The 131773-nt window shown below is 44.5% G+C and overlaps 1 protein-coding gene across 1 annotated transcript; it reads left to right on the plus strand.

The window, feature by feature from the left end:
- Positions 1 to 2113: 2113 nt before the first annotated feature.
- On the plus strand, positions 2114 to 70342 carry LOC147678517 (extracellular calcium-sensing receptor-like). The gene is made up of 6 exons (XM_086945663.1): positions 2114 to 2250; positions 13997 to 14288; positions 19683 to 20513; positions 36519 to 36746; positions 50840 to 50963; positions 69414 to 70342. The coding sequence occupies exons 1-6, from the start codon at positions 2162 to 2164 to the stop codon at positions 70340 to 70342; spliced, it is 2493 nt and encodes an 830-aa protein (XP_086801789.1). The 5' UTR covers positions 2114 to 2161.
- The last annotated feature ends 61431 nt before the right edge of the window (positions 70343 to 131773 follow it).

The following is a 131773-nucleotide window of genomic DNA, read 5'->3' on the forward strand; positions in this document are numbered from 1 at the left end:
CTCTTCCGACACGAAGATGTTGGCTCTTGTGACTTTGTCCCCATGGCGGACTGCCGCTTTGAACTTCCCACGGATCCGGAGCGGAATGTCTTGACCATAGGCATACACCGTGATGGGGGTGGGGCTGAGTCTCGGAGGTGTAGACATGTTGCTGTAGAGAGACGCACACATAAGGTTTATAGATGCGCCGGTGTCTACTACCGCCATGATGTCCTGATCCGCCACCTGGATGGAGCATTGGGGCAGTGTCCTGGTGCATCTGGTGGCGGTGCCGATCATGTGCACCTTGTGTACGGACCGCTCCTCCTTGTCATCGTCATCCATGTCGCTGTTGCTGGGCTCACCTTCTGCGACCGTGTGCACCGTCTGGCGTGGCTTGCGGAACCTCTTGGACCGGCATACTTTTTCAAAGTGGTTCATTTTGCCACATCCTGAGCATCTCTTGCCCCGTGCTGGACACTCTGGTACCGGGTGTCTCGGGCCTCCACAGTAACCACACGACTGTCCTGATGCCCCACCTTGAGGGGGTGTCGCTCTTTTGGGCCATTTGGACGGCGTCTGGACCTGTATCTTATTGATCGGTTCCACCTTCACATTGGCTTGTAATGCAGCCTCCATGTGGGCCGCCCTGGCCTTGGACAGTTCCTTTGTGCGGCCAAGGGTGAGGATGTCAGGTAAGGGCTTCCCCGATTCTTCCAGGATTCTCTCTCGCAACTTTGCAGAAGCACACCCTTGAATTATCTGTCCCCTTATCTCTTCCGTTACATCCTGGAAGCCACAAGTTAGTGCCAGTTTCTTAAGTCTGGTGTGGTATGCATCCAGCGACTCTTCCGGCAGTTGCCGTGCTTGTCGGAAGATGAACCGTTCATAGTCCTGGTTCGCCATTGGCTCAAAGTGTGCATTGAGAGCGTTAATCAGGGTATGATGAGTCTTGGGGGTCGCCTCTGTGAGGGTCCGAGCAATGGAATGAATGTCTTTGCCACCAAGGTGGAGAACCATGGCACGCTTCTGTTCTTTGTGGATCTTGGTGGCCTCGAAGAATATTAGGAGCCTGTCCACCCACTCCTACCATTTCGGAGCGAGAGTGGAGGTCGCACCCTCCACCACAAACGGTTCAATGGGCGGAATGGTAGCCATCGCCCAGGACGCGCTTGATCAGGCCCTTGGCCGGCCGAAGTGAGGTCCGAAGAGGCACTTCGATGAGGCCGTCGACGACTGGGGTTTTGCACGGACGTGTCAACGCCCACCGGCAGTGCGGACGATGACCGCTGTGAGTCCCTCAGCGACCGCAGCGGAGCGCGTGCGACCGGCGCTCCGGATTCGGACGGCAATGCAGCGCCTAGGGACGGGCAGACACCACGTCCCCTCAAGCAACTAGGCAGGACCGGACGCCGTCCAGATCGCCTCGCCAGGCATGCCGAGGTGCGATTCACGCACGTGCCACCGAGCACGGTGCGGCACCGGACGGGGAGATCCTGCGGGGGAATGGCCTCGCGCGACCAATGGTGCTTCAATGCGCAGCAGGGTAGCGTCGGGCAGCGCCGCTCACCTCCAAAGAGCCAGGGGTAGAAGTCGTCGTCCCTCCAGGCGCGCTGTGTGGGGGTGTGTGTGGCAGCAAGGCACGAGCACCACGAGCGAATGGGAGCGCTCGCAGCAGCCTCACCCGAGAATGGGCACACACACGCCCGTAGCGAGGGGTCGGCAACCACCCTCGTCGCCAATTGTTGTGTCCTGTGGATGGGGAGTGATCGCCCTAGGGGTATCAATCTGGGGCCTACACTCCGGGGCATCTAATCCTAACTAGGCCTAACACGTGGCCCTAGAATAAACTCAGTCGACACTGGGAATAACTTTGTTGCTTGGTCTGCGCGCCTCTGAACGCCTGCGTGCGTGCAAGACCTCTTTTTATTATCAGGAGTCACATGACTAGCGCGCCCCACGCCCGGGGCGCCAGGGGCGGACCTCCAGGAACATAACAGGCGAGTAGTTACATGACTTCGTGATGGAGGCCGTGGCGCGAGGACCTGCCGGGTGTAGGCAGACTCTACACCTGAAAGCCGCCCTCTCTCTGGCCCTGCTCCTCCTCCTGCCAGCTGCGGCTGCCTCGGGGTGCCAGCTCCGCACACCCAGGCTCGTGGGGCTCTCGCGAGATGGGGAAGTCATGATGGGGGGCATCTTCACGGTCCACCACGATCGAGAGTACCGCGAAACCGACTTCACAGAGAGGCCGGAGCCGATCACCTGCCAAAGGTACTGTTCTCTTCAGGTGCACGCGCGCTTTTTCATGCCAGGTTGCAATGCGGGACAGGGGGCAGTGCTACTGTTTGTCACCCCTGGGCAATACTTTGTAGCCACCATTAAGCATTCCGACAATTGTTTTTTAAATTAACATGGCGCTTTGCTAGTTTTGGAGCAATTTCATTGTTGCTGACTACTGTTTGTTGACATGGTGTAAAATGGAGTTTATCGATCGATTAAGAGCATAGCTTAGCCCATAATTGGGTCAGAGTGAATGAGGAATGTCTCAAACCATCCGATCTATAGCTGTCATAAATGAAATATTGTCAGTATACATCCTAAAAAGCTTGTGGCAATATCAATGTTTGAAACAGCTTGAGAAAACCATTTTTGAAACGCAACTTGCAATTGGAAAAGGCAAATATTGAATTTCGTCTGCAACATGCATTTCACTTTGATATATAGATTTGCCTTGCCCTTGACGGAGGTACAACTAGTGTCCAGAGAAAACATACAGGGTAGCAAAAACATATAAAGCTACCATTTATCTCCATGCCATGAGACTGAATTTAAGGCAGTTATGCTTTACTAGCCAACAGCGCCAAGCATTCTGGAATTCCGAGGCCCATTATTGTAACAGGAAAAGTGAAATCGCAGGTCCTTGCATGGTTACAACCCCAATAAATGTAAACTGGAAAAGGCTGGGTAATCCCCATTAGGGTGTTACTCTGCGCTGACATCACCTGCACCTCAAAGAGCTCCACTGGCTCCCAATCCAGAAGCAAACACTCTTCAAACTCCTCAGGCACATGTACCGAGCCTTAAACAACGCTGGCCCCATGTATCTTTCATAAACCTACCAGACGCCTCGCTCATTTGGCCTCCTAGTCACACACACACACCCCCGTTATACACAGAACCAGTTCCGGCAGTCGTGCCTCCTCCTACCTCGCTCCTGAAGCCTGAGATGACCTGCCCTGTACATGAGAGCCTCCTCCTCAGTTCCTATATTCTACAAGAAACTGAAGACCTTGCTCTTCAACTAGCCCTGGTCGTGTCTCAGCCCATAAAGACCCCGCTCCAGTGCCAGGACACCCTCCAGGGTGAGAATTGCGCTGTACAAATAAACATACCGTGACATAACATAACAACTCCTCCAATAAATATTGGATCTTCAAGGTACCTTAAAATTGGACAATATCTCTGGGATTTGGAATACTGCGCATGATTCCAGCAATAATCACAAATGTTTCTGAAGAATCCCATCTGGACATTTCAGCTGCTCTCAGTGCCTGACTAATGGAGGTGAAAAACATCCGCCCTGTTGGTTTATTGTACTATCTCCCAATCTAGATGTGGCGGCTGGATTGAAAATAACACAGGGCTTGTAATAAGGGACTTAGTGTCAATCGCTGAAAAGGTACGACCGGCTTGAAGTCACCCTCAGGAGATAGGGCCCATTGACATCTAAGAAGACACCAAGACACATTTTTGGAACACAGTTGGTTAACGTGCAGCGTTTTAGCTTTCAACCTTAGGGCGGTTTAAGTGAGTGGCTGCCTGTGGTCATTCATTGAACAGGTAGTGAAGATAAGGAGGTACACTTAGTATACATGCAGAACATCTCCTGTGGTTATGGAAGGGACATTAACTTATAACACTGAATTATCCAGTTGAGTTGCATTTTTATCTCTGATAAGTAGCAAGCTCTGAAAGAACACAGGCTCTAGAACAGAAATGGATGGGTCTAGGAATAATCAATTTTCGTACATTTTCAGCTGAGACATAGGAACTCAGGTGTTTAACTACTAGATCACACCTTTCATGGACCTATGCATTTCACGTTATTAGTAAAATGGAGGTATAAAGCAGGCAGACTACGAAGGCCACATCAAATTCCGGATGCAAAAGAGGCTGAAAGTCTGTTTGTGGACCCATGTCAAATGCTACCCATAAAAAACAGGAAAACACTTCAAGATGCCCCAAAAACTGCATTTTCTTGAAAGCAGAGGAATATCTGTAGTTAGATGGCCAAACCTCATAGTTGGGTAGCAATTGAAGTCAGTACTCATAAGTGGGACATCAGCCGGGTGGAAAATCTGGACAAGAACCGGGTGGGAGATCATGTCGAATGCTGCAGGAAGGCTGAGTGGGGCAAGGGCAGTCCTGGCATCTTGATCCATGAATCAACAGATATCTTTAGTTGTGGCAGTAAGGGCAGTGATAATGTCTAAAGCCTGACTGAATGGGCACAGGAGACCATTGTTGTTCAGATGGTTAGATAGTGTCTTGTTGATATTTGCTGGTTAGAGAAGCAATGAGATTGGTCTGTAGTTGACTGGAGAAGATGTGTCAGCAGTGGGGGTGTTTTCAGAACTGCGGTCAATTTTATGTGTCTAGGTAATTAAAACCATCCCCATTTCAGCATGATAAAAACATAGTACAGCAAGTTTAATAATTAAAAGAGACTTGATTAACATATCATCATACGTTAATTTCTTGTGTGCAAATAGTGATAGCAGTATACATTATTTGAGAGCGCAGAACTCATGAGGCTAGCCAGAGCTAAAAATCACAAACTTCATTCTTTAGATGGAACATAGTAAAAAAAAATCCCTGAAATTAATTAGATATACAAAATTAGACTGTTGATTCACTGCTACTCGCCGAAAAAGCGCTTTGACGCCTCGTCAGGGGCAGTAAGCGCTATATAAATGCAATTACAATACAATACAATGCAGTGTGCGAAATGAGCACTGTAAACACTGGCCTAGTTTACGGGGACCATAAAGTGCATTTACTAACTAGAACTGTCACACAAAGTTAATTCTTACATAGCAGCATAATAGGTGCCTCGCCTAAGAGTTGATTGAGTGTGCAAAAAAAAGCAAGCTGAGCACAAACTCTGTTGTTAGTTTTAAACATTCTTAAATTGCATGCTTTTGCTAGCACGTAAAGTGCATTGTGTTGACTAAGACTGCCTTAATGGCAACATTCTCCTATTGGAATGTTTTTGAAACGTAATATAAAGCGTATACATATATAATTTAATTTGATTAATTTAGACAATTAGGTTCATTAAAATAGCTAAGACAAAGCGAAAATATTGCAGACATTCTTAAATCAAACCTACAATCTATACAAATATGCATCTCATTTTTTTATTCAATCAGGTGCTATATAGAAAATTGCCAGAACGGCATGTACAAATATAGGTGGATTGGATAGGCTTGTGCAAATGAGCAGTTGAACAGGCAGACTGGTGTTTCATCTGCTTATGTGATGTGATCTTAACTGGACCGAACTGCGCCTATGTAAATTGGTTCGTTTAAATGAGTAAAGCTATGCTGCAATAAATGCAAGTGGAAGCGCCATAAAATATTTAAGAAATTGTAGCTTGTCCCTATCGGGCGGCCCTTATTGTTTGTCCAATCTCTCGCAGGCGTCTTCAGTAGTGGTAAGATGGTGCATGTTCCAGGGGTCCGATAATGTATCTATCCTTAGGTTGTCAATGAGGATCGGTGTGAGTGTGGTGCAGTCAGTCAAAGGTTATGTTTATTAAGATCATAATCTTTAAACAAATGTAAAGAACAGTGCTATGAGTTTAAAATATCCACATAAATATTGATAAAATCATTAAACAAATGCTCCAGTATTGATTAAAGACTCTTACCCACCCTCATACATTTCATAACATCCATATAAATTTAAAAAGATAAAACAAATTATCTCCTTTAAAATAGTCTCATTTCCTTACATCAAGTATATATTTCATTATTTGAGAAACATAACATCCTACAGATTACTCCTGTCCTCTTACTAGGCTCTGTACCTCCTTTATGTATTTACCTATGGCAATTGCAACATCGATTGTGGGCATTTCAGTTAAGAGGATAGCCGCCTGCTCCCTTGTTCTTATATTGTGCTTTAAAAATATTGGGCGCAGCCATAGTTTCCGCTGTTCTAATAAAATTAGGCAGTCAAGAAGAATATGTACAAGGTTGCCTTTGGAGCCCAGGTTACACCTGCAACATCCTTTATGGTCTAACATTGTTGATTTTAAGTTTTTGTTTATTAACCAGGGATTGGTCCCAATCCGCAACCTTAATATCTCCTGCCTATAGCAGCGGTTTGGTAAGATGTCAAGGTAGGGAAACCCATTCTCATTTGACCAAGCGTTCAGCATGAATTCTACTGATTTTTTCTTTACCAGGTAGGCCATGTCAGTCTTCCTCGAGACTTCCTCACCATTCAGTTTCAGCTCACTCTTTGAACAGACTAGTTGATACGTGTCCTGGTTTACCTCCACCTTTAACCTTTTGCAGATCTGTGTCATTTTTTCTCTACAAATTTTTGCCCATTTTAGGTCGCTGTTTTGGATTTCCTTCCTGCACCATTGTGCTATTTTTTTACCTTCTGTCTCTTCCAGACGTTTCCAGAGTCTAATTAACGCAGATTGTATTTGTACCTCCCAAGAGATTGTGCCTATCTCTATTCTTATGGCTTGGACCATGGATGATTGTGGTAAAGATAAGAGATTTTTGAGGCATTTCCCTTCTGTCAGGTCCCAGGCTCCCTTACCGCTCAAATAAAGGATTTCTGCTCCGTATAAGACCTGTGCGGGTAACATTGCGTTATAGACTTTCAAAAGTGGGCGGTGCGACATATCACCGTAGTCCCGGTTAAACATTTTTAGACCACAAATTGATGTATGAGCTTTTGCTCTTTGTGCTTCCAAATGAGTTCGCCAATTTAATAATTTATCGAACCATATACCTAGGTAACGATATTCTTTTACCGTCTCCAGTTTAAGATCCCCTAGGTACCAGGTGAACTTACTTGTCTTTTTCCCAAAGCATAAGGTTTTTGTTTTATCTAAGTTTACTGTCAAGAATTTTCTCACACAGTATGCCTTAAATGCGTTCAGCTTTCTTTGGAGGCCTATCTCGGTCTGGTCTACTATTACCAGGTCATCTGCATAAAGTAGGCAGGGCACCTTTTTTCCGTCCATTCTTGGGCTTGCACTACCTTCTACCTCTAGGTGGGCCGGTAGATCTGACAGAAATATGGAGAACAACTGTGGTGCCAGAACGCAACCCTGTCTTAGGCCATTATCAATTGGTATTTTTTGTGTCAATGTTCCCACGGTATCCCTAATTACTTGAGCCCAGTTTCCTTGATGTAATTCCTTTATTATAGTTAGGAGATCTTTGGGAATTTTTACCTTCGTTAGTGTTTCCCATAGGCAGTCCCGATCTACTGAGTCGAAGGCGGCTCGGAAGTCAACGAAACAACAGCATAATTTGCCGTTTTGTTCCGTTGACTTCTTTGCCATTGCCCACAGTGCGACTCCATGGTCTATTGTCGAGTGCCCCTCCCTGAATCCACCTTGTTCTATTGGTATGATTTGGAACTCCTTGGCCCATGCGTTAAGTTTATTTAGCACAATTTTTGAGAAAACCTTCTCTCCTATATCTAGGAGGTTAATCAGTCTGTAGTTTTGTGGTGCCTCCATGCTCCCTTTCTTGTGGATTGGTCGAATTACTGCGCCTTTCCAGTTGGGTGGCATTTTACCCTCTGTTAATATTATATGGAACATCTGGGCAAAGAATTTTGCCCACCACTTTACTTCTGACTTTATTATTATTGCGGGCAGGTTGTCTGGACCTGCCGCTCGAGTTAACTTAAGCTCTCTTATTACCTGTTCTACTTGCTTCTCGTTAAACTCGGATTTGAGGTCTTCAGATATTTCATGCCATTTTTGGGGCTCTACATGGTTTTGGGGAGTTCGTACCCCATACAATTCCTTTAAGTACTCCTCCCAGGCTGCCTCACTGACCACCGATTTCATTTCTCCGTCTATCGGACCAGAGGCTGCCTTTACAATTTTCCAGAATTTCCTTAAGTTTTTTTCCTCAGTTGCTTCTAGCAAGTTTAGCCAGCATTTTTCTTTATATGACCTCTTTGCATCACTTACTATTTTTCTAAAAACTGCTTTCAGCTTGTTTATACGTTTCTGTCTCTCCAAGGTGAAGTTCTTTTTTTGTCTTCTTTGTGCTGCTCGTATCTCCCTTTTTTTAGATTGACACTCAGCCGAGAACCATTTCACTCGGCTGACCGGGGGTTTTGGGTTGTTCTTTTTGTCCTTTTTTAATTCTATTTTTAGACACTGGACTACTTGATCTACCTTCTCTATATACCATTCCAGGTTTTTACCTTCCAAATGTCCTAGTTTCACCTTTGCTTGCATTGCCTTCAGTTTTTCTTGGTATTCCTCGGTAAGTCGTGTCGTTACCCGTTTAGGGTACTCGACCTCCTGTGGGATCACTTTGCTTCTAGACATCTTATTTCCCCTAGATATCCTTAGGAGCAAGGCATAATGGCCACTCAGTTCTTTTTGTTCTATTTTAAAATCCCGTACTAGATGGAAATTCCAGGCTGGCATAAACATATAATCAATTGGGCAGTTCTGTAGGCCTATTTTAAAGGTCTTCCCTGCTGGACAGTCTGTCTTCATTCTGCCATTCAGACATTGGAGACCCCTACCGCCTAGGAAATGTATTAGTTCTGATTCCTTTTTCGTGGGTTCACCTGCTGGGAAACTGGCGTGGTTTATTCCATACTCTTCTAACAGTTCTCTATTCCAAAGATCAACCTTCTTTGGATTTAGCTTATGATTAAAGTCTCCCATAATTATCAAAGTATCTGAAGCATATATTTCTAAAAATAGATCCATGTCCTCCTTAAACTATCCCATCTCCCTCTCATACTCTACTGTGTTATCCCACTGCATATATACATTCATCACAGTCAACATTTTGTAATTCATTTCCAAGGTCAACAGTTCTAGTCTACAAGCTAGGATCCATTTACATTTCGTTTTAAGTGAAGTTACTTCTCTCAATACATTTGTTGAGACTAGTATCATTAGACCCCCAGACGGACGACCAAATCTTTTTCTCGTGGCTGGGCAGTTTAATTGTAGATAACCCTCGATGATTGGGGTTTCGTCGCATGTCCAAGTCTCTTGTAGGCAGGCAATTTCCACTTTATTTACTACTTCTTTGATGTATTCGCGCTTTAGTTCATTGCCTAAGCCATTTATATTCCATGTTAGGAGACTTAGACATTGCAGCCCCCCCCCATCCTATTCTACCTCACTTAGGCCTCCATCTTCTACCCCTTCCTCCGTATAATACTCGTTTAGATCTCCCACATTACTACTACTTAAAGACCAGTTGTCCCATGTGGTATCATTTCCTGCATTGTTTATCACTATATTCATACGGCTCCGGTTTTCTGGATTTTCTCTACATAACTTTACTTGTCTCCTCCCCAGACCTGCGTGGTATTTTAGAAAGGTACTGCCCGGAGGGCCTTTCACTTCCCTCTCTGGTATTACCCTTATACCCATTTGGTTTATCTTACTGGTGGCTTTTAAGATTGCCGTTTTTACCAGGTATGAGTGCAGTGACACTTTAGTTATTTCTTTGCCGTTTCTATTTTCTTCGAAGCCAACTTGGCTTAGATCCCTTGTACTAATCTCCCTCAGGCTGCTGCATTTGGCGAAAGCGGTCAGAATCTGTGCCCTATTTAAGGGATTCGTATTTCTAACCGCATTTCCCTTTTTCACAGCTTGTAGTTCTTCCAAGTATACCCACTTGTTCTTGTCCTCCTCTAATATTTTCCTGGGCGTTTCATAATTTAACTGTCTACACTTTATTCTCCCTGGTGGTGGCCCATGACTTTCCACTTCTAATAATTCTCGTGAGTGTGGGCTAACTACTCTTTGGCCACTTTTGGGTTGTCCTGGAGCTATCTTTACTTTCTGTTTTTTAGTATAAGTTGTTGGAGGTTTATCCTTCAGTCCCTTACTTCTCCCATTTTTCCTATATACTAGCGGGGTCGTTGTTATTTTAGATACTGATTGCGGGGGTTCAATCGGTACATAAATTGGTGCTAATGCATTTAAGCCTGGCTGTGATTCCCCCTCTGGACTCTTCCCATGTCTTTTTGTCGAATGGGGAAGGGCCCGCTTCCTACCATCCCTCTTTCTAGTGGGAGCTACTGCATACATTCCTCGCCTTTTTATCAGCATTGGGTGTCTAGAAATGTATACATTATTTGATGCCTCTGCCACTTCATTTTCTATACTTTGTTCTATTGGTTGGGGTATGACTACTGAATTTGCCACAACTGCGTCTGCGGGGTCACTCTCTATATTTTCTTCTATAGGCTGTGGAGTGACTGTCATATTTGGCAGTCGGCTCTTAATCCCCACCAATTCTTCGCCAATCTTTTTTAGGAACAGTTTCTGTGCTTTCAACACTCCATTATTTGATAATGATACTTCTAGAATTCCTTGGAGTGTCTTCTGTAGCATCAGTATTAGTTCCAACAGGGAAGATGTGGGGGTTCCAGAAAGGAACGAGTCCTGTGGATTGTTTATTTCTGGATTTGCTTGATTTTCCGTTCTTCCAATGTCCTGCTCGGAGTGGTTATTTTGGGGATTCACTTCCTGCCGTTGTTGATCTCTTGCGTCTCTCCAGACCAAACTCGGACTCTGAGTTTCATTTCCCTTTTGAATTTCTATTTCAGTAGGTTGCAGCGAGAACATTCTTGGAGATGAAGAGAGCCGAGGCGCTGCTATTTGAAGGTTTTGGCTCAGAAGGGTAAGGTTTATTAATATTGCGTCCTCCCCTCCTTCCTCTATATCTATAGATTGTTCATCGGGAAGTTCTCCCACTTCTTTCCTTCTTTGGTTCACATCTTCTGCCCCCGTCTCTTCTCTGTCCTTCACGCCATTTAGTTCCTCGTCTTCTGCTTGTTCCAAGTTTATTGGCTCTATAGATTTGTAGTGTTTCCCAACAAAGTCTTTTATGGAGCTGGAGGCTACCAGATTATCTTTCTGTTTAGTGATTATTATTTTAGTGCAGTCCCTCTTGGCTCCCGGTACATTTTTGGTTGCCCTTTTTACTTTCCTTTTCTTACGTCGCCCCTTGCTGTTGTCCATAGCAGAGGTCTGACTTTCCTGGGTCTCTTCCAGTGAAATTGAGTCCTCCATTACTTTACTTTTCCCTAAGCTATCATCTTTGCGCACTTTTTGCCCTTTTTTCGGTGCCATCTTATGGGGCTGTAATGTCTTTTACTGTGATGCTGCTAGAAATGATTTCGCAGTTCTGTTCAAGTATGACTCTTAGGTATACACAATTCTTACACTTACCTCTGTTGTGCCTTATGTCTGCCAGCCTGCCTTGCCGCTCTTGTTTTCCTCTCCGGGGTATTTCTCCTGCTGTTGCACCTTTTCTCCTAGGCTCCTTGCACCTCAGGTGCCCTGGGTACTAACTGGGTGCAGTCCTGCTATCAGAGGTTCAATTTATACCATCCGGGGTCTGAGCAGGGCCCCCCCCCTCCGCCGCTGCTGAACCACTGACCGGCGTGCCTCTGGTATGTCTTTTAATAGTCCTGCCAGTGACTTTATAGCGCTCGCGCTGCTTTTTTCACGTGGCTGATGGTTGCAGCGTGGGGGAAGGCTGAAAAATGGTTCCGGGGGTATTTTGGACGCACAGCGTCCACGTCTCTGATATTATTTCCCCCTTTGACCGGCACGCTTCCTTGCAGTATTTGAGCTCCCGGCGGCCGGTAACTTGCCAAACGGCTTGCAGTGACTCTACTCCGTGCCGCTCTGTGTGTTCGTACTTTTGCATTAATCCGCGGCTCCTACGATCCTACTCGATTCTACAGGCTGCGTCTCCTGCGTCTCCTGTCTGCTCCTCCGGGAAGGCAAGGCTGGGCGTGGCTAGGCGCAACAGAGTTTCTAACACATGTTCCTATGGGAGAATAAACCCATAGGAACAGAGAGAGAGCAGAGAGGCAAGGTTCTGATGGGGCTCCTGAGTGGATGGATTGCAATGCATGACAGTGGCGATTTCCGTGGCCGTGATGGTGGGCTAAAAGTTCAGAGTGGTTCCAGGAAGGCTGCCATCATCCCTGAGGAGGACTGCCAGTGTGGTGTGTTTTGTTTGGGGTGCTAGTTGTCAGAAATAGTGCTTATCGCAAGCTGGGAGGTGAGCGCCTGAGAAAGGATGATGGTGGTGGATCTGGCAGTAGAAGTGGTGAATTCCCCAGTGCTGTTGGTGCTGTTCTCTATCCGACCTGTTAGTGCCAAGCAACGGGTGACTCACAGTTGCCTGATGGATTGTCAGAGGGCAGATTTGCAGGTTGTTGCTTTATTTGATGAGTCCCACTGATGCTCAAGGTGCTTGCAATGGCGTTTGCTGCATCAAAGGTTGTCTTTGTACAAGTTAACATGTGGTCTGATGCTAGTGGTGTTTGTGGTTTGGAGCACTGCCAGAGCACCTGCCAGGCAGTTAGCCAGAGATTGGCTCGAAGGATGCCTAGCCAAATAACCACATGCCAAGCAAGGCATCCTTCTAAATGCAGCATGACTCTACAATAAGAGCACCGTCTTCGGCTGAAGGTTTATCCCCTCTAGTAAGCTCTCACCATGAATGTAGCAATAAGTTACATCAGTATTTTTTAAGGACTTTGCCCAGTAGCGTATGCACCCGGATGGGGGTGGTGGGGTGAGGGGGAATTTGGGGGAAGGAATATAATGAAAAAATGGACTTACCCTTAACCCCTTCCATGCTGATGACGGCCCCCGGCCGTCATGCATAACGGTGGCCGTGTGCTGATGATGGCTGCGGGCCGTCATGAACCCGTCCACTCTCTAAATCACCCGCACAGGCGCAGAATCGCGGCTGCACCCAAGGGTTTGACGGCTGGCCGCCGCCTCTCCTCCTTCCTCCGTCCTTGTCCTCTTCATCTTCCTGTCCAGGCTGGCAGCAGGAAGCACCCGGACAGACAGGCGCCCTTGAGCCAATCACAAAGCTGCAATGCAGCGTTGTGATTAGTTTGAGCACTGTATATCGGTTCTGAGACTGGAACAGGGAACCTGTGCAAGTTCCTGACTAGGCTGCGTAATGCAGCCTGGTAAGAACATGCATAGAGCGCACGCACTGTTTAGCGGAGGAGTCGTCACTGGATGTGCCGAACAAGTGTGTCTGACGTAACACAATATTGTCATTCCATAAAGCTCCCAAATTCATTATTCTGGTCCAAATAACTGAATTCAATACCTCTTTCCACTAATTGCGAGTTTCAATGTGCTTTTAATCCCATTACTACAGTCAACAGGTTTCCTAGTTAGAAAGGTGTATGGTAAAAGCATCAGGAAACCTGACAGTGCACTGTGCAGACTCAGCCTGGCATGCAGATCTTATATTGTGATGCACTGGTCCTGGAAACATTAGTCTGGCTTGAAAAAGAGTTTAGAATAATCTTTATAGCAGATAAGAACACCGAAAGAAATATAATACACAATGAAACCAGAAAGGTAATAAAAACTCAACAGTTATAGATTTATCTTGCCAATTGCGAAGCAGCACCCCTGAAAAATAAGCAGAAGAGAGATCTAGATCAGGATAAATATAAGCAAGATTGAAATATATAAAAACAACTAAGACCTCGCAAAATGTCAAACTTGAGTGTCTAAAGTGTATTTGTTGTCATGCACAGGAAAACCGAGACACCCTCTGTTAACCTTAAGATGCGATGAAGTAGTACAACGTTTTCATCTTGTATTTAACGTAGATCATCGGAAAAAAAGCAATCCAGAAACAGTTTTTCTCACCTGTTTTGTAAACTTCTGAAATACGAGCAAAATATTTCCTTGATCTCTTATTTCTCCTTGTAGATTTGGATTCCAGTATTACAGCTGGCTCCAGGCCATGGTTTTCGCCACAGAGGAAATTAACCAGAACCCCTATATTTTACCCAATATCACCCTAGGGTTCAGGATCCATGACTCCTGCACAATCCTACAGCGATCACTTGAAGGGACTCTGCAAATACTGACTGGCCCAGGAGAGCCTACTCCAAACTATAGATGTGGAAAGAACATTCCCCTGGCCGGTGTTGTTGGTGATGCAGTCTCTTCATGCTCCATCATGATGGCACGTGTGCTGGGTCTGTACAAGCAGCCTCAGGTATGTGTAGAAAAAGACATGTCTATGGTCTTACTAATGGTACATTGGATGACGTGGGCTCTTGAAAGTGAATACAGGGTCCAAGGTTGACCAGCACACTCTGCAACAAAAAGTTAGGGAAAATCCTATCAAACTGATGGCCCTTATCCATGATGCGCAACTACAGATTATGCATTGCCAATTACCATAGACCCCTTTGTATGCATGAAACATGACTGGAATAAATCGCAGAAATGCAAGATGGATGAACACGATTTTTTAAATTTGTGTTTCATTTAGCTGTTCTGTTTATCTTTGCAACCTTTTCTGTATTCATGTGTCCTCTTGAGACATTACTCTTTACTACTCCTTGTTTGTTTCTGATTTTCTCTTGTTGCTTGTTTCTTAATAAGGAAGCTCCCTTTTTATACACTTGCAATAAAAGAAAACATGAAGAGGGATCGTGTTTCATTTTGACTATATACTTATCAACAAAACATTTTTATATATGTACATTTGTTTTATTTTTTATTTAATTTTATTGTGATAATCGAAAGGTGGCCTATGACATAAAAAACACAATAGACACTGTAATGACATTATGGAAAGCTGCAAACAGTATACAGTGGGTGTGTGGAGCTATCAAACATCAGGTGGAAGGCTTGTCAGGCAAGTTCAGCTCCTCCATGTCTCTGAGCGATATGCCACTGGCATATATTGACGCTATGCATGTTGAACCTTCACTTGTTGGCAATGCAGGGAGCTTTAGGGCCTTGTTAAGAGTTTGGTGGTCCATAGGACAAACAAACACGTTGTGTTGGTCCAACCGCAGCCACATTGCGGGCTCGGCTGAGTATAACAGTGTGGCGGTCAGACCTCCACAAGACCACTGCAACTAGCGTGGATCAAGGATTCCACTGTGGTCTTGCATCGGTCAGAGGCAGAAATATGCAAGCATTTTTTTAGTTGCCTCTCTGCCCAATGAAAAGGGTGGGGGAGAGGAAAAAAAGGGGTCCCTAACAAGGCCCCCTTGCGCCTCTTGGCCTCGGTTTGCATGCGGGGGGCACATGTAGTGTCACCCTCGATTTGCACCTTCAGTTCCTCCATGATGAGGCATATATGCTACACAGTGCAAGAAGGTGCAGGCTGCGCTCTGAGATGGTCTGCAAGTTAGGCTATTATATGAACCTAACAGACTCCCGCTGTCAGACCTCTGTAGGACCACCTGCCAGACCAGGAATAAACTAATGATCATCTGCTGTAGGACCGCCAAACTCAAAATAAGGCACTAAGGGCCCGATTCCGATCTCACTCGGAAGGGCTCCGAATGTGATCCGGCCGGAAAAAGTCTGAGCCGTGATTTCCGAACGACACGTACAGCTGTACGAGCGAGCAAGGGCAATGTGATAATCACGCAATCGCCAAAGGAATTGTATCCGGGACCAAACTGCTCTGTAAGTCTCGTCCCTAGCCAAACTGTGCTGTGCAATGGAGCCAATTTCCGACCGAGCAAGTACAATGCACGATTCGGACCACCATATTGAGTAGAAGCCTCTGACATGTAAAACCTCCAGGAAGCTGACTTCAGGGGACCATAGAGGGCCCCCCTTCTCCTCTAGCCCTACAAGTCGGTCACAGGGGGGACCCAAGGGTCCCCACTACACATGCATGTATGGTGCGGATGTCACCGATGCATCCCCACAACAGGAGGTGCCTTTTTCAGCAACGTACCTTTTTTTGTCAATGGCAGCCTATGTATGCGATGTACAACATGCATGCATTGACTTCAATGGGGCGCTGAGTGACTCGAATCCATCAGCCCATACTCGCATCGTACTCAGGCACTCGGAACCCCGGAGCAGGAGCCAGTCGGAAAGCCCTCCGGATTCAAGCCGTACGGAAGGGTTTTCCGACCAGGATCGGAATCGGGCCGTAAGTGTTAGTCATGCTGTGATCCCTCTGGGATATGCACAGTGCTATGGTCCTCAAGGGATGCAACAGGAGGGGGCACATATGTCTCTGGATCTGAAGGACAGAGGGAACACCTTGGTGTATATGTTGAGATGCTCAATATATTGGTGAGAACAGCCAAATCTTGTATGTGGGTGATCTCCCACATCTCCAGCAATTTGTGACCCATCTTTTTGCCAACAGTAATACATTGGCTTTGTATCTTCTGTGAGCCACCAGAATATTCCATACCAACCCAGCACTGCAATCCCTGGGTCCTTAGGCACCTCGTAACTGAGCATTGTAGAGAGTGGGGAGAGCACTTCGCTCCTGTATGTCTGAAATTTACCCCGTGAGCATGCCATATGTAGGAACGACGCATCTGGTAGAATGCATCTGGACGTTTCTCCCAGGTCCACTCAGTGTAGTGTTGATAGAGTATATTATGACCGCTGCAAGAACTTATAACGTATAATGCCGAATGCAGAGTCTGCTGCTGGAGGACACTGGGCTTGTTTGTGCTCAGCAGAAGGACCACATCTTGTTTGACCCTTCTAATCCTATTTTTCCTTCTCATTGGGTATGTGCTGTGTTTTTTGGGCCAGGGTGTCCTCCAAGGAGGAGAAGTAGACTATGGAGATGTGTTGCTTTGTAGTCATGTCGAGACTCCTTTGCCTGGTCTGTCTCAGGCTCTTCTGGAAAGTCCAAGCTGTATGTTCCAAGGGCTCCTTGTATTCTGTAGTACAGAAACATATTGAGGGGAGAGTGTTGAGCAGTACCCAGGAACTCTTCCTGTGCCTTAAATCTTTTGTCAATATAGAGGTCTCCCAATTCAGTGAGCCCTCTGTGGGATAGTTGGATGATTGCTCTTGGTTCGTGAGCAGTAGCGCAGTTAGACCCGAAATCCGGTGGGGATTGGGGCTAAGACTCCCAGCCGGGGCCAACTTTAGCGCTGGAGGCAGCCATTACCGCAGTCTTTTTTGGCACTCTCCTCCCCCATAACCTCCTTCTCCATTAATTCCCTCACTACCACTCTCCAACCCTGTACCTCATCTCTCCATAGCCTCTCTCTCATGTACATTTTATTTTTTATAGTTATAATCATATTTCACTCTCACTCAGTTCTGTGATCTGCATGGTACACATTCTTTTCAGTAGGTAAAATAACCCTCTGCAATACTTTACAATGAACTAAAACTGCCACTAGATAAACTTCCAAACTTTCATCAGGAGGAACATTAATCACCAGAGTTATCTTGACATTGTGATTGTTTTCTGAAAACAGCCTGATATACAAGAAAATTAATATGCTTTTAAACCAAAAATAATTTTTAAACACAGCGCTCCCCACCAAAGTCAACGCTAGGTGCCACCACACCGGTCGCAGCACCCTCAAGTTAGCCTTTGTCCCAGAAATCGGGCACAACAATCCTTTCAAGAAATGGGGTCAGAGCTAGCCTCTTAGCCATTGAGGAGAAAGATTTATACAAATGATGGGGTGTGATACTTCTCACAAATTCCAGCTAACAAAACAAGTCAACGGATACTTGTTGATGATTTAAGAGAGAATAGACTTTTCCCTGAGAATTTTTTTTTACTTTTGGTATAAAATTTCTCAAATGCAGAATCCCCTAACAGGGCATTCATGAAATAATCCGGCTCACTGACAAAATATTGAACCTAAAAATATTATCATACAAAAATATCATGACATAAATATCAATGTAAAAATTGTTGTCATCCTATAGTTATCACATAAATAACAAGAATATTGCTGTCACTAATATCATTGGAAAAAATATTGTTTTTTTAAATACATATAAATTTAAATAGTAAACATTAAATATATTAAAAAATAATAATGTAATAAAGATTGTGGGCCTCATTACAATGTCATTTGCAGTTGCGTCCGGACGCCACCATCTAGCTGTGTGAACCTCCCGAGCATAGGTCGGCAATTCCACACACAAAATTAGGATGCAAATGTCACACAAGCTCTATCGGAGCTTGTGCGACGGGTGGAAACCACCTGCAGCATAAGCTCCCATAGAGATATGGATGTTTTTGTAAATCCCTGCACCTTGGGAGAGACACCACACAGTGCAGGGATTTTCAGGTGGCACCTTAAGTGCCCCCCAGGGCCACAACCGTAGGGCCAGGGGGAAGTGGGATATGCTAGGGGCCATGGAATTTGTTTTTCGCCAGCCTTTCCATTATCAGAAAGGTCAATATGGAAAGGCTGTTGAAAACCAACATCATAATCCTGATAACGGAAACGCCCTCCTTAAGGGATTATGAGCAGTTTCCGACTTGCCGATGGGCTCCTTGAGCCTTTCAGAACTGAGTCGGTTTCCCCGGCTGGTTTACACTCCAGCTGCTGACATTATAGGTCGGCGGTCAGAATGTAACTCTTCCATGTCAGTGGGAAAGCTTCTGACCGGTGTTCTGAGGCTTTCCTACCAACATCGAAATAAAGTCTAAATGTACTTTATTCATTTTAAAAGAAATAGAATCTTTATACTTTATACTTATTTTTAAAAATAATACCCACATTTATTATATATATATATCACCACAACAACTTGTGTTCAGTAAATTCCATATCAAATAATCAGCATAATGAGTGCACATTCAGGTAGCTAACATGTAGTGCAAAAGTGAATTTGTTCTACCCTTTTATGAGTTTCAACTGTCACCAGTCTTGATCACACAAGGGTTATAACAACAAGACACGTACATATTCTATTAGGCCATAAACAAACTACTACACCCAAGAATTCAAATGTATAAAGTCCTTTTTGGCTGCCATCTTAAATGATGCAAATATATTTACATGGCATATGCATGAATGGCCTACATACATAGTAACAACATACACAATCAGATTATTATACTGTTGGGACGTCAGGCTTCTAAGTCTGTGTCCAATAACTCAGAGGACTCTTTTATGTTCTGTAGCTTTTTGACCTTCATGTTGGCATCCTCTGCTATAGAAGTGCAATGTTCAGACTTTGTGAGATGGTTGTCATGCATATCTACTTTGCTGGTTATAGAATTCATGTGAAACATCAGGCCATCCAGGAATCACCAACTAGACCAGAAATTCCTTGCATAAGTTCTAAAAATGCGACTGATAATTTGCACAGGTTTTGGCTACAATAAGTAAAACTGTGAATGAAGGGGAAATAAAGATAGATGGGCTGAGCAAAAGCATGACCCAGGGCAGAGTTTAAGGGAACACCACAGGGAGAAATTTGACAGAGGAGTCAAGTCAACAATATGTTTTAGAACACACTCCTACATAGGATGAAACCCCAAAGAAAGCTGTGCCCATAATTCCCAGAATAGGGTAGTATGTCTGTATTGCATTTAATCAAAGCAAAAACACACACTAATTACATAAAGCAGATTGCATGGGTAGCTCATGAGATATGAAATGCCGCTGTTTGTTTTGTTGTCCTACAGATAAGCTATAGTTCATCAAGTCCGCTCCTGAGTGATCGAAACCAGTTTCCTTCCTTCTTCCGGACCATTTCTAGTGATGACTTCCAGTCTCGGGGACTAGCCCAGCTGCTTATACACTTTGGCTGGACATGGGTGGGTCTCCTGGCTGATGATGATGACTATGGTCAACAAGGTGCCCAAATACTACAGCAAGAGCTGGTCAATGCTGGGGCATGTGTTGCCTTCTCCGAGAGCATCATCCTGAGCCGAGCCGATAGGAACGCTTTCCACATTATCCATGTGATCAAAAGCTCAACTGCCAATGTCATAGTCATCTTCTCCAGTGAAGCAGGGTTAACTCCTTTAGTTAAAGAGATGGTGAATCACAATGTTATTGGAAAGATCTGGATTGCCAGCGAAGCTTGGGCCACATCGCCTTTGTTATCCATGGAGAGTTATTCTGATATCCTGACTGGCACCATCGGGTTTGCCATCCACAGTGGGGAGATGCCAGGCTTTAAAGAGCATCTAACCAGCATCCACCCGTCCAGGTCTCCCAATGACGACTTCACACTAAAGTTCTGGGAAGAGGCATTTGGATGTAAATGGTGGACTCAGAAAAACAACTCATCCATCTGGGACAACACATCCAAACTGTGCACAGGGAATGAGAAGGTCAGCAGCCTTCAAACCAGCTACATTGATGCAACCAATTTAAGAGTTACATACAATGTCTACAGAGCAGTTTATGCTCTTGCACTGGCCTTGCATAACTTGACCACCTGCAAGAATGGGTATGGTCCATTTGGGCAGGGGATCTGTGCAGATATTGCGGATTTCGCACTGTGGCAGGTAATGATGTACATTTGCTTTAAATGTATGAAGTAAATTGGTTTGTTGGCACATATAGTTCACTAGACCTCAGATTATTTAGCTTTTCACATCTCATCCTGTTTTTTTCTTCCATTTCTATACTTTGTGGGTGTGCCTTCCTTATTTCCTTTATCGATAATCTGTTTCTGATAGCCGCCTCTGCATAGGAGGTACCACTTTTGAGTTGGCTTCTTGCTTCAGAATATTGTAGGTTGCTTACATTTTTTAATGTGCAAGGGAAATATGATTTTGTATTGATATTTTCCAAAAGCTAAACCTAAAACAACCTAACTGGCATCATTTCACTCCACTTTGAAAACGACACAAGAGTTGCCCATTTCTCACTAGCAGTGACTGCCATTTAATTGAGTAAGTACATAAAATACCTATTGTTGGAAAATGTCATTGTAGTACTTGCTGGACCAAATGTCTCTAAGCTCATGAGCAATTTATGAGCAGTGCTTCCTCTTTTAAGAAATGTAAACCAAGATAATCACGAGCTCACATTTTTTACTGTACCCACAATGGGCCACACTGTGCGTCTAATGTATCAAAGGGCTGTCGCTTTTACACCACACAACATGGTTCAAAAGCAACACAATCTCTAAAATGTGATTTATGAAACCATGCAATATGGCCCTATGAGTATTGTCTGGGATGTTTTTAAAGGCACCTCATTCATTTGTTGTCACTTTGGTAAACATGATTTGTGATTTCAGGTAACAGGTTTGTTGTGGTGGAGTATAGCCCTCAATGCAGGACAATTTTCCACTTATGAAATATGTGATTAGTTCTAAAAATCATGCAAATCTAAGATTTGAACCCTGTTGATGAGCTCAATGGTGTCTCCATGTACTTTTAAGTATTCCTTTTCCCGCACTATGTTTAATATTTATATTTGCATCTTGCCTTCCTTTCTTTTTCACTTTTTCTTTCTGTTTTCTACTTTTGTTTTTTTTGTTGCCGGGCGGCCCTAGATATTTTGGTTTTGAAACGGGGAGTTTGTGCTGTTCATTTTTTCAAAAGATATAATCCTTTTGCAATCCACATAAATTATTTTTAAATATTTGTACAGCAACATGGTTTACAAATTTGGTGCCTCCAGATTGGACAAGTTAATTTTTATAACAAGTTGATATAACAACAAAATGTACAAAATTGTCCCTAACAGTTGTAGAGATTATAAGTGAACTACATGCAGTTGACCATGACTCAAAATCAAGTGGGTGAAAATAAAACCATAAAGTAGGTATGAAGGTAGGTGAGCGTTTATTTTATTAAACTCAAATAAATTACAATAATAAAAAGCAATGAAATGAATGAATACACGTGTCCACTTTAATAAAAAAGACAGTTTATGTAGACTAGCATGACTATAAACATTTAAACATTTAAACAATTGTTAGTAACAGCCACATCATTTTTGTCTCATGACAATATGTATATCTTATTTCAATGAGTAAATGTATTTAGTAAACCTAATATTTACTCAAGGTGCAAAAAGGCTAATCATAAAAAGTTTATAAAACAACCTATAGATATTTGAATTACATGTGAAACAATTGAATGTGGCATTATGTCCTGAGAGGACAGAAGCATTCATTGCAAATACAGCAGGTGTGAACTATACAGATTAAATGTGCCATGGATGCCCCCCCCCCTTGGACATTATCGAGAAACCCTTTGGTTCCTATCTCTTCTAAATGAGACCATTCACATTCTATCTGCATGGTTGAAACAAACACATCAATTGTATTGAAGGCTGAAGAACAGAATCCAGATACAATTGTTTATTCAATGAGTAAGAGTTTTGTGTGTTAATAAAGTATTTATAGGATCTATAGAATAAACCTTAAGTTACATCACTTGAATAAAAATACCCCATTATATTTTTACTTTAAAGGTGTTTAAAAGATTGCTTATATTTTGCAGTAATTTGACAAATATTCTTTGGTACTGACACAGAAGTAGTACTGAAGCATCCCTATTAATCAGAAATTTTTGAGAGTGCGCAGAGTGTGCTCCCCTTGCTCTTACACAACCGCAAGCATAATAAAAATTGAATAATATTATGTGCCTTATTATAATGTCGGTCGGAGTTGCCTCCTACCTACACCGTCACAGAATCGGAACCGACCAACTCCTGTCAGTGGTCTCGACCTCCAAATTACGATGTGATTGCACATGGGGGCAGATTATGATGTTGTGGGGAAACTTTCTGCCCGACACCGTATCGGAATCGGGATTGACCAACTTACAGTCGGCGGGTCTGCCCGACTGATTATGAAGGACTGAACACTGTTCGGTCGGAGTCCCATTGATTTTCATGGGAGCCCATGTTCCGCCTGACAACACAGGCTTCTATGGGGAAATGAGGGGTGGGCAGAAATTTCTGCACCCTGTCACAGTCACTCCATTGTGCCAGCCACACAGTGCAGGGTTTTACAGGGGGGCCCTTAGGTACCCCCTCAGCCCCCAACTGAAGGCCTCAGGATGAAGGGGGGCCTGCCAGGGAGCCCCACAGTCAATTTTGGATAGGCGGACATGGAAAGGCTGTTGGAAATCAGCATTATAATCACTCTTTCAGAAATGTTGGCCATAAAGCTGTATGATGCTGGTTCAACCAACACAAATCCCCCGAGAGCCAGTCCAAACCGATTCAGAAAGATCGCACGGTTTACATTCCGACCACGTACATTGTGAATGGTCAGGCAGATTCTAAACTGACTGAGTCGTCAGAAGGGTTCCGACACGGTCTTGGGGTATCCAACTGTTGGTCGAAGCCTTTCCGCACAACATCGGAATCGTCCTACAAGTGGGGTTGCATACTCACATTTCCCTATGGTAGCTTGTGTTATGGCCGTAAAGTGGCCATTCATTTTTGTCGATAAACAGTTCATTTTTGTTGATTAACATATCAAAATCCATATTATTGTTCCCCCTCTGGTTGATTCCTCAACCATACTATTCAACTCAAGCATTTGTACCATTACATTATTAGGCTCCTGCTGTTCCCTTTGTTCGCTTTTGACAATCTTTCTAGTTATTTGCATTCTACCTTATTTGAGGACTATGTTTTATAGCAGGTGATCCCCAATTGTACAACCCTGCAAACCAACATGAACACAATACCACTGGCAACAGTGATTTGCACAGATTGGGGATCCATTGTGAGAGTCAGGAAAGCCAGGTCATTGTAGATTATGCAGTGCTTGGATGGTAAGAATCAAAGTTCCATTGTCCATATCATTGCCTGGAATGAATGTGCAGCAGGCAGTGTCGAACTTGGCACATAACTCTCCCTTCATTGAGGTCATTAAGTCCATCACATACAATGCTGAGTTACCATGTAACGGATGGCTACTATTTCCACTCCAGCATGTGCAACAGTAGGGAAAGTTTTGGATAGTGGACGGAAATATTTTACTATTTCTGCTATGGCCCTCCACAACAGAAGGCAAAGGGTGTTTGGCAAAACAGGAACAGTTTAGTTTAATTAATCAATTTGTCTGGGAGACAGTTACAGACACCAGGTCTGAGGGCTGTGCTGTCTCCATTTACATTGGGTTCGTATTGGTCTTATCTACAATGTTACACCAAGCCATAAATGTGTCCTGCATACCATTTATGGTGAGGAATGTTGGTTGCTGCCTTAGAGTTATAAATTAATGATCAATGGTTAATACAGGTGGGACTCGACCTTGTGTGGACACCGTGTGGCCAGTGGTGAATGTCTCCTGATGTCATGGGTGATCACTACGTGTGCTAGATGCTGATTGGCTATGTGTTCCTAACTCATGTGGCATCTGACTTCATGGTGTTTTCTGAAGTGCGTGTACTCCCTTTAAACATGTATGCTTTATGAGGGCAATCTCCATTTACCATTGTGATGTCACTGTGCCCATCTGTGGGATTGAGCCAGAGTTTTCTGCCCACATGTATACTTGCGTATTCAGACAAAATATCGAGTCAGTGATATCGACTGATACAATTATCGAGTAGGAAATATCATGACATAGAAATATCATGAGCAAGAATATTGTAGACAAGAATACCGATTTTAAGATACGTAATATCGATGATAAAAATATTGTTGTTAATAATACTGATTGTTTTTGTATAATTTATTATATGTTACTTGTATATGATTTAAAATGCTTCTTTAAATAGTTTTTTTAGTATGTTTTGTAAATTAATAGTAGTTTCTACATTTTTATTTAATTGTTTGTTGCTATTTTAGTACTGTAGCAGGTTGTTGGGTTTATATCGGAATAGGGTGAGAAATAAATTAATTACCAATAATTATAGATTTTTTAAAATTAATATGAATTGTTTAATTGACAATTATTTATGTTAATTATACAATTAATATCTTTTGTTGCATTTTAGGTATGGGTTGTAGGTTTTGTAGGTAGTAGGGTGGGAAGTAAATTAATTATAATTAATAATTAAGTTTTCCTAAATTAATGTCAATTATTCAATTGATAATTATTCATGTTACTTGTATAATTCGTATTTTTGTTTTAAGTTTTAGGTGCAGGTTGTGAGTTTCTAGGGGGATAGTGTGGGAAGTAAATTAATTATAAATAATTCAGAATTAATTTTTAATTATTATGAATTATTGAAATGATATATATTTATGTTAATAGTATATTTTGTTTTTTAAGTTTGAGGTGTGAGTTCTGTGTTTTGTAGAGGTATTGGGTGAGAAATATTTCATTATAATTTAATAATAATGTATATGTAATTATTTATAATGATTTAACTGATAATTATTTATGTTGATTGTACAAATATGTTTTTTTGTTTAACATTAACATATGGGTTGTGGGTTTGTATGGGTATAGGTTAGGAAGTAAATAACTATTATTATTTTAAAACTATTTATAATCATAAATCTTTTTTATGTGTTTGGGGTTGTTTTGTGTTTTTTTATGGGTAAATGACATGTAGGTAATTATAATATTTAATAAGTATTATTAAGTTTTAATAATTGTTTAAATGATAATTAATTATCTATATATTTAATTAAAATAATATTTAGATTATATGCGTGAGTTGTATTTGTAAGGGTAAAGTGTGGAAAGTTAATTAAATACAATTAATGTATTCCTAGGTTGATCAGTAATATTAATTGTTTAATTGATTATTATTATGCAAAATATTTAAGTTATTTTTTAAATGTATATATTAGGTGTGTGTCATTCGTTTTGTATGGATAAAGGGTGGAAATAAAATTAAATGTAATTGTTTTGTTAGTAGTTAATTACCATTACTTTATTAATACTTAATTAATAAGGTAAAATATTATACATTTAAATATTCATGTTTGATGTGTGGTGTGTAGTTTGTAGAGGTATAGGGCAGTAAGTTATGTCAGTAATAACATTAAAAAGAGTAATTTATGATTGAATGTGCTAATTGCGTTGTGGTTATTAATTGTAAATAATACTGTATTTATTGGTTGTTATTATTTTGATAACAGACTTTGGTATTTTGATAAAACAATATTTGTTTAAATTTATAATATGACTGGAGTCGGAATAGTAAATTTTACGTCTCCCCAATCCAACACTTTCCCTACTTTCGCACTGACTAGAGTGGGAATAGTAAATTTTACCCCTCCGCAATCCAACACTTTCCTTACTGTTACACTGACTGGAGTGAGAATAGTACATTATTCCTGCCCGTGATCCAACACTTTCCCTACTGTTGCACTGACTGTAGTGGGAATAATACTTATTTCCCCTCCGCAATCCATCAGTTTCTCTACTGTTGCACTGACTGACTGGAGTGGGCAAAGCAAATTTTACCCCTCTGACAACCAACACTTTACCTACTGTTTCATTAACTGTAGTTTGAAACTTTGTCTACTATTTATAAGTTGTAGTGGGTATAGTATATGCACTAATTTTAACATTTTGTAGATTACTTTATATTGTTCAAATGTATAGTTACATGTTTTTGTTTATTAAAATGTTAATATTTATCATAATTAATGTTTTTACTATTTTACTAATTATTAGTACATTTCTTTTTAGTTGGAGTTTTTCATTTTTAAACATTTTGGGGCCGATTCCAATTCGAGAAACGAATCGTATCCGAGCCCACTCCATACGAATCGTACTAGTCCGTCTGATTCGCGTAGTACGATTCGTACGGACAGTTTCCGTACGAATCATTGCGACCCGTACGAATTGCACCGGAGATTCCATACAACTTGGACCCTCACAGTGGACCGTATGATTCGTACACACGCTGTACGACCCGACAAGTACGATCCGGACAGTGGAATGGAGACGCGATTCGTACGGTACACGTCAGGTAAGTGCGATTCGTACGGAGGGTCACACATTTACATACACACCGTACGGTGCGGTACACCCCATGATCGCAGGGTACGCACCGGGGGGGTCCGTTCCGTACCTGTTTTTGAGGTGTACTCTGCTTTTCCGGACATTTTCAGCTCCCGTAGGAAAAGAGTCGTATGGAGGGTCGACGGGACAAATCGTACTAGGAGAAGTGTGGCTCAATGATTAGAGCGGCAGACCCTGATGCAGAGGTCTAGCCCGGGACCAGGGTTCAATTCCCCGCCTCGGCCGGTCTTGGGCTCAAAATTCCACGGACCTGATAATTCTCGCCTTGGTGCCTATTCCCATCATGGAGTCCCACTCTGCAACTCTGGGCAATAGCTTGCTTAATCTCCACAACAGCCCCCACAACGCTAAGGATGCCTGGCTTCCACCTTGGGGGTTCCCAGGAGTGGACGCCTCACAGGGAAAGCCAGGATGGGTTCCACAGCGGTATTCGTACAAGCGCCTTGAGACCCTTGCGGGTGAGTAGTGCGCTATACAAGTATCAATTTACAATTTTATTTTACTTGCTGGGTCGGGAAAACCTGCTTCGAACCGTACAAATGTTGCATGCTGCGTGTTCCGGCGGTGATTCGTAAGGGAATTGGAGTCGTTCAGTTCCTGGTGCGATTCGTACGGGGAGCTGCATTGGGTGAAAATCGTACTACATCATACGTACGGGGACCTTGCAGAGTACGATTTGTACGGGAAAAAGACTCCGTACGGCTATTCGGAGTGCTTTTTCCCGAATCGGAATCGGCCCCCTTATGTTATTGGACATATGTATTTATATATATTTTTTTCAGGTGAATACACTTAAAAATTATTTTAAAATGATATAAATAAAAACTATTAATTCAGTTATATTTTTAATTAGATATATGTAATAAAAAATATGTATAATAATATATTTATGTTTTCATTTTTTAAATAATATTTGTTATATTTGCCAAAACAATTATTAAATATATTTTATTTTCATTATATCCATATTCATATTTAATTTAATCAATGTTTATAATGAAAATGTATATATATTTAAAAATCAATAATATTCAAACCTCTGGGGCTGATCATGATGGCAGTGAACCCAACACCGGCAGGCTGTCAGTGGTGGGTACACTGCCATCGCACTGCAGTTTTCTGCCCACCAGATTACTATGGCCGGTGGAAATGTGGTGGTCGGAAAGCCTGACCGCCACGGTTCTGATAGGCGGTCATTTTATGACCACCAGTGGAACCACCTGCAGAGCCCAGAATGGCAGTGGTGTCTGTTAGGCACCGCCGGTCAGATTATGATGTCAATCACTGCCAGCCTTTCCAGGGCGGTTCACCTGCCATGAAAAGACTGACGCAGATGACATCGGGGGCCCGTAGCAGGCCCCCCTTCACCTTGGGCTCTTTCTTTTGGGGGATGGAAACACCTATGGCGACCCCCAATCTTTTCCTGCACCATGTGGCAGGCACCACATGGTGCCTGCCTCGTAGTGCCGGAAAATGTGAACAGTGCCATTTTTGCATTGCAGCAGGTGCTGCAGCCAGCAGCACCTTCCGCAAGGCAAAGTATGGTGAATGCAACCGCCACGGTGGCAGTCATATCCTAATACCCCATTTGGGACCGGCACCTGGTAGGTGGGTCGTCCCACTCCCCGAGACGATGGCGGATGGAATGGAGTCCCTCCGCCAGCCTAATGAGCCCCTATATATTTTTTTTACATTCTTGCCTAGTAAAGGCAGTTGATATTTTAAAATTCAATATTTTTGTATGTAGATTTTTTTGGGCAATATTTTGTCAGTGAACTGTTTGCTTGCCAGCTAAGCACCCTCCCACCTGTGACCCATCAATCAGTATCCCTGGGCCTAGGTCGCAGGGTCTGCCTGTCTACATACTTGCATGTCGAGGTAGATGGTCGCGATGGGTGATTCTATTAATCAGTATGATAGGTCATTTTGGTCAATAAGGCATTGATATCTATATTATCATTTACTTTGAAACATGACCCAACTCAAGTCTGGAGAAGTTGAAGACGTAAAATTTAAGAAATGATAGAAATAACTGATAAACGTTTAACAAGAAATTGCTTTTTTGGGATTGGGAAGCCTATTAATCGATATATACCAATATTTTATTATTATAATATTATTATTGATTTTCATTTGATGCAATAAACTTAAACTTAGCTGCCTACCAATTATAAATATTTACAACAAGGGGTGGTGAGGGACAGAGTCTCTGAATTAAACAGAATACTCTCACCCAGTCAAGAGATCAGGGCTAGATCCAACACCGTTTTTTAGCTCACTGCACCATCCCAGTTTCAGAACCTGGCTGTATGCAAATTAGTCTGTTCCTGTCCCAGTGCATGATGGGAACAGGGCAAACCAAACTACAAAAGCCAATTCTTACACTGGGAAGGAAACAAGCTACCGGGGACCGGTTTCTGGCATTTCAGCCTCTTCGGCCCGGCTTGCTTGAATCCTGATGGTGCAATGAGCAAGGGACTCACATCTGAGTATACCCTTCCACGCTTAGGGTGGACAAAAATATTTACAACAAGGGGTGGTGAGGGACAGAGTCTCTGAATTAAACAGAATACTCTCACCCAGTCAAGAGATCAGGGCTAGATCCAACACCGTTTTTTAGCTCACTGCACCATCCCAGTTTCAGAACCTGGCTGTATGCAAATTAGTCTGTTCCTGTCCCAGTGCATGATGGGAACAGGGCAAACCAAACTACAAAAGCCAATTCTTACACTGGGAAGGAAACAAGCTACCGGGGACCGGTTTCTGGCATTTCAGCCTCTTCGGCCCGGCTTGCTTGAATCCTGATGGTGCAATGAGCAAGGGACTCACATCTGAGTATACCCTTCCACGCTTAGGGTGGACAAAAATATTTACAACAAGGGGTGGTGAGGGACAGAGTCTCTGAATTAAACAGAATACTCTCACCCAGTCAAGAGATCAGGGCTAGATCCAACACCGTTTTTTAGCTCACTGCACCATCCCAGTTTCAGAACCTGGCTGTATGCAAATTAGTCTGTTCCTGTCCCAGTGCATGATGGGAACAGGGCAAACCAAACTACAAAAGCCAATTCTTACACTGGGAAGGAAACAAGCTACCGGGGACCGGTTTCTGGCATTTCAGCCTCTTCGGCCCGGCTTGCTTGAATCCTGATGGTGCAATGAGCAAGGGACTCACATCTGAGTATACCCTTCCACGCTTAGGGTGGACAAAAATATTTACAACAAGGGGTGGTGAGGGACAGAGTCTCTGAATTAAACAGAATACTCTCACCCAGTCAAGAGATCAGGGCTAGATCCAACACCGTTTTTTAGCTCACTGCACCATCCCAGTTTCAGAACCTGGCTGTATGCAAATTAGTCTGTTCCTGTCCCAGTGCATGATGGGAACAGGGCAAACCAAACTACAAAAGCCAATTCTTACACTGGGAAGGAAACAAGCTACCGGGGACCGGTTTCTGGCATTTCAGCCTCTTCGGCCCGGCTTGCTTGAATCCTGATGGTGCAATGAGCAAGGGACTCACATCTGAGTATACCCTTCCACGCTTAGGGTGGACAAAAATATTTACAACAAGGGGTGGTGAGGGACAGAGTCTCTAAATTAAACAGAATACTCTCACCCAGTCAAGAGATCAGGGCTAGATCCAACACCGTTTTTTAGCTCACTGCACCATCCCAGTTTCAGAACCTGGCTGTATGCAAATTAGTCTGTTCCTGTCCCAGTGCATGATGGGAACAGGGCAAACCAAACTACAAAAGCCAATTCTTACACTGGGAAGGAAACAAGCTACCGGGGACCGGTTTCTGGCATTTCAGCCTCTTCGGCCCGGCTTGCTTGAATCCTGATGGTGCAATGAGCAAGGGACTCACATCTGAGTATACCCTTCCACGCTTAGGGTGGACAAAAATATTTACAACAAGGGGTGGTGAGGGACAGAGTCTCTGAATTAAACAGAATACTCTCACCCAGTCAAGAGATCAGGGCTAGATCCAACACCGTTTTTTAGCTCACTGCACCATCCCAGTTTCAGAACCTGGCTGTATGCAAATTAGTCTGTTCCTGTCCCAGTGCATGATGGGAACAGGGCAAACCAAACTACAAAAGCCAATTCTTACACTGGGAAGGAAACAAGCTACCGGGGACCGGTTTCTGGCATTTCAGCCTCTTCGGCCCGGCTTGCTTGAATCCTGATGGTGCAATGAGCAAGGGACTCACATCTGAGTATACCCATCCACGCTTAGGGTGGACAAAAATATTTACAACAAGGGGTGGTGAGGGACAGAGTCTCTGAATTAAACAGAATACTCTCACCCAGTCAAGAGATCAGGGCTAGATCCAACACCGTTTTTTAGCTCACTGCACCATCCCAGTTTCAGAACCTGGCTGTATGCAAATTAGTCTGTTCCTGTCCCAGTGCATGATGGGAACAGGGCAAACCAAACTACAAAAGCCAATTCTTACACTGGGAAGGAAACAAGCTACCGGGGACCGGTTTCTGGCATTTCAGCCTCTTCGGCCCGGCTTGCTTGAATCCTGATGGTGCAATGAGCAAGGGACTCACATCTGAGTATACCCTTCCACGCTTAGGGTGGACAAAAATATTTACAACAAGGGGTGGTGAGGGACAGAGTCTCTGAATTAAACAGAATACTCTCACCCAGTCAAGAGATCAGGGCTAGATCCAACACCGTTTTTTAGCTCACTGCACCATCCCAGTTTCAGAACCTGGCTGTATGCAAATTAGTCTGTTCCTGTCCCAGTGCATGATGGGAACAGGGCAAACCAAACTACAAAAGCCAATTCTTACACTGGGAAGGAAACAAGCTACCGGGGACCGGTTTCTGGCATTTCAGCCTCTTCGGCCCGGCTTGCTTGAATCCTGATGGTGCAATGAGCAAGGGACTCACATCTGAGTATACCCTTCCACGCTTAGGGTGGACAAAAATATTTACAACAAGGGGTGGTGAGGGACAGAGTCTCTGAATTAAACAGAATACTCTCACCCAGTCAAGAGATTAGGGCTAGATCCAACACCGTTTTTTAGCTCACTGCACCATCCCAGTTTCAGAACCTGGCTGTATGCAAATTAGTCTGTTCCTGTCCCAGTGCATGATGGGAACAGGGCAAACCAAACTACAAAAGCCAATTCTTACACTGGGAAGGAAACAAGCTACCGGGGACCGGTTTCTGGCATTTCAGCCTCTTCGGCCCGGCTTGCTTGAATCCTGATGGTGCAATGAGCAAGGGACTCACATCTGAGTATACCCTTCCACGCTTAGGGTGGACAAAAATATTTACAACAAGGGGTGGTGAGGGACAGAGTCTCTGAATTAAACAGAATACTCTCACCCAGTCAAGAGATCAGGGCTAGATCCAACACCGTTTTTTAGCTCACTGCACCATCCCAGTTTCAGAACCTGGCTGTATGCAAATTAGTCTGTTCCTGTCCCAGTGCATGATGGGAACAGGGCAAACCAAACTACAAAAGCCAATTCTTACACTGGGAAGGAAACAATCTACCGGGGACCGGTTTCTGGCATTTCAGCCTCTTCGGCCCGGCTTCCTTGAATCCTGATGGTGCAATGAGCAAGGGACTCACATCTGAGTATACCCTTCCACGCTTAGGGTGGACAAAAATATTTACAACAAGGGGTGGTGAGGGACAGAGTCTCTGAATTAAACAGAATACTCTCACCCAGTCAAGAGATCAGGGCTAGATCCAACACCGTTTTTTAGCTCACTGCACCATCCCAGTTTCAGAACCTGGCTGTATGCAAATTAGTCTGTTCCTGTCCCAGTGCATGATGGGAACAGGGCAAACCAAACTACAAAAGCCAATTCTTACACTGGGAAGGAAACAAGCTACCGGGGACCGGTTTCTGGCATTTCAGCCTCTTCGGCCCGGCTTGCTTGAATCCTGATGGTGCAATGAGCAAGGGACTCACATCTGAGTATACCCTTCCACGCTTAGGGTGGACAAAAATATTTACAACAAGGGGTGGTGAGGGACAGAGTCTCTGAATTAAACAGAATACTCTCACCCAGTCAAGAGATCAGGGCTAGATCCAACACCGTTTTTTAGCTCACTGCACCATCCCGGTTTCAGAACCTGGCTGTATGCAAATTAGTCTGTTCCTGTCCCAGTGCATGATGGGAACAGGGCAAACCAAACTACAAAAGCCAATTCTTACACTGGGAAGGAAACAAGCTACCGGGGACCGGTTTCTGGCATTTCAGCCTCTTCGGCCCGGCTTGCTTGAATCCTGATGGTGCAATGAGCAAGGGACTCACATCTGAGTATACCCTTCCACGCTTAGGGTGGACAAAAATATTTACAACAAGGGGTGGTGAGGGACAGAGTCTCTGAATTAAACAGAATACTCTCACCCAGTCAAGAGATCAGGGCTAGATCCAACACCGTTTTTTAGCTCACTGCACCATCCCAGTTTCAGAACCTGGCTGTATGCAAATTAGTCTGTTCCTGTCCCAGTGCATGATGGGAACAGGGCAAACCAAACTACAAAAGCCAATTCTTACACTGGGAAGGAAACAAGCTACCGGGGACCGGTTTCTGGCATTTCAGCCTCTTCGGCCCGGCTTGCTTGAATCCTGATGGTGCAATGAGCAAGGGACTCACATCTGAGTATACCCTTCCACGCTTAGGGTGGACAAAAATATTTACAACAAGGGGTGGTGAGGGACAGAGTCTCTGAATTAAACAGAATACTCTCACCCAGTCAAGAGATCAGGGCTAGATCCAACACCGTTTTTTAGCTCACTGCACCATCCCAGTTTCAGAACCTGGCTGTATGCAAATTAGTCTGTTCCTGTCCCAGTGCATGATGGGAACAGGGCAAACCAAACTACAAAAGCCAATTCTTACACTGGGAAGGAAACAAGCTACCGGGGACCGGTTTCTGGCATTTCAGCCTCTTCGGCCCGGCTTGCTTGAATCCTGATGGTGCAATGAGCAAGGGACTCACATCTGAGTATACCCTTCCACGCTTAGGGTGGACAAAAATATTTACAACAAGGGGTGGTGAGAGACAGAGTCTCTGAATTAAACAGAATACTCTCACCCAGTCAAGAGATCAGGGCTAGATCCAACACCGTTTTTTAGCTCACTGCACCATCCCAGTTTCAGAACCTGGCTGTATGCAAATTAGTCTGTTCCTGTCCCAGTGCATGATGGGAACAGGGCAAACCAAACTACAAAAGCCAATTCTTACACTGGGAAGGAAACAAGCTACCGGGGACCGGTTTCTGGCATTTCAGCCTCTTCGGCCCGGCTTGCTTGAATCCTGATGGTGCAATGAGCAAGGGACTCACATCTGAGTATACCCTTCCACGCTTAGGGTGGACAAAAATATTTACAACAAGGGGTGGTGAGGGACAGAGTCTCTGAATTAAACAGAATACTCTCACCCAGTCAAGAGATCAGGGCTAGATCCAACACCGTTTTTTAGCTCACTGCACCATCCCAGTTTCAGAACCTGGCTGTATGCAAATTAGTCTGTTCCTGTCCCAGTGCATGATGGGAACAGGGCAAACCAAACTACAAAAGCCAATTCTTACACTGGGAAGGAAACAAGCTACCGGGGACCGGTTTCTGGCATTTCAGCCTCTTCGGCCCGGCTTGCTTGAATCCTGATGGTGCAATGAGCAAGGGACTCACATCTGAGTATACCCTTCCACGCTTAGGGTGGACAAAAATATTTACAACAAGGGGTGGTGAGGGACAGAGTCTCTGAATTAAACAGAATACTCTCACCCAGTCAAGAGATCAGGGCTAGATCCAACACCGTTTTTTAGCTCACTGCACCATCCCAGTTTCAGAACCTGGCTGTATGCAAATTAGTCTGTTCCTGTCCCAGTGCATGATGGGAACAGGGCAAACCAAACTACAAAAGCCAATTCTTACACTGGGAAGGAAACAAGCTACCGGGGACCGGTTTCTGGCATTTCAGCCTCTTCGGCCCGGCTTGCTTGAATCCTGATGGTGCAATGAGCAAGGGACTCACATCTGAGTATACCCTTCCACGCTTAGGGTGGACAAAAATATTTACAACAAGGGGTGGTGAGGGACAGAGTCTCTGAATTAAACAGAATACTCTCACCCAGTCAAGAGATCAGGGCTAGATCCAACACCGTTTTTTAGCTCACTGCACCATCCCAGTTTCAGAACCTGGCTGTATGCAAATTAGTCTGTTCCTGTCCCAGTGCATGATGGGAACAGGGCAAACCAAACTACAAAAGCCAATTCTTACACTGGGAAGGAAACAAGCTACCGGGGACCGGTTTCTGGCATTTCAGCCTCTTCGGCCCGGCTTGCTTGAATCCTGATGGTGCAATGTACCAATTATAAAAGCAGGTTTTGATGGACAAAAGGCAGGGAAATAAACGTTTAGCAGGAGAATTATTCTGCCAAAATTGTGCAAAGTGCAAAATGTGTTACATTGGTACAGGAGTTACTTTGTAAGCAATTAATTGGCAACATTTTAATTCACACTCTTAGCTCTGCCAGGGACGACTCAGGAGCATTGGGAGGCAGATGTTGGGAGTCAGTACTACAAATGTTGCAAAAAGTACATAGTCTGTAGACTCAAATGAATTAAGAAGTATGTCTCAGCAAAGATATGCAAGCTCTGATTTAGCACTTGTTAGTGAATATAATCTTTATTGTTTGGTTTATTACAAAGCAATGCAATTTTGATAAAAATACAACTTGTAAAATGACATAACAAGTGGAATGCAAGAGATTTGCTTTGTGGCAACAGGGCCTTTGTGCAAAGATAGATCCCCAACTTGGAGAAAGAAACATTAAAAGAGCCCTGCGGTCCTATCAAATTAACATCTGAAATAAGACAACCTGGGCAATTTTAATACGGTAAAGGCCTTCAAAACTCATTCAGATTAAAATAGTAGGTAAAAAAGAATATAGATTCACAGTAGAGTACTATTGCGAGAACTAGACAATAACTTTAAGTTGTGACAAACAAACTAGGTTAATCAGCCAAGGTAGCAAAAAGGCATCTGAAAAAGAAAACAACCATTGTAATGTTAATGCTTTACAGACAAATAAAAGGAACATCAGATTAAAAGGACAGGGCAGCGTCTGAATTTGTGGCAAAGTGGTAGTGCATAGTCCAGATAATAGCAGCAGTTAATTAGATGAGACCTAGCACTTGTCAGGATAGTTCTGCATGAAAAAGATGTGCTGTATTCAAGAGGATGGTGAGTTACATTGGTAGAAACAAGTGTAGCCCTTTGGGGTATCATGAGAGTGAGACATGCCAGAAATTGGGGTTGCCATGATGTTAGAGGGCAATAGCATGACAGTTCTTCCCCTTTGTTGTGATAGCATGCTGGTAGAGTCTTCGTGCAAGGCACCTATTTCAGGTGTTGGCTCTCCGTTATCTGAATTTGAGAATGGTCCAACTTACTGCCAGTGAAAATATCAACATGGGTGATGCTTTTTATGAACTAGGGTCTGAGTTGAAAAATATTGTAGGGCATTTAGGAAATCAATTATATTATGTTTTGGGGAAATAAAATGTTAAAGGGTTTATGCATGATCTTTGTCATTTTAAACATTTGTCTCCTATTCAGCTTCTCTACTACATCAAGGCCTTGGGGGTCCCAAATGAAGATGGAGTGAAATTATTTTTCAACAAGAATGGTGAAGTGCCTGCTTGGTACGATATTGTCAATTGGCAGCAGAGTCCTGAAGGTGCTCTTCAATATGTGACAGTAGGCACATATGATTCCAGTGCCCCTGATGGACAGAGGCTTATCATTAACATGACTTCCATCCACTGGACCACTGGGGGCACTCAGGTATGAGAGCGCATGATCATATCACTCTTTTCAGAAGATGTTGATTTGTGACGAATGGGGCAATGTGCGAAGTCCAATGTACTTTGAAGAGAGGAACTTTGGGTGAGATGCTGACTTCTGGAGGTTGAACTAGTTTCTGTCTGATAAGGCCTTGTCCAAGTTGTGCTATCAGTGAGATCCATGGACCTGTAACGTTAAAGCATCATGAGCTGCGAATCTCTCTGAAGCAATCACTTCCAACTGCAAGGAAAAGTTTTCCCTGCAGCCTAAAGCCTTTTGCATTTTAGGATGACAGTCGTCGGCAGCTTCCCGCCATATGATGGACAGATTGGGGTACATTCCTCTACACTGCCCATTACAAGATGTCAGAACATTAATTAGGCATGAAGAAAAATAATGACATAAAAGGAATTGGATGTGGGACTGTCCCCTCTGGGAAGGGGCGCTCCACCTGCCTTCCAGTTCACAGCAGTTTTCTGTACTTGTGGAGGGCCACTTTTGGTGAATTGCCCTCAATCGACCTATCCGTTCAAAGTAATCTGGAAAAGAAATAAAAGCATGGGGTTGAGGATGGCCTCTTTGGAATCAGGCTGTCCCTAGACTCAAAGGGTCAGATAGATGTTCTTCCCCCACAAGATTGCAGATTGGAGGCCTTGCCCTAAATGTATCTACACCCAGAGGGACAGAATGTTCACTAGACATTACAAAAACAAATCCATTTAAAAAAAATGGAATCGGGTCAGGTGGTGGGTTGACCCATCTGATTTTGGGCTGCCCTCCCATTCACAATGTCTAGTTAGGCTTGCTGGGTCCTAAAGAGACACATTTGGTGCATTTACCTACTACCCCATCCATACTTCTTAGTCTGCCCAGCCAGGAGACAAACAGCACCACTAGAGACCAGGAATGACTTTTTTTTATTTTGTATGGGGTGTTATGGGGCTGGCATTGGGCTGCATCACTTACAAAGGGTTTCAGAGATCACCACAAGATATCAATCATTACTTGATTAACATTTTTATTATGTATGTGTTGTAGCTTTGCTGTCATCAGGTGCCAGTCTTCCATGCCAGGAGCCATTATTATCTTTCCGGGAGGCAGATTGAAGAGTTTACCCCAACCTGCTACCCCCAATGTAGGTGGAAGAATGCACCACCACACACCCGAGATCACTTCTGTTTGTTAATATATATGGGGTGATGGGCTGCCCTGTATTGGCTTCAGGCTGCACCTTCCATCCTTGGGAGACACAGTCTTTCTGCCCCCCTGTGAGGCAAATTGAAGACTTGATCCCCTTTCTGATTCATCCAGGGGAGCAGATGGATTTGCTTTTTTTGTTATGCATGGGACGTGGTGCCAATATTGGCATCAAGGCACCGCCTTCTCCCTCAGGGCCCAGTTGGTCTTTCTGGGAAATGGTTAGAAGTACAGTTTTTAGACTGTGCGTTGGCTGTTCTCCAGAGAACGCTACCAAACCTGGGCATTTCTGAAACTAGAAACCTAGGGAAATCCAGGGTGTTGTGGCTTGCATGCATCCCATCAAACAGTCTAACCCATATTGCCAAGTGAATCTCATAACTATGACTAAACTACCTAATTTTCTTCCATTTGCCATATGGAATTGCTGAATCTGAGGCAATAGATTGGCCATTGCACAAGCAAGCCTACCAACTCTTGGCGTTTCTAAAACCTTACAACCCAGTGGAATCCACTGTCATGTGGCTTCCATGGATTCCAGCACTTCATCTCACCCAGAATGCATTTCAAGAAAAGTCTCCCTCTTTTAATGGGGATAGCCTCAACATTTGGGACTATAATTACCCAGTACCCAGGGAACCCTATAAAAACCGGGTCATTTCTGAAAAAGAGAGACCCAGAGGATTGCAGGCTGATTTGGTTTGTGGGCATCCCAACATGCTGTCATATTCAGAATATCCTGAAAATTGTAAATCTATGCTTAAAAAGACCCAATTTCCTCTCATTTGACATGGTAAATTGCTGCAGCATCAGGTTCCTAGACAGTTCCTAGACGTTCCTAGCCCAGGGAAGCCAACCAACTCTGGACATTTATGAAAATTAAAAGCTCAGCGGCATCCATGGAGGTATATTTTGAAAGGATCCCAGAAAACTGTCTTGCTAACAATGCCCTTCGCATGCAAAACTGTATTATGCAGACTGCCCTGTAAATATAAAATCTGTTCTAAAACTACACGATTTCCTTTCTGTTTCTATAGGGTATGGTTGAAACATTTGGGTCAGGGGTCAGCCAGCAGTCATTGAATCCTTCAGCATGCCTGACAATTAGAAACCAAGAGAAGCCCAGAGAAGCCCACTGTGATATGACTTAGTTACATCTCAGTACAGAGCTTAAAAAATAATGTCACATGACACCAAAACTAAAAATACTAATCTAAAAATACTAATGTTCCTTTCATTTGCCATTGGAGGGGGGAGGGTTGCTGCAGCAGTCCAGCAATAAGTCATCTGACATCCAGGAAATCCCTCAACCCAGGTCATTTCTGTAATGTACACACTCAGGGGAAATGAAGGTATTGTAGGTCACATGGATCTAAGCATGCTGTTTTAACCTGAAAGCAGTGGTGTAAAATAAAATGAGGGGATCCCCTGCAGAATCTCAAGTGGGCCCCTGAGTCTCCCGTTTGGGTGTCCTCTGCAGGGGTGGGGCCCCCTACACCACGGGGGCTGCAGAGGCTTGTGTTACTCCCCTTCCTGCAAGCAGGAAAACCATGCAGAAACATCAATTTCCTCCTTCTTTTCGTGATGGATGGCTGCAAAATCTTTTAGGCAAATATGCACCAAAAGTTTGTGTTTTTTCACATATGAACCCCCAAAGTGGTAGATTGTTTAAAATGAAAAACCTGGCCCACGCCCTGGAAGGTTTTTTTCAGGACTGGGGTCATTTTTCTTTTTCTGATGTGACAGACAGAAACAAATAAGACATCAGACCCGCCACACTTAATTTGGCAAGGCACACGATCTGATGTCCTTACTCTGACAGCTCCTACTGTGAGGGGTGATTGAAGTAGGCTTTCCATTTGCAGAGCCAGCAGGGCTTCACCTCACTATTGTGACGGAGTACCCTATAACCCCAACATTCTAAATTGGGCCCTATATCTAAAAAACATCAACATCTCTCTTGTGTTTTCATTTGCTGATAGCTCACAAATCCCTTCTTTTTCTGCATCTAATGCCCAACATCCCTCATTCAACCGAATGCCAATCTACTCATTTAGAGAGATGTTGGGCTTCCGGTAGAGAAGCAAATGCCTTCCCTTTAACAAATGTGTGCCTGCAGGGAGGTATTACCAACACCTTCTAGTGGGCAAATTGCCCAAAAATGTACGGTACCGTAACCTTGATAATAATTTGGGATGGGAGTAACTCGCCTTCTTTGATGTCATGCAATTATGCTAAATTTCATCAAAATGTTGTAAAATTACATTAAACTATACAAGGAGCATAACCCAGCATTTAGAGATATTTTCCAAAATGGTTCCCAAAATGGGCAAGAGGCTGCAGTTTGCGCTAGGGAAATAGTGCTAATTGCAACTGAACACGAACAGCAGCAGCCAGCAGTCACTCCCGCTCGATAACTTTGTTGTTCTTGTGCCCCTGCAGTAGGATGTTTATGCCAAATTACTCTTATTTAAGTGAAGGGATGTAATCTAAAAAAAAATCAATAATTTCATGTCAAAAGGATAATACAAAGCTATCCAAATTACTCCAGCATAATTAAAATTGCACCCAGGGCTCACAATAATAACTTCTAGAGTAATGTTTATTACCCTGTTAGAGGGCCAAGGACCAAGGATGAGCTACCCGGTCCAACTATCGTGTTTGTGACCTTTCACTATTGATGTGCCGGAGACCGACCTACTATGATTCTTGTTTTATTGGTAATGCAGGTCGAGCAATTCCTTGACCTCTTGGTCGGCTTCCATGCTGCTGAGGTATCGCTCGTCTTTGAAACTGCCTGTTCTTTGAATTCAACTGTTGTAGCCTTAATCTTTTGGTGTTCAATGTATTCTCGAACCCGATGAAGACAAACGGCTACCTACCTAGTGTGGGTGCCTGAGGGTTCCTTTTTTCCTCTTGGTAATTTCACTACCCCTTTTTTGACACAGCTATTAATTTTGCATGGGGCACTGAAGGGTGTTGGTGGACGGCACGTCTCACCGTTTCTCCTTTTGAGCTTTATGTATATTATAGTTAAAGATACTCTTTAGTTGTTTCTGTTCAATGTATTTCTCCACTACTGTTGTTAAACTTTATGATTTGTTGTCATTGTTGTCTTTGTGCTGCTCCCTCTGTTTTTCTCCCACTCCTTTCCTCCTGTGTCTCACCTCTTGACAGCCCCCCCTCCCAGGACTACTTATAGAGGCTGCTGTGCTCCAGCAAGCATCTCCTCAACCTATTGGTCTGCTCCTCAGCAGCTGAGGTATCACCCGTCTTTGATGCTGCCTGCCCTTTCAATTCAACCTTTTGGTTTTCATTGTATTTCTGTGCTACTGTTGTTAAAATTCAGTTTTTTTTGTTATTGTAGCTCTTTCGCTACTACCACCCATGCTATTTTTTTCCTGCTCCTTCCTTCCCACTTCCTGCAAACCCCCCCCCCCCCCACCTCCCAAGACTACTTATGTAGCTCCTCCTCCTCTTGGCCTCTTGGTCTGCTCTCCCCTGCTGAGGTATCGCTTGACTTTTGCACTGCCTGTCCTTTCAATTTAACTGTTTTAACCTTTCTCTTTTGGTTTTCATTGCATTTCAGCACTACTGTTGTTAAACTTTCTGTTTTGTTGTTATTGTAGTGTTTGTGCTGCTCCCTCTGCTTTTCTCTCACTCCCTCCCTCCTGCTTCTCATCTCCTGCCAGCTCCTCCCAGGAATACTTACAGAGGCTGGAGCGCTGATGCATGCAGCCGGCGTGCCACTGGCATGCTAAAGGAAAACCCATCTGTGCCTGTCTGTGTCTGGACCACGCCCACTGCCAGGAACCCTGGCTCTACCACCATCTGAAGATACACAGCCATCGAGCTCCAGGCCTTGACCCAGGACCCTGCAACAATAACTGCTGCCACACCGCTCCCTGATCCACAGTTGGACCTTTTTTCCTTCCAGCACTACCTCTTTTCCTGCAGCACTGAAGCGCCAGCATGCACAACAACCACGACAATGCCTACCACAACAACCAAACGCTTTCTCCACTGCCTCTTGCTCAATGCACGACCTCTCTGCAAAAGAGGCACCAAAATTTGGGATACCATCGCCTCCATCACCCCATACCTCATCTTCTTCAGTGAGACATGTCTCAATCCCGCGTCTGCACCCAACATAACCTCAACTACACCCATCAGCTACAAGATCACACACTGAGAGGTGGAATCACCATCATCCACAAGGAAATTGTCCACAGCACTACCACCGCGGATGACATTCCCCCTATAATAGAACACCTCAATTTCCACTTCCGAACTGACAGCAAAACCATCTTCAAAACCACCCCCACCTTCAGACTTCCAGGACCTTGCCCAAGTTCCTTCAATACTGTGGCTGATTTCAACGCTCCGCACACCATTAACTCCAAAAACGACATCTTCCTCGGTGGTCTCAATATTCACCTCAATTACCATAACGATACCAGCACCACCAACCTCCTCAAAGCATGAGCAACAGTAGCCTCACCCAACTTGTCACCAACCCCACACACATTGCAGGACACACACTTGTCCCCCATCTTCATGGCCATCAACAGAGCAAAGTACAGCCATGACACCTAGCTCACCTGGACAGACCATGCCATTGTCCACTTCACGATGTCAGGGTCACACAGCACTGTCACCAAGCCACCCAGCACACCACACCACAGCTGGAACCAGGTCTCAGAGAGCCAATGGAACAATTCCCTCAACTCCACCCACCCTCACACTGCAACCAACTTAGAGCAGACTGGCAGAAACCTCTCTGCCTGGATCACAGATTGTGTCTATAGAGATGCTACCACAAACCCACCAAGCTCAAGAGGTCCTCCAAGCAAGCCAGTTGGTATACCACAGATCTAAGAACTATAAAATGATCGAGCAATGGCTTGAAAGGATATGCCACACCAGCATGGAGCCCACGGACTGAACTATTTTTAAGACAGCCCTCAACCAATACAACCAAATCCTGAAAAAGACTAAAAGAAACGCCATGGCTGACCGCATTGAAGCAAGCTTCCACCACTGCAAGGACCTCTTCAGCATCATTATAGAGTTCTCCAGTGCCTCAGCCAACAGAAAACATCATCACCCCTTCCCAGGAACTTTGTGACACCCTGGCAGACTTCTTACATTACATCTCTAGACACTTCGCACCCCATCCTACTGACATCCTCAGCCATCTCATCCATTTGAATGGGGAACACCACAACCACCTCTTCACCACCTGGGACTAGCTTACTACACAAGACACTATAGGCATCACAAACTCCATAAACTCAGGAGCACCAACAGACCCCTGCCTCACCACATCTTCAACTTCAGGAGTAAGAGCTCAGCAGCGAGCTCACTGTCATCATCAAAACATCCATTACCACAACCGCCTCACCTGAAGAACGGAAACACACAGAAGTCGAGCCCCTACTCAAGAAACCATTGCCGGCTCTAATGAACTCAAGAACTCCATCTCTCTGCTGCAACTTCCCACCAAAGTCCTTCAAAAGGCCTTCAACAGCCAACTCACAGAACACCTGGAGAACAGCAATCTTTTAGACACTTCCCAATCCAGATTCTACTCCAAGCACAGCACAAAGACCACCCTGATTGAACCCACAGACAACATCAGATCACTTCTTGAAGAAGAAAAATGGCTGTCCTGATTCTCCTTGTCCTTTCATCAGCATTCAACACAGTATCACACCACACCCTGATCAAAAGGCTTCACAACATTGGAATCCACAGAGATGCCCTGAAGTGGATCACCTCCTTCCTCACTGAAAGAAACCAAAGTGTCCACCTTCCTTCCTTCACCTCGGATCCCAAGAACACCATCTGTGACATCCCTCAAGGTTCGTCCTCCAACCCTACCCTGTTCAACACCTACATGACTGCCCTGGCCTATGCCATCAGACCTCATGGACTGGACATTGTATCTGACACTGATGATACCCAACCTATACTCTTGCTATCAGAAGACCCTCAGACATTCTAACCAACTTCCGTAAGTCCATGAAGAGCATTGCTGACTGGATAAGAGACAACTTCCTAAAACTCAACACAGACAAGACAGAAGTGCTGATCTTCAGGAACAACACCTTCCCATGGAATGGCACCTGGTGGCCCTACGAACTAGGACCCTCACCCACTCTGACTGACCATGCCTGCAACCTCAACATCGTCCTAGACAACAAACTCACAATGAAAAGTCAGATCAATGCACCCCTATGCACATATTTCCTTACCATCCACATGCTATGCAAGATCTTCAAATGGCTCCCCATCGACCCCCCAGACCAACTGTCACAAAAGTCCTTGTCATCCGTCAACTTGACAACAGAAACACATTCTACGTAGGCCTCATCTTACACCTCCTAATGAGATTGCAAACTATCCATAACTCAATGACCATACTCTTCCTTGACCTCCCTAAACATACCTTTACCACACCCCACCTCAAGAAGCTCCAATGCTCCCCATTCAGAAGACACACCAGTTCAAGATGCTGATCCACACCTTCAAAGGCCTCCACAGCCAGGGGCCTGCTTACATTAACCACCAAATAAACTTCCAACTTCCCTTCAGACACCTGCATTCTGCCTAACTCTGCCTCACTCTGCCTCCCCCACATCCCCTGCATTCGTCACAGCAACAGTGGAGGACACTCCTTCTCCTACCTTGCTGCAAAGTCCTGGAACTATCTCCCAGTTCACCTACGGACCTCATCCTCCCTGCTGGAATTCAGAAAAGGACTCAAGACCTGGCTTTTCAACTGAGCCCCCCTGAAGCAGCACTCTCAGTGTCTGGATACCCTCACTTGGGATTAGCCGTGCTATACAAATCCAGATTTATTGATTGACCAGTCCAAGGCTGTTTAGGGGATGTAGTTGTAAGGCATACACAAAAAATGCAGGGTAACTGCAACAACTGATTTTCAAGTCAAACTATGTGTTTTCTTATATAAGTTGCATATAATTTAAACACAGAAAGCATAAAAGCGACATACTCAATTATGTCCACAGTCTTTTAAAGTTGTCGTACTAGCATCGTCCTGGGTAGTATCCGTGAGTCTCTCTTTCCTTTCCAGTGGGGCTGGTTATTCCCCATTTGAAAATGCAGGTGACTTTCAGATGTGGCCCACTATATTCAGTATAGAGTCAAAATATTGAGTTGTTATTATCGACTAGACATAATATCGAGTGAAAACATATAGAATGGACATAATATCGACTAGACATAATATAGACTACCAAAATATCGAATTTAAGGTAAGTTAATATTATTTTTTAATTTTTTGAGTAATATAATTCTGTAGCGGGTTGTGAGTTTATAGCGGAATAGGGTGGGAAGTAATTTAATTATAATTAATTAAATATGTTATTTTATTTATTGTTATTTATTTAGAATTATTTGTTAATTACTTATTAATTGGTAATAATTAAAATATAATTGGTAATTAATTTTAATTGATTAATTGATAAATATGTTAATTTTAGTATTTTATTTTCTGTAGCGGGTTGTGGGTTTATAGGGGAATAGGGGGGAAGTAATTTATTATAATTAATAAATATGTTATTTTATTTATTGGTATTTATTTAGAATTAATTGTTAAGTAATTATTAATTGGTAATTAATTAAAATATAATTGGTAATTATTTTTAATTGATTAATTGATAAATATGTTAATTGTAGTAATTTATTTTCTGTAGCGGGTTGTGGATTTATAGGGGAACAGGGTGGGAAGTAATTTAATTATAATTAATTAAATATGTTATTTTATTTATTGGTATTTATTTATAATTAATTGTTAATGAATTATTAATTGGTAATTAATTAAAATATAATTGGTAATGAATTTTAAATGATTAATTTGAAAATATGTTAATTTTAGTAAATTATTTTCTGTAGCTGGTTGTGGGTTTATAGGGGAATAGGGTGGGAAGTAATTTAAATATAATTAATTAAATATGTTATTTTATGTATTGTTATTTATTTAGAATTAATTGTTAATTAATTAATAATTGGTAATTAATTAAAATATAATTTGTAATTTATTGCAATTGATTAATTGATAAATATGTTACTTTTATTACATTCTTTTCTGTAGTAGGTTGTGTGTTTATAGGGGAATAGCTTGGGAAGTAATTTAATTGTAAGTAATTATATTTTTTAAACATTTTGTTTGTGTCTGATTTTTATTTATTTTTATATTGTAAATTAATTTATTGGTAATTGGTAAATAATTAGTATAAGTAGGTAACATTTTTATTTGTAATTTTAATTGATCAATTAATATATTTTATTTTGTAATTGGTATTAATATTTATGTTATTTATATTTATATATGAAGTATTTTCTTTCCCTACTATTGCACTCACTGGAGTGGGAATAGCAATTTCTACCCCTACGCTATCCAACACTTTCCCTTCTGTTGCACTTACTGGAGTGGGAATAGTAATTTTTACCCCTACGCTAACCAACGCTTTCCCCACTGTTGCACTCTCTGGAGTTGGAATAGTAATTTTTACCCGTACGCTATCCAACGCTTTCCCTAATGTTGCACTCACTGGAGTGGGAATAGTAATTTTTACCCCTACGCTATCCAACGCTTTCCCTACTGTTGCACTCTCTCGAGTTGGAATAGTAATTTTTACCCCTACGCTATCCAACGCTTTCCCTACTGTTGCACTCACTGGAGTGGGAATAGTATTTTTTAATCTCTACGCTATCCAACGCTTTCCCTACTGTTGCACTCACTGGAGTGGGAATAGTAATTTTTACTCCTACACTATCCAACACTTTCCCTACTGTTGCACTCACTGGAGTGGGAATAGTAATTTTTACCCCTACGCTATCCAACGCTTTCCCTACTGATGCACTCTCTGGAGTTGGAATAGTATTTTTTACCCCTACACTATCCAGCACTATCCCTACTGTTGCACTCACTGGAGTGGGAATAGTAATTTTTATCCTTACGCTATCCAACGCGTTCCCTACTGTTGCACTCACTGGAGTGGGAATAGTAATTTTTACTCCTACATTATCCAACACTTTCCCTACTGTTGCACTCTCTGGAGTAGGAATAGTTATTTTTACCCCTACGCTATCCAATGCTTTCCCTACTGTTGCTCTCTCTGGAGTGGTAATAGTAATTTTTACCCTCTCACTATCCAACGCTTGCCCTACTGTTGCACTCTCTGGAGTTGGAATAGTAATTTTTACCCCTACGCTATCACATGCTTTTCCTACTGTTGACTGACTGGAGTGGGAATAGTAATTTTTACCCCTTCGCTATCCAACCCTTTCCCAACTGTTGCACTCACTGGAGTGGGAATAGTAATTTTTAACCTTACGCTATCCAACGCTTTCCCTACTGTTGCGGTCTCTGGAGTGGGAATAGTAATTTTTATCCCTACGCTATCCAACGCTTTCCCTACTGTTACACTCTCTGGAGTGTGAATAGTACATTTAACCCTCTCGCTATCCTACGGAAAAAATATTGTATATGTTTTGTTAATAATATGTATATACGTATATATGTATATATATATATATGTTTTAAAATTATTTTATTTTTTTAAAGTTACATTAATTATTGATTAATTTTAAGTTTATTTAAGTATTTTAAGTATGTTTAAATTAATTAAGTTTATTATTATATTACTTTAAAATTACTTTTAAGATATTTAAAAAATTCGATATTTTGACTGTCTATATTTTTTCCTATCGATATTTTGGAGGCGATTTTTTTGTACTTACCTGTAGATAGGAAGTCGATATTCTGGTATTCTATATTTTTACCTCGATATTTTGGCAAGTCGATATTTTACCTGTCGATATTCTGTCAGTGATCCCTATATTCTCCACGCAACATATCTGTTCTCTGAGGGGATAGTAGTTGTAGCATAGTTAGAGGGATAGAATATATCAGTGTTGTATGAAAGTAGCAGTTCTTCAATGAGTTAGTACTGAGACCTTGGAGTTCTCTCCTGGGTATTGGATCCCGATTGTTTCAAAGGATGAAATTGGTGTAATGAACAGTGCAGGTAAGTAAGCAGTTGTGTAGGAGAGTGGCCAATGGGATTCATATTTGGGACATAATTCTGCATTCAATGGTAGCAAAGTTATTGACCATGAGTACGAGTTCATCAGAAAGGGATTGAAGGTCATAGTGGAGTAGGTTCAATTCGGCGCCCGGCTCAATTCCTAGAATCACTCAACTTCTTCCTACCAGCGCTAACCGCCATCCTGAACCTCTCCTTTACTTCAGCGTGTGTACCATCTGCCTGGAAGCAAGCGTGGGTTTCGCCTATCATCAAGAAACCCACCCTAGATCCATCTAAACCGGAGAACTTTCGTCCAATCTCCCTGCTTCCATGGCTCTCCAAACTCGCTGAAGCGCATGTCAACAGCACTCTATCCCAGCATATGGTCAAAAACAACATTCTGGACCCATCACAAAATGGGTTCAGACCAGGCCATAGCACTGAGTCTGCTCTCTTAGCCACCACAGAGCACCTCCGGACGATCTTGGATGCCGGTCAGGGTGCTGCGCTGATCCTTCTGGATCTCAGCGCGGCCTTTGACACGGTATCCCATGTCATCCTTCTTAAACGTCTGGAGACCTTTGGAGTAACGGGCCATGCCTTGGAGTGGTTCAGATCCTTCCTCGAGAATAGGTCCTTTCGAGTTTCTGCCCCCCCCCTTTTTATCTAAACCCCACCCTATTGAACAGGGAGTCCCGCAGGGCTCTGCGCTAAGCCCCTCTCTTTTTAATCTTTATGTTCAGCCTCTGGCGGCAGTGGCCAAAGAATGGGGCTTGACATTGGTATCGTACGCTGACGATACACAACTGGCCATCGCCCTTTCAGACGGACCTTCCAACTTTTCCTCTAATTTTAAAAACGGACTCTCTGCGGTCGCCCAATGGATGACCACAAACTGTTTACAACTCAACGGCGGAAAAACAGAGGTGCTTCTCCTTGGCAAAAACACCAGCCTTTGGAATGAGCACTGGTGGCCATCCTCCCTTGGTACCATCCCTCCCCCCAAAACCCTAGTGAAAAACCTGGGTGTCTGGATGGACGACTCACTCAACTTTCGAGCTCACACCAAGAAAGTTGCCGGCACCTGCATTGGCTTACTGAGAAGCCTTAGCCACATACTAGGCTTCTTTGACGCAAAGACCCGCCAACTCATCATCCAAGCCACCATCCTCTCGCGTCTAGACTATGCCAATGTACTCCTTCTTGGCGCCAACAAATGTGAGTTAGCACGACTCCAACGCGTGCAGAACTTGGCCGCTAGAACTCTGGTCGGCCTTCCCCGCAGATGCTCAGCCAGAGCAACCATCAGAAAACTGCACTGGCTCCCGGTTGACTCCAGAATCAAGTTTAAGACCCTCATCATGACCTTCAAAATTCTCAAACTTAACACTCCCCCTCTGCTTCAACCCCTTCTCACTCCCTATGCGCCGTCACGGAACCTAAGATCTTCCAACCAAAACCTTCTTTGCGTCCCACGCATAAAACTCTGCCGCATGGGCGGACGCTCCTTTAGGTTCCTGGGAGCCAAGATGTGGAATGAACTACCACATCATATTCGCGCGATCGACAACCTATCTGCTTTCCGGAAGGCAGTGAAAACTCTTCTATTCCCTTGTCTGTAAACTTTCCTCTGTCCTTGGACCCTCTAGCTCAGGATCGGATCTGGGTTTCAGCGCCGGGACGCCTCATTGTCGGGGCAGCTGTAGCGCTTTACCAAAACATTAAGATAAGATAAGATAAGGTAAGGTTTGGTAATTCTCTTAGACATTGACCACCTAATGTCAGTGGCATGAAGAAAGAGGTGGTGAGTGGTTTTTCATCATCATCACTTGTATTTGGTGTATGCCTGATGCTTGAGGAAGATGTGGGATGTAGGGGTTTTCTTGTGTCTTTTTTTGTTAATGGGGTCAATATTCTTTGGTGGTAGGGTTGAGAGCTTAGAGGTTGATGTGTCAGAGGTCAGGAACAGTGAGAGCCAGAGGGAAGACCTGTAGATTTAGGAAGAGCCAAATCTGGCTCCAGGTAACCTGTGATGATGTAAACTAGTGGGACAAATCGACTCTAAATAAGAGGGGGAGAAGTTGTGACAGAGTGGAGTCTGCGGACTGAATCAAAATATTGCCATCATTTTAAATGGTGATGGTTAGATTTCCATGGAAATGTTATGAAGGTCTGGTGGGCAGTCATCTGACTTTTGACTCAGAAAGGTATGTTCATTTTTAAACATTCCCAGCGTGGTACTGGTAATGTAGGTGAAATTGGGGTCAGACATGAGGTAACCATTGCAAACACTGGTGGAATAGTGCGCAATGAGAGTCTCTGGGAATTCCTTCACAACTTTCTATTTGGCTATGGTGTCAAGTAAATGTATATGGATTACTGTACACATAAAGCCACCTTTCAGCTGGTAGTGGAGTTCCTCTGTGCCTCTATTCATCATCTTCCCAAAGAGCATAAAAGTGTAGCAGGCTGAAAGGCATTTGCCTTTTTAACTCACAATGTTTAGAAATTAATATGGGGTGGTGCATCCACATCCATTTTTAACTATCTATATTCCTTTTCTCTAGTTTGTGTAAAAGAATGTATAAATACAAGAACTGTATTTTAGGTTGACCACATTTCTGTATTCAACTTTTCACTGTTAGTTATTTCCTCCGCATCGTTTTATCTTGATACTAAATCCTCTTTCAATAATTTCTTATTAATTTAAAAAAATAATGTTTCCTAACACAATGTTTTGTGAATATAACTGATTCTTCCATTTTCCCACCCTCTTTCGAAACCTGCTTAAGGATCAGTGATGTAATCTATTGTTTTGACTTTTTTCTTGTTCTCTAGGTCCCTCCATCTGTATGCAGCCCTGCTTGCAAGCTTGGTTACTGGAAAGCTGCTATAAAAGGGAAGCCAATATGCTGTTTTCTGTGTGTCCCGTGCCCTGCAGGAGAAATTTCTAATACAACCAGTAAGTAGAAGTGGAAAACCAAGGTCTTACATGATAGAGCGCGCAGGTCACCCGGCTCAGAGTTTACCAGATTTTCACGCACTTGGGCCCATGACGTGATTCCGAAATATAATTTTGTAAGTCGGGAGATTTTACACGCCACTATCAGTATTCTATGAGTGTCTCCTGTAACACTATTACCATAGCACCTGACTTACCACAGGCACTTACTCTTCCTGATGGATCAGGAGCTTTGAGGACAGGTGATAACACTTCAAAAACCCCACTTGGTTTATTCACACGACATTAGTTTATACTTTTCTGAATGACCACAGACACCTGAGGCGTTTTAAAAGTCTTTATATAGAAATGTAAACTCAAAGTGACAAGATTATGAGACAAATGCTGATAAAGACATCAATAAGCAGAATCATAAAGATAATGTAACTGTGAATGAGGGACAGCACCATTTAGGGCAACAGAGTTTTCTAAAGGGCAAGGGTAACAGGGACCAGTTTAGGCTTAAACTAGGGACGGCAAGTTTAAAGTGCATTTAGTCAGTAAATTCCTATTGCCTATAAGAAATCCAAACCCTAATCTTATTCTATCTAACTAAGTTCTACTGCATTTAATAATGTTCACCACACTTTAATAAATCCAAAACAGTTTTCAAATATGTCCTACAGGAAAGGGGGAAAAAGGGAACATGCTAACAAACAATTTGCAAACACATCAGTGGAGAGAACAGAGAGAAAATATCATGGGCATAGAGGCTTTATTTAAGAACAGGAAGGAAAGGATAGAGGACGGACACCCACAGGTATATTTACCTAAGACGGGAATGAGGACTAACCCTGGCCACGGGTCAGTTTCGGGCAAGGACGAGGACAAGGACCCTCAAGGATTTAGGATGCCAGTAGGTGAGCAGGTAACAGCTCACGGAAAACCAGGACAGGATACCCCTCAGGATTTGGGTCAGGACTGGGCTCACCAAAGGGCACGACCAACCCCTACAGCTTCGGATGCAACGCCTGCGTTACCCCCTCACTGCACGGAATCCGCCAATAACCCAATTGGGTTCTCGAATCTCCCAGCAAAGTGCTTCACCAGCACTTAGGACTACTTCCACCCCTTGGAGTTTGGTGGAAAATTCGGACAGAGCGCTCCGCAGCTCTCTGTATCAATCACCTATAGAGTCGTGGGGTCAGTGACAGGTCTGCTATTCGGACAAGTCGGACAATTTTCCCTAACTAACTAGGCTAGTTATACCCTTCTTGGGTTTCCAGACCACCCACAAATGTTGCAAGTGACAGGGTCCCAACTTACGATTGGTCAGGAGAGGTGATTAGGTCACTATTACCTCCTAAATCCTACGTTCCCACAATGAATATTTAATTTTTCATACCCGCCCCCTATATTTGTGTTCCCAGGCATAGGAGTAGGGAAAAACAATGGTTGCATACAGTGGTCAGAAACAATGTAACAAATTTTAGGTAGATTGCAGCATCTTCTCCCAAGACCAAGGTAGGTTCCCAGGCGCATCTTGCTTCAGAAGCCAGCTGGCTTGGTTCTGCATCTGCGCAGTGTGGGTTTTCCCTCATCACGTGACAGGGTCGGAACGGGTTTCAATATGGAGTTTGTTCCCTCACCCAGGCCCATGGATGCGTGGTACATGAAAAGTAAGCGAAAACAAATTAATACCACAGAAAAATAGAATACGCTGTACACCATGATAATCTACTCTGCACCCCTTACTTCATAATAACTATAGCGATTAATAATTATGCCGGAATAGATAGAAATGCAAAGCAGCGTATGCAAGCAGGTCGCATGGTTAGAAACAAGCGGCCATGTCAGCTACAATGCGCATGAGCGAACTTCTCCCTCCAAATCTGCGAGAGCGTCACATCACATGGGTATGACCGACGCATGCGCAGACTACATTTCTGCGAAGTGGCCATTCTGTAGTACGCAAGCGGTGTTACAGTTAGTGAACACATATGCAAGCATCTCTAGGACACCCGCGTGTACTGAAAAAGGGTAATATTAGTGACAAACAGGATTGTTTTAATACTATTACAAGTTAACGAGGTTCATGAAAAAGAGCAAGTCGTGTTATGTGCGAATTCTCACTCCATCAGCACGAGGGTCTCACAATGAAATTTATAGTTGCCTATGGAGAGTAGGTGCACGCACTAAAGAAATTGTGGGGCATATTATCAAGACAGGTGATGAAATTATCGCCGTTTTAGCAGCAGAAAGCTGCCGCTAAAACTGCGATAATGGGCTTGATAATATTCTCTATGGAATTCCAATTGAAGCCCATGTTCGATGTCCTTTACATTTAACATGAGCTTCAATTGGAATTCCATAGAGAATATTATCAAGCCCATTATCGCCGTTTTAGCGGCAGCTTTCTGCAGCTAAAACGGCGATAATTTTATCGCCTGTCTTGATAATATGCCCCTGTGTTTGGCTTTCTATAACATCAGGTTGTTAAGAAGTTCCATATTTGTTTGAGGTCGGACTTGTTTCGAAAGAGTTGTCTAATTATATAACAAACACATCATGAACCTTAAGAGAATCTTATCAAACAATACAGATCTTGATTTAAAACGTGTTTTTGACATTGAGAGGTAGACTGGCTGCCCTCATAGACAAGTTAAGGGAGTATAAAGGTGTATGGTATGCTGAACATTTGCCGAGAATGTCCACAAAAGGGCTTCCAAAGTAAAGCAGAGACACCTAAATGTAAGGCAATTTAAAGTCTATTTAACAAGTAGGTGTATATCTGAAATGTCCCTATCCTTTCAGCTTTCTTTTGTTGCTAAATAAGCTATTCTCTGTCCTGCTCCTAGCCTAAAACCCTCCCCTGGTGCATTTTCATCACCATATCTATCCTGTGTACAGCTCTCCTTTACATGTAATGGATACACATCCACGGCATTTAGAGAGCCCTACATCCTCGGCAGAACCCATAGCTTCCCTGTTACAACTCAGAAGCATAACCACAGCTGCTTCAGAAACACGCATTAATGCATTACTGTCCTCCATACCACTCCTTCTTCTCCACACTAAAACTGCTCACCTAGCTCCTCTCTGTACCATTTCCTTCAAAGACACCTACTCCTCTAAACTGCTATATACTCTTTGCAATGTGCCTAGAACAACTCTCTGTTGTATCTTCACCTTTAATTGTGTACATTCCTTGTTGAGAATGTAACTAGGTCATGGGTTGGAATGTGATGTGGGGAGAGTTGGTCAGTTGTAACTTGGTCAATGGACAGAACGACTTGCCTCCCTGTTGGGTGTTATTAAACTACCTACAACTCAATTATGGAGTGTTCATCTTTACATTACTGGCGACGATGAGCCCAACAGGTGATGAAGAACTCTGCATGATTTTCTTTTATGGATTTCCAGGACCACTACGGTGCGCTAGTGAGTTAATTGTTTATCTGAAGATTTGACCTGATCCCTGATGTGGCGCTATCATATGCAGCAAGTACATTTTAGAAGTATTTACTTCATTACAATATTCCGCAGAAGTGCCTACCTTCTTAAAGCTGTGTGTTTTGAATTCTCCGCGCGAGCTCTGCATGAGCGTCTTTTTGCATTCTATGACGCTCAGTTGCGGCTCCCGCGTTGAAGAGCAGCCACATTTCTTTGTCGCATTCTATGACGTTCAGTTGCGGCCCCCGCGTTGAAGAGCAGCCGCATTTCATTGTCATCACACGCACTCCGCGGTGATGTGTACGTTGGTATACACGCATCTTGCGGAAGTGCGCTCCGTTATTTGACTTTCATTCGCACATCGTTTTCAAACATCGTTTTGGATTGAGGCAAGTTATTAAAACGATTTGAAGCACAGTTTGACCAAAAGAATGATGAAAAGAGGCGGAATTCATTCCAGATGAAAACAGAAAGGAATGCAGATGATCATTTATCCATTTTCATGAACTGAAGGAATTAATGGTGTATGCCAGAAAGAAGGAAGTACCCACTGAAGAACAGAGAAGTTTGCAATTATTTTTTTTTCTTTCTGAATGCTTAAAAAAAAGAAAGGCAGATTTTACTTCTTTATTTTCTGATTATTATTTTTCCTTCATTATTTTGGATTATTATTTTAGATAATTGGACTCGTGCCAAAGCGGTCGCTCCCCACGCCTCCTGATTCCGAACATAGCGCCTACTGCTGAAGCGCCTTCCCTGAAGCGCTTTCCCTGCTCTCCGCTATTGCAACACCTGAAGCGCATTGCCCTGCTATCGGCGCTTGGTATCGTAGCCTGCTGCATTTCTTTTAACATAGCGCCTACTGCTGAAGAGCCTTCTCTGAAGCGCTTTCCCTGCTCTCCGCTACTACAACACCTGAAGCGCTTTGCCCTGCTATCGGGGCTTGGTATCGTAGCCTGCTGCATTTCTTTTAAATTACCATTGTCAGCCCACTCTGCCGGTCATAGCGCATCACACCGTAGCGCCGCTCCTCCTTTATGATCTGTTCTTGAGCGCGACTGTACAGAGACATTGTAATAGCCTGCTCTTGCTTTCACTGTATAAGTCGGCATTGCAGATTGTTTGCCCAGCCTCAGTTTCGGTTTCTATCCCCGACCACCATCTTGTTATTGTGCTTCCCTTGGCCGCCTACCCTCCCCGCTACCGCCTGCCAGCTGCCCCTCCCACGCTCCGCCCCCCTCCTCTCTCCACTTAAGACTGATGAACCAACGCGCAACGGTCACGCGCTGCGGTCGCGCCGAAGGTGCGCCAAAGGTAAGCCTGTCTACGCCCATCCGCGCCAGGCCCGCGCCCAGCGCCAGACCCCCTGGCCCCCGTCCCACCCACCCCACCCGCATTACATACGACGCCTCCACCCTCTTATCCCTAAATCCCGGCCGTCTCCCCAACTGCGCCCAAGCCGCTCCTGGACACACCCATGGACCCTTCGCATGCAACTCCTGCAAGTATGACGGCACCAAGACCAACTCCACACCCACGATCACCAAACAGAGATCTGACACCAACCACCTAAAATGCATCCTGCTCAACACCCGCTCGGTCCACAGACACGCCATCGACCTTTGGAATCTACTAGACACCATCTCTCCGGACGTCGCCTTCCTAACAGAAACATGGATGAACGCCTCCTCAGCCCCAGACATCACCATTGCCATCCCGGAAGGATACAAGATCATCCGTAAGGACCGTACCAAGCAAACAGGAGTAGGCATCGCCATCGTCCATAAGAATTCCATCCGCATCTCAACTAGCTCAGACGTCAACCTCGCTAGCGCCGAACACCTTCACTTCCAGATCCACATCGACCCCAAGACCGCACTCAGAGGCACCCTCCTCTACAGGCCACCTGGACCCCGTGCACAATTCAGTGAAGACATCACTGACTTCATCACCCCATACGCCCTCTCCTCCGAGGACTACATTCTACTGGGGGACCTCAATTTTCATCTGGAAAAGAGCAACGACAGCAACGCCACCACCCTACTGGACAATCTCGCCTACCTTGGACTCAGACAACTTCTTAACACCCCCACTCACTACGCAGGTCACACACTCGACCCCATCTTCACCTCCAGCAAACATATCTCCTTCAGTCACACCACAGTTCTCCACTGGACGGACCACAGCTGCGTTCACTTTGTCTACAAAAAGACCACAACCCACAACCATGCTCAACCTACTCTGCGAAGAAACTGGAACAAAATAACCATCGACCAGATCTCCTCATCGCTCATTCAAAACCCCCCTGCCCACTCTTTGAACCCCAACCAAGCAGCCATTAACTTCACCCAATGGCTAACCAACAGCGCCGACAACCTAGCACCTTTGAAAAAACGTCAAAACAAACTAGGCAGCAAAAACGCTCCCTGGTTCAACGATGATCTTAAGAAATCCAAGAAACTCTGTCGCTCCCTCGAGAAGGCCTGGAAAAAAGACCCAAACACCAGCACCAAGGACGCCTTCAAAAACGCCACACGCACACACCACCAACTGATCCGGACTGCCAAGAAAGCTGCACTTAAAGACCGACTAGACAACAATGCCCACAACAGCAAGGAATTATTCAACATCGTCAAAGAATTTACCAACCCCTCAGCCAACTCCAACGACATCAACCCCTCTCAAACCCTTTGCGACTCCCTAGCCTCGTTCTTCCACGACAAAATCGCAGACATTCACAACAGCTTCGACAACCAACCCGGAGACCAACCCTCCCAACCTTCTGCCGTACCCTCTCCCCCCTTGAACATCCTCAACGACTGGAACCCTATCTCCACCGAGGACACCATCCGCCTGATGAACTCCATTCACTCTGGTTCCCCCACAGACCCATGCCCTCACCATATCTTCAACAAAGCAGACTCCATCATTGCACCACACCTCCGGGACGTCATCAACTGCTCCCTCAACTCCGCCACCTTCCCGGAAAGCTGGAAACACGCCGAACTCAGCGCCCTTCTGAAAAAACCCACAGCTGACCCCACCGAACTCAAAAACTACCGCCCCATCTCGCTCCTACCATTCCCGGTCAAAGTCATCGAGAAAGCTGTCAACAACCAGCTCGCCGCCTTCCTCGAAACCAACAAATCCCTTGACTCCTCACAGTCCAGCTTCCGAGCAAAACACAGCACTGAGACCGCACTCATCGCAGCAACAGATGAAATTCGAACTCTACTGGACAATGGAGACACAGTCGCCCTCATCCTCCTTGACCTCTCCGCAGCCTTCGACACAGTCTGTCATAGCACCCTCCTACAACGCCTCAGAAACATCGGAATCCAAGGAAAAGCACTGGAATGGATCGCCTCGTTCTTTACCGGAAGAACTCAGAGAGTCCGCCTTCCACCATTCAAGTCAGAGGCCACTGAAGTCATTTGCGGTGTGCCACAAGGATCTTCACTCAGCCCCACCCTCTTCAACGTATACATGAGCCCCCTCGCGACCATCGCACGCCAACACAACCTCAACATCATCTCCTACGCTGATGACACTCAACTGATCCTCTCACTTACCAAAGACCCGAACACCGCCAAAACCAACCTACATGAAGGAATGAAAGAAGTAGCCGAGTGGCTGAAGCATACCCGTCTGAAACTAAACTCAGACAAAACAGAAGTCCTTATCTTAGGTACCTCCCCCTCCGCCTGGGATGTCTCTTGGTGGCCTGAGGCCCTTGGAAAAGCACCCATCCCGACGGACCACGCATGGAACCTCGGCGTCATCCTGGACTCCTCACTCTCGATGAACAGACAAGTCAACGCCGTTTCGTCCTCCTGCTTCAACATTCTTCGCATGCTCAAAAAAACATTTCGCTGGATCCCCACCGAAACTAGAAAAACGGTCACCCACGCACTGGTCACGAGCCGCCTGGACTACGGTAACACCCTATACGCCGGTACCACCGCAAAACTTCAGAAAAAACTCCAACGCGTCCAGAACGCATCAGCCAGACTCATACTAGACATCCCGCGTAAAGACCACATTTCTAGCCACCTGAAAAACCTCCACTGGCTCCCCGTCAATAAGAGGATAACATTCCGCCTCCTAACCCACGCACACAAAGCACTTTACGAACTTGGACCCGAATGCCTCAACACTCGACTTTCCTTCTACACCCCCCCCCCCCGCCAGCTACGCTCCTCCAACCAAGCCCTTGCCACTGTACCTCGCATCAACAAAAAAACCATGGGAGGAAGATCCTTCTCCTACCTGGCTGCTAAAACCTGGAATTCACTTCCCACTCACCTTCGCCTCACTCAGAACCACCTAGCATTCAGAAAGCAACTTAAAACTTGTATATTCGACAAATAATTCCCCACCCCTCTTCAAGCGCCTTGAGACCCTCCGGGTATGTAGCGCGCTATATAAATTATTTGACTTGACTTGACTTGACTTGTGTTAGCTTGTTTAGTTAACTTTTCCTTTTCAGGATGTCATCTTCTGCGAGTGGAATGAATCAATCTCCTCAATTTATGAGTGAGCAAGGTGAACCAATTTTACCATAGAAAAAAAGGAAGCCAATTTTTGACTCTTATTTGCTTGCTATTGGTGGTGAGAAGTTTTCTGCGGTCAGGAAACAGGCTGTTTTGTTGAACAATTTAGGTATTGAAGGAAAGAACATCTACGATAGTTTGGATCCTATACCTATTGGTAGGGGTGCCGGTGAACCTTCTGATGTGTACGAAATGAGTGTACTTCTTTTAAAGAATCATTTTGGTGCACGAATTAATGTCGTCATGGAGAGACATAAGTTTTTTATGCGTACACAGGGTAAGAATGAAAGAGTTGGAAATTATGTGGCTGCACTTAAATCTCTTGCGCAAACTTGCGAATTTGAACTGTTGACTGACTCTCTTATTTGTGATCAACTCGTTCGTTGCACTAATGATCAGAAGATTCAGGAAAAACTTTTGTCGAAAAATCCAAATTTGAAAGAGGCCATACTTATTGCTGAGAGTGTTGAGCATACCTCTACTTAGGTTAAGGAGATAAGGAAGGGCCCTACTCAAACTGATCCTGTTTCCAGTATAGGTAATGAAAATCGTTCAATCTTTCAACCGGAAATAAGTGTTGCTGCTGTAAATAAAATTCCTTCGAAGCAAGAGAAGACCACTTTAAAAATTGAAAGACCTAAACAAAACTACAGTTTTAACAAGGAAAATAAATTTAGATGTCCCAGATGTGGAAGTGAGAAACATGGACCAAACTATCCAAACTGTTTTGCCAAAAGTACCGTTTGCAGGAACTGTGGTAGAAAAAGGCCATTATGCAAGGATGTGTAAAAACAGCAAAGTTAATTTTGTAGACGACGAAGAAGAGTACTCTCATGATTCCATTCATTGCATCACTAATTTGCAGGATGATGTTGTTAATGGTATGAATCAAGTTGATGATGATGTTGTAATTATGCCCTCTTGTGACATCCAAATTGCCAACAAGGTTGTCCCTGTACTGGCTGATTCCGGTTCACTTTTCACTCTTATTAGTGATAAATTTTGGTTTTCAAATTTTGAGGGAGACAAGACCAAGCTTTTGGCTCCTGACATTAATCCTGTCGGGTATGCAAAGCAAAAGATTGATTTGATTGGGTACTCCATCGAGACCATTACTTTTAAGGGTAGAGAAACTGTTGGAAAAGTGTATGTTGTGAAAAGGGGGGATAATCTTCTTGGATGGCGTTATTAAAGAAACTTGGAATTACTTTGAATCCCAATGCTCCTGAACAGGTTATGTTGGTCTCTCATCTGGGTGATTTTTTAGACATTTTTGAAAAATTTCCTGAGGTCTTTAGCGGTGATTTGGGTCTTTTGAAAGGTTTCAAGCATAAGATTATTTTGAAAGGGAATGCAAAACCTGTAGTACATAAAGTTCGGAAAGTGCCAAATCTTATGTTGAAACCACTTCAAGATGAAATTGATAGGCTGTTGAAGCTGGGAGTGGTCGAGGAAATAGAATCTTCAGAATGGCTTGCGCCAATTGTTTTGGCACCTAAGGACAAGGGTACCAAAATTAGGATGTGTGTGGACCTCAGGAGTCTAAATGGTTCAATCTGGGTTGACAGGCAGCCCTTGCCTAATATAGCAGCGTACCACCAAGTTTTGTTGCATGAGGAATCAAGGCATTTAACATCTTTTGTAACTCCTATTGGTGCTCACAGATTTATCAGGATGCTTTTTGGGCTAGCTAGTGCAGCTGCTTGTTTTCAGAGGATCATGAAGAATGTTTTATCTGGAATTGATTCAGTTTTGTTCTTTCAGGACGACATTCTGGTGTACGGGAATGATGTTGGCAGGCATGATGACATCTTATTTGGAGTTTTATCTAGACTCAAGGAATCTGGTTTGACTTTGAAACGTGAGAAATGCAAATTCAGAGCCAAATCTGTGTCTTATTTGGGGCACAATATATCTGGGGAGGGTATCAGTCCCAAGACTGATCTGGCGGAGGCTATTCTTCAAGCTCAACCCCCTTCTAACAAGGATCAAGTGAAATCTTTCAATGGGTTATCAGAGTATTATTCAAAATTTATTCCAAATTTTGCTAGTGTGATGCAGCCTATTAGACTTCTTTTGAAAAAAGGTGCGGTTTTCAATTGGAACAAGGAATGTTCAGGAGCCTTTGAAACTGTTAAGTCTGAGATCGCTAAAATGCCAACTTTGGGGCATTTTGATGTGCACAAGAAAACAATTTTGTCTACTGATGCGAGTATACGTGGTTTGGGAGCTGTTTTATCTCACTTGGTGAATGGTTCGGAGAGGGTCATTGGATTCGCCTCACGTTCTCTGAATGGTGCTGAGGAGCGCTATTCGGTTATAGAGTGTGAAGCTCTAGCTTGTTTTTGGGCCATCAAGCATTTCAGATTTTATTTGTGGGGTTTACCTATTGTTGTCAGGTCCGATCACAAACCTCTGGTGCAGTTGTTTTCTTGTAGAAACTTAGAATGTACAACTCCAAGGGTTAAGAGATGGGTCGAAGAACTCATGGAATACAATTTCTGTGTGGAATACTTACCTGGACTTAAAAATATTCCTGCTGATTTTCTTTCTAGATCACCCCTTGATAAGTTGGTAGTGTGTGATTCTGAGCCTTCTGTTGTTTCATGGGTGAGGGAATCAGCATTGAATGAAGCAGAATGGAGGGATAGCTTTTCTAATTATCCGGCCAGGGATTTTGTTTTGGAATCCACGGTCAGTGGTTGGCCTGTTCTGAAAGAAGTTCCTGATCCTGCTAAGGGTTATTGGAATGTGAGAGATGAGTTGAACATTGTTCAAGGTGAATTGTTCAGAGACGACAGGTTGATTCCCCCTTTTGGGATGAGGGAGAAGATAATAAATTTGGCACATGAGGGACACCTTGCTCGTAGTCTCACTAAGGCGAGAGTCAGGGAATCCTATTGGTGGCCTGAATTAGACCGTGAGGTTGAGATTGTTGTGAGGGACTGCAGTATTTGTGCAGGTAATGATAAGTCTAGGAAAGTGAGCACTGCCCCTCTTTCCCCTGTTGCTATACCTGAGCGTCCTTGGTCTAAAGTCGCTGTGGACATTATTGGACCTTTTGAGAACCTTGCTCCTTCTGAGAGGTTTGTTGTTGTTCTGGTAGACTATACATTGAAGTGGTTGTCTGCTTCTTGCATGGGTTCCGCGTTGAGTAGTGAATGTCATTGAATTTTTTAAGGATGCTTTTACTTGTGAAGGGGTGCCTGACGTTTTGGTCTCTGATAACGGTGTTCAATTCACCTCTCAGGAAATGTCTGACTTTTTGAGAGATTTATCCATCACCCACCATAGGACTGCTCTCTACTCCCCGCTGGCCAATGGTTTGGTGGAGAGCATGAATAGGTTAATTAGAGCTTGTGCCCAGACTGCTTTGGAAAGAAGACTTCCAGTAAAACCTATTCTCAGGGAAAAACTGTGGGCGCACAGAAACACTCCTAATAGCGTGACTGGTTTGTCACCTTTTAAGAAACTGAAAGGTAGGGTTGCTGGTTCTAAGCTTAATCCTTTGTGGCTTTCGGTGAAGGATAGGGGTTGTGTGGTCAAAGATTGGAGGTTGGGAAACTATCAGGAAAAGTACAAGCGAAGGTTTGATGTCTTAAGAGGGGCGAAGAGTGCTTCTTGGAAAGTGGGTGATTTTGTTTTCATTAAAAAGGCAGCTTGGTCACCTAAGGGTGAGTCAAAGTATTTTGGGCCTAGGCGCATTGTGAAGGTCATGAAGAATGTGGTTATGCTTGCTGGGGGAGATGTTTGGAGTATGTCTCGTTTATCAAGGTGTGCGGAGGGGGATGGTGTTGTGAAACCTGATTCTATGGCAGGACCGGAGGCTCAGATTATGCTTTTCTTTCTTCGCATTTATTACAAATTAGAAAACACAGCAGCCTTAGAAAAGCTCATAATGCAGAGAAATGCTTCAAAACCAATAATAAAGCATTTTTTTGTTATATAACTCAAGGAAAACAATGTCTCTGGGACTACAACTCCCATTACAACGATATAACAGTCCGAAACAGAAGTCCTTCCTCTATGTCCACAATCCATAGATAGGCAGTCCTTTCTCCCTGTTCCTCCTCTTTCTTCGCTGCTTCCGCAGCCAGTTAAGTGTTTTTGCTTTCCCTCTCACAGTTGTTGTTGTTAAGGGAATTTCGTACTGTATTTATGCACTGTGATGCTAGTTTTTATTGGGGCTATGGGTCTCTGTTGTTCTTTTCCGTTTCAGAGCCCCATTTAAGTCGCGGAAGCGCCGTTTCGCTTCCTTCGCGACTGTTCCCGGTTTGTGTGTTGCGGTGCGCAGCCAACCGCTAGGGGGCGCGGCCGCGTCTCGTTGGTCTCCAGCGCGAGTTCTCCTCACAGGGGAGCCGCGCTGAGGAGACCAACCGCCGCGGAGCCGAGCCCTCTACTCTGCCTCACAAAACGCCCGTATACCGGGTCTGTACCTTCTTGCCCCATACGTGAACGCCCCGGTGGGGGTCTGTACTGCGGTATTATACCGCGTTGACGCCGACTTGGCAGGTTTTGGCACTCGTGTTACATTGGTGTGGCAGCGCGCGGTGAGGCAGCTGACCTGGTCCCCCTGGGGTGGGTCTGCGCGCTGGGGGTTGTGAGTGCACCCTAATTTTGCCAGTCTCTGGCAACCAAAACTGTTGCAGTCCTCCGGTCTGCCCTAATTCTAAATAATACCCAGCCTATTGGGTAGAGTGTCAATCCCTTAAGCTACCTTTGGGCAGCATGGAGGACGATTATTATGAGGGTGACTCCCAATCATATTTACAAGATGAGGAGTTTTACCAAGCTGTAGACAGCTCTATCTACCGCTGTGTCACGGAAGTGGTAACCCCTATGGAGGAGCGTCTTTCAGCGCGCATAGTTGAGGAATGCGCCAAACTAGCTCAGGCGCAGTCAGGAATCCCTTATAACCTCCCAGGTCCATCAGGGGAGGGCCCCTCTGCTCCTAAGAAGCCCTGCAAGGGGGGGTTGTCGGAGGGTGCTCAGGGGGTGGACAAGGGTGCCTTTGAGCGTCTGCGTGACGCTTTTTTAGCTAAGGCGACAGAGTCCCCGCCTGTCCAGCCTGCGGCCCCCGCCTCGGTGGTAGCTACTGAGACTGCCCCTTCGTCCCCAGGGGACTCCCCGAATTCGGACGGTGAAGAGGAATCGGTGCGTTCCTGGCGACCTTCGAGCTCGGCCACTGAGTTACCGCTGGACAGCTCAGGTATGCTGGATCCGGATGAAATAATGCATCCGCGCTCCGCAGCCTGGGCCCCGGGTGACAAGGTGGCAAAGTTCGTGGCTAGTCGGTTGCGTAAGCCTCTGGAGCAGGAGGCCAGGGGATGCCTCCGTGGGGAATGCCCTAGGCCCACCTTAGAGGGAAAAGTTGCCATGACTCCGGATTTAGATGCAAAGATGGCAACGTTTCTATCAAAGTTTATGAAGGACCCACGTAAGGGCATTGACAGATCCTGGCGATCGTGTCAGGACAAAATGCTCGACGCAGTAGGACCCATTACTAAGATCCTAGACATGGCAGAGGCGGCTAAAGCTACTGGTTCCGCCATTGACCCCGACGTTTTGTCGAATTGGGCGCAGAGGGTGATTGTTTTCTTGGGCAACGCCAACTGCGCCCTCTCCACCGAACGGCGGAGGTCTTTCCTAATTAAGCTGGACCCTAAGTTAGGAGACTTAGCCTCTTCAGAGGCAGGAGCGGTTGCCCAAGGTGGGCTCTTCGGAGAACCGTTCATTAAAGAGTTAGGGAAGTTCGTGGCTACCTTTACGTCCCTGGACAGAGCTCAGTCCAGTATTAAACGCGTATTTCATCAGCGTTTCTCCCAGGGGGCCGGTCGCGGTAGGGGCCGCGGGACCGGCCGTGGCGGGCAAAATGCCGGCAACAGAGGGCAAGGCTCCGGGCGAGGACAGTACAACACCTCAGCCAACTTCAACTCTTTCTACCCTACAAGAGGGCAACGTTTCGGAGGTCGAGGCTTCAGAAAGAACTCCAACGCTTCCAACACACACGGTGAGTGTTATCCCCGCAGAGCAGGTTCAGATTGGCGGCCGACTAGCGGCCTTTCGGAGGGCGTGGGTAGACCTTACGGCGGATGCTTGGGTATTGCAAACTATCCGCGGTTTTCATATCGAATTCTACGATCAACCTTTCCAGGTGTGCGCCCCGCGCCCTATAACCTTTTCAGCGACCGATGCCCAGTTGATAGACGAAGAGGTCGCGGAGCTTCTCCGCAAAAGGGCCATTCGTCAATCAACTCGACACCCGGCAGGCTTCCTCAGCAATCTTTTCCTAGTGGACAAACCCGGTGGAGGTCGTCGTCCGGTGATCAACCTCAAAGAATTCAATGGGTGGTTGGTCTATCATCATTTCAAAATGGAGGGAATTCATCTCCTTCGAGATATCCTCCTTCCACGGGATTGGTTTGTACGGTTGGATCTCAAGGATGCTTATCTTGTGGTTCCAATCTACCCTCCTCATCGTCGCTTCCTCCAGTTCCTTTGGCGGGAACAGGTGTTCGAATTCACGGCTCTTCCGTTCGGTCTATCCTCGGCCCCGTGGTGTTTCACCAAAGTGTTACATCCCGTGGTGGAGTTCTTGCGAGCGCAGGGAATTCGTCTAATTGTCTATCTAGACGACATTTTACTGATGGCGCAATGTCCACACAGCTTGCTTTCTCAGCTGGACCGGACGGTCGACCTACTCCAAGAGCTCGGTTTCGTCATCAATGGAGACAAGTCGGTTCTAGTACCCTCTCAGAGAGTAGAGTTTTTGGGGTTTGTCATAGACTCCGTCAATGCTTCCCTGAGTCTTCCGCCCCGGAAGATGTCCAAGATCAAGCACGTCTTGCGACAGACAATTGCGAAGTCTCACACGTCGTTGCGTCAAGTTGCCAGAGTGGTGGGCCTGCTGTCGTCCTCGATTCAGGCCATCTTTCCGGGCCCTCTGCACTACAGGGCCCTCCAGCGCCTCAAAGCTTATCATCTGCGCAGAGGCGTGTCCTACGACCAGATGGTTCCCCTATCGGAGGAGGTCAAGGAGGAAATGTTGTGGTGGCTTACCCACATGGAAGCCTGGAATGGTCGGGCAATTTTCGGTTCTTCCCCGGACCTCGTCATCGAATCCGATGCCAGCAGAGTCGGTTGGGGAGCGCGCTGTGGGGATTACTCAACAGGCGGCACTTGGTCCTTGGAGGAACAGAAGTTGCATATCAACTGTCTGGAGCTTCTGGCGGGTTCCTTTGCGGTACGCTGCTGGACCAGGGACTCGGTGAAGTCGTGCGTACTATTGAAAATGGACAATGTTTCGGCAGTACGGTATGTGAACCACCTGGGGGGCGCGAGGTCCCGTACACTGGCGAATTTGGCAAAGCAGTTCTGGGATTACTGCCTAGATCATCACGTATCGGTGACGGCGGAGTACCTGCCGGGTCAGGCCAACCAGGTGGCAGACTGGCACTCCAGGTACCTTCGAGATTCCAGTCTGTGGATGTTGGATGTCCAGGTCTTTCGCAGGCTCAACGGGCTGTGGGGTCCTTTTTCACTGGACCTGTTTGCGTCCCGCTTGGATCACCAACTCCCGAGATTCTTCAGTTGGAGGCCGGATCCGCTGGCAGAGGCCACGGATGCGTTTCTCCAGGACTGGAGCAAGGAGAAGCCCTTTGCGTTTCCACCTTTTTCGATGGTGATGCGGACGGCGGCGCAGGTTCGCCGGCAGGAAGTGGAGCTGGTGTTGGTGACGCCGCTCTGGAGGTACCAAGTCTGGTTTCCAGTTCTTCTGGAACTTTCCTGGGATTCTCCAATCCTACTCCCCCGGTCTCCTCACCTGCTTCTCAACCCGGATCGGGATCCTCATCCTCTCATCGTTCACGGCTCTCTCCGCCTCATGGCATGGAGGCTTTCAGGAGACGTTGGTCGCTCCCGGGCCTTTCGAGAGCAGCTGAAGGTCTGTTATCCAAGGCCTGGGCTGCCAGTACGTCGAAGCGCTACAAATCCGCTTGGTCTAAGTGGGTGCGTTGGTGTCTTCGACGGAGTTTGGATCCCTTGGTCGCAGGACTCGTACCCGTGCTGAATTATTTGACGGAATTAGCCGTGGGTGGTTTTGCCTACCGCACAATTAATGCTGTGCGTTCCGCTATATCGGCGGCGCATCACCCAGTTGACGGTGCTCCGATCGGAGTACACCCTTTCGTATGCCGACTTTTGCGGGGCGTCCGACTAGCGTTGCCACCAGAGCCCCGGTACTCAGTCCTTTGGGACGTCAATTTGGTTTTGAATCTTTTTTTGTCCTGGCAACCTAACAGGTACCTATCGGTCAAGGAACTCTCGGCGAAACTGGCTATGTTGCTGTGCTTGGTGTCCTGCCGGAGAGTGTCAGATGTGCGTGCTCTAGATGTCTCAGCACGAGTGTTCTCACCAGATGGTGTCACATTCACAATTGGTCGCCGCACAAAGTCGGCTTCTAGAACGATTTCGTACCCGGCTTTCATGGATGTCCCGAAGCTATGTGTTGTTCAGTGTCTGAAAGCTTATGAAGATATGACTTGGGACATTCGCCCTCCGGGCGAGAGACAATTGTTAATTGCCTTGCGTAAACCACACCATGCGGTCTCTTCCCCCACCATAGCCAGGTGGGTGCGTTGGGTCATGCAAGAGGCAGGTATTGATACTAAACGTTTCGGAGCTCACTCTGCCAGAGGGGCCATGGCCTCTAAGGCTTTCTCTGCAGGGGCTCGTTTAGAGGATTTGATGCGGGCCGCGGACTGGTCCTCCGATTCCACCTTTAAGAGGTTTTACTTTAAGCCGGTGGTGGATATTGCAAGCTTGGTGGTAAGTAAGCTTTGAACTAGCATAATCTGAGCCTCCGGTCCTGCCATAGAATCGAAATTTGCCTAGCATTTGTAACGGTAAGTTTCAATTCTATTAAGGACACGGAGGCGAGGATTATCCCACCCAGTATATCGTCAAGCGACACCCCCCCGTACGGCAGTAAGTAATCAGGTTTTGAAATTTTCCATCATGGTTAAATCTGAAACTTTGCATAGTTGACTCACTTGTGAAATCCTGAATTGTCCGTTACGACGCTGACGCAGTTCTGTTTCTTCTGTTAGGAAATGATGGTTCCAAGCCAGACCAATGAACTGATGGCGTAACTTACGCGAAGAAAGAGGAGGAACAGGGAGAAAGGACTGCCTATCTATGGATTGTGGACATAGAGGAAGGACTTCTGTTTCGGACTGTTATATCGTTGTAATGGGAGTTGTAGTCCCAGAGACATTGTTTTCCTTGAGTTATATAACAAAAAAATGCTTTATTATTGGTTTTGAAGCATTTCTCTGCATTATGAGCTTTTCTAAGGCTGCTGTGTTTTCTAATTTGTAATAAATGCGAAGAAAGAAAAGCATAATCCTCGCCTCCGTGTCCTTAATAGAATTGAAACTTACCGTTACAAATGCTAGGCAAATTTCGATTCTGACGGTTTTGTGAGTCAAAAATGTTCTAGTCACTTACCTCAGAATGTTCCTGGTTCTGACGGTTTTGTGAGCCAAAAATGTTCTAATCACTTACCTCAGGATGTTCCTTTTCGCAGCACTAGCACAAGAGCTAGAAGAGCTCCTTTGTATCTTCGAGATTACTGTTCTGAATGAATTATTTCTGTGTTCTTTTTGACCTTTGTATTTCTGACTGTTTTCTTTTTCTTTCCTTAGTTCTCTTTATTTTTTCCTGTACCTTTTTACTTTATTCCTTTTGCTTCTTCTTCTTGTTTATTATTCCTCATTTGTTTTGTTATTATAATAAGGGAGAAGTGTTGTATCTTCACCTTTAATTGTGTACATTCCTTGTTGAGAATGTAACTAGGTCATGGGTTGGAATGTGATGTGTGGAGAGTTGGTCAGTTGTAACTTGGTCCATGGACAGAACGACTTGCCTCCCTGTTGGGTGTTATTAAACTACCTACAAATCAATTAAGGAGTGTTCATCTTTACATTACTCTCCACTTGCCATTCAAATATTACGTTCCGCGCTATGTACAGGCCACACTGACCAACACCCTTTTCATCATATAAACTTTCATCCGTATCACTCTGTCGGTGAAGTAACAGCCCTTTGGTGCAAAACTAAAATCAGCAATACTCTATATAAATGGCAAAGGGTATAATGACAAAGGCTATGTAGGGTGCCCAGGAACAATTTTTTATTTCTATTCAATCAATGAAGATTTTAAACTGGGAGATAATCTTTAATCTGTCATTTAATCCTTGTTGGAATTGCTGAGATATTGAGTCTATTTTGAGAGGGATTACTCTGAAATACATGTTTTGCGTGAGCCAATGTGTATTATTTCTACAGCTTGCCAGGCAATTTTTTGAAACCTAAGTTCAACCACTGCAGTGAGTGAGGTAGCAGTGGAGATGTGAGTCTGCAAAGATAGGTCATCAAATAACTTTTTTTTTGGTTTGCTTTTTAGACTCTGCTGAATGTTCCAAGTGCCCCTGGAATGAGTGGCCAAACGCTAAACAAGACAGATGCATCCCAAAGACTGTAGAGTTTCTGTCATACGGAGAACCTCTGGGCACCACACTGACAGCTGTCAGCAATCTTGGATCACTGATGCCAGTTACAATTCTGGGAATCTACATACATTATAGAAAAACTCCAGTTGTCAAAGCAAGCAACTTTAACCTCAGCTACTTCCTGCTTCTGTCACTGACCCTGTGCTTTCTCTGCTCATTGATGTTCATTGGTTATCCCACCCCAGAAAAATGCCTCATTCGCCAGATGGCCTTCGGGATTATCTTTTCTCTTTGTGTGTCTTGCATCTTAGCTAAAACAATCATGGTGGTCATTGCCTTCAATGCCACCAAACCCAACAGTAACTTAAGGAGATGGGCGGGTCCTCACTTGTCTTATGTTGTCATCAGTGTCTGCACAATACTTCAGGTAGTCCTGTGTGTCATTTGGCTGCTTTGCTCTCCCCCATTCCCAGAACAGGACATCCACACACAGACTGGAAAGATAATAGTTCAATGTAACGAGGGGTCTAGTATTGCTTTTTGGTGCATGTTGGCATATCTTGGTCTTCTGGCCACTATCAGTTTTATAGTAGCTTTCCTAGCCAGGAAACTGCCCGACAGCTTCAACGAAGCCAAATTCATCACATTTAGCATGCTCGCATTTCTTAGCGTCTGGGTTTCATTTATTCCAGCCTATCTAAGCACCAAGGGAAAATACATGGTGGCCATGGAGATTTTTGCAATCATATCGTCCAGTTCTTCTTTGATAACTTGTATTTTCTTTCCAAAATGTTACATTATTTTGTTTCGACCTGAGATGAACTCTAAAAAAGGTCTATTGGGAAGGGAAGTGGCTAATATCAACAAAGATAAAGTTATTTAGGCAATAAAGGTTTGTCAAGCATCTATTATCAGAACATTTTGACCACTTGGGGGGTCATTACGATGTCGGGCGGATTGCCTCCGCCAGGCTGGCGGTAGCCACCGCCGGCCTGGCAGAGGCAATCCGCCCGACATTCACACTAGTTTTCCCCCGCCATATAAGTATGGCGGGGGGGACCTCGGCGGACGGAGAGACCGTCCGCCGCTTTTCCGCCCCGGTCGCCTTGCGGCCGGGGCGGAAAAGGAATAATATTGTGGCGGTGTCTATCAGACACTGCCAGCCATACTATGATGTATGTATTCAGGTGCCTTTCCGCAGCGGCGATGCTGCCACGGAAAGGCATGCGGTCTTCACTCTGGGGGCCCCCTGCGGGCCCCCAGAGTGAATGAGAGGTGAGGGGTGCACACTGGGGGTACCTATGGTACCCCCCTTCATTTGCATTTACAAAGCGGCAGGCACCGCGCGGTGCCTGCTGCTTTGTAAATGCAAATGCTGAAATGCATTTTTAGCATTGTGACGGGCGGTGAAGAGAGCACCGCCCGCCACAATGCTAAAAATACAGGATGTGCCCGCCACTGTGGCAGGCACATCCTAATACTCCCCACGGGACCCCCGCCCTTATGGCGGTCCCTATTACCACAAGAATGGCGGGCGGGCAAAGTCCGCCCGCCATCCTAATGACCCCCTTAATCTCTAAATGTGATATGTAATGTAAAAAGAAACAATTGACTGTGAACATTGAGCTCATTTTGAGTTTACATTTGTGTCATGATTAATATTTCTAAATGTTAGTAAAGGCCAGTTAAAGTTTTCATGAAGAGGTAGAATATAAAAGGTATACTGTATTTGGCAAAAAACATAAGATAATTTGAAATGTAACATTTATGGTTTGGGCACAAAGTTAAAGAGACCACCTACTTAAGAGAAAAAACAGTGCTCTTTACCCAGCCCTGCTCTCTATCAATCTCGAATGATGAAATGATGACTTACTTTATTGGTATTGATACAACTCGGTAAGAACGAATGATTCTTAATTGATTTATAAAAGCAAAACAGATTCTGCTCCCATGTACTCAAGAACAAGTACATTCAGTTAATGACAGAACTTACAATGTGTTGCAACTATTACTTGGCTATCTATTCCATCAACCTTTCATCCAAACAAAGTAATCATTCATTCATTGAAACTTGTTATTCATGTCGGCTAGCAATGTCCAATAATAGGCATTTCGGAATGTTCCTCTGTTTAATGGTGTCTAGGTGGGTTTGGATATCTGTTGTGAAATTAACACACGGATGGCAACTTTAACTTTATCATGATGTGTGAAACCTTGATAGCCTGCATGAATATCAAGTTTCAATGACTGAATGACTAATCTGTTTGGAGTAGTTCTAGTGTAGCAGTATCCACATTTCCCTGTGGAAACCGCATAGGGAAATTACTTTTTGGGGCCTCTGTCTTTTTACAAACTCCTCTTAAAGGCTCACTCCGACACTTTCAAGGAGGGGTGTTTTTTTGGTCCATATATTTCAGAAGCAAAAAGGGCAGACTCACACACTTTTTAAATATTAGCTCCCAGGGGTGCCCAAGGATCCCGGGGGTCTGCACAAGCATTTGGTTTAGGGAGGGGGTATTTAGTCCCCACACCAATCTATTTCAAGACCATAGGGACTTCATCCCTTAGGGCCGCTTTCAGTTTAATGGGAAGGGGGTGCTGGGCCACCCTCCCTGAGCCAATTTAGGGCCGTGGGAACCCCATCCCCAAGGGTGGATTTGCTTTTTATCAGGAGGGGGCATGGGGCCCCCTACTTGAGCCAATACATGGCCCAGGAAACCCCATCCACTAGGACATACATTACGTTGCTCTGGGTGCCCTGGTTCCACGTGTGACACCCACAGCAATCTCAGCAACAAGAGTTTATGGGGACAGGGGGAGTGACCCAGGGGCACCGCAGCTCTACCAACTCCCTTGCATGCACCCATTCAGGAGCAGGCTTCATTGGTTTGTTCCTACCCAGCAGAAAAGCTTTAGTTTCTGCTCCTACTCGGGGGAAGCAATACTGTGTTTCCTGGCTGCAAGATCTTGGGCAGGGAATTGAATCTCCTGCAGACAGGGAACAGCAATGTTGGGTCCCCGGGCCACTGCTGATATATTAAGCCCTGGGGGATGGGATCCTTAGGCCACTTATTGGCTTGTGGAGGGGATCCCCAGGGCACCCACAACCCCGCTGGCTCCATGCACGTGGCGCCAAAGCACGGAGCCAATCAGGCGCCGTAAAACACATATTTTTCTAGAAATCTAAGGTGCCCTGATTTCCCACCAGAGCACCACACGCCCCACACCCCACCCTGCCACCCCAGCAACTTCCTATAAGTCTAGGAGCCAACAACACTGTTTATTTATTTTTTCAATGTGATGCCTCTGTGCCTACCCGGAGCACCCCACAGCATTTGTAATGTTGGGGGCTGGGAGGGGAATCCAGGAGCCCCGCAGCCCCATCAGCCCCTTAGCCTGCACCCTTCCCGGCATTACTCCCACCTGGCTGGAGCAGTTAGCTGGAGGGTAAAATGTACTATTTCCACTCCAGCGATTGAACAGTAGGGAAAACGTTGGATAGTGGGAGGGTAACAAAAATAATATTACCACTCCAGTGAGTCCAACAGTAGGGAAACAGTTGGATAGCGTAGGGGTAAAATTACTATTTCCACTCCAGAGAGTGCAACAGTGGGGAAAGCGTTGGGTAGTGGGAGGGTAAAAATTACTATTCCCACTCCAGAGAGTGCAAAAGTAGGGAAAGCATTGGATAGTGTAGGGGTAAAAATTACTATTCCCACTCCAATGAGTGCAACATTAGGCAAAGCGTTGGATAGCGTAGGGGATAAAAATTACTATTTCCACTCCAGAGAGTGCAACAGTAGGGAAAGCGTTGGATAGCGTAGGGGTAAAAATGACTATTCCCACTCTAGAGAATTCAACAGTAGGAAAAGCGTTGGATAGTGTAGGGTAAAAATTACTATTCCCACTCCAGTGGGTGCAACAGTAGGAAAGCTTTGGGTAGAGTAGGGGTAAAAATTACTAGTCCCACTCCAGTGAGTTCAACAGTAGGGAAAGTAATGATTTAATATTTAAAATAAGAATACATTAAATATCAATACCAATAAGAAAAATTGATTACAATTAATTACCAACTACAACATGTTTAATACTTACTTAATGATAAATACCCATAAATATTATTTATTAAAAATTAATAACTATTACTAATTAACAACCGATTACAGAATTAAATTACGCAAAAATGAAATAACGTAAAATTCATTACTTTAAAAAAAATAATCATACATTACAAAAATAATATACACTTTTAACGCATCCAAAACATACAAAACACTTTTTAAAAAATCGATATTATTAAAAATTAAATATATTTTAATGCCTATATTATGTACTTCGATATTTTGACAGTCAATATTACTTACCTGCATATCGATATTATTAACCACTATATTATGTCCATTCGATATTATCTCCATTCTATATTTTGAATTAGATATTCTGTCCATTCTATGTATTTTTTTCGATATTGTGTCTAGTTACCCTTTCACCATGGTGCAATGGTATTTTCGCTGGTGCTTGGCAGCGGGTAGTGTTCCAGCGCAGAGAGAAAGCAGGAATTTGCCATATCTTAGTAGATATTAAGCATTCCTGCCCTCTCCATTTGATGCAGCACAGCAAGTTGTCATGCTGTGTTGCGCTGCATCAAATGTTAGTGAATCTGATCTGCCCTCTGTGTTTTTCACTGCCTGTGAAAGTGCCGGCAGGAAAAAACCTTTGTGTTTCCACCCGGAAGGAGCATCTTCTTGCTCCTGCCAGGGGTTGGGGGAGCACATAGCAGTTCCCTGCTCATCATTGCTGGTGCCAGGGCTCTCGTCAGGAGGCCACAGCTCCCGGCACCACACATTGCCCATGCCATGCTGCCAATGATATTAACAACACAAATATTAACAATCACACTTCTATAAGTGTGACAATTCGGACTATTCTAGACCCCCAAAGTTATAAGAATGGCTTGGACAGCAGGCAATAGTAATTTGTAATGCATATTGAATGAATAATTAACTGTTGTTGGGGTCATCACTAAATTAGCCAGACAGCGCTACCTTGAGGCAGACCTTCTCAAGCCTTGATGTTGACAGTTAAGTGCTGGTGCTGAGCACCCGAAACTACCACCTCAAAACAAGCACTACTGCCCTGCTCTGACGCGTAGGGAAACCACGGTGTGCCAGGAGTTTCTTTTCAGGGACACCAAAATGGATCATGCACCCCTCCCATTTAAATACTTATAGGCCCTGGGAGATGGGGTCCCCGGTTCACAAGCAGGCTCAGGGAGCAGAGAGTGGGCCTCCTTCCCTTTAGCACAATCAGTCTTTTGGAGGGTAGCCAAGCACCCTCCTTCCCTTTAATTAAATTATCTGCTCCAAAGATAAAGTCGCAGGAGCCGCAGGCAGGCTCGAGAGAGGGGGTGTGCCCCTATCCCCTGTGAATAAACGATGAGCCACATAGGATGGGGACCACATGCAAGCTCCAGGGGATGCGTGCATCCTCTGCAATGAAACTGTTTGTTGAACCCCCCAGGTTCTGGCCTATCTCAGGGGATTTATATTATATATATATGTATATATATATATATATATATATATATATATATATATATATATATATATATATATATATATATATATATATATATATATATATTCACTGAAAAAACCATAGGTTTCAGACCAGTTATAGTTAGGAATTAGCATTTAAAAAACCAATGAAATTCACTGAAAAAACCATAGGTTTCACACCAGTTATAGTTAGGAATTAGCATTTTAAAAACCTATTAAATTCACTAAAAAAACCATAGGTTTCACATCAGTTATAGTTAGCTGGAAATTTTACTGACATAAAACCATTGAAATTCAACGTTATAGTTAGTTGGACTCACTATAACTTGCGCGTGTAATGCACTGCTGATGACGTCACATATTACATCACTCATGACATGGTCAGTGACATCACTCATGACATCACTGATGACACCATCCAGTGAATGTGTGTCTTTCTGAAAAATAAATATGTTTTCTATATGTATATGAAAACGGTCGATGGAAGAATAAATGTTTAAATAAGTATCTAAATGGATGTTTTTTTTTAAAAATGGATTGGTTAACTGGCTTATTAAGTGTATCTTAGTGAACACATATATTAGCGAGTAATGTTTAAATATTTAAATATATGTATCAGTGTTTCACTTTGTGTATAAGTGGCTGCATGGATTGGTGAGTACCTGCATGTGTGTTTATATGGGTTATTAGATGTTTATTTTAGTATCAGTATGAATGTCTGTATGATTTGGTGGGGGTATTACTTAGCACATAGATGCATCAATGACTGATTCACTGTTTGTATGTGTTTTGAAGACAGCATATGTGCAGGACTGTAAGGTTGGATGAGTGTCTATATGTGTGTGTTAGTGAGTGAATGACTGTCTCACTAGTGTCTTTATCAGTAACGACATATGTTTTAATCTAGTATATGTGAGTATTGATGTTTATAAGTGAGTATATGTGAGAATGAGAGATTGTAAGAGTTCTTGTTTAAATAAGTATGTGTTTCTATAAGTGTTTGTTTAAGAGAGTAAGTATGTGTAAGTTTCCTTAGAAGTAAGGTGGTAGTGTGTGTATAGTTGTATATGCAAATAAATGGATGTTCAATAGTTTATTTGCATGTGTGAGTATGTGTGTGAGTAACTTTTGGATGACTGTCGATGTGTTACAGGATGTATAGGTGTATCACTACATATGATGAGTGAGTATATGTATGAGTGACTACATAGAACTGTTGGTGAATTAGTGGATGTGTATATAAATGGTGTAATTTCTGAATTGGTTGTTGTAACTGGTTTGGGGTTTTTTGAAAATTTTTAGTTTCTATTTTTGAATATGTGTTTCAAGGGTTACATTCAAAGGAGGTCTGTCACTCTTTCACAAGGATGGTTTAATCAGTGATGTCATGAGTGATGTCACTGACCATGTCATGAGTGATGTAATATGTGACGTCATCAGCAGTGCATTACACGCGCAAGTTATAGTGAGTCCAACTAACTATAACGTTGAATTTCAATGGTTTTATGTCAGTAAAATTTCCAGCTAACTATAACTGATGTGAAACCTATGGTTTTTTTAGTGAATTTAATAGGTTTTTAAAATGCTAATTCCTAACTATAACTGGCGTGAAACCTATGGTTTTTTCAGTGAATTTCATTGGTTTTTTAAATGCTAATTCCTAACTATAACTGGTCTGAAACCTATGGTTTTTTCAGTGAATTTCACAGTTTTTTTTAATGCTAATTCCTAACTATACGTCTCACTTTATAAGTAAGACTGTTAGCACTCTAGTTGTTTAGAACACTCTGATACATTCTGTCATTGGGCTACAGTTGGGCTATATTTGAGCTATATTTTTTTTTTTGTCTCTGGTGGCCATCTTTGGGCTACATTGGGCTACATTTGGCTACATTTGGGCTACATTTTTGCTCTAACATATATAAAGCCCAATGTAGCACAATACATATTTTTCCAAAGTAAATTTTCGTAAAAAGCACTTCAGAATAGGGCTACCTGTCCCTACAATTTTCTCATTTTTTTTTTTGGAGTGCTCCCGATGCGCGGCCCGGGGAGCGCCCCGAAAAGCGTACTTCTATAAAGCGTCCCGAGGCGCGCTCCGGGGAGCGTCCCGAGAGCGCCAATATCGCGAACGAAACCATGATCGTGACATATCGCGTAGCCGCGTCCACGTGATACTCACGGTGTAAGCGCACCCGGAAGCACTCGAGCGAATACGATCGCGCAACGTAGGCATCTGACACGCTTACGCGGCGCGCCGCTGGCCGCGCCCCGCGGCGCGTCGCGTAAGCGCGTCGGGTCATGTGACCAGAAAATAACACTTTTCATTGGTTCATAACAGTTTTGGTTTCATAATGATGAAGCCCATGGTCATGTGACCTGTAAATAACACTTTTCATTGGTTCAATAATTATTTTTTCCAAATTTTGAGAAACCCACCCATTTCTCTCACTATTGATTTGCACTTGGAGAGAGCAAGAGGTGTTTTGTGATTTTTCAACTCATTACTTTCCTGATCTACAGCAATGGCTGCAAGGGAGTCATCCAGCAGAGATTCAGATGGATTCGTGCAAGAGGACCCTCCTCACCAGAAAACAAAGAACCACTTCATCTGGAAATTTTATGACATCCCTGAAGGACAAAAAAAAGTTAATGCAAGTAAAGTAACTTGTAAAATATGTGGAAGTATTTTATCCAGAGGCAATCCTCTAAAAAAATACAGCTTTGGAAATGCCAATTTAATTAGGCATGTCAAAAGAAGACACCCAAAAAATTATTCCAGGGAGAGTGTCAGGGAGCTGGCAGAGAAGGCACGAAGAGATGGCAGCAGCACCTCCACTGGTGGAGCAACACCTTCAGGTTCAACACGTGCAAGAATGGTCCCTAACATCCAGCCGGTTTTTGCAGGCATAACATTTTTATGCAAGGACTGTGACGAACTACTCTGTTATGGGGAGCAGAGCGTTGAACTCATTGCAATAAAGAAACAGGAACACCGATGCTCTCCCCGTCCCTAAATTTTCTCATTTTTTTGCTCCTGTTGAGCATTTTTTGAATCCCTGTTTTTGTTTTTCCCCTGTAAAAAATCCAAAAAAAATATAAAATCGTTTCAAAAAGTATAAAAAAATGCTATTTTTTCTAAAAAAAAGTGTCATTCTTTTTCTCAATCGTACGCTCCCCGGTGCGCGGACCGGGCGCTCCCCCGGCGCAAATCAAAAAAAAAAATATTTTTTTTGCCCCGTACGGCCCTTTTATGACCCCCACATCAAACCTAGGGGGTCAGGGGGGGTGTACCCTGCCCCCTTTTGCTCATTTCCCCCTTTGATTTTTACCACCTCAATCCTACTGAGGTACAAGATGGTGGCCGCTGCGGACTGTTTCGAATGTTTACAGACACCCGAGAGCCAATCAGCTTTCCGTACGCAAGTCGCGTGGCGCGCTTGGAGCGCACCCCGGTGCGCGGACCGGGGCGCGGCTCTAGATATATATATTTTTTTTAACCTAAATTACTCAAAATCCACTGGAGCACATATCCTGAGACATAGCAAAGGCACATCGGGCTACCAGTCCCTACAATTTTGCCAAATTAGGTGGAAATCCATTCAGCCGTTCGGGCTAAAAGTGAAATCGACCGCCCTATGGAAATTAACATGGGGAAAACGCGTTTTGGGACCCCCTTTTATCTCGTCCCCCGCTTGACGCATCCCCCCCAAACTTTTAAGGAAGGACCGGAGCTCCGCGAGGCCATTTTGAGGAAATTTTCAGGCAGATTCGTCAACCGGCGCCAAAGTTATTCCAAATAGAATTTTGAGATTTAACATTGAAAAAAATCCTAACTATAACTACCTACTGGCGACCGCCAGTAGGTCATATATATATATATATATATATATATATATATATATATATATATATATATATATATATATATATATATATATATATATATATATATATATATATATATATATATATATATATTATATATATATATATATATATATATATGTTAATAACTTTTTATTATGAGAAATATACAATCAATTAGGATTCATTCATTTTTTCAAAGCAGTCATGCATTTCCATAGTTTAATTTGCAATACAATGCACCATGTTCAGCCTTAAGTTAATGAGATTTATATTTTTGAAACGCATAAGTCCGCAATTTGCTTGCTTTTGTATATTCATTTTGTTGCAGATTTGTGGATCCACAACTTATTGTGGAAGAAAGTTTAAAAAAAATATATGTTTGCGCACCCGGTAGTCCCACTGGAACTTCCCCCACCAGGCCTAGGTGGGCAGGGTAGCCCTTTCCTCTTACATTTTTCAACCTTTTTTCTAGGACTCAAGACTGAATCCCGAGTCCTGGATGTCTGCTGCCACACCGTTGTTGATGTGGCAGCAGCAAATCAGATCTTGCCTCAAGATCTGCCGGATCTGCAAATCCTTTGCAGAGTGAAATATGCAGGATTTTTGAGGCTTAGTATCCCAAATACAACTAAACAGATTCACAAAAAATCACAATTTCTGGACCAAGGACTAGCTTTCTGGCAAATATGGAGTAAATCTGTTCAGCCGTTTGGGCTGTAGCTGTGTCTAAATTCCGCACCGAGAAATGAATGGAGAAAATTCATTTTGGGACCCACCTCTTTTTCTCGGGAATCATTTCAAGAAGGATCTGAGGTGGATGAGACTTTTTTTGTGTTTTCTGAAGATTCTTCAAACGGTGGCAAAGTTATTTGCAAACTAAAAAATGTTTTTCCAATCAAATCATGGTCCTAACTATAACCACCCAGTGGCGACCCTCACTGGGTATTACATACATACATATACACACATGCACATACATATACACACACACACATACAAACACACCATGTGGTTGACTGTGCATGTGTAGTTATGGCTAGATCTGACTCTTCATTCCAAACCTTTTAAAAAAAAATGTTATCCACTTTGGGTACGTTATGGAATGGTTTATGTATATTCAACAAGTAGAGGCCAAAAGCATTTGGAGTGCTAAATTAGCATTTTCTATTTTAATGCCAATAGAAATCCAATACAGACAAAAGGGCTGAAACACAATTACACCGAACATAACTTGATATATAGATAGAAATGTACCCAATAAAGTGCCTTTTCTTGGTTTGCTGTAAATCCATTCAGTAGATTCAAAAAGGAGCTCAAATATTGGCAGAGAGGGTAAATCTTAGGGATATTTCAATATTAATCTGTGGATCCTTTGCAGATTTGCAAATCAACATAGAATTCCAAATCTAATTCAAGGAACAAAGCATACCATTGGACTACAGTGAGCTATTTCTTTGCTCATCTTGCTGATTCGTGAATCTGCCTCACTTGATTTGGCTAGCGGACAAAGAAAAAACTATTTTATGGCCACCACTACACAACACTGAGACCACTTAAATTGAAAATGAGCTGGAGAACAGGTTGATCCCCAGGAATTTTTAAATTCTATACCCTCCTTGGGACCTGCGGCACTGTACTGGGGTCTTAGGCTTTTTAAATCTGGAACAGAACTTGTGATTACATAACAAAGCATTTTTTTAAAGAATTTGGTGTATAATGACTAGGGTCTACTACCAATCGTTCATATGCATGGTTGAAGATCATGGAAAGCGGGGGATTGGATACTCAAAGCAGGTTGGAATCCTGCTTCAGGTTGGGCACAGGACTTATTTTATGCCAGGCACTGCACCCACAGTCTGCTGCGCACGACTGGAAACCACATGTGGTGTGTTGAGGCTGGCTGTGTATTGCAGCCCACCATAATGTGCATGACAGGAGGTCAATGGTTAGGCCCTTCGGCCAACCCCTGCTGTGCATGGCAGAAGGCCATGGACTACAGGAGTAGGCACCCCAAGCCAGGTTGCGCAAAGGCCCTGGACAAAGGGTAGGCCATGAGTTACAGACCTGCTGCTGTAGGCCTAGGGCTGTGCGATTTGGGCGTTTTCTGTGGGTGTGCTATTAATAAAAAAATGAAATTCACTGAAGAACAACAAGGGTTAAAATGAAATTATAGTACGCTTTGTTTACAAGACTTTGCAGTACATTTATAAAAGCATAGGTATTCACTGAATAAAACCCAATTAGAGTGAAGTTATGTTTAGAGAACAAAATGTAAAAAAGTACAGAAATTTGGCAGTTACGATTAGTTAAACTAACCTCTACTCATGCCTCCATCATGTCCTGTTTGTGGAATATATATATATATTTTACCTACTGGCGGTCGCCAGTAGGTATATGTAGTTAGGATTTTTTCTCTATGGGACTTTTGAAAATTCTATGTCTAATAACTTTGGCGTTTGTGGACGGAATCAGCTGAAATTTTCAGGAAAATGGCACATTTTGTTTCTGAGCAGCCCCTGAAAATTTGGGGGGGTTCGTCAAGGGGGGGCCGAGAAAAAAGGGGGGTCCCAAAACGCGTTTTTCCCATTCATTTTTCCATAGGGCGTTTGGCCTCACTTTTAGCTCGAACGGCTGAATGGATTTGCACGAAACTTGGCAAAATTGTAGGGACTGTTAGCCCGATGTGCCTTTGCTGGGTCTCAATATATGTGCTCCAGTGGATTTTGAGAAATTAACGTTTTAAAAAACAGATATATCTGTGACAGCGTCCCGGGTAGCGCTCCGGTTCGCGTACTTTTCGCGTTACGGAACTTTGCGAAGCGAAGCTGATTGGCTCTCCGGTGTCTGTCAACATTCTAAACAGTCCGGAACGGCCGCCATCTTGTCTCTCGGTAGGATCGAGAGACAAGAGGAGGAGAAAAACGAAGGGGGAATTTAATGAAAGGGGGCAAGGTAGACCCCTCTTAACCCCCTAGGAATGATGTTGGGGTTATTAAAGGGTCCCGTGGGGCAAATAAAAAAATTGGATTTTTTCCGGTAGAAGCGCTTCCCGGTTCGCGAACCGGGTCGCGAAACGGGAATTCGCCATTTTGTGTTTAGTTTTAATTAAATTACAAGATGGAGGAAAAACAATGTGAGAAATGGGTATAAGGGGGTACGGGAGACGTATCCTGACCCCCTATGTTTTCTGAGGGTGGCTGAGGATGCTCATATATGTTGATACATGTCTTCCAGCGGCTGCGCGTGAGCGGTTTTTTTTTTGGGGCTGCGTGACGTCTGTTAACATTCGATTCGAAGGAAATCAGGAAGTGTTGACCGCCATTTTGTCACTGCGAGTAAATATATTGTTAAAAATAATTGTTATAAATTAATCCGTATTGATAAACATTGTCTGCGCCATCTTGCCTTTTTTCCAATGCCACACTTTTGTCGTGCACGGCAGCCATTTTAGATGCCTTGACCAGACCCACTCTCTGCACGCCGCCGATCCTCAACATGGCTCCCCACCCTCGCAAGCATCTCCCCCACGCACTGGTCACCCCCGCTCTCTCTCTCATGCATGGGCCATAAACCTCCCCCCATCTGCGCTGCTCTTCCCTGAGAATCATACCCTGTTCCTGCCCGACACCTCCCTTTCACCCTATTCACTACCGCACCCTCTGACACTCCTCTTCCTCACCGCCATTTTGTCACTGCGAGTAAATATATTGTTAAAAATAATTGTTATAAATTAATCCGTATTGATAAACATTGTCTGCGCCATCTTGCCTTTTTTCCAATGCCACACTTTTGTCGTGCACGGCAGCCATTTTAGATGCCTTGACCAGACCCACTCTCTGCACGCCGCCGATCCTCAACATGGCTCCCCACCCTCGCAAGCATCTCCCCCACGCACTGGTCACCCCCGCTCTCTCTCTCATGCATGGGCCATAAACCTCCCCCCATCTGCGCTGCTCTTCCCTGAGAATCATACCCTGTTCCCGCCCGACACCTCCCTTTCACCCTATTCACTACCGCACCCTCTGACACTCCTCTTCCTCACCGCCATTTTGTCACTGCGAGTAAATATATTGTTAAAAATAATTGTTATAAATTAATCCGTATTGATAAACATTGTCTGCGCCATCTTGCCTTTTTTCCAATGCCACACTTTTGTCGTGCACGGCAGCCATTTTAGATGCCTTGACCAGACCCACTCTCTGCACGCCGCCGATCCTCAGCATGGCTCCCCACCCTCGCAAGCATCTCCCCCATGCACTGGTCACCCCCGCTCTCTCTCTCATGCATGGGCCATAAACCTCCCCCCATCTGCGCTGCTCTTCCCTGAGAATCATACCCTGTGCCACCCGACACCTCCCTTTCACCCTATTCACTACCGCACCCTGTGACACTCCTCTTCCTCTGTGTCTGATTGTCCAGGCTGGTCCCAGGTTATCACCTAGCCCTGCGGATGTAGTTTATGGCCCCAACTGTAAAGAATCACCCCTCTTCAAAGGAGTTACAGAAGATCAAGGCCCCCACCCCATGAGATCCGTCACACCACACGCGTTCCTACTATCTGATAACGATCCTGTATTGTGATTGGGGAGGTGATTCTCACTGTAAGGGTGTGTGGGACCGAGCCTGAAGCGGAAGATTCCAGGGATGCCTTTTTGTACATCAAAGTCTTCACAATTATGTGTCACATTAAAAATATATAGCACTGCAACAAAGTAGTAGGATTATAACACTTTAATAACTTATAAATATATACAACGCTCCAACAAAGTAAACACGTTAAAAAAAAAAAATTTAAACAACTATTTACATGGCAGCCTGCTGCAACATTCCTCTCAAAGCAACAATGGGCTGCTTTGGTTTGTCTTTTAGTCGGGAAAATCCGTCGGCCTGTGAGGTGGCATCAGTAGCGGTCCGTTGTGCGAATAGGCCGAAGGCAGCACAACGCGCCGAGATCCGGACGGCACCCAGGTGGTGTCCAGTAAGTTGCCGCACTGGTCTGGCCATCCTACAATGCTGCGCCGAAAAACGGCGTGGGGCGCCCCGGGGGGGAGGTGGAACGAACGGGCCTCCCCCGCCTCCCCAGGTGGAGGCTCCTCTGCTGCAGTGGGGCGCCCTTTAGCGTTTCAGTCGCCATTCAGCTGTTTAGCGCCCGCTTTTGCGGCACTGTGCCTCATCCGCCATTCAGCTGAGTTGCGCCCGCTCTTGCGGCACAGTGCCTCACCCGCCATCCAGCTGAGTTGCGCCCGCTCTTGCGGCTACAGCGTCTGTCCACCATCCAGCTGAATTGCGCCCACTCTTGCGGTGCAGCGATAGGCGGCTGCCACAGGACTCTCAAAATGGCGTCCGGCTCTTCGGATTTGGGCCTGGTCCACTAAAATGGCCCTGGGACACATTTGAACTCGGACATTTGCCTGCTAGGGCTTGGGCCCCATTCCCGAAAGCGTCCCCTCAGCCTTGAAGATTCCACAAAAGTCATCGGGGCCCCCGACTCCCGCAGGCTTCCGGTGGGGAGCGGCTGCCATGATTGCTTGCGGAATGGCCACGACGGAGCCACGAGATGGTGGTGCTCTCATGCTGACGCCAGCTTCAGTCTGAAACATCCAGAAACACTGTAGACTACCAATTCGATGACTTCCGGTGGAGCCCCAACGTGACCCGGTAGGGAAGAACTTGCCCTCCCCTCTTTGACTGATGGTTCTTGTTGCCTGTCCCTTCTATTGTCATTTAACAGAACTTTTTGGACTACTGAAAGGGGTTGTGTTCCGACCGCTGGTTGGTGGAGACATTTTGACTATATTCTGGACCTGCATTGTCGCGTAATGCGTCATATGACGCGCCGCGTTAGCGCACCCGGAAGTGCTCCGGTGCGCGAGGCGCAGCTTCCCGGAAGCGATCCAGAGCGCGGCGCGCAGCGCGTAACATAAGCATAACAGGTCATGTGACTTGTTATATAAAACTTTTCATTGGTTCATTTTACTTTTGTTTTTCTAATGATGGAAGGCTTGGTCATATGACCTAAAAATAACACTTTTCATTGCTTTCGAACATTTTTTTTCCCAAATGATGAAAGCCCCACCTTTTTTTTTCTCACTCTGACTTGTAAAGCAAAGGACCCAGATGCATTTACAGTTTATCACTAACAATGTTCCAGGCTAATGTATTTTCCCGGGAGAATCTACAACTGTCTTGCAAGTAAAATATTCCTATTTCGAGAAAAAGGGCGTTTCTTCGTCCCATGAGGGAGCCGTTGAACAAAAGAGGCTCGGCCTGCTGTCTTAGTCGCTGATAGGCATGAATATCGGATTCTTATTGATCACTTTATGTTGCAGGAGTGAAAAACACAACAGCCCTTGACCATTTATCTTTACTGCGTTCCTGCGTATTATACCTTTTAACCGTCATGTAATCGGGCTGCTTTATTTCACTTGCCTTTTACTGATTCGAAAACAGTGGCTATTATTCAAAACTTTACCAATCATACTACTACCATGTTTTGTTTTAAACACCTTTATTGTGAAAATCTCAGTATACAAATATGGGCCTATAACCACGTGGGCCGGCCACGGAGCAAACTGGAATCGTATATGATGAGGGGACATTTACACTGTAGAAGAACGTAACGGGCGGGCCATTAGGTTGCAAGAACTAAGGTGTCTAACAGTTGAGGAATCGGTGGACGTACATTTTATAATTAAAGTACGACAGGGCCAGTTACAATAAAATTATCTAGATATACATTTGCGGGCAAGTACCATGGGTGACGTTAATTCGAACTTTCAATAGTACAGTAATCAATAACACATCAGAACTTAATATCAATAGGGATGTCCAAATGTTCAATCAGTACTCGTCCCCGCCCACCATGTGCTTCAAAACTGCATACGTATCTCGTGATATCAAGGTTGGGCAACCAGTACACAACAAGGAGTTACGAGTCCCATTTATACCGGCGCCATTTTGGGCGAGGCCGGGCAGGTCCAGGATATAGTCAAAATGTCTCCACCAACCAGCGGTCGGACCAGAACCCCTTTCGGCAGTCCTAAAAGGTTCCGTTAAATGACAACAGAAGAGATAGGCAACAAGAACAATCAGTCAAAAGAGGGGACGCTTTCGGGAATGGGGCCCATGCCCTAGCAGGCAAGCGTCCGAGTTCCAAGGTGTCCCAGGGCCATTTTAGTGGACCAGGCCCAAATCCAAAGAGCCGGCCGCCATTTTGAGAGTCCTGTTGCAGCCGCCTATCGCGTGTTGCATATATATATAGCCTATGATGAAGAAAGTATTAGAAATGCGTAAGGCTACAATGGTAGCAGGACTGTGAAAAAGGAACAGCCGGCTGGAGCCTTTTTACCTGTTAAGTGGAGCTGAGGCTTGGAGTTCTTCATCTCTCCTTGAGTGCACCTCGCACGACGACACCAAGCTTGGAGCAGTAATATATATGGTGCTTCTTCCATCCCTGCTGATAATACTGATGCTTTGTCCGTGAATTCACTTACCTCTAATAGTGACTCTGATGAAGGTAGGCAAGGAATACAACCTCCCGGCCTAACCGGTCGTGAGAATTTTTCTTTAATTGAGGAGTTAAGTTTTGTGAGCGAGGACCGGCGATATTCCCTGCGCCCCCGCAATCCTCAATCAAAGCAAGGAAATCAAACAGCCAGCGCAGGCGCGCAAGGAAGCGGATTTGTAAACAGAAATATCACTCAAGGCAAAACAAAAAAGAATTGGAGAAAATAACCAGTATGACTGAAAATACAGTAATTAATCTGACTGACCTTGTTTTAACTAAAGCGGAGGAACAGCTGCTTTCACTGGGGTTATCTTACTGACCATCTAACAGGTTTTCTTATAATCAAACGAGGATTGATGTCTTCAAATTCATCCGTAAAATCAAACTGATCAAGCATTTTCAATTAGCGTCTAAGCGTAATAAAACATCTAATGTGATTTCACATGAAGATACTGCACCGGCTCTTCAGGTTCAAGACATCACTGGTTTACAAAACCTGTATGATCTGGCGTACATCGATGACACTCAAACCACCCCAACTGTGAGCCAGGCCATCAATGTCAACAAATCAGTCACCAGTCCCTTCCGCCCAAAATCAACTTTCCTACCGTTAATGCCGAAGGATGCGGTGGATGTATTTAGTGACAGGGTAATTATGGAATTGAAAGCTTTAAACATGAGAGTCATGAACCAAAGTAAACAACATAACTATAATAACAGTCAATACCATCGACTTCTGAGAAAATTACAGAACAACAACAATGTAATAATTAAAAATGCTGACAAAGGAGGAAATACAGTTCTTTGGCCATTGAAAGACTATGTAACTGAGGCGGAAAGAAATCTATCGGACTCATCATGTGATTCAATGTCAACCCAATTTGCGATGAATAAAAGCAATGATAATACACGCAAACAGATTGCTAACTGTAAACGACTTGGATTAATTTCTAAAGATGAGTCAAAATTTCTAAACATCGAGCACCCAATAACACCATGTCTGTATTTCCTCCCAAAGGTACATAAACAAGTCACACCTACTCCCGGTCGCCCAATTATCTCCGCAATCGGGAGTATGAATGAGAACATCTCCAAATACGTGAACTTTTTTCTTCAACCACATATGATCGATTTGACATCCTACTTGAAGGACACTACTGACTTTCTTACTAAGATCATGAATGTCAAATGGTGTGCAAATTATTTATTCTTAGTGATGGACATTGAATCACTATATACATCCATCAACCACCATCATGGCATCAGTGCTGTTGAATATTATTTGAGTAAACGTGATATTTGTTTTCGTGATCACAATACAATGTTAATCGAGATGATTAAAATCTGTCTCACCTCGAATTTCTTCAGGTTTCAGGGCAATGTCTATCAACAGCTACGCGATGTGGCGATGGGCTCGTGCTTCTCCCTCAGCTACTCATGCTTGCAAGTGGGCTGGTGGGAGGAGTACGTGCTCAGAACCACACACCAACACTGGTTGCCCAATATCGTCAATTATTGGTGGTTTATTGATGATGTTTGTATAATCTAGAGGGGGACGACAGAGGAGGCATTAACATTTGTAGCAGATTTAAACATCAATACACTCAATTTGAAATTCACTGCTGCCATAACCACAGAAGTGGCCGAATTTCTAGATGTACAACTATTCATAAAAGATGATAAACTAGAGACCCGGCTCCATCGTAAACCTACAGCGGGCAACTCAATTTTACATGCCCGGAGTGCCCATCCCGCACACACTATTATGAGCATCCCCTATGGGGAGTTTATACGTATCTGTAGGATCTGTAGTGATAAAGTCTCATTGGACCTTTGTCTAAACCAATCAGTACATCGGTTCTTGAACAGGGGATATTCGAAGCTTACATTGGAACAAGCTTTAACTAAAGCCAGATCAGTAGATTGAAAATCCCTTCTTGCACCTAAAAACATTGATACCACCAGATCAGAATGCTCAGTTAGACTGATCACAACTTTTTGTGCACAAGAACGAAAAATTTGGCGTATTATCTGCACTGAGTGGCCAATTGTGTTGACAGATGTCATTTTGGGCCCAATTTTGCCTAGCACACCAAACATAACATTCAGGAGGGCGCCTTCGATGCGTGATGCATTAGATAGACCTACACCTGAGGTTACTCCTAAAAAAACTTGGCTGCGCAAAACAGTATTCTTTAAGTGCACTTCCTGTCGCACATGCACATTTGCAAGAAACAGTACCCACTACATGACAGCCTTTAGTGATGTTCATGTCCCTATTTGAGAGTATTTAACCTGCAGGTCAGAATTCGTAGTTTAAAAATTGAAATGTACCTGCAATCTCGAGTATATAGGAAGCACGAAATTGCCCGTGCACAAGCGCATTTTACAACATATAAGAGCAATCGTCAACAGTGACAATAACTATCCTGTGGCGAGACACTTTCGGACTGTTCACAATAAATTACTGAAAGATCTTGAATACACTGTTTTGTGCTCAGTACCCCAGCCCGGACGGGGTGGGGACCGTGAGAAACTACTCAGGCAAAAAGAGTCACACTTCATACTATCTTTAGACACCAAGGCGCCTAACGGTCTGAATTTAACTGAGGATTTGAATAACTTCTTATGAGAATGAACTGTGTATAACATCTTTTCAGGTTGTATTCATACTGCTGCATTCAAGTTTTATCGCTAAACTATGATTGAACAGATGTGTCACCGGATGATGACTAGTTGTGTCATTTTTTTACATACAAAATTATTGATTTTAGCGATCTAAACAATACATATGAACTGTGATGGGCTGTCAAATTTGCTTAATCGGCTGTAACTTGTATATATTTTCTTTTGTGGGTTGAAACCATGAATTTATTTTGTTTATTTTGCACTGCACTTTTTTATGCACTTTATTGACAGCAAAAATCTTAAACAAAGAAAGGTACTATCTATGTTTATACATACTTGGTAAATTTTGAGCACCGATATATGGGGAGTATAGCATAGCGTAAAAGAACTGTATGAGTTTATCTTATATTTTCAGGTTTCTGACACTTGTCATTTATTTAAGAAGCAAGACTTGATTATGGTACTACGCCTTTAAGTTTTTACCTGGATTCTTGGCTAAAGACTATAAGCTGAGTATTATATTTCAAAACAGCATTGTTCACGCTTTTCTGCTATTTTAAGTATTTCTCCCTTGGTTTAAAACTAAAAACATCAACAAAATTTATAATGATAAATACATGCATATTGAATTCGATATTTATTGCAAAAGACTGCAAAATGTTTTTTTATCATTGTATGAAACAATCAATATAAAATATATTTTTGTCTGTCATTTGTTTTTACTGTTTGCACGTCGAGGGCGTGCACTGCACTAATTTTTCCCACCACTATGTTTACTATATATTGGCACACCATTCTGAACGTTTCATGTGATCAAGCTCCCTAGAGGAGTGAAACGCGTCGTCGATGGACACCGGTCCTATGATTTTGATTCAATAAAATCTTGAACTCTGCAATCCATTTGAGGATTTGTATTTTCTTTCTGAACCACTACGAGCTACAGAAACGGTGTTGGCTTAGAGGTCTGCACCTGGTTTTGTCTCGGCCGAGCAGTGGCGGAACAGGAACAGGAACATTGCTTTTATAACGCTTTTCGTTTAGACCACTTCATCATGGGCTCTGGAAAACAGTCTGTACTCCAGTGATTTTTGGCGGCACTATTTGATGTTTGGATTACTCTGCCCCCAGGGGCGTGACCACAACCATGCCTCCTGGTAATCGTGGTGTTGCCGTACTTCTCAAGTGAGCTGCCGTGAGTATGACTGCCAATATATACGAATAACCACCCAGTGGAGTGTGGTTACAAGTTCTGGGGCACCACACTGCTTTTTAATCCACATGTTTCCTTTACATTCCCGCTAGTGACTGGGCTGCTGAGGTGTTGACCGACACCGGGGCTTGCTTCCACGGCTCAGACAAGCCGTACCAAATTCCAACAAAGTTCGTCCGTGTACAGAAGAACTCACAACAGGAATATTTGATGTTTGGATTGGTTGTGGTCCCGTCCCTGGGGGCGAAGTAATTCAAACATCAAATAGTGCCGCCAAAAATCACCATCACTATCATGTATGATCAATATTCTCATGTGGTCCTCCGTCCTGGGTCTTGTGTCTCTAGATCACGAGACAACTGTAGTACCATCTACGGACTCATAGTTCACACGTGCCAACACTTGGACAACCATAGGAATCTGATCTGACGGGTAAGTGCAGTGCAGAAAGAAAAAGTGTGTGAAATATTAAAATAGGATAGAGAATCTCATTTTAATTTTTTATTCTTCCAAGACCTCTTCCTAACTAAAAACAAGGAACAGCACAAAACATTACTCCTGCAGTTTAACAAATATCTGCATACGGGCCTTATGCAGATATTCGTTAAACTGCAGGACCACATGAGAATATTGATCATACATGATATTGATGGGAATCCAAATATAGTTATTCACTTTGCTAACACAGGGTTAACCATCTTCTGTATGACGCCTTGAGTCAGAACTCTTGTCTCTGATTTCTTTCCAGCATATCCATCTGTGGCTGAGAAGGAAGCTCCATTCCTGATAAGTTTCTCAGATGATAGACCCATAGGTTTGTTAGGTTGTTAGGTTGTTTACAACAAGTCGAGTGCCTGGCCCCTGAGTTAATTCTCAGTCAGACAGGCACAGGTGGGCTTGTCTTTAGGGAACCCTGACATGCTGGCAGGGACTATTTTGCTTATGACCGTTTCAGCTTCCTTGAACGTAAAGAGTTCCTCCTCTAATGGATGCCCAATTTGTCCTATTGGTACGCCCTCTTGGTTATCTCCTGCGATGCGATAAAGCCCCTCAAAATGTTTGAACCAGACTGGACTGGTGATATGATTTGTGGGAGGGCGTGGGCCTGATCTACTGCCCCAGGAAACCAGCTTCCAAAACAGATTGCTATCCTTAGACAAGCATGCAGCATTCAACTGTTCCCAGCTGGAAACATCCCAAGATATCTTAGCCTTACTTTGGGAAACTTTGTAGGATGTTCTAGCAGCTTTTATTTGTGTTTTATTCTTCCCCTTGATTGCCTTGAGTAAGGCCGACCTATTTTTCCTGCATTCCCTGTTAAACCAGGAATAAGGGTCCTTGGCAGAATCACTTACTTTCACCTTTTTTGGCTCATGGATCCCAGATACTTCTAGAACACCTGTAGTACTATCTACTACAGTTCGGAGCTTAACCATGCCGATAGCTAGTTTTTGTTTAATACCAGCAATCTTGCTCTCACTAAATGCTACCTTTTCCCAATTCAAGGTCCTTTTAGAATTTGATGGGACTACATTTCTGGTGGCTGGCAGGGGTTGTATGTTAGCGCGCTCCAAGGAGTTTACAAACCAGAGGGGTTTCAGGGTTAGGCACAAGGGGTTATGATCGCTGTCTGTTGTTGAGCCCACTCGCATGTCAATCAAATGGCCCCATAATCTAATATCCAAAAGGATATAGTCGATCCTTGACCGTCCACTAGTTCTATTAAAGGCATTGGTCCCCTCCCTTGTTAGATTGTGTCCTACCACTAGTAGCTCTTAGGCCATACTCCATAGTAATGGAATTCATTTGGAGAACCTGTTGGGTCCATCTTTTAACTTGGTGAAGATCTAGTTGGGGTATAGCCCAGGAAACATCTTGGGGTTCGATCTCCAACAGTTTCTCCTCAATCAGGGGCTCATAAGTGCAGTTGAAATTGCCTGCCCCTATAGTTCTTGTGTGCGGTGGGCATGTATACAGACATTCCTCTAGTGCAGAGATCGTAGTAGATGGTCTACCACTCTTGGTCTCTGTTGCATATATGTTAAAAAGCTCAATTTGGCTATCACCTATAGGTCCCCTGATACTTAGCCACGGAATATCTGAACTTGAGTTTGTGTTGAAGGTGATTCGACAATCAAAAGCTTTACTTGTCCAGACAATCAGGCCCCCTGAAGGACACCCTTTCCCAATAGATATTGCCAGGATGGTGTGGCAAGTATAGCAATGTTTATATAAGGGTTCCAAGCTCCACGTCTCTTGAAAAATGCATATGTCGAAATTCCCAACAAAGTCATTCCAATGAGGGAGAGGGAGTTTACTGTTCAATCCTGCCACGTTCCAAGATACAATTTTTAGTTGCTGATTGATAGTAAATGACACCCTTTGGGGCAAGATTACATTGTTTCCCACCGTGAATTCTAAAGATGGTGCGTCTGTGAAAAAGGGTAGGTCGGTGCCTAAATCCTCGCCTAGATGAGTAGTTGCCCCATGTGTGCCGGCTATGCCATTAGAGACTTGTGTATGGTAATTGGGGCTGGTAGAGACTGTCAGAGGAGAATGTTTTAACAGTCAATCATTGGTCTCTAGAGAAGATGTACCTGCTAGGTGAATTGTTGCTTGTGTGGAATGTATCTTGCCTAGCTTATGTATGGGCTGGTTTCTAAACTGTATAGAAGAGCCATTTGGGGGACAGGTACGAAACTCCAGAGCTAGAAGGTTCTCCGCAATCTCAGAGTCCTTTAGGGTACTTTCGATGTCGTTAAATTGGGTAAGGGGTGCAGGACATCGTCGAGCTCCGAGGATATAATTTCTAATTACCGAATGACATCCACTAGTATCGCAAATCCAATAAATTACTTTGTTAATTAAGGATTCTTCGCTCTCAAACCTGCTCTTAAGTGGAAGTGTTAGATCTTGGGACGTTAGTCATAAATATTTTTTGACGTCGTGTTCCATTGCTGGTGACTGTTGCAATTGCAGGAGTCGAGGTGCTTGTAAGCGAAATGCTAGGGGATGGCTATGAGGTTGAGCCTGACATGGCTGGGCAAATTGTTTTCTTACAGGGACCGGTGGAGCCTGAGGGGTGGCCAACCTCTTAAGCCTGTCCTGTATGGAGTTTTCGTGCCAATTCCTGCTTTGGTTCGAATGCTCATCAGAGGGATTCCTCTGCATCAATAGAGCAGAGGGGCCTAATTGATGAGCATTTAAGTCATAGGAGGAATTCCTTGAGCTGGAGGTTGGTAGAACTAGATGTTTATGGCTGTAATTATTAGGTTGCGGAGGGAGACATTGCACGGAAGTAGTATTAGCCTTACAGGGCGTGGCCTTCTTCGCAATAGTTGTGACTAGAGTTGTAAGGTCCTCTATCATTCTTTTTAGGTCATCAACCTCTGATCTTAGTGCATTTATAGCAAGGATAACATCTGAAGGTGGAAGGGCAGGATTTTTGATCTCTATCTTATCGCTCCAGATATAAACCCCGTTCTGGTCGACTGAATCTTTATTGCCTGTCTTTGAGGAAAGAAGGTGCATCCAATACCAGGTTAACTTTACTAATAATGGGCTCGACTCTGAAAAACCACATACTACTTCTAAGTTTAAAGGTTTATTACAAAGTCATTGATAACTGCAACTACAGGCATCTCAAAACGAGATTCAAAAGATATAGAGGCAGTAATACAAACATGTGTTCTCTAAAGGTTCTCATTCGAGCAAAGAACACTACAAGTACTAGTTCCAATATCAACAGGGTTGCAAGCATAGACACGAATTGTGATCTATCCGTCATTAAGAGGGAAGGAAGGAACCAGGTTAGGCTGTCCCTACTCTGTACTAGATGGTATCCCTACTTAACAAGATCCCAACCTATCAAAGGTGTCAGCTGTGGATGTCTTCCTAAGAAGATCACCCACCCTTAGTCCTTAGGTGAAAACCTATGATCTCCAGTCATGACCCCTCTCTGCCTACCCATCCGCTCTCTGAAGGGTCCTCAAGCGTCTGCTCTAACTCCACCCAGGGGTGCTGACCCTAATACAAAACACAATTACAGTTGAAATGCCCCTCTCGTGACGCCCCTCACGTGGTGTCGGTTCTGGCTTTTTCCATGATGATCTTCCTCTGGGCCTCGTGTTTAGCGTTGACCTTGCTTCTCAGGCTTCTTCTCCAGCGCGCTGATACCCCCAAACATTCCTGAACCCTCCTCCATGTCTGTACCAGTCTCTCTGAACAGAGCTCTATTCATCCAACTTTTAATCGAAACCCCCTCGCACCTGCAAACAGACATCCGCAGCTTGGATCCCAATTCTCATAAACTTCTAACAGAAGTTTGCAACTTATTTCTTGACTCAGCTCGGCCTGTACCAGTACGTGTAAATCAGAAAACCCTTTTTACCACTTCAGGCCTACAACCCTTCTCGCAGAGGTTTTATTCTCTTCAAATTCTTTCACGATTTAAACTAACATGTTAACACTTTATTCCTTGATTATGTGAAACACTTCTATGGAATTTAAATCTAACTAATAAACAAAATTACTATAACATTAGTGCAATCCATGTTTATGCATAAGCGTACATTTCCAAACTCTTCTGGCCTGTTCCCTTCTATGCTTTGCAGCATGACATTCCCCCATTAGCAGCTACATAACATGGATCATGATTAATCACGTCTAATAAGAATACATTTTCCACACATTTCTGCGTCAGTCCCGTTTCTATATGAATTCTCTATGTTAACTACACACGTCTAAGTATAATTGAATGCATCTTCAACACTTACAAGCACTTCTATTATAATTGTGCGACTAACTTGTACTTATGGTGCACTCGTGCATTTTAGTTCAGTTTGCGCTCTCTCAGTTCCCCCCTTTGATGACCTCTCGTGGTCATCATCAAAATTCAAACTGAACTAGTTGCAACCCCCCCTCGTTTCAGCATTTCTAGAGCCCTCAGACTCTTGTACTGATTATCCTGCATGACAGCTAATCTCCGTTCCTGTTCTTTCCGGGCTCTCTCCAACCTATTTGACCTGTACCATTGGTACGACCTCACCAATCCCCACAACATGATCACATAGATCACTATTATGATGATAGGCTTCAGTATGTTCCATACAAAGCTCTTCCCTATGTTGGCGAACCAACCTCCAACTTTACCCATTCCATGGCCCACTTTTTCCCAGACATTTACTTTAGTCAGGTCCTCGATCTCCTTGTGAATGTTAGTTATGTTCATAATGACTTTCTCAAGAGGTTTTGAATTGTCTGGAATGTAAGTGCAACATTCCTGAACCTTCAAAGCCTTACAGACTCCGCCTTTTTTTGCTAGCAGAACGTCTAACGCAAGACGATTCTGAAGCACCATGGCCCTTATCGATTGCATCTCTCCTTCCACTAACATTAAGGATCTAGCAGTACTGGCAGACAATCTGTCTACGACTGTTGCCAGTCTCCTAATTTTGACATCATTGAGGATCAGTCCTAGAAGAGGAAATGCAGCTCCAAATACGTCTCCAACTATTTCTGCATCCCCTAGGTCTCTTCTCCCTCTTGTTGAGACCTTGCCCTCTATGATCTCTAAATCTTGGGCATGGTATATTTTGGGGAAGACAATAGCCAAATAGCATGATCCATACCAGTTATCAGGTAGTCTCACATAGGCATTTCTTCCACATACAAAATATACATTTGGAATCACTTGCATTCCTTTCAAGAAGTCCTTTGTGTAATATTCTAATCTAAAAGCATGTTCACAACTGACCTCCCCTACGAATACATTTTCGTAGTACGTTTTGCTTCTGTGAAAGGCATAACTTCCCTTTCTGCGTTCTATCCAAAGCTATAGGGCCACTACTACCCTTCCTCTTGTGATCCTTCTCCTCCTCGGTCCAATCTGTCTTCCACTGTCCTGACTTTTTCAGAATCTTTTGCCTTCTATAACGATCATCCACTTGCCCTATAAACTTCTTCTCGACTTCTGACACTTTGCAAGTCAAATTATTTCTGCGGGCATGCGAAGTATCTAAGGTATCCCAAGGAATGAAGAACTTTGCCAATCTGTCTTCACTCTTATAATAGTCCCACTTATTCATTTGCTTATAATTTGGGACTTCTGGTAACACTGCATCGTAATTAGAAAAGTAGTACTCAAAACTATCTCTACCATAAAATATGCTAAGCAATAAGCTACATGTAATGCCATAAGTCAGTGGTAGATGATGATATCTAATGCCTTCATCTACAGACGCAGGCAGTTGCATACATACATAACAGTCCTTGACCTCCATGGCATCTACATATTCGTATAACAGTTTGGCATAAGCATTTGACCTATAGTCACCCTGGGACTCATCCATGTGTAACCTACGGACTTCTGCTGCTAGTAACACTTTCTCCTGCATGGTTTCCCCTTTCTCCCCAGCAGCAGTGGGGTTTGGTGTCACTACTGATTTTGCATCTGTTACCCTTGCCTTACTTTCATGTCCCATCATGATACTGTAACTACTAAAGCTATAAGAAGTATCACTCCCACTATTAATGTGCCTATTATACATTTGGCTCTGCGGTTTGGATTACCGGCCTCCATGTTCTTCAGACAGTATGATTCCTTTCTCCTTTTCAACACAAAGTTCTTTCTCTTTGAGTTCCTTTACAGTCTCTCTTACTCCTTCAGTCTTTAGAACCACACATCGGAAGCTGGCAATCTCCTTTGCAAAGTCTTTTGAACTTTAACACAGACAACCCTAGCCCTTCTCCGTCAACTTAAAGGAAAAGTCCCTAAGTTTCTCTCCTTCTACTAGGCGCTAGGTTATCTTCTCACTCTTGCTTATTTACAAAGTCTTTAAGCATCTACAATGAGGCTTGAACCAGCGGCTTGGATAGCGTAGTTCAATATTTCCAAACGAAGAACGTGTTCTTCATGACTTGTTATCGTTGTTCCAAAGTCGGGGAATTTTAATTCGGTGAAGAACATGTGCTTTAACTTGCTCGGGTAGGGAGGGTTGGGGATTTTGAACGTTAGTGTCCCTTCTGTTCCGACTCCAGGCACCAACAGCTGTACTTCTACGTTGATGATGGGATCAGTGCTGGTCACTATCACCGCCCTTATTCTCCCTGTGACTCGTTCCCAAGACATATGTCGCCAGATACGTCCACTCAGGGGTGGCGTATCTTCTGTTGGGCACACGTACTCTCCTTGACCTTCTTAGACCTGCTGCTTCAGCGCCCAGAGCACCTTCGTCCGGGTCTGAGTCTTCAGATATTGGAGCAAGGGTTCTCTCTGGAGTCGACCTCAGACTTGACCTCCTCCTTTGCGGCCAGCTGGCCTCTCCATGCCTTGCCCTTCTGCTCCTTGACCTTCTGCTTTGCTCGTGCTCACTTTCAGCTTGGTCAGCGTCTGATTCGTACTCCCAGCTACTTCCTCCTTCAGTAGCGTCGTCGGATTCACTGTTGTACTGACCGTCCTCAGCTTGGTCAGACACACTCCCAGCTCCTTCAGGCACCTCTACAGCTTGGCTGGCCCCCTCTATGGCTTCTCTGTCCGCAGCTGGACGTACATCCGAGAGAGGAGCTGTTTCTTCCAGAGGTGCTGGAACTCTTCACGTATGAGACGCGTTGATCCAGTTGGGCAGCCCTCCCACCTTCACAGCAGTGTTCGTTATTAGGATGATCTGGTAGGGCCCCCTCCACCGGGCATCTAGGCAGCTTCTTCTGATGTGCTTTTTGATCAGTACCCAATCTCCAGGGCACAGGTCATGACACAAGTCCTGGCTCGACGGGACCTCGGCAGCCTGCACCTGAAGGGACACAGAATGAATGGCGTCAGACAGACCCTTACAATAGTCCAGGATCATATCATCTGTGATATTCAACAAGGCTGCAGTCGGTACTGATGGCAATCTCATGGCCCTCCCCATTAACACCTCGTGTGGCGATAGTCCTGTTCTTCTGTCTGGGGTACTACGGATGCTCATAAGAACTAGTGGCAAGGCATCAGGCCAACTCAGAGACGTTGATGAACACATTTTGGCAATTCGGGATTTTATGGTGCCGTTTATCTGCTCCACAATTCCCGAGGCTTCTGGTCGGTAGCTACAATGCAATTTCTGATCTATGTTCAGGGCTGCACAAATCATCTTCACAAGCTCGCTGTTGAAATGTGTTCCCCTATCTGATTCCAAAGAGGCCGGTACCCCGAAGCGCGGAATGAGTTCCCTAAGCAATAACTTGGCTACTGTGAGGGTGTCACACCTGCGTGTAGGGTATGCCTCGACCCATCTGGAAAATATGCAAACAACCACCAGCACGTATCGAAGGCGGTTGCACCTTGGCATTTCGATGAAATCCAGTTGCATTCGATTGAATGGACCTCCAGACCTCCCTATGTGACTCAATGCAACTGGTGTTCTTTTCCCTATGTTCAGCTGCTGACAGGTCACACAACGCTGGCACACTGCTTCTGCTGCTACTCTGAACTTGGGGTTGTACCAGGTTTGTCTGAATACTCTCAGCATGGCGTCCCTCCCCAAGTGTACTGGACCATGAATTTGCCTGGCCATTGGGCTCACCAACTCATTTGGCAACACTGCCCTTCCATCTGCTGAAACCCAAAAGTTTGTCTCGCCTATCACACATCCTGCAGTTTCCCATGTTCTTTTCTCAAAATCGGGTGCATTTTCTTGTATATCTTTTAACTCGTCCCATGTATCTACAGTTTCCAATATCATAGCTAATTCAGTCCTTACATTGATTCCACCCACTTCCACCTCCGTGAAAGAGTACCCTTGTTCGGCGCAGTACCGCGCGACTTTGTCGGCATATCTATTGCCTTGTGACACGAAGTCCATGTTTCTAGTGTGTGCAGTACATTTTACAACGGCAATAGCTGCCGGACATTGCAAGGCTTCCAACAATAAGCGTACAAACTCACCATTTCGAATGGGTGAGCCTGAAGAGGTCATGTAACCCCTTTGAGACCACAGTTGCCCGTAATCATGAACTACCCCGAAACCATATTGGCTATCGGTGTATATGGTGACTCGAATTTGGTTGCTTGCCAGGCAGGCACGCGTCAATGCAATAATTTCAGCTACCTGAGCGGAGTATACTCCTTCCAGGCATGCGGCTTCCACAACTCCCGTAATTGTACAAACAGCATAAGCTGCCCTCAACTGCCCAACATCGTCTCTTACACATGAGCCATCAACAAAGAAAACTTCATCAGGGTCTGTCAGTGGCTCATCCACGATGTCGGGTCTCGGTTTGGTGCATAGTTCAGTCACATCAAGGCAATCGTGGTCTGTACATACATCATCATCAATGTCACTCGGGAGTGGCATCAATGTAGCAGGGTTCAAAACAGAGCATCTCTTGAGGGTCACGTTCTCTGCAGCAAGAATGACTTGCTCATAGCGCGTGAGCCTGCTATTGGTCAGATGCTGTGTTTTGGTCCTGGTCATCAACAGTTCAACAGAATGTGGCACATACACCTCTAACTGGTGTCCCATAACTATGGTCTCGAAACCTCTCAATGCTGACACCTGTTGCAGCAACGGATTTGAGACATCCGGGCAACGCTGCGGCTACTGGGTCTAAGGTAGCCGAAAAGTAGGCGACTGGTCTACGGGCATTCCCATGGATTTGGACCAGAACTGACAAAGCACAACCCTCTCTTTCACAACAGTAAAGCAAGAATGTCTTGTCGTAATCTGGCATTCCCAGAGCAGGAGCACGACACAGGTCCTCTCCCAGCTGCAGGAACGCCATAAAACAATCTTTGTCCCATGGTACCGGATCACTCACCTCCTTGTGCGTCAGTTTTTGCAAGGGTTTTGCTTTCAGTGAGAAGTTCGCTATCCACTGTCGGCAATAACCCACCATCCCTAGGAACATCCTGACCTCTCTCTGTGTTTTAGGCGCGTTCATTTTCATGATCGCCTCTATTCTGTCTGGTGACACCTTCCGTTTTCCTTTTTCAATCCTGTGCCCCAAGTACTGCACTTCTGTCAGGCAGTACTGCAATTTGCTCGGAGACACCTTGTGCCCGTTTGCAGCTAGGTGATTTAGCAAAGCAATGGAGTCCTCCTTGCAAGCTTCTTCAGTTTCTGACGCGACAAGTAGGTCGTCTATGTACTGGACCAGAATCGAATTCTGGGGCAGTACTAGACTTTCAAGATTTTTCTTCAAAAGCTGATTAAAAATCGATGGGCTCTCTGTATACCTCTGTGGGATACGACACCATGTTAATACGCGACCTTCCAGCTTAAAAGCGAAAAGGAAGTGGCTATCTTCGTCCAAAGGGATCGAAAAGAAAGCCTGACAAAGGTCTATCACTGTGAACCATTCTGCTTGGAACGGTATCTGAAACAATATCACTGATGGATTCGGTACCACTGGACAACATGAAACAACTATATTATTGATTTTTCGAAGGTCCTGCACTATCCTGAATTTCCCACTTGGTTTCTGCAAACCCATAATCGGGGAGTTACACGGACTACCCACGATTTCTTTCAGTATTCCCTGCTTAATCATGGACTCGATCACGGGTTTTATACCTGCAATCGTTTCTGGGGTCAATTTATATTGGGGTGTTCTCGGAAACTCAGCATTCGGTTTTACTATGATTTTCACGGGGTCTACTCCCTTGACTAGGCCAATCTCTTCCCCAGTGAAATTCCACACTTCTGGTGACACGGTCTCCCTCAGATCCCACGGAAGCTCATCCACTGTCAAAGTGGGATACAGCTCCACACACGTTCTTGAGTTTGCGACCTTAAAGTCAGCATCATCATCGTTAGTCAGTACCTCCACTCCCTGTGGCGTGCAGTATATTGTACAATTTAACTTGCACAATAGATCCCTTCCTAATAGACATACAGGGCTAGAATCACAAACCACAAACTGATGTTCATCGCTGTATTTCCCTATTTTCACTAGCACTGGTTCTGTCAGTGGGCTTGTTATTCTCCTGTTTGCGACCCCCACCACTTGAATCGTCTCTCCTGACATTGGCAGGCCTGGAACTACCGCTGATCTTATCGTAGATCGAGTGGCCCCTGTGTCTACTAAGAACGTCGTGGGACACCCTGCTACTTCGGCCTCGACGTATGGTCCCCTCTGGTCCACCTCTAAGACGGCCCCAAGGGTACAGTCTTCTCTCTCCACTCTCTGTCCCGTTAGGGGATCAACGTAGTAACACTCTTCTCCTCCTACGAAAAGAGGCATCTGTCTAAAGGTCTTTCCCGCCGGCCCTATTCTGAGCGGTTGAGGGAACTGGGCTCGTGGAGCTGGGGTCCCCCCTTTGACAACCTTTCCTTGGTATGCTGTTGCCCCTTTACCTGGAGTGTCTTGAACCTCTTCCTCCTCTATTCCTAGCTCTCCAATTTCAACGTTGTAGGGACACTCGCGTTTCCAATGTCCCACCTCGTTACATTGATGGCACCGGGTCGTCTTTTTCAATGCCGCAATGTCTACCCTAGGTCTAAAGTTGGAGTTCTCCTCATTGCCCTTGTTCTGGTTATTCTGTCTCCTGCCCACGGTCCCTGTTCCCTGTTGCTGTTGTCCACCCTTACCAGCTGACGGCATCTGTACCACCATCAGTTTTTCTTTTTGCTTTTTTGCTTTTGAATCTATCTCATCACTGCAGTACCTAGCATACCTCAGAATTTCGTCCAAAGGTTTGTTTTGCCAACAAATCAAGTGTTGCTGAATCATTAAACAAATATCCGGCCTTAAGCCCAAAACGAATTTAGACACAAACTGCCCTATATCTTTAGGATCCATTACGTCCAACCCGCTATATTGTTTAAATGCTTTCAGCAATCTCTCATAATATTCATGAACTGTCTCCTTGGGTTCCTGCCTAGTTCGATCTATTTTGACCCAATCTATGTCCTGCATCTGCACCTTTTCTTTCAGCCAAGTCATCACTCTTTCATATTTAGTCATGTCTGTCTCGGACGGTCCATTGGTCCGTGCATCCCTCTCTGGTTCCGATGTGGGCCATTCAGCACTAACCTTACATGCTGACCACAAATCTCCTGGCACCACAATGTCAAACAGGGTGTTCAGGTCAATCCATAGTACTTTGGAGATTTTTACGAACCTCTCTACCTGCTTGTACCATTCCACTGGGTTCTCCCTCAATTTAGGGAAGGAATTTGTTAAGGCAGCTAAGTCTCCCCTACTCCAGGGCACGTGCACATAGCTCCCGTTTGCAACCTCACGCAAAGGGTATGCCTCTATCTTCTGCAGCCCTCCCTCTGGGGACATCCCAAGCATGCTCCTCCTGACGGTCCCTTTCTTGGACCATCTTTCTTCCCATTTATCCAGCGCTCTCCATGTCCTTATTCCAGTAATCAATTCCCTTATGTGTGTTTTTATTCCTATTGTCCTTCTCTCATCTAGGTCCTGATCTGAATAGTGTAGCCTGTGGTTACCCTGTAATGCTTTGGTCCTTGACAAGTCTACCATGTATTTTCCTGCCAGTTCAACTAATTTCTCATGTGCTGCTCTCGCTTTCCGAGTGATGTCCTTTGCTATGAACAGTATTTCATCCTGCTCGTACATGTCCATCCTCTCCAAAGGCAGGGTACCATCTACCATGTCATCCAGATCTGATCTTAGACTGGCGACATCGAGTCTCTTTGCTTTTATCTCGGCTCGCAGTATGTCTTTCTTAGGGTGTTCATTGGTATCTCTCCCATCCCAGCTCCGAGTCCTACGCCTAGGCTCAGGGGCGTCAAGGAGAGTCCTCCCTTGTTCCCATCTTTTTAAGTCCCATGCTCGGCCATCTTCCCTTGGAGGGTGATGAAAGACTGCCCTGTTTCCCCCAATCTCATTTTGTCCATTCTGCCTGTTATCCTTGGTCCCATGATAGGACTCTCTGCTGTTATCCACCCTGTCGCTATTCCCTCGTTGCCTAGTGTCACTCAGTATCTGGTAAGTTCCCTCTCGGCTCCCCATGTCCCCATGATTCCGTTCATGTCCGTGATCACAGGGATCATGGCGAGCCCTCTCGCAACTCTCATTTTGTCCACTATTGTCAGACACATAGTGGGTGCACTTAAAGCTGTTCTTATACTCCTGCGTTCTTCTGTCCCCTTCGCTGTGAACGGGGCGGGACACCCCCCCACACTCCGGGCTTCTGGTTTCTAGTACTGGTCTACCTCCACTCCTGGTACGACAAGTATCTTCTCTATTTTCCTGACTCTTCCCGTCCCACTCTGGACTGCTTTCGCCAGCCCCGCAGTGAGTCCGGATCCTGCTATCTTGGATTTCCCTTTCAGCTTCCGCTGTTATCAGGCTCTTATGAGCTTCTACTGCCACATCCCATTCCTTCATGTACTCTCTTAACTCCTGGAAGGATTTCGGCCCTGATCCCCTCAGATCCATCGGCCATCTCGGGCCCCCCTGATCTCCTGTGGGATCTACTGCTGTATGTACTGGGGTGCTCCAATCCCTTGGTCCTGGCAGCGGTCTCGGGGAATTGATTGTCTCGTTCCTCCTCGCCATTTCTGCTCTCTCCCTGTCCAATCGTACCTGTTCCTCCCCTCTGGCTCTTTCTGGGTCATAAATCGATACTATAGGACCTATAGTAACAGGTACTTGCAGGGCATCTGGTAATGCGTAGGATGTGGCACGCTCCGTTTCCGGGGCCTTTTGTACCACAAACCTTCCGACTACCTTCTGCACCGGACTAGGTTGAGGCAATTCTTTACTTGCCGCGGGGTCCCACTCTGTGATAGGAAGTGGTCCATACTCCCCTATGCCAGCCCCCCCTTCTCTGCTGGGCTCAGCTTTTTCTGTCTCTCTATTGTACGGGGGTGGCCTATCTGTTAGCAACCTATTTATCAGGCTGTCCTCTCTCTCGCTCTCATCATCTTCCTCTAGTGGGCTCCTGTTTTCCGCCACCTCTATCACTGGATACAGTTTGTTTACTTCAAGGTTATGCACTCTCCACCTTTTAGCATCCGCATCCCATTTGGCATCCTGCACTGCTCTTACCGATCGTTTCACCCTTTCTTGACGCCTGTTTTGGTTTCTGTCGTGCGCCGCCCTAATCCATGCATTGAGGGCTTCGAACTGGGTCGGTCTAGGCAGGGGTCTCATTGCGGTCACAACTGCTTTTAATCGATGTAATACCTCTAATCTAAACGTCCCGTACTTTGGAGACGTCAGTTCCTCATTCCCTTCGGTAATCTTACACCAATTTGAAATCCACAATATAGTATGCAACCCAACATTCGTCGCCATATATTTTGCCGGCGTACCCTCCGGCGGGGCTTCTTCCCCATCATAAGATCTCCGCCTCTCTCTTTTAAACGCCGCTCTTAACCATTTAAAACATTTCATGATTAAACGTACAATTTCCTGCTTTGCTATTCTGTTTACTTCCTGGTGACAATCCGCCAATCCTAGCGCGGCTTTGCTAGCTGGCCTATCACAGCGCGGTCTCACCCGTACCGGCCAATCCCAGCGCGGCACTTTCTGACGTCACTCGTCTCCCCTTCGCAGCAGTTCCCCTCCTTTCTCAGCTCGTCTCTCGGTCACGCATGCGTCCCATTCATACTCTGAAAGGTGATTACTTCCGACCAAGCGATCACTTCTCTTGCCTGTGCATCCACAGTTTATCTGTAATTGTCACCACAACTGACGAAATGCCTTTTCAGGCAATCGCCTCTCTGATAGGTTGCTTACACACAGTAACTTCCGACCAGCGTCCGTTACTCACACACTCACTCTTACGTCCCCCCTATCTCGGTCCTGCGGGCGATCAATGGTACCTCATGACCCCCTTCACACTGGTTGACAATTACTCTGGATGTCCGATATACCCGAACCACTTAAGCTCTCTTCCGAACTTAAGATTTGCACCGGTTGCGCGCGCTCACAACCTGTTCCACAGTCACTCTACAGGCATTCAACTCTGCATAACATTACAACATAGATACATCACAAAACACCACAATCTAACACGCATGACCCTTTATACTCACTCTCGACCGATACTGCTGCTTTTCTTTCTCGCGCCGTCAGCACCCTCCTCGGCGGGCGGTTCTTCCGATCATCGATCACTAGGGGCCTTGGGGTAATCTAACCTGGCCTAGATCACCTTCCTCAAGAAGGCAACCATCCTCTATAGCTACCAACTGGAAGGGCGGGATTTTTGATCTCTATCTTATCGCTCCAGATCTAAACCCCGTTCTGGTCGACTGTATCTTTATTGCCTGTCTTTGAGGAAAGAAAGTGCATCCAATACCAGGTTAACTTTACTAATAATGGGCTCGACTCTGAAAAACCACATACTACTTCTAAGTTTAAAGGTTTATTACAAAGTCATTGATAACTGCAAGTACAGGCATCTCAAAACGAGATTCAAAAGATATAGAGGCACTAATACAAACATGTGTTCTCTAAAGGTTCTCAGGCGAGCAAAGAACACTACAAGTACTAGTTCCAAGATCAACAGGGTTGCAAGCATAGACACGAATTGTGATCTATCCGTCATTAAGAGGGAAGGAAGGAACCAGGTTAGGCTGTCCCTACTCTGTACTAGATGGTATCCCTACTTAACAAGATCCCAACCTATCAAAGGTGTCAGCTGTGGATGTCTTCCTAAGAAGATCACCCACCCTTAGTCCTTAGGTGAAAACCTATGATCTCCAGTCATGACCCCTCTCTGCCTACCCATCCACTCTCTGAAGGGTCCTCAAGGGTCTGCTCTAACTCCACCCAGGGGTGCTGACCCTAATACAAAACACAATTACAGTTGAAACGCCCCTCTCGGGGCGCCCCTCACGTGGTGTCGGTTCTGGCTTTTTCCATGATGATCTTCCTCTGGGCATCGTGTTTAGCGTTGACCTTGCTTCTCAGGCTTCTTCTCCAGTGCGCTGATACCCCCAAACATTCCTGAACCCTCCTCCATGTCTGTACCAGTCTCTCTGAACAGAGCTCTATTCATCCAACTTTTAATCGAAACCCCCTCGCACCTGCAAACAGACATCCGCAGCTTGGATCCCAATTCTCATAAACTTCTAACAGAAGTTTGCAACTTATTTCTCGACTCAGCTCGGCCTGTACCAGCACGTGTAAATCAGAAAACTCTTTTTACCACTTCAGGCCTACAACCCTTCTCGCAGAGGTTTTATTCTCTTCAAATTCTTTCACGATTTAAACTAACATGTTAACACTTTATTCCTTGATTATGTGAAACACTTCTATGGAATTTAAATCTAACTAATAAACAAAATTACTATAACATTAGTGCAATCCATGTTTATGCATAAGCGTACATTTCCAAACTCTTCTGGCCTGTTCCCTTCTATGCTTTGCAGCATGACATTCCCCCATTAGCAGCTACATAACATTGATCATGATTAATCACGTCTAATAAGAATACATTTTCCACACATTTCTGCGTCAGTCCCGTTTCTATATGAATTCTCTATGTTAACTACACACGTCTAAGTATAATTGAATGCATCTTCAACACTTACAAGCACTTGTATTATAATTGTGCGACTAACTTGTACTTATGGTGCACTCGTGCATTTTAGTTCAGTTTGCGCTCTCTCAAAGGCATATTTTGATTTGCCACACAACACCCCGACAGGGTCAGCAAAGCCATGAGGCAGTGGTTGTGGGGAGTTCTCAGTACACTCGTCTACAATCACCAAGAGGGGAGAAAATCTATTGGTACATGAGATAGTTGGCTCTGATTCATGCACATCGTGAGATACATTAGTGCTTAGTTTAGCAGGATAAATATCAGGAGCTAGAGGCATATTCTGGGTGGAAAGATCAGGCTTGTTTGAGGTAGTGGGTGGTTTTTTAGGAGGTAGCTTTTGTAACATTGTTGGAATGGCAGGGGGGTGGGCTAGTGTCGAGCTTGGGTAAGGTCTATCATCCACGTCACCAGGGATCTCGGGTGCTAGTTGGTTACCCTCCAGAATTTCCTCCTACTCGTTTATTAAAGTATATATCCTGTCGAGCACGCAATTGCTACCTGGGTGTTTAAGAGACTTCCTGGCCCTTTTCCCTTTAGTAGATTTACCTACCCCAGTCCCCCCTATGCCTTCCATAGATTTTAGCTTTCCCATGTTTAAGTGTCCAGGTAAGTCCAAGTGTCACTAGAAATGAAGAGAGTTAATGCCCACAAGTCTTCCTGATCAAACAATGCTTAATACAATATTCCCCCGTCACAAGACAATGGCAAAATGTACAATGTATGAGCCAATAGATCAAAGAATAGGCAAAAGTAATACAGGGTAAATAAAATAAAGCAATAAAAAAAAAGAAAAGTCACTGCAAGAAAGGAAACATTGAAGTCAGCTGGCCAAGGTGGGATTTTGCTCGCATGTCCGTTGTCAATGTCATGTAAAGAGTACCAAATGTTAAAAAGGGTAAAAACAGTACCTTGCTTGACTTGTACACAGCACAATCGAGGGGGTGGGGGGATGGCCCTGCCCTGTCTCTTACTGTCAATGACGGGCAAGGACGGGCCGCGTCCCACGCTGCGGGAGCCCGCTGCCGATTAAATACAGCACCTCCAGGCACGAGAGTGACATTGCGAGCTGTGGCAGAAGCGGGAGGGGCGGCAAGTTCTGTTATGCGGGCGTCCCGCGCTGTGGGAGCCCACTGGCAATTAAATACAGCGTCTCCAGGCGCAAGAGTGACGTTGCGCGCTGTGGCAGAAGCACGGGGGTTGTGGTGCAGAGAGTCCTGGCCCCTGCTGGTCTCCCGGTCAAAGTGGCGGCAAGTTCTGTGAGGCGGGCCTCCAAGCTGCATTTTGCACTGTTACTGATGTACTAATCAGCTGCAGTGCAAAATCATATTTTAAGGGACTCCTTAATATGCACAAGGAACTTGTTAACAAATAAGTTCAAAGGCAGGGAACAGAGAACATTGAGGTACAGTAGAACTGCATTTATATTCACTGAAAATGAACAAGCAAGGTCTGACGACCGCCTTGACCATAAGTGTACTCAAGGCACCTGCACTTTTCCTCCGAATGCAGTAAGCACATGTGTAACACAGGACCAACAATCGATTTGCACTCTTGCTTATGTGCACTTTATTCACAACAGTAGTTTAATTGCAAGACAAATTGCAAAACACTGAAGTGCTCAGTTTTTTTGCTGAAATCATTAGTAGAGGTCAGAGTAAAAGGTTTTAGAGCTGTTTTTATTTATTAATGAATGTATTAGAAATAGCTTTTGTTGGTATGGATTGGTTTTAATAAACAATGCAAACTTGACTACTCGATGAATGTCAACATTTTTATAAAGCTCTTTAGTGACTTGCACACAACTTTCACATTATCTGCAGTAGCTTTGTAGTGCAGAGGATGCAGATGTGCCGTTCAAACACAAAAAACTGAAAATCCTTCTGGACTGGTCATAGCGGGCACTGGGCATTTTCCCGGTGGGTCACTAGGGTGGGGGCTGGTTTACCTTCTGGGGGTGGGGGGGCTTTTATTGTTACAGGGAGCTGGCAATATCGGCCCCCTGTAAGAAAATCGTCTGAAACAGGCCCCAGTAAACAGCTCAGCCGCATCCCCCCTCCTCCCGGAGGGGCCGGCCGAGCAGTTTGCCAGGGCGGGTTTTGGTTCCCAATGACCAAACTTGAGCTGCTAAGACAGAACTTCCCTTGGAGCCTGAGATTTTCTTTTGTTCCGCAGTGCACACTGATATCAAACCTAGTGACAGTAAAAGAAGCCATGGTCTTTAGTCTGTGACTGTTTTTAGTGTAATTGGTGCTTGGGGTCAGCCCCGGAATGTATCACAACAGGAGAGGTACTCAGGGATTGCCACAAATGAACAGGCATATACCCTCCAGACCACTAGAGATATTAAAGGGGGAATGAGTGGCTTCCTAGAAATGGGTTATTACTCCAAAAAGCCACAAAGGGTCTTCAATGTATTTCTGTTCCCCTTGGATGTGTTTGCAATATTCTGGTTCTGCCTTAGCTAGCATTCAGAGAACCCTACCAACCCTGGGCACTTCAGATACATTGAGACCCATTGGAATCCAGGGTGATGTAAAGTGACTGGACTCCAGCCTGTTGTGTTATTAGAATACATAGCAAATATAAAACAAATGCCTAAAACAAACAATCTACCCTCTCTTTCCACAGGGGATGGCCACAACAATTTATCGCAGGGTTAGCCAGTATACCTGGAAAGCTACCAGACCTGGGCATTTAGAGAACCAATTGAATACAGGGTGGTGTAGATTGTGTGGCTGCAAGCACATTTTTTACCCAGAAGGCTCAAAATTTAGTTTCATGAACAGAATTTCCCCTTAAATTTATATGAAACTCCCATCACAAATAGGGACCAAAACTGTAACAATGTGAAGACCACTCTTACACTACATTGGCTTCACATGATCCAATTCTGGAAGTGAGGTACTGTTTTTATCAGGAGAAGTGTGCTAACGCTCAAGGTTAGGTTTCAATTGCTGCAAATTTCAGACCTTTCTCTCACAAAAATATAAGAAAAATCTGTGACTTTAGACAAAGTTTGACATTTGCATGACATTCTGGTCAGAGAAATTAGAGGGATTCACGAATGCCATCCAATATTGGATCCCACCAGGTATCTATGTTGTGTTTGTAGGTTTCCTTAAATGTTGGACTATCCCAAGCCCAAATACCACAGCTACTCACATTCGCAGAAAGATTGGCATTCAGTGGAAAAATCTTGAATTCTGCACATTGCATTTTAGGGAGATACCTTTCGCAAATGATAACCCCACCCATACAAGTGGGATACCATTTTTGTCTGGAGAATTTTGGGAATGTTGCACAATTCACACAGGTTTTGGAACTTTCCCTTTCCAAAATGTCTGGAAAATCTGTACGGGTTGCTAGTGTTTACAGGGTATTCCCTGTAAGGACAAGTGGTGGAATCCACAAAAGCCACACAATTGTGGATTCCTTCAGTTGTCTGGTATTCATAAATGTCCACAGTTGGCAGGTTCCGTGGGTGCCAGCTTTTCCTGGACTCCAATAGTTCAATTATACAAATCCACAGAAGGATTGAAAAAAAAAAACCTGATGTCTCAAATTTGCCTTCGAGGGCTTTCTTGTCACAGGTGATAGGCCCACGTGCAAAAGTGGAGCACTGTTCTTATGGGGACTAGTGTGGGAATACAAGATAGTGGAACATTTATTATCAAATACATTTCACAATTTTTGTCTTCCAAATATGTCTGTGTGCAAGAAAAAAACACATTTTGTAAAATTCCCTTTGAATCACAGGATATAATGTGTAACCTTGATTTTTAAGGCGTGCCAATAAAGTTTTCCTAAACTCTGAATCTTGGGACTATTCCCAAAAATGCATAACTTTTCTTTCAGATTTTATCCTATGAACTGATGCATGGTCGGTACACAATGAAAAATGATTATAAACTTCAGCTCGGATGATAGTTGTGGATGTCAGGTCAGGACAACTAATAATCGCTATATATTCCTGTGACCAGAAGATTCTGATGGAGACAATGGTATATTACTTCTAAAGATTGGCCATCAGGGCAAAAAATTACAGATGAAAACATTGTCACTTATTTCTGTTTTTCCGTAATTATTACCATTAGTATTTGATTTCAATATTTAGTTTATTTGGGATAAAATGAGAGTGGTCCAACACTGAACCCTTATTGAATTCAGAATTGTATTTACTGTACAGCTTTCTTGGTTCACTCATGGGTTTCACAGATCTTTTTTTCCACAAACTGCAAGTATATGAAAACTGCAAAAATGAAAAATATTACATTTTGCTACCAATTAGAAAATGTCAACAAACTGTGGAAAAATATGGAGGAGCCTGGTTGTAGCACAGCAAACCTTTTGCTGATGCATTATTAAGTAAAAGAACAGACTAGAGGTTAAAGCAGCCCTATACCTTGATGGTACGAGAAGTGTTAAAAAAAACTAATGTTGCCATTCAGTGATTTATATCAGGGCAATATGCTGTATCCTGTGATTACACATTATCTCCTCCCCTAATGCCAAACACACTTTCAGTAGGTAGAAGATGACCTACAAGGATAGCTTCCATTTTGCAAATGGGATACCATCCCCTTAGGTTGTCAGTATCACATCAACAATTTGAAACCAGCATTGGGTTGCCAAATCATTTACACATCCCATTGCTATTCGATAGAAAGATTAGACCCTCTCCCCTTAAGATATAACAGCATACCACCTTGCTCTATAGACAGCTGTGAGTTCTCTATCTGACTTCTGCCCCATTCTACTTGGAAAACTGAAGATGGCCTCAACCTTTTTAGGGAAGGCTGCAACCCTACTAGTTTTAGAGTTCTCCATGAGAAATATTTATGAAAGAGGACACCTTCATAGGCGAATGCAGGGACAGTGTGGACTTTATCACTATTGGCTATAAAAATAGGGTTCTCCTGCTTTTTTGCACCATAGACCATGAGATGAGTTTTTGGCTTATTAACCCTCAAGTCAAGTCTTGTCAAATAATTGCAGAAGCAGTCCAATTAGTGCTACAGACTATTGGCTGTCCTAGCTATTAATACTGTGTCATCAGCATAAATTTAAGTTGGAACACTAAGACCACCGGACAATCAACACTGACGTCCACCAACTGCTTCTCCAGGACATTTATGTACAAAGAGAACTGAAACTGAGCCATCACAAAGTCCTTTTGCTTGCCCTGGCAAGGCTAAAAGCTGCTGTAGTCTCTCCCGTCCCCCTTGGGCCATACCTTAAACCAGCTATAACATCCCTATGAAGATGCCTTAAAAAATGTATAATACACTACCCCACTCCCATTTCTGATAAAATGCTCCTTAATTTTGTTCTGTTTACAGAATTGAACACTTAGCTTAGGTCCATAAAGGCCAAGTACAACTTGCCTTGCTTGGCCCTAGTGTACTTGTCTATTAGGAGGTATAAATTAAGAGCCTGCTCCATTGTTCCCAGCCCAGTCCTAAAGCCAAACTGCAACTCTGAATATATATTGTGTTCCTCAGTCCATGCTTGCAATAGTTCAAACAAAATTCTTTGGAACCCTTTTTGAATCTGGGGACTTAGGCATAGATTCATCAACCGAAATTGCGATCACAATAGCTGCAAAACAGCTATTCCAATCGCAATTTCCGCTCCCGCAATTCATGAAGCAAAAAAACACTAAATTGCGAATTTGCAAACATAAATTCACAGAATCAATGTGGAACCCCCTTTGCGATTCTGTAACAGCAATTTTCCACTTATTCTGCGAAATAATTTGCAAAATCGCAAATAAATCGCAAATTCAATTCATCAAACATCGCAAATTGCGAAAAACACCAAAATCGCTAAATGCGAGTCTCAATTTAAGGAGAAGTCAAACCAGGTGGTAACCATAAAGTTCAATTGGTTAAAAAAAAAGAATTCCAACAACAAAACAGGTGCGGGGTTAAACAAACACACTTAAGGAGACACAGTAGGAGCATGAGGACATTCACAATGCCAGGTCTCTACATCGTGGCAAGGCGACTGAGGCTCCAGGCTGTAGCCCGGAACCAACGCAGGATCCAAGAGCCCATATTCCGGCTGCGGATAACACTCCTGGGCCAGACTGAAGAGGAGATCTACTCCAAATACAGGCTGAATGGGCAATGATAAAGAAGCTCATCAGAGACCTTGACCCCCTGATGCAGCACCCAACAAGGAGGACCAATGCCGTGCCCACCCATGTCCAGGTCCTGTGCTGCCTGCACCTCCTGGCCTCCGGAAGCTTCCAGGGGATAGTTGCATATGCAGGGGGGATCTCCCAGAGCACACTGTCACACTGCCTACGGAGATTCCCGGACGCCATGCTGACCCAGATACACCACTATATAACCTTCCCAACCACCCAACGGGACTTAAACCAAACAAATCTTGACTTCTATAACACCGCGCAATTCCCCCATGTAATTGGCTGCATTGAGTGTACCCACATCCACATCTGCCCACCCGCTGAGACAGAATACATGTACCGGAACCTCAAGTCCGACCACTCACTTAACATCCAGATGGTCTGCAATGCAAAGACAATCATCATCGACATAGTGGCCCAATACCCGGGGAGCATGCATGATTCGTTCATCTTCAGGCACAGCGGCATACACACCCGCTTGGCCAGGGGTGACTTTGGCGAAGGACATCTCCTAGGTAAGTACACATGCCCACATACAGTATGTCAAGACCATGTAGCTGCGCAAAACAGGCCCTGACCCTCTGCTCCTATCCTTCAGGTGACAGCGCCTACGGCCTCCGTGAGTACCTCCTTACCCCATACCTCAACCCTGCTACACCACAGGAACGGCGATACAATGCTGCGCACATTCACACAAGAAATGTCATTGAGCGGGCATTTGGGATATTAAAGAGCCGATTCCGCGTCCTACACAAGACTGGTGGGGCCCTTAAATACCAGCATGAGGTCTGCTGCCGCATCGTGGCCGTGTGTGCCATACTCCACAATATTGCTACCAAGCGGAGGTTACCTGTGGAGATCTCTGGTAGTGAGTTGAAGGGGGACAACCGGCCACCTGCACATGTGCATCATGCACGCGGGGAGAATCCTGCAGAAGGACACAGGCGCTGCAACATCACACTGAACTATTTCTAGTGCACCCATACCCCTCACACAACACTGCACTCATGCATGCCACATGAAATATTGACATTAGTAAGATTTGCGTTCAAAATAAATTCTTATTCTTTTGTTGAACAAGATCTATAACTTTTTTGTTTTTTCAAACAACATAACTACTGCATTGCGTCATACAGCCTCTTGAATGCAGAGCAGGCGTGCTTGGTACATCAGCATGGCACTTCTGCTAATGTTCAGTCATTTGTGTATATAACAACGGAGAGAGTAAGGGAAATTGCACAGGCTATGTGTGGTGGGAACTCCTGGTCCCCGTAGATAGATTTAACAACAATGGAGGAGTACCCCCTTGGAAGGAGAATACAGAGAAGGATTTCTTCTGTATCTAGAGCTTAAGGCTCAGGTTAGCACTAAGTGCCCCAACCCTTTACCGGACAGTGTTTGTCCTTGAAGAAGACCCCTCACTCACCAACCTGGTTGGTGACATGCTTCATCATCGGGGTCCCACCCCATAGGCCGAGTGCCCATAGGGTGTGCTGCGACACCTGATTACAGTGGAGCGGGTTTCTTGGTTTTTTATATGTGCAGAAAAATTACAGTGATACGTGTATTAAAAAGGGCCAAGACTACTCACTCCAAGACTTTATTCTTGAGTGCTTGAACCCTGCTAAAAACAATGTGGCGCCTGTGCCTATTTAGGAAGGCTTTGGTGTCTCGAGAAGTGTGATAAATTAAAAATAGCGTAGTGTGCTATGTGATTTAGTTAAAAATAGGTCTACATGTTTCAACCATATGGAAAAATTATTTGGTTTTCGTCAGGACCGTGAGTTTTGAGCGGGGTGGTCCGCACACGCTAAGGCGCGTCCAGCCCTCGTTCAAATGAAGACCACAAATTGTGGTCTGGTGTAAAAATGTGTCTTTTCCTGGTTCAGGAGAAAACCTGTAGGAAAAAACGTATAGGGTTGGGTTTACGTACTGGGGAAGACAAAACGAGGGTACACACTTAACAGATAATGTGCTTGGTGGGTTCACCAAAAATAAGGTGGCAGGAGAACACCTTATGTATCAGGTCGTACCCGTGGTCTATCTGTAGTGATAGACAGTAGTGCTCAGGCGGTAATTACCGGAGCGTGGATGTGCTTAAATAAAGAAACAACCCAGCACCTTGTTAATATGCTGTTTTGCTGGGAAAAGTGAGAGGGAGGAGGAGGTGTGGGAGAGCGACCGCCACTAAAACGCAGCGTCAAGCACGCCCAGGCACTACTGGAAGTGATCGGCAACTAAGGAATTGTGCCGCAGTTAAGCGGGTTACTTTGTTGTTAAAATAAAGAAAAAGTGAGATTTTGCTCTGCTTACACTTGAAGCGGTAACTATCGCTTCATGGACATCGAGTTATCCAAGACGGCAAGTATCCGTCATCTACAGAGTTTGAAAAAGTAAAGGGCGAACATATAGTTAATATCCCGCCACTTTTCGATGCATCTATTGCAGGGCCGGCGTATTTTGCCGCATGATATGCATCGTGCATCTATCTCAAAAAAGCACTTACTTGCGGCTTCTGCTCATCTTGAGTACAAACCTACTTGGTTGCTACTCGCAAATGCCCCGTGGAGTGTTCCGATGGATCAGCGACGCCGAGAAGTAAGCTCTGCGTTACTTCCTGAATGGGCGTGGCGCTGGTCTGGGGCTCTAGGCGGGCCAAATAATTTTTCCATATGGTTGAAACATGTAGACCTATTTTTAACTAAATCACATAGCACACTACGCTATTTTTAATTTATCACACTTCTCGAGACACCAAAGCCTTCCTAAATAGGCACAGGTGCCACATTGTTTTTAGCAGGGTTCAAGCACTCAAGAATAAAGTCTTGGAGTGAGTAGTCTTGGCCCTTTTTAATTTGTGTATCGCTGCACATATAAAAAACCAAGAAACCCGCTCCACTGTAATCAGGTGTCGCAGCACACCCTATGGGCACTCGGCCTATGGGGTGGGACCCCGATGATGAAGCATGTCACCAACCAGGTTGGTGAGTGAGGGGTCTTCTTCAAGGACAAACACTGTCCGGTAAAGGGTTGGGGCACTTAGTGCTAACCTGAGCCTTAAGCTCTAGATACAGAAGAAATCCTTCTCTGTATTCTCCTTCCAAGGGGGTACTCCTCCATTGTTGTTAAATGTTCAGTCATTCACTGGCGCTTCCTGCCGGACACACCCTGTCACCTCTCCAAATCCATGTCAGCAGTGTCCGGCCGTGATGCTGCACTGGGCCTGGTACTGCGGTGCCGTTCTGGTACCACCGGCACAGACAGGCTGCTCAGGCTGGATGTGCCCTCACTGGCATCACCCCCCCCCCCCTTGCATGGTCATGGCCACACACCTGTTGGTTTTGGACTGCGGTGGTGACCTGCTCCAGGGCTCTTGCAAAAATCCTGGCAGCATTGCACCATTTTGATTTGCATTGCCAGAGACTGGCGTGACAGTTGGGATGTTGCATTCCCGATCAGGTGGTTTGACCGGGTATATGCTGATTGCCAGGTCAGCAGCTGGCGGTGGCGACGGCAGGTGATGTCCCGCTGCGCCATCATTTGGCTGTTCTTCTTCACTGCAGCCGTTAACTCCTGCACACTTTTGGTGAGCTGATTGTTATTGCGTGCAGTCTTGTACAGCTGCAGCTGCATGGCTGCCATGTGCTTTGTCTGTTTGTGGTGCACAGCTAGCATCCGGAGTTCGATCCCTAGCCCTGGATCTTGGGCCTGTTGCTCCCTGTCTGCTTGTGTGGCCACGTTGCGCTGCTGCATCAACCGGCCACTTGCCTGCGATCGCACAGTGGCTGTGTGGCGTGTCTGCCTCCTGGGTGGTGGTGGGGCCTGTTCCAGTGCCATACGTGATGCCTGGGGTGGTTGCACTCCTCCTGTGGCTGCAGGGGTGGCCCTGTCCGCATGGGGAGGTGGTGGTACTGGTGCAGGTGTGTGTGACGGTGCAGTTTGTGGGGCAGGATGGCTCTATCCCTCCGTCTCCTCTGGGGTCTACTCGATATGAAGTTCCTCGCTGTCTGCGGTCTCTGCTTCTGCAGCACCTGTGATGTAAATGGGTGCATGATCAATGATATGAATCTTGCACATGGGATGTTGCAACATGCATGCAGGCTTGCATTCCCTGACTGGCTTTAGGGAAATGTTTCACTTGACAGTTCTGGCTGTGTGTGGCTATCAGGGAACTATTGTCACACTACAGGTCCCACAATGTTTCTGAGGTGCATGGACTGCATTACCGGGGTCATCAAATGGCTAGCTCTGGGGGCATGGTCATTGTTAGGGGACAGGGTCACAGTTGCATGGCTGTTACCTTCTGATTGTTGTGTGGGTCGGGGGGTGTTCAGCTGAGTGACCCCCACGCAGGCTGCAGGGTTGATGGTGTCCTCAACCAGGTCCTCGAGTGGTGTGTTGACGGCAACTGTGGGGTCTCCTCCTTCCGTGGCCCGTCGATCCCCAGCCTCTCTGCTATGCGCTCCTTGGCACGGCCTCTGAGGTCATACCACCTCTTCTTTAGGTCGTCGATTGACCGCTGGGTCACTCAAAGTCAAAGTCAAAAAGTTTTTATTTGTTACGGTACTCTATTGAGGACCACAAATTTGATAAAAAATAAAATACACTTAAATTTCCATACAGATTAATACATTTTCAGTGAAATTTTCAAGAACTTAAAAATTCTATAACAGACATATTCGTTAGGTGGATTTTTACATAATATTAAAAAGTCTTTAGTGTTAACAATCCTACAGGACTGATAAATAGGTTCAATACATGTTAGTCTTGCATTTACAATTTTCTCATTTGGGCATATGAAAAGAAGGTGTTCTAAATTCTGTATGCCCCACTGACAGAGGGTGCATAGCGCAGAGCTATTTAGACTCCATGAAGAATTAAAGGTTAATACTGGAAGTATGCCCAGTCGCAACATCATAATCACTCGCCTTGCGCCGTGTACCAGAGTATATTCTAGGTACGGCTGTTTTTGTTTGTATTCCTGGGAGTCTGCATAGGTCTTATACACAGATAGTTTTTTGCAGTGTATATGGTCAAGCTCGTAGCTTAGTTTTGGGGAAAAGTTTTTTAGAAAAAGTTTTAGATGTGCAGGTGTCCATGTTGACAAAATTTCCAAACTGATTTGTGCAAGCTGGAAAGCCTCTTTCATATTTGTAGAAAAGGTGAGATGGACAGAATCATTATTAAATGTCTCAATTTTTAACAAATTTCTTAAAGTTCCTTCTTTTGAATGGAGGAGGTTGTAAGCTCACCTGATGATGCTTGTTATTGCTGTGGCATATGCACTCGTGATGGAGCATTCTAGTCTCAACGCCTGTACGGGTGTAGATGTAGAAACTTTCATTAATTTTTTTAATATTTTGCCTTCTTGTAGGTCCATATATATCCATTGTTTTAAAGGGATATATTCCGAGGCGTATGACAAAACCGGTGGAATCTTGGCTTTGTAGACTTGTATTAGTGCAGAGAAGTGTCTGCTCCCAGCGGCTGAATATAGGCGTGACAGGGCCCCAGCATGTAGATCACCTTTCTTTTTAAGATGATCAATTTGTTTGGTATTATCCATTTTATGTGAAAAAATTCTGCCAAGGTATGTGTATTCTTTTACCTGCTCTAGTTTGTCACCTCCCAGCTTCCATTCATACCTTACACGTTTCTTCTTTTTTGAGAATACGACCACTTTGGTTTTATTTATATTTGGGATAAGAAAATTCTTCCTCGAGTAGTTATATAGGATGTCTAATAGATTTTGAAGGCCGAACGGTGTTAGGTCAAACATGACTATATCATCCGCGTACAGCAACGTATGAATGCACTCGTTGGCAATCTTTGGAGGAGTACATGACCCTAATTGTAGTTGGGATGGTAGGTCACTTAAATACAGGGAGAATAAAATTGGAGCCAGGAGACACCCTTGTTTTAGGCCGTTAAATGTCCATATTTTCTTCGTCAGGCCCTTATCTCGCCCCATTTGAACTCGGCACCAGGTGTTACTGTGTAAGTTCACTATAAGTTGTAATAGTGATTCAGGAATGCCCTTCCTTCTTAATTTTGTCCACAGTCAGTGTCGGTCTATCGACACGGTCGAAGGCCGTAGAATAATCGATGAACGCTGCATAAATGGATTGTTTCTTCCTTGATACGTATTTATCTAAAATTGTCTGGAAGATTGCTACGTTGTCTGTAACAGAATGGTTCGGACAAAATCCTGACTGGAACATAGGAATTTGTCCGATTGTAAATGCCCAAGTTTTCAATCTATCCAGAATTTCTGCTGCAAATATCTTCCCGGCAGCGTCCATGAGCGCTATTTGTCTATAGTTCCCTGGTGTAGTTCTTTTTCCTTTTTTATAAATCGGGATTATTATACTTCCCTTCCAGGAGTTTGGTATTTTGCCGGAGTCGAATATGTAATTAAATAGTGGCGAAAGCACCAGACCCCACTTTTTATGGTCGAGTTGATAGATCTTAATAGGGATCTGATCAGGTCCAGAGGCGCCCGTGCTTCTTGCCTTTCTTATATTCATGGCGATAGATACTGCCGAAGTTTTAATGATTTTAGAATCATTCGTTTCCATAAGTCGTTCATCTGCCTCTCTTGCCTTATTGATTTGGTTTGATTTGTACAGCTCGCTGAGGTATGTATCCCAGTCTTCCTCTGAAACAGGAGTTGCTTCCAGCTTTTTTTTGGTTCCAGTAAATTTCGCAATCAAAGACCAGTATTTGCGTTGGTTATTTTGTTTGGCTGCTAGTTGGATATCTATCCAGTTGGAGTCTTGCTTCAATTTTTTCTGTTTAGTTTTTTCTCGTCGTATTTGGTTCTTTATTCTGTTAATTTCCGTTTTATTTTCAGACGAGAAATTCAAATACTGGGCTCGAATCAACCGATTAAGTTTTTTTATATTGGGTTGATTCCAATTTTTATTTTTACTGCTACGTTTACTTTTTGTCTGTGTATTAATTTGTGACTTACTTTGTAAGGCAAGCTTAAGTTTGTCAATGATAAGTTCAAAGTTCGCGATAGGGTCTTCTGAGTAGATGGTAGTCAATAAATGAGTATGAGAAAGTAAAGTATTCAAATGGCCTAGGTTTTCAGTGCTCCAATATATACGACACTTCGTTGTGTTTACTTCCGTCTTGGGTTTGTGGAATATTAGCTGGTTAGGAAAACAAGACTGTGCATTCCATTTAGTTGTTAAATATAAAAGTGCATGATCACTTTCTTCGTTAAATTTGATCGAGAGTTGGATGATTTGTTCTTTCTCTTCGATCCCACATATAAAATAATCAAGGATAGAGGGAGATCCGTTTCCCCGCCTCGTGTAAGATGCCGGTTTGTCTCCGTTGGCGTTACCATTTAATATTGTCCCATTTATACTCGGAAGAATTGATAATAATGAGCGTCCTCTCTTATCTGATTTTACTCCTTTCGGTAACTCTGGGAGAGATATTTCCAGAGATTCCTCTTTAAATAAGAGAGCCCATTTCTTAAGTTCTTTATTTGAAATTTTAGCATTTAAATCTCCCATGATGATATATGGCATGTAGAGTTGGTCTTCAATAATGTGCGTAATAGTCTCCATTAGATGGTCAAACAACAAGTCATTATTACTATTGGGGGGCGCATAAATATTGAAAAGTAGTATTTTTTCATAAGTAACTGATGTTTGAGTTTTAAGTGACACCTTTACACATTGCAGATTATCAGTGTTAGTGTTGATTACTTCTTGTGACCAGGAATATTCTTCTTTTAGTAAAATGGCCAGACCTCCCTTGGCATGTCCTCTTTTAGATTTTTTTGCCAGAGTTTCATAAACATAATACCCTTTTTGTGTAAAGGGAGCAGTTGACCATGTTTCCTGGAGGGCTATAATATCTGGGAAATCCTTAATCGCATTTTTCATTTTTTTAACAGATTTCCCAGCCAGGTTCCAAGTTAATAACGACAAACCTTTGCTAAACCTGATGTTGATGGGGTTTATCCGTTTTTTTGCTGTTAAGAGTCTCTGATAGCCATGCCCAAGATGTTATTGGGTTCTCTGTATCACTTAATCTTGATTCCCGAGACCAAACTGACCTTTCGCCAGGCGTTACTTGTATTTTGAGTGTGTCTTTTCTCATGGTATTAAATACAGCTTCTCCCCTTTTTGAGCCAAAATTGTCATTTCTTCTTTGAGTTTGACCAATTGTGCAATTAGTATGTATGTTGGTTTTGGAGTCTGATACTGAAATTACATCGTAGCCGTTTCTGTGGAGAATTTCCTTCTCTCTAATTATTATTCCAGGTAGAACTGGAGAAAAAAAGGATACCTGTACTAATTTGTCATTTTCTTTTTTTGGAAAGAGTACAAGGTCAATTTCTTTGCTTGTGAGAGAGGTCAAGGATGGTATTTCTTGTAGAAGATTAATTATTCTACTACGGTTGAACGGCATTTTATCTGTTGGAAAGAGTTCTTCTATTATTATATGTTTAGATGGAATTTCTTCCCATTGTTGAGATTTCTTTTCATGTAAATTATCTGTATCCATGGACTTTCGCAGATTTGGTCGGCTTTCTATCATCGGACAATATTCTTCTGCTTTCGGATTCAATGAATTCGCCAGCGGAGTTTTTGCCGGGGGTGTTTTTTCGATTGCTGGAGAGCTCGCGGAGCTTGGGGGGGTAGGTTTTTGAAATTTAAGTTTATTCCCTTTTTTCTTCTGTATTCTTCTCAGAGGCTTTCTTCTCTTTTTCTTCCCTCTTGTTTTTTCCTGATCATTACTTTTTTCGGTCTTTTCTATCTGATTGGGTTCCTGATCGGTAATGACTCTTGGTGACTCTAATTTAGTATCCCGAGCTATCCGATCTGAATTGATGTTGATTACTTTGTTTGAGAAGATGGGATAGTGCTTAATATCATTTTCGATGGTGTTTTCCGATTCTTCCCTAAATAGTTTTTTAAGTGAATAGGTAATAGGATGTTTTTTCTTATATTTTGTATCCTTAGTTTTGGTCTCGATTATTACCACATCAGTCGTTTGAGTGCTTGCTTCCTGTTGGTTTAGATTTTTTATTCCATTATTTTCACAGTCTTTGTTTTGAAGCGTTTTGACTGATTCATGTTCATTTGGTATTACTTTGGTTAAATCTTTTTTCCTTTTTTCTTCGACCAGAAATTTTAGGATTCCTATTTGCACATCTAGTGTATCGTCAGAGTTGGCTAGAATTTGACCAAGATGGGTAAGTACTGATTCCAGGATTTCCTGCAGTGAAAATAGTGCTTTTGACAGGGGGGAAACGGTGTTTAAAGAATTTAAATTTAGATTTGTAAAGTTAGGGTCTGTGTAATTGACGTGATTGGAGAAGAGTTTGGGTGATTTTTCTGGTGAGCTGGTTAATGGCTGTTTTTGACTAAATGGTATTTCTGAATTTTCATGTTCTCCTTTCGTTGTGTTGCTTACCGACACCTCCAAAGGTGGTGCATTTTCCTGAAGTTTTGTCGGTGTTATGGACTTTATTTGGGACATATCTAAGAGCGATGTTTTGCACTCTTCAGGAAAAGAAGTCTTTGCCAAACTGTTCTCTGTAATTGAAGATTCTTGTTTGTGAAGTCTCTGATCGGAGGAGATTAGCGATTCATGCTGTACCCTATCTATTGTGAGATCTAACTTATCTTGTTCATCTGAAAACAAAAAGGATGAATGTTTTTTCGTGGAAAGGGTAGAAAAATATTTATTTATGGCTGGAGTATATGATAATTGTCCCGGTTTCATTGATTTATCTGTTGATTTCCTGACAGCTGCGTCAGTACCCATACGTTTCATGTAGATTGTACGTGAACGTAATTGTTTTAGTGCCCTCATGTTGGAGCCGGGTGTCAGCTGTTGGTTTTAGTCGTCACAGCTGGTTTTCAGATGTTTTGATAGGTTTATTTTAGATGTTGATATAAAGAATATTTAATATAGATAGAATTTTTGTTTTCAGGTGAGTATCCGTATATTGCTACATAAGATCATCAGTTTTCGTCAGCTCCTATACATGAACATGTAAAGAAGTTCTGGCTTACCAAGACTGTGTTGTAACGTATCCTTTCAAGTATTCGAGAATCCCTAGATTAGATGAAAGAGGGTTAGCCCGTCACGTCCTCGATCGTCCACGGACGGCCACAGACGGCCCGCCCTTTGTCCGGGCTTAGACCCGCGCTTGGTCCCGCGCGCGTCCCGCGTCGCGGAGTGCTATATGTGATATTTGTACGTTTCGCCGGTGGGCGTGTCCGTGGGCGTGTCGCCTGGGGGAAGAGGAACCAGCTGAACCATGCAGGGGATGCTGGTCCTCGCAGTCCCCCGGGCTCGGTGCGCTGTTCTGCCCTTGACCTCGACCCTTAGGACTCTAGCTGGGAGCGGGGATAGAGCCTGCGGACTGCAGCTCTCGCTCACACCAGCGAGTCCTCGGGGAGGCGGCACCACGGAGCGCTGGATGTTGGATTTTTATGCACCGTCCAGAAGCACTGAGAGAACGCTGCTACAGATGGTTTCCTCGCGCGGCAGAGCCTAGGGAAGACAAGTCCTGGTGAGTGGCGCCCGCGAAGCGGGTGTCACGAATTAAATGCGCCTGATTCGCCGGTGGGCGTGTCCGTGGGCGTGTCGCCTGGGGGAAGAGGAACCAGCTGAACCAGGCAGGGGATGCTGGTCCTCGCAGTCCCCCGGGCTCGGTGCGCTGTTCTGCCCTTGACCTCGACCCTTAGGACTCAAGCTGGGAGCGGGGATAGAGCCTGCGGACTGCAGCTCTCGCTCACACCAGCGAGTCCTCGGGGAGGCGGCACCACGGAGCGCTGGATGTTGGATTTTTATGCACCGTCCAGAAGCACTGAGAGAAAGCTGCTACAGATGGTTTCCTCGCACGGCAGAGCCTAGGGAAGACAAGTCCTGGTGAGTGGCGCCCGCGAAGCGGGTGTCACGAATTAAATGCGCCTGATTCGCCGGTGGGCGTGTCCGTGGGCGTGTCGCCTGGGGGAAGAGGAACCAGCTGAACCAGGCAGGGGATGCTGGTCCGCGCAGTCCCCCGGGCTCGGTGCGCTGTTCTGCCCTTGACCTCGACCCTTAGGACTCTAGCTGGGAGCGGGGATAGAGCCTGCGGACTGCAGCTCTCGCTCACACCAGCGAGTCCTCGGGGAGGCGGCACCACGGAGCGCTGGATGTTGGATTTTTATGCACCGTCCAGAAGCACTGGGAGAAAGCTGCTACAGATGGTTTCCTCGCACGGCAGAGCCTAGGGAAGACAAGTCCTGGGTCACTCCTACAGTGTTTACATTCGCCCTGATGCGCAGCCAAATGCGCCTTTTGTCAGCCTCGGGCACCTTCCTGGATAGCTTCCCAAAAAGCCTGTCATGGTCCCTGCTGACTCCCTCAATCAGGTACTCCTGCTCCTGTTTGTAAAACTTGATTTGTCTTTTCCTGCCAGTTTCACTGGATCCTGCTGCATCCTGGGACATTCTGGTGTTGGATGTATGTTCTGTTGTGGGGCTGCAGGGTGTGTCTCCTAGAGCTCAGTGCTGTGCCTCCTTCTCTCTCCAGCTCTGTGCTCCTAATGAGTAAGGGAACTGCCTACTTCCTGGTTGTGATGTCATCATTGTGCTCAAAATGCAACTTCCCATTTTTGCAATCTCGCAATTTGCGATTTCGGTAATTGCGAAATCGCAATTTCGGGTTGGAAAAACAGGAGATTCTGCGATTTTTTTGTGATTTTGCGAAATTCGCATTCGGCGATTGCGGTCGATTGCGAATCGCATTTTCTGAACGCTTTTTTTGATGCATCCCATTCTGCAAATTCCAATTTGCGATTCGGTATTTTTCGCAAATTGGAATTCGCAGAATGGGTGCTTGATGCATCTGGGGGTTAAATGGCATGGGCCGAGGGTTTTGGAGGGCCTATAACTTGGCAAACATTAAGCACATTTGTCGGGAGTGGGGACCACAGCTCCATATTGTAATGCTGCTAGGACTTCACTATATACAATCTCCGGGCCAGCCATAGATACAAACCGAGTTTTACATAGTGATGAGATCTCAGGAGCAGGCAGCAACAAACTGTCTGTGGCTGCCCTGAGAGTCTCAGAAATGGTAGCAACCCGAACATTAGGATCTGCAAATGGGCTACCATCCCCCTTAGGTTATCAGTATCACATTAAAATTGGAAACCACCATTGTGTTGCCAAATCATTTACACATCCATTGCAATTCCATTAAAGGATGAGAACACCACTTTCAGGCCCCCTCTGCGTACTAAATCAGAATCAGTCACAAAGAGCATGTTGCAAGTCAGAAAATAATGTTTGATTTGCAATGTGTCCTATGCATTTGGCAACTTTGTTTTGTCCTCACAAAGTTTGTTTATTGAGTTGGAGGCTCAGGGATCTTAAAACAGTTTTGACAGCCCAAATTTACTTATCATTTCCACTGGTGGACTGCCACCCAAACTGACAAAAACATGTGCAAAATGTGTTTTATATTCTCTATCCAGTGCAGATTTTGAGGACAGGAACCTTGCCCTAAATATAGCAAAGTAGTACTTAGTGCTGCCTTTCACTACTTTGCATCATGAGGGAGTCTTGGGAGTGGTTCATAGGTGATTCCATGTACTGCCCATAGGTTTTGATGCAAATATCTATCTTTTAAAATTGGTAAGCAGGGATTTACGCAACAAATTACACTTCTTCAAGACAAATGTAAAGTTGAAGCATTGTCTCCTAATGTTTTAATCTTTGGATCTTTGCTGCGTTGTACAGAATACATAAAAAGTGATAATAGTTTTAAAGCATATCAAAGGATAGTATTTGTACTGTAAGGGTAACCTTCCACTACAAAAGCTACACTAATCAATCAATCAGGGTTGGTAAAGTGCAGTTACTCACCTGCAAGGGTCTGAAGGTGCTGGGGGTGGCAGCTCCTTTGACTGCTGGGGTTATTCGAAGGGCAAGGTATTGAGGACCTTCCTGAACTGGAGTAGTGTAGACACTTGCCGAAGGTGGAGGGGAGGTCTTTCCAGGCCTTGGCTGTGAGGTAGGAGAAGGACTTTCATCCCGTTCTGGTCTTGTAGATGCATGGAATGGTGGCCAGAGAAAGGTTCGCTGATCAGAGGTGTCTCTTGGGTGCATGGATGGAGAGGCGGTAGTTCAGGTATGCTGGTTCGATGTTGTGGAGGGCTTTGTACGCGTAAGTGAGGAGCTTGAAGGTTATTCTTCTTTAGATGGGGAGCCAGTGGAGATTGTAGAGGGGTTGGGTGATGTGGTTGTGATGGAGATGACTAGGATCAGCCTGGTTGCAGCGTTCTGGATGGTCTGGAGTTTGCAAAGTAGTTTCTTGTTGATTACTGCATAGAGAGTATTGCTGTAGGCCAGTTTGCTACTGATGAGGGTGTGTGTGAACTTTTTTCTGGACTCAGTTGAGATCCATTTGAATGTTTTTTTGAGTATGTGGAGTGTGTTAAAACATGCAGAGGATACAGCGTTGATCTGGCGGTTCATTGTAAACAATGAGTCTAGTATAATGCTGATGTTTCATGTGTGGTCCGTGGGGTGGGGGGTTTCCGAGGGTTGGAGCCACCAGGTGTCATCCCATGCGAAGAGGGTGGAGCCAAGGATGAGGACTTCTGTTTTCTTAGAGCTTATTTTCAGGTAGCTCTTCTTCATCCAGGGGGCGATGGCTTTCATCCCTTCTTGGAAGTTATGTCTGGTGATGTTGGGTTCTTTGGTGAGGGAGAGGATGCATTGCATGTCTTCTGCGTGGGAGACAATGTTGAGCCTGTGATTTCCGAAGATGGTTGCAGAGGTGGTCATGTAGATGTTGACGGGGTAGGGCTGAGGGAGGATCCCTGAAACACTCCACAGCTGGTCTCTGTTGGTTCCAAAAGGTAGGGCGGGGGTCTGACTCACTGTGTTCTGCCTGTGAGAAATGAGCATATCCAGTCAAGGGCCTTTCCACGGATGCTGACATCATGGAATCTGGTGGCTAGTGTGTGGTGGGAGACAGTGTTGAAGGCAGCTGAGAGGTCCAGGAGGATGAGGGCTGCCGTTTGGACCTGGTCGAGGAGGGAGTGGATGTCATTGGTGGTGGCGAGTAGGGCAATCTCGGTGCTGTAGTTGCTGCGGAAACAGTATTGAGATGTCCAGGAAGGTGTTAGCTTTGATTAAATTTGCTAGCAGAGTGCCTTTTTGATGACCTTGGCTGCGGGTCTGCAGATGCTTTTTTCAGGAGGGGATGACTTTGCCATATTTCCAGTCAATGGATAATATGACAGTTTTAAGGGAGCAATTGATAGTTTGGCGTAGTACGGGTGTGAGGGCTGTGATGGCTCTGTGGAAGTTATGGGGTGGGCGGAGGTCTGAGGGCACTCCAAAGTGGATTCTCCTCCTGGTCTTTAAGACATAAGTGTGGTCCGTGCTCACTTGTTCCCCACTCATGTCTTCTGTCATGAGTGGGATCCAAGGGAACAGGATCTGTTAGGGGTCGACACCGGGGGGAGGGCTGGAGCGGTGTTTAGGTCTTGGTTGTCGAAGTTTTCTTAGACCATCTTAATCTTTAGGTGAAAAAGGTGCTGAGTCTGTAGAGGTCTTGGGAAGGTGGAGTGTCTGTTATTTCGCTTCAGGGTTTGACAAATTCTTTTATGATGGAGAAGAGTTGTTTGTGGATCTGATGAGTTGATTGTCTTCTGTGCTTGCTGCTCTGTAGGCGGTGCGTGTTTCTGGGGTTTTGTTGCTCCTCCATGTCTTTTTGAGTCATCAGCAGGAGCGCTTGGATTCTTGAAGTGCAGGGGTGAACCAGATTGCTTTCTTGATGTTTTTCAAAAGACAAGGGAACCCTAAAGGTATGTTGCAGGGACCTTGGGCAGTTTACATATTATACAAAACACTGGTCCCTACATATGGACGGAATGAATTTCAAACAAATAATCAGAACACCTGATAAGTGTAATGTCTATTGTCCAGCCGGACAAGGAGTTTTAATTAAGCATTCGAGTCAATAACACAAAAATATAAAGACAATGAAATAACAAGTGGGCACACCCGTGACCCACAACATACAAGACAAAACAACGAAAGCAATGGCCAGTAGGGCAAGGCTACAATAGGTCTGTGAACTTGTATTCAGTATTTACAGACATGAGTTTTCATAACCACAACTTTGCATTTTTACAATATTTCAATTTCATATTGCATAAGGGGTTATTTGCAAGTCGACGACGTTTTGATGCCTTATTAAATTGTGGGCATCATAATCAGGACAGAAAATCAATCATTGTTGACTTATTTCAACCAATATTATCACTATGCCATTCTGCATTACTTAAACGTGGAAAAATAAATTACATGGGGAGGAAATGAAAGAGGGAAAAAGAACAAATCGGGTATAAGGTTAGGCATGTTGATTAAAAAGGACTGATCTTCACAGTTGTGTTTGTTTAAAAAAACAGTGTGGAATATTTGTGAGGGTGCCAAGCATTTATTTATAAATAAAAGAGAACCCATCTTCACGTTCTATGGGCGCAATTTTCGCCTCTAACCTAGCTATCCTGTATATGGAATATCTGGAAACCAACACCATCTTAAATGCATCTAATCCTTTCCACAACGGCATTGCCTTGTGGAAAAGATATATAGATGACATTTTTTTACTATGGACTGAAACCTCTGAAAATCTTCATTTGTTCCAACATTGGCTGAATAACAATAATGGGGGTCTCAAATACACCATGTCAGCAGCACTGAATCAATACCTTTTCTGGACCTATTAAGAGACTATATGTTACATCAAGGATAGTATGTCCATGATTAACATGATTGAGGAATACCCTTTTAATCCCACATCCAGCACCATTGCACGCTGGATGTGGAATCGCTATATACCAATATTCCACACTATGAATCCCTCCGTGTGATTGAAAAAAAATTCTAGAGACCAGAGCACGCCCACACAATGTCCCATCCATTTTTATCCTTCAGCTACTTGAAATTTGCCTGACAAAAACTTTTTTCTGTTTGAAGGGCAATTCTATGGTCAGGTGAGGGGTACTTCTATGGGCGCAATTTTCGCCCCTAACCTAGCTATCCTGTATAAGGAGTTCTGTGGTGTGGCTGTAGGAGATGCTATTTCCATCTGCAAAGAACAGGTTGAGTGTGTGTTGAGGTGAGGGCGTGGGGTGCGATGAGGGCAGTAATGGTGTCATACGGAGGGTGCTTTTGTGGATGATGGCGATACCTCCTCTTGGGCGGATTGGGTGGTCTTTCCGCAGACTCTTATATCCATTGGGAATGGTGGTGGCGATGCCGGGGGCAGAGTGGAAGCTGCCCCAGGTTTCTGTGAGGAAAGCGACATCAGGAATGTGGGGGTTGAGGAGGTCCCAGATTTATATGGCATGCATATGTAGGGTGCACATGCTGAGGAGGATGCAGTTGAGTGGTTTGTGAATGGTGAGGTCCATAAGGCTGGTGGCTGCTGCTGGGGTCCGGAGGTGGGTGAAGGTGCAGCGGCTCTGAGAGATTGGGCCTTGGGTGTTGCTCGGCCACGAAAGCTGGCAGTTGTTGCTGCCTCTGGGGTTGAGAGCATGGAAGATGCTGGAGTCGTATCACAGGTGGGTCAGAGGACCAGGGGTGGGGGAGGGTGGTCAGCTGGGAGACATGAGCAGGAAGGACACACTTGAGGGGGTAGGGGCCGCCGGGGCAGCAGATGGGGAGCGCAAGAGAGAAAGGAGAGACAAGTGAGAAAATGAAAGCAGGAAAAGAGAGCAGAGAGAGAAAGAGAGAAAAGAGGGCACTGAGAAAAAAGTCAAGAAGCCGAACAGCAGAAAATCAGAGTGCTCTCCCACCACCAGGGATTTGGCACAGGCAGAAGCCTGTGGGTGGAGGAGGAGCTCACCTGGTAACCGAGCTCAGGGGGCAGCACTTAGTGGGGGAGCTGCACGGGGAGAGCATGGGGGAGAGCAGTCACACTGACCAGGTCAGTGGTCTAGCTTCGCTAGACATCTCACAGAATACTTTGCATTTTGGTGCAAGGGTGTGTGTTTGGCACAGACCAGTGTAAGGTGTAAGGTTTGCCAGCTTTTGAGGAGACAGCAACAGTGCCTTATATTAGTAGATGTGCCCCTGTCCTTTTCTACCCCTCTCACACATTGCAGACCACAGAAACGTTGGTTTCTGAGTTACGTGACTTTTTAGTAAATGTGCCCCTCAGTCAGATGCCTGGGAGCCTGAGTCTCAGGGCTCTTTTCCCTCAGTGCTCTTTCCCTCGTGTCCTTAGGTGACAGGAGAATTGCCTAACCTTCAAAAATAGAAGGATACCAAACTACTCAGACATTTATAAGGGTAAGAACTGGGACCCTCAGAAACAACATCAAAGAGGAACTCTGAATGGCCTGAATGCTGCATATGTCTACTGAACTAGACTGGTTTCACCCAAAGCCTGAAGCTTTAGTTTTAATGATCCTACCATTAGTACAAATACCTAGAAAACGTGTTGGTGGCTGTTGAGAAGTGTGGCTCAGGGGTTTGAGGCGGCAGACCCAGAAGCTGAGATCGGCCCTGGACCAGGGTTCAATTCCCCGCCTCGGCGGGTCTTGGGCTAAAAATTCCATGGACTCAATAATTCTCGCTCCGGTGCCTTCTCGACTCACGGGTTCACACTCTGCGACTCTGGGCAATAGCTTGCTTAATCTCCACAACGGCCCCTCGCGGCGGGATGCCTGGCTTTCACCTTGTGGATACCCTGCCGGGGTTATCTCACAGGGGAATACCAGGACGGGTTCCCTAAGCAAGCGCCGGGAAACCCACTGCGGGTAGCTGTGCGCTATATAAGCTCAAATACATTTACATTTACATTTACACACATTTGATGTTAGCCACACTGTTAGACCTGGCATGCTTGGTGTGGTTTTCCCCGACTTTTTGCCTCTACCTCCTATATTTTTGATGCTATGCTGGATTTCGTTTTTGCTGGTTTAGATGCTTTGAGCACTTTGCCACTGCTGATCAGTGTCAAAGTGTAAGTGCTCCCTGTATAACTTATTATGGTGATTGGTTATCCATGATTGGTATATTTGTCTTACCAGTAGATCCCTAGTAAAGTACACTAAGTGTGCCAGGGCTGGTAAGTCAACTGGTACTAGTGAGCCTGCACCACTGATTGTGCCACCTACCTAAGTAGCCCTACAAGAGATGTCTCAGGCCTGCCACAGCAGTGCCTGTGCACATCTTGACCAGACAAGTGCACCCACTTGCCAGGCCCTACCTCTCCCTTTCTGTGCACATAGGACACCCCTATAGCAGGCCCAAGGTACCCACCTGGGCAGGGTGCAGTGTATGTGGAAGGTAGGACAAGTACTGATGTGTGTACTATGTCCTGATAGTGAAATACTGCCAATTTTGTTTTTCACTATTGAGAAGCCATCTTGCCCATAGGATAGAATGGGGAATGTTGTGTACCATGTGTACCTGTATATCTTCCCCTAGGAGTGAGGTAGCCCGTTGGAGTCTGGTATCCCTGAACTCAGAATTTAATAACACAACATTTTAGTAAAGGTGGTTTTTACATTTTGTGTTTAAAAATAGCACTCTTAGAAAGTGGCTATTTGCTTGTTCAACCTTCCTGTGTATTTCTGCCTTGTTGTGGATTGACTGTCTGGTTTGAGAGTGACAGGGACTGGGGTGGCTCCAGGAGTCTGGGTTAGTCAGCACTAGGCTGAATAGACCTATCTGCATTTGGAGTGGTGGGAGGAGTAGCACCTTGGTCCTGAATAGGGCTGTGCCTACCTTCCACAATGCTGGCTCCACCTCCTGTGGTGCATCTGAAGACCCTGGCCTACCTTCACAAAGGAAGAAGTTGTGCCCTGGCAGAGAGCACCCAGAACTGGTTTGAA

The sequence above is a fragment of the Lissotriton vulgaris genome, chromosome 12, assembly GCF_964263255.1.
Source record: "Lissotriton vulgaris chromosome 12, aLisVul1.2, whole genome shotgun sequence".
NCBI classification, from domain to species: Eukaryota; Metazoa; Chordata; class Amphibia; order Caudata; family Salamandridae; genus Lissotriton; species Lissotriton vulgaris.

What these genes read in the sequence shown, in the direction of transcription:
- LOC147678517 (XM_086945663.1), top strand. Translation starts at nt 2,162, where the DNA reads ATGATGGGGGGCATCTTCACGGTCCACCACGATCGAGAGTACCGCGAA. An exon ending in CGGATTTCGCACTGTGGCAG is followed by an intron (nt 20,514 to 36,518) that starts GTAATGATGTAC and finishes TCTCCTATTCAG; the next exon opens with CTTCTCTACTACATCAAGGC. An exon ending in AGAAATTTCTAATACAACCA is followed by an intron (nt 50,964 to 69,413) that starts GTAAGTAGAAGT and finishes TTTGCTTTTTAG; the next exon opens with ACTCTGCTGAATGTTCCAAG.